The sequence below is a fragment of the Mustela putorius genome, unplaced genomic scaffold (assembly GCF_011764305.1).
Source record: "Mustela putorius furo isolate JIRA1106 unplaced genomic scaffold, ASM1176430v1.1 tig00000580_pilon_pilon_pilon, whole genome shotgun sequence".
NCBI lineage: Eukaryota > Metazoa > Chordata > Mammalia > Carnivora > Mustelidae > Mustela > Mustela putorius.
Genome location: NW_025421423.1, coordinates 16,237,067 through 16,378,849, shown reverse-complemented (window position 1 = coordinate 16,378,849; position 141,783 = coordinate 16,237,067). Strand labels below are relative to the sequence as shown.

Here is a 141,783-nt window from a genome sequence, read left to right as displayed (position 1 = left end):
TCACACTCCTATCTGTATAAAGAAGAGGAGGACAGGCTTCTCTCTGGGGGCCCTTGAGGTTTGGGTCATTCATGGCTCTGGAGGTTCAGCCTTCTGCACCTCAGATGTGTCTTTCATGGTGTTTGTGGGGGGTGACACCCAGCTTCCCCATGACTAAGGGGGGTGGATAATCAGCCCTCAGGAACCCCTCCCCCACAGCACAGTATCTGGAACTCCGGCTCCACCAGGAACGGAAAAACCATTATCTGCAGATGACATCACTTTGTAAAAATGCTGGCGGGTGGTTGCTGAACAGAACTCCAGGGAAGGGGCGGGAAGAAAGGGCTCAGAGCGTACCAACCCCAGACAGCGCCAGCCTCCAACACCTGTGTGCATCTCAGGACAGCCCAGGACTAGTCCCTCAACTTCTGCACTGCAGTCATCCCATCTCCGCGCGGAGGTGCTAGACAGGGGTTTGCCATCTTCCACTGGGGAGAGCCCAGGACCCTGTGACTCCCAGGTTAAGTCTCAGAGGGCCTCTGGGCTGCAGGTGCACAAGGGGGGGCCCTCCAGACACAGGGCGTGCAGAGTTGGGGGGCTGAAAGAAGAGCAAAGCAGCCACCTTGCCCATTTGAGCCACAGAGAGGCCACTGTTGCCACCAAAGAACTTGAAAACAGACTCCCCTCCCAGAGGGCTGGTTGCGTGTCTCAGCCAACAGCCCAGTTTTTTCTTGGTCTGGAGTTTAGAGGAACACCCTCAAACAGTAGAGTGCCAGGGGCCTGCTTCAACAGCTGCACGAGAACAATCCATGATCCACATCTTCGGGTCTTTTGGTTCCGAGGAGGTGAGCACCCAGCAATGGGCACAGCAGGCTCAGCTACACTGAGGGACCCTGGGATGACAGGCAGGAGGCTGAGGGGTGAGTCCTAGTGGGGAGACGGGCCTCCATTTCTCCTCTGAACAAGGAGAAGCTTGGTCCCGAGAACCTGCAGGGTCTCTCTCGGTTCTAGGATTTGGTGGCCCCAGGAACAGAACAGAAGAAGCTAAGGCCGGAGCCTCCCATAGGGGCAGAGCTCAGCAGAGCTGGATGTCTTCAGTGACAGGTCCCTCCCCTGTCCCCAGCCCCCTCAAGAACAAAATTTGCCATCTAACCTGGTTGCTTTCTCAGTGCGAGAGGAAGGAAGGAGAAGGAGGCAGGTCAGCCTGGCCAAGTTCGAGGGCAGGGCTGGCACCGAGGCTGAAGGAGCCCCTCCCACGCTGCGCGAGCACTGCGCACTGCCAGGAGACAGCACGGCCAGTGGCTAGAATATTCAGGCTGGCATCACCCAGACCAGTGTTTAAATCTTGGTCTGATGACCTCCAAGCTGTGTGGAATCTGACTCAGTTTCCTCAACTCTTAAAATGGAGTTCGTGACAGACACCTCTTTCAGGGGTCATTCTGTTGGCCCTGCCCCTTGCCCCTCAGATTCACTTCTTCCTGCCCTGCTTCCCCAGAGCCTGACCTCACCCGGGCTGGAGGTCTGAGGACGCCAGGAGGAGAGAGAGGTCAGGGAGTTTCCACACGCCCTCAGCCGGGCCATAGTTCTGGGGGTCAACACTCCTCAGCAGCCTCTATCCCACACCTCCTGCTCTGGGAGTTTCTGGCCACACCGTGCCCACCTCTTGCCCCTTCACGCCCACATGTGCTTACAGCTTCCTGTTGGCACTAGTCTCTGGGTCATCCTCATCCTCCACTGGGTCCTTAACTGCTCACCACACTTCAGTGAAAAATCCTTTCACTCATCTCCCAAGATGAGAGAGAAATGCCCAACAAGCCCATGGAAAGATAAAGACGTTTCTTGTCACTACTCATTACCTGCAGATCAAAACCCCAGTCAGGTAGCACCTTCTACAGGAAGGCCATTATCGAAAAAACAAAAACCAACCAAACAAACAAACAAACAAAAAAAAACAGGAAATACCAAATGCGTGTGAGGATGTAGAGAACCTGGAAGCCTAGTGCCCTGAGGGTGGGAATGGAAGAGGGTGCAGCCTCTGTGGAAAACTGTATGGTGGTTCCTCAAAAAATTAAAAGTACAACTAGCCTATGATCGAGCTATCCCACACTGGGCCTCGAAAGCCGGGTATCAGAGAGGTATCTGTACACCCGCGTTCATCGCAGCATTATGTACAGAAGCCAGGAAGACGTGGAAGCAACCCAAGCATCCATAAACGGACGAACAAATGAGCGCGATGCCGTTCACACCCACCACGGAACACGATCCAGTCTTAAAAAGGAAGGCTGTTCGGCACCTGCTGCAACACGGACGGACCCCGAGGACACTCTGCTAAGCAAAATAAGCCAATCACAAGACGACAAATACTGTCTGAATCCCACCGGCATGAGGCCCCTGGAGTGGGTAAGTCACAGAGAGAGAAAGCAGAAGCGTGGTCGCTGGGGAGGGAGGATGGGAAGGAGAGGCCCTGCTTAACGGGCACACAACTTCGATTTTGTAGGATTAAAAAGTTCCGGAGACCCATTGCACAGCAATGTGAATACACTTAACACGGCTGAACCATACACTTAAAAATGATTAAGATGGTGAAGAAAAAAAAAAAAACCCTTATCAAATCATATAGTTTAAGTAAGCCCAGCAGACTGTGTGTTCACAATACCTCCATAAAGCTCTTTTTAAAAATCCCTTTATTACACTTTTCCTGAAAGCCCGTGGTGCCCAAACTTTTCAGTACACTAGAATCTTCTGGGATCTTTTAAAAAGATCTAACACCCCAGACCAATGACATCACAGCAACTGGAAGCAGGACACGAGCACCTGGATCCCGAGGCCCCCAGAGACTCAAGTCTGATACCCACTGAATTCATCCTTCGATTAGGCCCTGTGTTTCTTGTCGGGAGTCAGCACCATGAATTACTTCTCAGGCGCACTGAGAGGACTGAAGGCAAGAAAGAAGGCAAAAAAGCATTTAGCCCAGCCACCGGTACTTACTGCTCGATCAAATGCACCAAGAACGTCTTTGGCTTTATGATGATCACATTATTCTAAAGCATTGTCATTACTTCTCTGATTACTGTAGCTCTCCGGGAAGCTCCCAAGGAAGAGAGAGGGGGTGTTGGGACAAAAGCTAAAGTAAGACAGGCAAGCTCTCGGCAGGTAGGAGGGGTCCAGGCTGAAGCAGAGAAAAGTAGGGATTGCAAGGTGGCTGGGAGGTTTGGGGGCAAGACGGTGAGGACCCCCGAGTCAGAAAGAGGGCAGACTTGCCATGAAGCCAGGAGGCACCTGCCTCTAGGGGCTGCTGCTGCCAGCAGCTGGCACCACTCAGAAGCTCCTGGAACTGAGGGGCATCTAAGGCCAATGGGAGAGTTAGCCCAGGAAGCACCATGGCCTGCAGTGGGCACACATTTGCACACACACACACACACACACACACCCCATAACGACATTTAGCTCATCTGCCCGTGTGGGGCCCCTTCTAATTTTTCAGGGGTCACCAACCACTCCGGGCAGCCCCAGCAGCCTTTAGGTGACTACTGACAATCACCTCCACTTGCCAGTTCCTGCCCTGGTGTCCTTTCACCTTGCTGGGCTGGGCCTGGTGGGGGATGGGGGAGGAGCCCTCAGGCAGCCAGGCCTCCTTCAGTGGCTCATGGAAACTGGAGAGGACAGAAGGGCCATTGCACTGGGGCTGCCCGAAGAGGAGGCTTCTCTCCAGGCTGGGGAAAGACTTTGGCTGAGAAGGCCCTGCCCCCCCCCCCCCCCCCCCCCTGGATTTCCCCCCAGGCCATCCAGCCATCCCACAATAGTTTCCTGGACCCTCCACTGTGTGGCCTTTCAGGGCCTGGGATCCCTTGACGGTTAGAGGGAGCAGGGGTGACAGGAAGGAGGGGAGGCCATGGCAGAAGAAGCTCAGGTCCTAGCTCTCCTCTGTAACTTCTGTAGGTCTTGGGGAAAGTCAATTCGCCTCTCTGGCCTCAGTTTTGTCTCCTGTGAAAGGGTGACAAACCTACCTTCACAGGTTCTGTGGGGGAATGAGACAGGATGACATGACTGTCCCCGTGAGGCCTCACTTGAAGTCCTGTTGCCAGGAGGAACAGGCCTCCCCTGCTCTTCACCTGCAGCAAGGCTGGTGGAGAGGCTGCTTTTGGGGGCTCTTTGGGCCCAGTGGGCTCTCCAAACCACAAATCCACACCCGGATGCCCTCCTCCAGAGGCTGGGTGCTCACCCTACTGGCTGTTGGTCTGCTGGGTGACGGAGGACTGTCCCTTTCGCATCTGTCATCTGCCATGAGCTGGCCCAGAACGATCTTCCAGAGAAAGGGACAAATCTCATGGTCCCATTTTGCAGGAAGCCTTCCTGTTCTCCATATAGGACGTGGCCTCTCACTGCCCCTAGGCCACTAGAGGACTCCTTTAGTTTGGCTCTGGGTACGAGAGCCCATCTGTGTCCCAGGAGCTGAGTACCTAGGGGCAGAATCCAAGTCACAGATGACACCCGCCTCTTTCATTTTGTCATCCTCGAACCGAGAGTTGAAAGAAGGGCTAAGTGACTCCTGGTGCCCTGAGCCCATACCGGGACGAACAAGTGGGGACTATTCGGTACCCAGTTGGGACACAACTCCAGGGCGGAGGTGGCTGGAGGCTGGGCCCCGCGCCCGGACACAGGCACGGACCCCGCCTCCAACGGCTGTTTTTGTTTTCCTTCTCCCTGGGCAAAAGCTGCGGGGGCCGTTCTAAGCCACAGCTGGTTTTTATTGCATCAAGGCTCAAAAAAGGTCTGAGCATATTTTTAGAGAGAAGGGGGAAAAAGAATATTTTCTTCCCTGACCCAAGAGGAGGGCTTGATCCAATTTTCCATCTGCTCTCCCTTCTGGGTGGAGCTGACTGGGAAGTTTCTCTGCAGGAGGATCCTGGGGACGACGGTTCATGAGCTCAGAGATATGGGAGGGTGAAGGCTGCCCGGCACGATGCCCACCTCCCTCCCCTGACACACACACAAACACAAATACACACACTCATGCACACAGCCTCTGGCCGGTGATATGCAGACAGAGAAGCCAGGCATGGGATGAGGAGAGTGGAGGAGCAAGAGACGTGGAGTCCAAAGTCTCCCCAAGGGGGGACTCGAACCAGGGGCACCCCGGAGCCCTGGCATGTGCGGCATCCCCACTGGGGTGTCTAGATCCATATGACCTGGGCACTGTCTGGGACCAGAAAAAAGGTGTTTGGTGTAGCTCTGAATGGTTCGTTTCCACTTGTCCAAAGACACTGTGGGGATGAATGAAATGCCAAACCATTTTTTAGCATCATGGGGCCCCTGAAGCTTTTGTTATTTTTTTCAACACAAGATACTAAATGGGGCCACCTGGGTGGCTCAGTTGGTTAAGCATCTGCCTTTGGCTCAGGTCATGATCTCAGGGTCCTAGGATCGTGCCCCGCATCAGGCTCCCTGCTCAGCGGGGAGCCTACCTTCCCCTCTCCCTCTGCCCCCTCTCCCCTTCTTCCCGGCTCATGCACGTGTGCTCTCTCTCAAATAAATAAAATATATTTTTTAAAAAGATGCTAAATATACTAGAGTTCTGCAGGCATCCGTGCGTGTGTGCAAATCTGTGTCTGATAGATGACTATGGCCCGTGTATGGGACACGCGTGGTGGAATCCGTGTATGTATACTGTGTATGTGTGTGTTTGTGTGTTTATGCGTGTTGTATTTGCAGTATGTGTTACGCACGTGCGGTATGTTGGTTGTGTGCTCTGAAGAGGGCGCGGTGTGTGTGTGTGTTATGTGTGTTTGACACCCTTTGTGTGTACAGTGGGTATTCGAGGTCTGCTGTGTGCGGACGCCATCATCAGGCCAGCAGCGTAACTGGAAGGGGGACTATGCTGGGGACTATGCTTCTCCCCAGCACACTATCCAGAGTGACACCCTTTCAAGACACTTCCAGGGCAATTTTTTGGGGGAAATCACAACAGGTATAAAGGGAGAAAGACCACTGGACAGAGCTGTACCCCATGGGACACTGCCCTTCATGTCAGAACTGTACTTTGCCTCTGGAGACACCAGTCTTAAAATCCCCAATCCAACAGGTCACAGGCAACATGGCTGAAGTTCAGAGAAGCATGTTACCCACAGAACAGTAGCCGGAGCCCAGTCCCCTTGTCCCTCCTAACAATGGACTAGCCTTCTGTGCTGAAGAGCCAGTGAGCAAAGACACAGCCATCCCCAGGACAGTGCTCAGACTGGGCGTTCAGAGGCCTGGGGTCTCCACAAACATGGCCTTGCTTCTCTCTCACACCCACCCAGCCAGGGGGAATCAGTGCCCCATTTTATCAGAGGAGAAAACAAGCTCAGAGGGGAGACAGAGGTGAAGGCAGGCCCCTGGCAGCCACAAGGAGAGGAGAAGTCTCTGGAGCCAGGAGGACAGCCTCTTGGCTTTGGGGATCAGACAGGGGAGTCAGTGGCAGTTGCGGGATTATAGGGTTTAGCTCCGTGAGCGATACTGGCTTCTCTTCCCTGTCTGCAGAGACACAGACCCTGTCCATACGGGAGCCAGGAGGGGCAGGCAGTGGCTGGAGCTAGACGCAGCAGGGATATGGGCCTTCCCCCTGCCCACCTCTCCATCTGTCCCCATCCCAGAGGCTCAGCCAGGCCAAGCACCCTCCCACCCATGTATCCCCTTGATACTCAGGCAGCAAGGGTTGGTAGAAGCTCCTTCCTACTTCTGGAAACTGAGGCAACCTGGCTAGGGTGGGGCCAAGGGGATATTCTTGGGAGATGGGCTTTATGGATAGAAAGACCCAGATTCACGGCCTTTTGATAGGGGCCAGGTGCACTGGGCAAGACCTCCTCCTCCCTCAGTCCTGGCTTCCTCCAGGGTAAGGTGGGGATAGCGCGGGAGCTGCCTCCTGGGAAGGCTAGGGGAGCACGCGCAGCTCTGTGAGGCGCTGGCCCCAGGCCAGGCATGCGGGAGGCGCCTGACGCACGCCCTGTGCCGGGCTCAGCCACCCTGGCCAGTGTGGGTTACAAGCCAGGCTTGCCTGGCTCAAAGGCCCGTCCCCTCCTGGCCCGAAAGCAGGAGCTGCAGGGGAGAAAGAAACAGCAGTTCTTGGAAAGCCACCACCAAGCCCTCCTTGGAAGAGGCTGGCCATCCATCCAGAGGCCATCCAGCAACCACACCAACTGCTGAGCCCGGAGTGGCCCTCCGTGACCTCCTGGTCCCCTCACATCAAGCTCCGGGATCCCATTCACCACCCCCACGGCTACCCCGACACCAAGCACGCGGGATTCGGCAGAGGACATCGGGCCTTTCCCTCCCTGGGGTCACGTCACTGGACCAGCCCGGCTCAAAGCCTCTCCCCGCTCCCCCAGCGCAGCAAAGCCTTCAGTCCCGACATTCCGGACCCCCTCGGGCAGGCCGGCACCCTCTCTGCTCTCCCCCGCACCTTCTCATCTGAGCCTGTCACACCGGCCAGTCCCCCGTGGCCTCCTGCTTCATTACCTATGGGAAGAACTTGGTTGGTGGCCAGGCACATGGGAAACAGCTCAGCAAGGGGGGTTCGGCGTCCGCAGACCACGGGCAGATGGCCTCACAGGACCCTCTGCCTGGAACGCCTTCGCCCTCCTCTGGCGATCTCTGATGCACAAAGGCTCACCTTAGTTTTGGGGCGCCTGGATGGCGCAGTTGGTGCAGGGTCCCGCTGTTGATTTTGGCCGGAGTCGTCATCGCAGCGTCGTGGGATCAAGCCTCGTGTGCAGCTCCACACTTGCGGCACGACCGGCTTGAAAAACTCTTTTTTCGGACCCTCCCAGGGCATTTACGCTCTCGTGCGTACGCATGCGCCCTCGTGCGTGCGCGTGCGCACTCGCGCTCTCTCAAATTAAAACAAAACAAAACAAAACCCACCCTAGTCTTCCTCCTTCAGGAAGCCTTCCCTGATGCCTACCGCTCCAGACCAAAGTAGGTGTCTTCTTCCCAAGGAGAACTGTCTGGGGTCCCCATATCCTCCTGTTACTGCTGTCCTACATGATAAGATAACTCCAGTGCCCACCCTCTGGCCTGACATATCCTCCCCAGAGTTCCTGTGGATTTTGGCAGGCTTATGTCCTCATTGGTCATCTTTGCTCTCCGCCCTCACAGCTGCCCTCTGCCCCAGTGGCCCACTGGGCTTCAGTCTGGAAAGACCCCACGTCCCATCTTATCCCAAAGGCCTTGCAATGCAGACTGAATTTGGACAGCAGGGTTTACTGGCCTCGTGGAGATGGCGGAGAGCGATTCCAGTGCACCAAACAAACTGCCCTTCGGAGGCACCTCAACCCCTGGGCATTGGTCAACACTCCCTGAGCCAGAGAATCTCTAACCAGCTGGGGTGGGGGAGGGACCTGCCCCCTGAGAATCTTCTGGAAACTCCTCCCTCTCTGCGTCCCTCCCCCTTCTCATGTTCTGTTGGAGACCTTCCTCGGGCTGGCTCCTCAGAGACCCCAGGAGGGGCCTCACCAGAGACAGATTCATTCTGCGCCAGTAGGCAAAGCAGCTGCTGTCAGTTATTTTGAAGAGCCATTGTTCTGGACTGAATTGTGTACCCCACTCCCCAATTCTTATCCTGAAGTCCTAACCCCCAGCCCCCAGAATGTGACTGTAGGCAAGATAGGGCCTTTGAAGAGGTGATTAAGTCCAAATGAAGTCATTAGGGCGGCCCTAATCCCATGGGACTGGTGTCCTTACACGAAGAGGAGATTTTGACAGAGACGTGCATAGAGGGACGATGGTGTGGACACCAAGGGAGAAGGTGACCACTTGCAAGTCAAGGAGAGAGGCATCCGGAGAAATGACTCGGTTAACACCTTGAACTCAGACTTCCGGCCTCCGGAACAGTGAGGAAATCGCTTCTGTTGTTGAGGCCAGTGGTTCTGTGGCGCTCAGGTATGGTGGCCAACAGAGGCTCGCCTAAGTGCCGCTGTTTTCCTGCGGGTGACTTACTGCACTGCCATCACCGATATATGGGCCTGCTGCCCCTTCCAGACCAAATTCCCTTTAGGCACTTGACAGAGCCGCCCTTCCCAGCCTTCAGAGCCGCAAAGCCGCCACACCCGGCCACACAATGCAGAGAGCATTTCCTGGGTGAACAGAACCTAACTTCATGGCTCTTTAAATCATCGAATGCTGGAAAGGAGGGAGGCCCCACCAGTCACCACCACTCCCCATTTGTGGAGCACTGTTCCACGTGGCCTCTGGTTCCCCCCTCAGCAACCCTGAGAGAGAGGCTGCCCCCAGTGTAAAGATGAATAAACTGAGGCCCAGAGAAGGCAGGTGTGCCCAAGGGTTCATGGAGTCAGAGTCAGGAGCAAGGAAAGCCCACAAGTTCTAAGGAGGACCTGAGAGTGGGAGGCAGGGGCGGGAGAGCCTTGCAGTGTCCCGCCCACTGGAAGGAGACAGAGAGGACCTGGGTCTAAGCCCTACCTACGCCTCTTGCTTGCTGTGTGAGCCAGGGCCTCGGTTTCCACACCTGTACAATGAGGCTGATAAAGATGAGACAGCTTGTGTGGTGCTCAGCATGGGGTCTGGCCCACACAAAGGGCTTAAGAAGTGTTCACGCTGTGGCTTCTGAAAATGGTCTTCTGGAGCACTCAGCTGGGCCAGCACCTGGCCCCACAGGAAGTCTGACAAAGAGCGCTCAACAGAATCTCTTCCTGCCTGTGGGCTGGTCGGCGGCGTTGGGGGGCAGGCAACTTCTGTCCTTCCCGGCCTCTGAGCCCTGCCCTCCCCCCACCACCATCCCCAGCACACCCGCGGTCACTTGCCCTCCCGCAGGCCTCACAGGGCACAGGGCTGGATAAGGCTCAATGGCCCATTGTTCTCCCTCCAGGCCCAGAGCAGGCCAGGCCTGCCGGGAACCAGCCGCTGAAAATAGTCCCACCGGAGTGCTGGGGTCCAGCTGCTTATCTCACCGCAGGGCTCAGGAGCGGCCCCGCTCTTCCTGGCCACTATTCTGGGCCAAGTCCAGCTTGGCCAGCTCCCAGGTCACCCTCAGGGGAGAGTCCAAACTCACACTTGCAAAATACTTAGTGGAAAATTTGAGGCCAGTTATAATTCCCTGAGGGCAGACCCTTGGTGCAGACTTTGAGACTCAGCCTGTGGCTGGTTCAGAGGAAAACCCTGGAAGAACAAGCTGTGACTGGCAAAGCAAAGAGAAAGAGGGAAGGACTCCAGGTAGTAGGAACAGCAGAAGCAAAGGGAGGAGAGACGAGGCCGTGCAGAACAGTGAGAGGCTGTGCCAAGGGAAACTTGAAGGGCAGCTCAGGTTCCGTGGAGCAGGGTCTGAAATGCCAGGCAAGGCTTTCCTGATGGTCCAGGCCATGCCTTGACTGGGCTGGGTCTGTGGTCATCCTCTCTTCCAGGGCTTCCTTTGAGCTCTTCCCTAAGGGGTAGTAGAAGTCCTGAAGGAGGAGTCCAGGGCTGAGGAGGACAGAAAGGTGCTCCTAGTAGCCCCCTCCAGCCCTGAGAAGAGGGCTGCCCATCAGAGACACATGAGGCAAACCCCAGAGGCTCTGTGGGTCTGGATCGCCACACTCAGCCTCCACACATTCAGGCCTTCAACTGTGAGCCTTCGAGCTCCTGCTGGGCCAGGGACCCAGACAGTCACTCTGCTCTAGCCTTTGAGGGTTCCACAGTTCAGAAAGAAAGCAGTAAGTGGCAACTCTAGGACTGAGTCACATGAGCATTGTGCTGGGACAGCTCAGAGAAGGGTTTTCCTGATTTGGGACATTGGCAAAGAATCCCTGGAGGACATACCTTCCAAACTGAGTTTTCAAGGTTAAGAAGGAGATGGCCAGGTAAAGAGGTGGCAGGAAAGCCATGAGAACAACATTTGCAAAGGTCCTAGGGTGGGGGGTTATACAGAGCAGAGATTGGTGTGCAGGTAACGAGGTTGTGGAGGTCTTCGGGGACAAGATTTCATCCTTCTCTGAATTCCCCGTGGATGCAAACATAGTACTTACCAACAGAAAGACTGGCAAATGAAACAGTATGTAGTTGGAAAATTGAGAATGGGACATTTGCGTGGCTCCGTCAGTTGGACGTCTGCCTTCAGCTTGGGTCATAATCTCAGAGCCCTGGAATCAAGCCCCACATCAGGCTCCCTGTTCAGTGGGGAGTCTGCTTCTCTTTCTTCCTCTGCTTCTCTGCCGGCTTATGCTCTCTCTCTCTGTCTCTCAAATAAATAAATTTCAGTGGAGAGCCTGCTTCCCTTCCTTCTCTCTCTGCCTGCCTCTCCGTGTGCTTACGAACTCTGTCAAATAAATAAATAGAAATCTTTTAAAAAATCAAATAAATAAATTCTTAAAAAAGAAAAGAAAACAAATGGGAATAAACCAAATAGAGTGGATTAAATCCTGTTTTTGGAGCTCACTTACAGAGTCTGGGATTTTGATCACTGATTATTCTGTAAGGAAGGTCTTCTGTCATTTCCACACTGGGGGTTTGATTTATAAGCTGTGCTTAAACTGGGAATCCCTATATCACACAGATAGCATCCACAAGCCCCTTTTGGGAGGTCCAGCAAGTCAGATGTGGAAGGTTTCAGGAAGGCTCCACATGCACAGGCATGTGGGTGCTTACAGCCTGGAATGAAGAGCTTTTGGGGGTCCAAATACCCGACAAGGAGGTGAGCTCCTCTGTGATTGCCCTGTTGGTCCCCGTTCTTCATCCCTCCCAGCACTCACTCCGTTTGCTGGCAGAGTTCCAGCTCTGCCTGCTGGAGGCAGACCATCCTTGTCACCGTCCATGTGGGGCGCGGCCATGCGCCTTGTCTTGGCCGATGGGACAATAGCAGACAAGTTTCAAACAGAGGCCTAACATATGCTTGCATCGGAAAGGAAAACACCCATTCTCTACAATCTGTCCCAGAAAACAGAAGAGGAGGGAACACTTCCCAATTCATTTTAGGAAGCCGATACCAAAACCAAAGACAATACAAAAAAGAAAAACCACAGACCAATAGTTCTTCTGTAGGTGACGTACAAATCCTTAACAAAATAGTAGCAAAGACAATTCAGCAACATATTAAAAAATCAAATATCATTACCAAATGAAGTTTATTTCAGGGATGCAAGACCAGTTTGATACTTGAAAATGTAATCCACCATATCCACAGGCTAACCAAGAAAAATTGTGTGATCATACCAATTGATGCAAAAAAAGTTTTTAACAAAATTCAACACCTATGCAGGGAAAAATTTTTTCAGAAGATTAGGAGTAGAGAGAAATTTGCATATAAAAAATGTCCTCTATAAATATATGTAAACATAAATACATATAAATGGGCTACATAAATAAACTAGCTTAGTAAATAACATTTAGAAAACACCCACTGCTCATATCATTCTTACTGATGAAAGAGTGAAACCCAACAAGATGAGAAGAAAAGTAAATAAAAGATATATGGATCAGAAAAGAAAAAATAAAACTGTATCTATTTGCAGATGACATGATTGTGCAGAAAACTCTAAGACATCTACAAAAAAATCTCCCAGAACTACTGAATTCAGCAAGGTCACAAGCTACAAGGTCAACATACAAAAATCCACTGCATTCCAATGTGCAAGCAATGAACATGGAAACTGAAACTTACATCCTTTACAATCATTAAAAAAAGAACGAGACACTTATGTTTAGATCTAACAAAATGGGACTTGTATGCTGCGAACGACAGTATGCTGATGGAAAGAAATCGAAGCAGATCTAAATAAATGGAGAGACATGGCAGGCTCGTGAATTGGAATATTGCACAAATTGAAATACAGGTTTAACACAATTACTCTCAAGCTCTCAGGAAGACTGGGGCGCCTGGGTGGCTTATTGGGTTAAAGCCTCTGCCTTTGGCTCATTCATGATCCCAGGGTCCTGGGATTGAGTCCCAGGTCTGGTTCTCTGCTCAACGGGAAGCCTGCTTCCTTCTCTCTCTCTGCCTGCCTCTCTGCCTACTTGTGATCTCTGTCTGTCAAATAAATAAATAAAAATCTTCAAAAAAAGATCTCAGGAAGACTTTTTGTAGACGAGGCAAGATTACCCTAAAATTCATATAGAAAGGCAAAGGAACTAGAGGAGGTAAAACAATTAAAAAAAAAAAAAGAATAAAATGGGAAAATCAGTCTACTGATTTCAAGATTTATTGTATAGCTACAGTAATCAAGATCATACAGCATTGGGGGAAGGTCAGAAACACTGATCAACGGAACAGAATAGAGAAGCAAGAAATAGACCCCTAGAAGTATAGCCAACTGATTTTTTTGCAAAAGCAATTTAATGATAACACTTTATACACACAAGGTGGCTGAACTAAAAAAGACATTATAACAAGCATTTACTAAAAATGTGGAGAGATTGGAGGCCTCACATACTGCTGGTTGGGAGTACACGGTGAAGGCTGGAACGCAGTTCCTCCAAAGGTTAAGCATATAGGGTTTGTTTACAACTCGGCAATGTGCTTAGGACTCTACACCTACATATACACCCGAGAGAACTGAAAACATACAAGGTCCACCCAAAACCTTGCGCATGGATGTTCATAGCAGCACTATTCATAATAACCGAAGAGCAGAAATGACTTGAAGGCCCATCAACCGACAAATGGATAAATACAATGCAGTCTATGATTACATGTGGTCTGTTACATCGATACAATAGAATATCACCAGGCAGTACAAAGAAAAGAAGGACTGGTCCATATCACAGGATAAACCTTGAAAATGTTACGCCAAGTCAAAGAAGCCAGACAGAAAAGACCACATATTGTATGATTTCATTTACATGAAATGTCCAGAATAGGCAAATTGTAGAGGCAGAAAGTAGATTAGTGGTTGCCCAAAGCTGGGAAGGTAGGGACAGAGAGAAGGGAGTGACCACTAATAGGTATGGAGATTTTTTAGGGGGTGATAAAAATGTTCTAAAATTGATTGTGGTGATGGTTGAACAGCTCTGTGAAAATACTAAAAACCATTGAGTTGCACACTTTAAATAGGTAGATTACATGATGTGTGGTTACATCTCAATAAAGCTGGGGTTTTTAAAAAAACAACTCAGTAGATGAAGGATAGACTTTCCAACAAATGGTGCTAAAGCAAATGGACAGCCCTGTGCCCTCCCTCAAAAAAACCCCAAAACAAGAAACAAACCAAGAATCCCAATTTCAACTTCACATCTTCCACAAAAATTAATGGGGGACTATAGATTAAAAGGTAAAACTATAAAATGTGTGGGAGAAAATCTTTTTTTTTTAAATATTTTATTTATTTATTTGACAGAGAGAGAGATCACAAGTAGGCAGAGAGGCAAGCAGAGAGAAGAGGAAACAGGCTCCCTGCTGAGGAGAGAGCCCAATGCAGGGCTCGATTCCAGGACCCTGGGATCAGGACCTGAGCTGAAGGCAGAGGCTTAACCCCCTGAGCTACCCAGGCGCCCCAGAGAAAATCTTTAGACCTAGGGATTGGTGAAAAGTTCCGGGACATAACACCCAAAACATGATCTAAAAGAAAAAAAAAGTGAGAAAACTATAATCTCAACAACAAAATAAAGAGAAAAAAAAGAGAAGAGAAGAGAATAAAAAGAAATGAAAAAAAAAAAAAACCAAAGAAAAAAGGGGGGGTACCTGGCTGACTCAGTCGGAGGAGCATGTGACTCTTGATCTCAGGGTTGTGAGTTCAAGCCCCACGGTGGGTGTAGAGATTACCTAAAATTAAAAACTTTTAAAAACTACAAAAAAAAAAAAAAAGAAAGAGAAAAAGAAAAAAGTGATAAATCGAACTTGGTCAACATTAAAAAACTTTTGCTTTGCAAAAGATGCATTAGGAACATGGAAAGACAAGCTGCAGACCCAAAGAAATGATTTGCAAATCACATACATGACAAACGGATTCATTCACCGAATATATAAAGTACCTTCAAACTCAAAAAGGTAGAAAAAGCAAACACTCTAGAAAATGAGCCAGGGACGTAAAGAGACATTTCACCAAAGAGGATACGCAGATGGAGAGTACACGGGGAGACGCCCAATGTCACTAGTCACGCTAGTCATTAGGGAAACACAAATTAAAACCTGAAGAGATTGCACCCCACACCTATTGGAAGAGCTACAGTAAAAAACAAAGAAGCAACATTAAATGCTAGCAAGGTGGCTGAGAAGCTGTATCTCTCACTGTGCAGCAGCTTGGGAAGACAGTGAGGCAGTTCTTAGAATTCAACTTATACTTCCTGTACGACCCAGCAATTGCACTGCTGGACATTTATTCCGGAGAAATGAAAACTTGAGTCCGCACAAAACTCTCTACACAGCTTCCCATGGCAGTTTCATTTGGAAACTGGGAATAGCCAAAATGTCCTTCTATAAGTGATTGGTTGGGGCATCTGGGTGGCTCAGTCAGTTAGGTCCTGCCTTCGGCTCAGGTCATAATCCCAGAGTCCTGGGATCGAGTCCAGCATCGGCCTCCTTGCTCAGCGGGGAGCCTGCTCTTCCCTCTGCCTGCCACTCCCCCTGCTCATGCTCTCCCCTCTCAATTTGACAAAAAAAAAAAAAAAAAAAAAAAAAAAAAACCTTGAAAAAAAAAGAAGTGAATGGCGAAACGAGCTGCGGTATCTCCATACCACAGAACACAACTCAGCAATAAACAGAATCGAACTGTTGGTCCACACTACAACTTGGACGGATCTTGAGGGTATTATGATGCGTGCAGAAAGACAATCTCGAAAGGTCACATAGTGCATGCTTCCATTTATATAACATTCTTAAAATGACAAAATTATAGAGCTGAAGAGGAGATGAGTGGTTGCAAAGGCACAGGGATGGGGGCATGGGGGATGGGTGTGACTAAACGAGTATCCAGGCAGAGCTTTGTGGTGACACGGTTCTATGTTTCCATTTCCATAGTGGTTCCATAATCGACACATGTAACAAAAGAACATAGAAACACACACTGTTCCAATGTCCGATTTTGGTTTGGAGATTGTACTATAACTATGGGAGACGTAGCTACTGCGGGAAACTAGGTGAAGGGGACATGGGACATTTCTTTGCAGTTTCCTGTGAACATATAATTATTTCGAAATTAAAAATGAAACAGAAAACCCAAACCGCTTCCATTTCAGTGAGACCTTTCCCTGGAGAGACGCTGACCCTTCTGCCCAGAGCAGATCTGAACCCAGAGAGGGAGCGTGGTGTATTGAAGGACCAGGCAGGGAGCTCACAGCCTGTTTCATTCTCTACAACGACCCTACTAGTGAGAACCGTTAGTATCCCCTCTTTCTCGATAAGGACACAGTGGCTCAGAGAGACGTGACTTGTCCATGGCCACACAGTGAGTAAGTGTCTGAGCCTGGACTCGAGTTCCGGTTGGTCAGCCTCTGAAGCCCGCGCTCCTCGTCACCATCCCCCACTACGTTGCAAGGGACAGACTCCACGGAGTGAGCCAGTCCTTGCAGCAAGAGCGCTCAAGAGGGAGAAGTGAACGCAACCTAAGCAGTCAGAACCAAAAGGCTCCTCGAGAGAACCTGGAAAGCACCCCCCCATCACCCATTTCTCAGATGGGCCAAGTGAGGCCCAGTGAGGGAAGGGACTTACCGCAAATTGGCAGCAGAAGCAGACGGTGGGTGTGGGTTTCCTTCCCACAAGTCCAGGGACGGTCAGCTTTGCCTTTGCAAACTAAGCTCGGCGCCTGGAAGGGGCTGCTCAGCCTGGGCTTGGTCGGGGGGGTGGGGTGGTGGTTTGTAGCAGAGGTCAGGGAGGTGCGGGCTTTACCTCAGAGGAGCAAGTATGTGAATAACCAGCGCATCCTTCCTTGGTCCAGCCTGACGAAGGGACAGGCAAGGCCGTGTCCCGAGGCCCCTCCAGTCATTTGGGGAAGGAGCTGAAACTCTCTTTTTAGTCCTAACAACACACAACACACACATACACACACACACACACACACCGCTTATGCAGACATACCTGGCCTGGATCCCAGCGCCTCACATCACACAAAGCACCATCTGCCCTTTCGGAAGGTCCTCAGACAGAAAGCAAGCTTGGTTCTCCTTGTTTTCTAGAAGAAACCAACAAGAGAAGGGAGGGGCCTCATCCAAGATCACGCGCAGGTTTGGGACGAACCTGAGAGCTAGGCGGCTGCCTGACAGCACGGGTGCTATGGTCAGGCGTCCCTGAAACAGCAAGCAGGACTCTGCTGAACCCCCGAGGCCTGGGGCTCCGCCCTTGTCCTTGAGCCCCTGGTGGCCTTGTCTTAGAAACTGGCTGTGGAGCCAATGCGGGGGCGGCTTCCTCTGGCCAGCTGCTTGCTTGGCCTGAACTCACCTTGGATGCTTGGTGATAGCCCCAGACCTCCCCGTCTGCCCCTCCATGGCGCACCCCCTCTGAGGCTGGCCCTGTGTTGAGGTTTATACCTATTTCTTATCTCACTGAGTCTACCCGAGACCTATCAGGTGGGATTATTCCCATTCTATAGGTGACATGACTGAGGCTCGGATAAGTAAGGCAATTTATCAAAAGCTACTGAGAACTGAGATTCGGCCCAGGAGCACACATCCCCGCATGCTGAAGTTCATGACCTTCCTTAGAAAAGCTCACCCTGGAGACCCAGGAGAACCTGTGCTCTCCACTAATTCCCTCTGAGCGGCTGGAGGCGAGGCCGCCTGGATGTTAGGGATTGGAGTCCCAGTCTCTGCTCAGCCACAGCATACTCTTCCACTTTCCCTGAACGTGAACTTTCTCACTGGTAAAGAGAGCACAACACTCAGCACCTCTCCAGGCCTGCTGCGAGGACTGATGGAGATAAGGCATGGAATGCCCTTGGTGCGTGCCTTTGTGTGGCTGTAGCAACAATATTTTTTTTTTTTAAGATTTTATTTATTTATAACAGAGAGAGATACCAAGAGAGGGAACACAAGCACAGGGGAGCTGGGGAGGGAGAAACAGGCTCCCCGCTGAGCAGGGAGCCCGACGTGGGGCTCGATCCCAGCACGCTGGGATCATGATTTGAACTGAAGGCAGGTGCCTAGCGACTGAGCCACCCTGATGCCCTGGTAGTACAGACCTTTTATCAGCAACTGGCCCTGCCCTCCCTGAAGCCACACTCCCATCTCTGCTGAGCAGGCCTAGACCAGCCCTGAAGCTCTTCCTCGTTCCCACTGTTTTCTCCAACCCAAGGAAGGAGTACCCTGGCAGCAGGGGGCCCAGGGTACCCCCTTTCCTCCTGTCCAGCCCTGCGAGGAGGAGGCTAGGCAGAGTCAGATGTTTCACAGATGTTGCCGATGGTAAGCAAAACAAGAGTCCTTGTCTGCGGCCCTGGGATTTGTTTCCGGAGGGCCAGAGAGCCCTGAGGGAGAGGCTGGGGCAGAGGGGTGAATCAGGGAGACTTTCTAGAGTAGGATGTCAGTGAGAGGGACCTAGGGAGGGGACAGTAGGCAAAGGGAGCAGAGGAGCCAGGCAGGGACATGGGGGTGAGGAGCACAGAGGAGTCTGGGGTGGGTAGGCGGAGAAGAGAGGAGTGAAACCAGAGAATCAGGGAGCCTGTAGGGGGCTACCTAGGTGGGAGACCCATAGGGGCTACTGCTAACCTGTCCCCCTCACCCCACCCCACCCCAGGATCCTGATTTCACAGGGAAAGAGTTTTAGAGCCCCCAGAGGCTCCCAGGCCCTCCTGAGATACCTTGGGAGAGAATGAGCTTCCTGTCACAGGAGAGATGTAAGCAGGAACACAAGAAGGGACCCAAGCACAAGACAGAAGTTTAGATCAGGTAGTCTCTTCCAGGCTAGAGTCTGGGAGCCCGTATCTGCCCCAAGCCAAGCCAAGAGGCCAAGAACGTGAGGGACTGGACCAGCCCAGCTAACAAGGAGTCAAAGTTTGGCACAGGCAGGCCAGTGCTGAGTCCCCTCCCACTGGCATCCAACCGAGCGCCACAGCCATGCCCTCTCCCCTTTCAACCCTTCACACCCTATTTGCAAGCTGACCCCAACTGCTCCCAGCCAGGCTGACTGGGCAGTGGTGCAAGGACAGGCTGTTTCTGACACTCCCTGGAACAGGCTGGCTTTGTCCTCTAGCGAAATGTTCCTGGAAGGACAGGGAGCTGGGGACTGAGTCTAGAGGCTCTCTGTCCACAGCGATCAGGGTAGAGCCCAGGCCTGGACCACTTGAGCACAAGCTTTCCACCTCCCTGTGACCCTGTGTGATGAGGTCACTAACGGCAGCTGGTGCAGGGCTAAATTCACTGCCCACACAACCTCACTTAGTCACCAAAGCTCTGGGAAAGGTGCCAGTAAGTACCATTTACAGATGACAAAACTGAGGCGAAGAGAGGTAATGTGATTTTGTCAGAGACAGTGGAGCCAGCCTGTCACCTCTATGCCATGCTGCTTCCCTCCCTCTGCCTCAGTCTTCCCATCTGTAGAATGGGAAGGGACCTGGACAGGAGGACCTCACAGCCATCAGATCCTACACTGACCAGCCTGGGATTGCCAGACAGAGCACAAGGGGGCTGCTCCTTCCTTGTTTAAAAAAAAAAAAGAAAATGGGGAGCAGTCCAGCCACTGTATATGTGACAGGACTGAGGCCTCAGCGAGGAGAAGGGCTCTAGCCAAGGTCCCCAGGGAGCCCAGGCAGGGCCCAGGGCAGGAGGATCCCGGCACCTCTCCAATCTGCTCTCCAGCTGCTCAACACAACCAAAGCCACTCTGGGCCAGGGGACCCAGTGTGAGTAATGGAAACCCGGCAGTGGGGGCCTTCCAAAATGGAAATTCCATCTGCCTGACTTGGCTCTGCAAGACTTTGGTTTCCGTGGCAACGTGGGGGGCGGGAAGGTGAAGGGCTTGGCTCAAGGCTAAATCCCTGGCACCTGAAGAAAGGGCAAGGTGAGCCTCTTCAGGCCCACAGTGTCTCCTCGGAGGGGAAGACATCACAGAGAGGCCGGGCCAGGCTGGGACTCAAGTTCTGAGCTCCACTGCCTTCTCTGCCACTAGCCATTTTGGAAGGAACAGGAATGGTATTGTGGTCCCCTCTGGGTCCGTTTTCCCAGCTCTCAGGTCCCCACTTCTCAGGCCTGGATGACCCCTGCGAGGTGCCCTTGTTTCTGAATTAGGGGCACTTCTCTGCCCCCCGCTGTCCCTCCAGCCTCATCGAGGCTCTGGTGGCTCCGTGGTGGGAAAGTCCTTCACTGATTACAAGGCCCAGCAGGGCTCAGGCCAGGGGCAGCGCCAGACCCAGCCCCACTCCTGGAAGAGCTCACACTCCAGTGCTAACAAAAAAGGCTGTAACACATATTGAGCACCTACTGTATGCCTGGCCCTAGGTTGGGCCTCCAGGGCAAACAGTGAGGGGAGGCACAGAGACGAGCGTCTACAAAGCCCCATGTCCTTTGCCTTTACAAGCCATGGCGGGCAGACCCGAACCCAGGACCCCAGGTAAGGAACAAGATCCAGGGAGACGGAGCCCAGCCCCTCCTGCACCAACTCCACCCAGTGTCACGGAAGTCAGCCCAGCTGGGTCAGGTCCCACTCCAGGCGATGCCCAGGCCCCTGACCCCCAGACACTGGCATGCTGCATGTGGGGTCCAGCTCTGGCATCAGCTTGGCCTGGGCTCCAGGCTCTCTTCTACGCCCTCCAGGTCAGTGGTCCGGAGCCTCCTGGGAAACATGACTTTGGACCAGGCCTTGCCTAAATTTGCATCTCCGGTTAGGCACAGAGTGGGAAGCCTTCTCCAGGGAGAGGGAGGGATTCTCTGTAAGCCCTACTCCTTGTCACCTGCCTGGCTCTTCCTTCCTTCTGACCAGCATCCATGGGCCCACCCATCTGCAGCCTGAGAGTCTGGCCTTGTCCACCTCCACCAACCAGTCCTGTGTCACCTGAAAGTCCTGCTAGAATCTCAGGGTGCCATGGGCAGAAGAATGAAAGAAATGTAGCCAGTGGGAAGCCAAGCTAGGACTCTGCCTGTAGCAAGCAGGGGACAGCAATCCAGAGTACAGGCTTGGAAGCCAGTGGGGCTTAGGCAGAACCCTGTCTCTGCCACTTGCCAGTCATATGACCCTGGCCGAGTCACCCACCCTGTCTGTGCTTCGCTCTCCCAATCTGTGAAATGGGCATAACCTCTGCCTCCCAGGCTGGTGGGGAAGATAAGAGGCTACACGGAACAAGCATGACAGATTGCCTAGGAGCCTGAGCCCCAGGGTATCGTGTGTGTAGCTCCGGGTTGGGAGGCGGGTGACAGCAAGAGAGAAGCGGCCCACTGACCCCCCCACCCTGCGCCCCAGCCAACCTTGGGAGAGCTCAAACCCAGGAACACACAGAAAGGGTCAACAATGAGAAATAACACAGGCCTTTTATTTGCTCCAGAGCTCGGCTACTGTGTGGTCTGAGGGGGCCACGCTTTCCCAGGGCCCCCGAGGGGCACCTCCCTCTGTGGGGGGTGCGGGATTTCTGTGCGAGGTCACACGCAGCATCCGCCCCTCCAGGCCTCATCAGTCCGGGAGGCCCAGCCACCCGCCCCTGGTGCCTGGGACCAGCAAATCCCCTGAAACTGCAAAGTGGTGTCCACCCTCTCGGCGAGGTGGCTTTTCACAAGGCGTTGGTTAAAATATTGCACTTGTAAATTAGGAAAACCGATGAGGCAAAAATTTCCTATTACAGGACGACGTGCCAAGCATCCGACTACTGTTTAAATAAATAAAACTCAAGGTGGGGGTGGGTCTGAGCTGCGAGCCCCAGCGCACTCCCCACCCTGGAGAGCCCTGGAGCCCACAACTAGGCCTCCTGCCCCATCAGCCAGTTCTTTAAGGAACTTGGTCATTGCTGAGTCTACACAGCATGGAGCAGCAGCTCCAGATCCGGCTCAGCCGGGGCCCCTGACCTGCCAGGGCCCTTGGGTCCCCTCGTACCAGGCCAGTGGGGACCCAACAGGGCCAGTCCTTTTCCTCCAGGCTGCTCATCCGAATGTCCATCTGTCTGTCCGTCCGGAGACGCAGCCTCCAGGGGCTCGCTTGCCCCCTCCGTCGCAGAGGGAGAGAGGCAGGTGGGAAGGGGGCCCAGCCCACTTGGTGTGAACACGGAACTCTACCCTGGCAGCCCCTAGAGTGGGGGACTCATCTTCTTCTGGTTAATGAGGTCCAGGTAGAGGTCAGAGCGGAGGAAGCGTGGATAGGAGTCCTTTTCCATGAGCCCGAAGATGCGCTTCTGCGCCAGATCGAAGCAGCCGCGGGTGACACTCTGCAGGTTGACCTTGGTGTGCTCCCGCGTGTAGGAGTCCAGGTTGACCTGTGGTGGGCAGAGGGCAGTAAGGGTCAGGTTCACCTGCAGGGGGCTGAACTGGGAGTGGGGGGGGCCAGGAATGGGGCCCTTCACTTCTGAGCCCTTCTGCTCCCCATCTTAAGTCATAGAGTGGAGACCCTCGGGGCAGCGGTTCGAGTCCTGGCTCGGTCCCTCACTGGAGGGTGGAGAGTTTACAGGGCCTGGAAAGACCACTTGTGCCTGGTTGGAATCCCAGCAGGGCTGGACGGAGGCATGTAGCCCCAAACAGACCGCCTAAGTGCTCTGAGGCCCACTGTCACATCTGTAGGCTAGGAAGGATGGTATACTCTTCTAAGAGTGCCACAGACTACACATCCATGGTAAGCAGATAGGGAATCAGTCCACAGGTCATCCCCTGGGACTCGGTCCCCAGGGCCTGGCCCTCAGTAAGCACTCACTAGATGGTAGCGACTCCAACCTGGGCTCTCCGAGACCATCTCCTCGTTTTTAAAATGCAGATAATAATAATCCCATTTTACGGGTTGTCGTGAGGATCCAATAAAAGAGTGCATCCATAAAGGGCTTGGTGGGTGCCCAGCAGCCCATGCCTCGATGGTGGCCATTTCTGTTACTGATGGATTTCTGTTTTTCCCAGGGCCCCAGCTTGCTTCCTCTCCACCCTAGACACACGGTCCCCAAGAGTCACTCTGGCCTCTCCCCTTCCTGGGCTCCTCGTTGAGGCTGCCACGTACCTGTGGCATGAGAGGTCAGTGGAGCTGGGGGTGGGGCGTGGGGACCTGAGGGCCCAGCCCGCGGCCTTACCTCCTTGCAGGCCTGGATGGCGATGTACTCAGCGAAGATCTTCTTGGCCTTGGCTGTCATCTTGGACTGTGACTTGACCTTCTTGAAGTCCTCACAAGCCAGCCAGAATTCGAGGTTCTCCTCACTAAACTCGGTGCGAAGGAAGGCCTGGAACACTGCTAAGCCATCTGTGACAGAAGCCCAGGCCTTGGGATGAGAGGCAGAACCAGCCCCTTCTGCCCTCTGGACAGCCTCCCCTCTAGGGGCCTTTTAGGGTGCAGATGTGGGGAGCTTAGTAAAATAACCATTTTGGAGAGCCAGGAGCCCCGAGATGTGGACCCACCCCCTGCACAGCCTCTCTGTGGGTCTTGGCCATGTCTCGCCCATGTGTGTGCCTCAGTTCCCCTATCTGTAAAATGGGGGTCATGAGACTATCTCCTGGAGCCCTGTGAGGACCAGAGGGATCCTGCCCATGAGACGCGGGGCACATTTGACCCAGTGGAAGCCCTCAGTACATGGAAATGTTTATTGTTATTCTGGGAATCTCTGGGTCTGAGCGCACAGGTCCCAGTGGCCTCCTGCAGGCAGTGCCAGCTCCCAGGGACAGGGAGGGGCTGGCAGAAGCCGGCTCCAAGGCCAGCCCAAGGGCCCCAGCCTCTCTCAACAGAGGGACACCTGATGGGACCCAGGAAAGAGGGAAAGGCAACCCCTCTGGGATCAGCCACGCTCTCTGGGTCTGGGAGAGAAGGAAAGGGAAGGGGGAAGGGGGAGATCACACAGGGAGGGGAGCCAGCCCCCACTTACATTTGTGAAGCAGCAGCTTCTCCAAGGACTCCCCCCATTTGAGGGCTTCCTCTGAGGTGGGCCTGAAGGGTGAGGGAAGGGGCAGAGTGAGGCACCATGAGGTTTGGGGAAGTGCAGTGGTGGGGGCTAGAGGGGTGGGGGTCTCTGTTAGCTGCCCTTGGCCTGGGCAGTGGCTGAGTCCAGTGGAGGGGGGGTGCCCAGAAGGGGGCTCAGCCTCTCTCTCTGGACCAGCATCCCTTCTCGGTCCCACCTCTGCCCCTGCTCGGCAGCCGTTCCCCATGAGGGCTGCTGCTTGCCAGGTACCAGCCTCCCTCAAAGAGAGCCTCCGTCTAACCCACAGCCAGAACAAGCCAAAAAAACCCCCCACCTTTCCATTTAACCCCACCACCAGCCCTGCTCCCCTGGGGACCAGTGGGTGCCTGAGGGGTCCCAGGGATGCAGAAAGGACCTACTTGAATGACTTCACCATTTTGTCTGCCTTGCCCGCTGGTTGGGCCCCAGGGGACTCGTTCCTTCGCCTGAAGATGCCCAGCTTGTTCTTCATGTCCTTGGCTCTGGGGGCAGAAGCAGAGAAGGGGGGTCGGTCAGCCTGGCACGCTCAGCCCCTGCAACCTCAGGGTGGGAAGGTTGCGCGCAGTGGAGGGGAGACACCTACTCCTTCATCGTGTGCCGCCTCTGTAGGTTCCCGTTGCGTGTGAGGTACATGCCTCGGAGCATCTCTGTAGGGCCCCCCACCTTGGGGCCTGGGACGGTCTGCAGGGAGCACCCCCAGCTCCTCACCCTGCGTCCCGGGGTGGCAGGCAGCAGCCGGCGCGTGCTGCAGCCGAGCGATTGCTGGGATCCCCACCGGATGACTGGGGCTCCCAGGCACAAGCCGGGCTGGGACTCAGACAGGAGGAGCCAGGAAATGGGAGGGACCAGGATGAGGGGGGTATGAAGGGGGAGGGAGGAGGAAAATATCCCTCCTGGCCAACCCAGAGAGGGAGCCCGTGAAAGGGGCAAGTGTCCGCAAGGGGCGGCCTCTGGGGCCTGCCCGGCAAAAAGCCAGGCCCAGTTATTTGTGACCGGCCTCTCCGTTGCCATGGCAGCGCCAGGGGGAGGAGGAGAAAACAAGTCAGCAAATTGCTGGGAGGGAAGGGGGGAGGGCTCTGCCCACCAGGGTGGCAGGAGTGGCTATTTTTAGCTAGGAAGCATTTTTTAGCCTTGCCACTCCCCCAGGAGGCAGCCCTTTTCAGGACTGGGCAAAGCTGGTGGCCAGAAAGGGGTTAAATGCCCCATGGCCACATTTGCTCCCCTTGTCTCTAGACCCCCTACCCTGGGCAGCTCCAGGATAGCTCCTGGCAGTAGGCCTGGGCCTGTCATTGGCTTTGGAAACACGCATCCATGAGTATGTACGGCGTCCCACAAGTCCGAGTTCACACAAGTCTGAGCTCAGAGAACTGCAGGAGTACAAGTCCTATAACCTTTCCAAAACGTCATTTGGAATTTTAATTATGCAATTTTTTAATGCACACTGAGTTTTGTGGTTTTTGAATGACACATTTTTTTATTCTTAAGTTTTGGTCTCTGTTCTTCCGATTAAAGATAAAAACCGCTGACTGTAACCAAAGTTAAAAATCCAAAATGTGTTGGCAAAATCACAAAGCTAAGCAAGTGTAAAAGAAATCTGAATAATTCAACTTTCACATGGGTGTTTGTCGAATTTGTAGTATTTATGCTTCTGAAGTTATTCGGGCTTAAAGCGGCATTAAGACCTCTGGGACGCCCTGGGTGAGTCAGTGAAGGAGGCGGTACCCCGTGGAGGTTAAGTGTGAGGCTCTAGAGCCAGGGGGCCTGGAGTTCAAATCCCAGCTCCAGCAGCAGCCAACTGTGTGCTCCTGGTCTAGCCACCTCACCTCTCAGAACGTCAAATTTTCCCAACCATCCAACCCCTCCTGGGCCTGTTCTGAGAAGCAAGCAGAAAATGCACATAAAGCGTTAGCACATTGCCTGAAGCAAAAGTGCCCAGATATCCTGTCCTGCATGTCTGGGGCAGCTGCCCAGGGATGGGGACCCTGCTCTAGAAGGTCCAAGCCAATGAGCTAAGGCCGAGGAGACCAGGGATGGGCAGTCCTCTGGGTGAGGACTGGGGCCCTTGGAATGCCCAAGGGTGACTGGGCCGTCAGCATCGGACTTCCTGGGGCTTAGCATCTGACAGGATGGCAGAGCTCAGACAGGCCCCAGGTGTTCCCCTGTGGGTCCAGAAGGCAGAACAGCGACCCACAAGAGGAAGCTAAAGGAGCACGTTTCTCCAATCAGAGCCATGAAGAGATGGAATGAGTGGCTTCTGGGGAAAGGACTCTTATCACGAGGGGCTCAAAGCCTACCTAGCAGGGCTTCGGCAAACCTCCTTCAGAATAGCCTACACTGAGCTTCAACAGAACAGGTTCTGAGAGAAAAAATACATATATTTGTATTTATACTCTCAGAGCCAGCACTCCAGTATCCGATCTCCATACTGCCGCATGCTTGCTGCGCGACCGGAGACAAGTAACTTCTTTCTGCTTCGGTTTACTCGTTGGGCAAATAGGGTATGTGAGAGAAAAAAGGAAATGTAAAATAAAATAACGGTAAAGATTAAATTATACAATTTATGGAATGCACATAGAACAGTGCCTGGCACAACAAACATTAGTTATTTTTATTATCACCCCAGATTTTAAGGGTCCTTGATGAAGCTTTTAAGAACGTGAGCTTCAGGCATTCGAAAGGCCGAACCCATCCTGAAGCGAGGCTAGCGTTGGGCCCGGCCCGGGAGAGCTCCAGCTCCCCAGGTGCCCACCCTCCACGGCCCCCCACTGCTGCACCCCTGGGAGTGACCGCTTTGGTGATACCTGGACCCAGCGATAGTGCAAAGGGCTATTTTTGGAGCATGTCACCTTCCCTAGAAGGCAGGACGGCTCCTGGCTGCAGAGGGAGAGCAGCCTATAGTTGCCACAGGAACCTGGAGAGGGCAGAGGAGCTGAGGGAGAAAGAGTTTCTAGAGGAGTGGATGCTAGCCAAAACAGGGGCCAGGGAAATGGCTGTAGGAGGCGTCTGGGAAGACTCCTGTTCTCCTCCCCCAGGCCCGACTGGCAAGGAATGGTGGGTACTCTACAGCCTGGAGGGGAGGCGGGGGCTCACCATGGCCTCCTCTCCATCCGGCCCCTAGTCTCCAGGGCCTTGGGCCCAGGTATACAAGGACACCTAAGGAGAACCCACACACGCCCTGTTCATTTAATTGGCACCTCTAATAAACGTCCAAACCAGGTGCATAAGGCCCCAGACTCAGGGCCAAAAAGGCTGGGAGGGTGGGATGCACTACCCGGACCAGCAGTGCCACCTCCTGGCAATGCCAAAGACTGCGAGCCTTCGAGAGCTCGAGGAGAAAGAGGGAATCCCGTGTCCTTCCCCAGAGGGCGCAAAGCACTCGTCAAGATCATTTAGCCACTGCTTGTCTCAAGAGGCTGGGCCAGGGCCAGGACAACCTGGCTGGTTGCCTCTGCTTGGTTCCCTGGGGCTTCCAGGTACTGAATCAACACGTTGCCTCGCTCTGCATGAATGCTAAGGGCAGGGACAGATGCCCAGGACCCTAGTGACCCCACCCCGGGGCCACGGGCAAGTCTTAAAAGATCTTGCTGTTCACTGGTGGTCTAGGGCAGGACTGACACAGCCCCTTCTCCCCACCCGTACCCCTGGAGGAGAGACAAACCCGAGGACCGAGGAGGAAGGATGGGTGCATGGGGTGCCTCCCTGACTGCAAGGTTGAGGACAGGGAACTTTCCAACGTACAGGTTTTTGCTTTTTCTCTTCCGAGAGGCTTCATCATCATCTCCAACCGCGTCAGCCCCACTCATCTGTGGAAGAAAGACAGACCCTTTATAGCCTGGGCATCGAAGGCTGCTGCCTGAGCAAAGAGGGGCTTAGGGACCCAACGGTGCCTCCAAACAGGCCCACCCCCTCTCCTGCATAGCTCCTACCCCTCAGGCGAGGGACAGGGAGGCCCGTTACTGGGAACAGTCTGTCCATGAAGTGTGGTTCGCTCAGCAGATCCCCCAGCCAAAGGGGTCTCTGCCCGGTGTAAGGAGACTGGTTTGCGAGGGAGAAGCCGAAGACAGAGCAGGGATGGCTGATCTGGAGACAGATAGCTGCAGGCAGAAGCGCAGACCGGAGCGCAGGGGCTCCAGGAGGGGTTCTGCCGTGTGACTCGGCCAGTCACCATCCCTCCGTGAGCCTCGATTTCTTAATTTCGAAATTGAGATCCTCATGACTAACTCAGGCTTCTGAGGTTTGGCAGAGACCTGGGATTGGTCAGTAGGGTGGACCGTGAATTGTCCTACAGGCCAGAGAGAACCTCTTCTGCCTAAAGTCTTCCATGGCTCCCCAGTGCCCCCAGGGTAACACCCAAACTCCGTGACATGATACACACGGTCTGCTGTCTTGGGATCTGGGCAGAAAGCTGCGTTTGAACATCAGTTCCAACCCCTTCATGTATCTCTCAGCCTGACCCCTGCTCCAGCACCCTCCTTGACCCTGCCCTCCAGCCAGATGGAAGGTCTTTGCCTGACCTGCCCTGTCACCTCAGGCCTTTACCTGTGCTGTACCTTCCGCGGGGGATGCTTTTGTGACCCTCCCTTCTCCCTTTACAACCCAGCCTCAGGGAAGGTGCTTTAATTCCTCCTCACCTAGGGAGCACTCCCAGACCCTTAGATCTAAGGCCATGCCCCCTTACACCCCGCCACTTTCGAAAGAGCTTTTTCTAAATCTGTCCCCGCTGCTTGACTGTGAGTTCTCACGAGCAAGGCCTCTGTCTGCCTGGGTACCCCTCACTACGTGAGCATCTCACTCTCATGACTAGGAGCTCAGCAAATATTTGTCAAATGAATGGAAGCATCAAGAGAGGGAAAGCAGACTGGGAACAATGAGTCTGGAGGCCCTTGCTGCCTGAATCCCAGCTTGCAGCTGGATCCCCCCACCGCCCCCTTGCGGTGCAGACTGCACCTCCCCCACCTCTCTCTCCCCTCCCCTTTCCTGGTGCCATGTCCCCTTCCCGGAATGCCCTCTCTCCTCTTCCCCCCAGTCTTCCACTCCTGTTCTCCAGACCACTCCAGATTCCCACCGTCTCTACCAGGGCTGTCCTCTGTTTCCCTTGCCCTGCTGGTACTTGTCCCCTTCCTCCAGTGGAAATCCAAGGTCCCAACAGTGCCACTCTAGAGCAGGAGCCCAGGAAATGCTCCAAGATGGGAGAGGTATAGACACTACGCCCCAAGACAAGACAAAATACCACCCGGTGTGGATCTCAGCTCTGACTCCTCATGAGCCCCACCATGGGCCTCGGGTTTCCTCATTTGTAAAATAAAGATGGGCTAATTCTTAAAGTGGCCTTAATTCTGGAAAGAAAAGTAGCCTTATTCCAGATATAGCCAGCAGGGGGAGCTACTAGCATCGGTGGAATACACACCCATGCAAGGAAGGATGGATGGATGGAAGGAAGGAAGAAAGGATGAATTCATACTGTATGGGCATATGGGATGGGCATTTGGGATGGGCATATGGGATGGGCACAGAGCATCCCGCTGTGCTATCTCATTAATCTTCATTGTAAGTCCATATAGCAAACGGAGGTTCAGAGAAGTAAAGGCACTTGCCCAAAGATACCCGGAGTTGAAGTGACAGCGGGACTCTAAGGGTATGTGTATTTAAAGCCCGCATCTCTCCACCAGAGGATGCTGCTACTCCAATGTAAGGATCAGGCACATTTTAAATGTTTTCAGTAAAAGACTTGGGGAAGTGCCACCTCCTTCCTGAGAAGACTGCCCTGCCAGGATTGTAAACACGGGTGTGTACGTGCACACACAGGCACACACCCATCTATGGTGGGGACTCCAGAGCTCCGGTTTGCAGGAAGCAGGTACTGGTCCTATTTCCGCTGACTCTGGACGAGTTTCTTAGCCTTCCAGCTTCAGCTTCATTAGCTACAGCATAGGTGGGGTGACAGCCCCCTGGCTGTCGGGAGAGTCACCACTATGAAGTCTCGGCCCCTGGGGCGCGATGCCGGGGCTCTCTGTAATGAGGGCTGCCCAGATCATTGCTCAGTGAGTCTTCCCACTGCGGCAACGGTGTGCCTACTGCTGCGTTTACTCTGGCGGGCTAGGCAGTGCCCGAAGCCCCCACCCGTGGGAAAGGGCCACAGGCGCTGGGCTTCCTCCCATTCTAACCTCAGCTTCCGTACTTTATCGAGCCCACACAATGGGCCTGGGGGCCACTCCCGCCCCGCCCACACCCCCAGCCTCTGCACTGTTGGGAAATGGGCTCTTCCTTCCACTGCTGGGAGGGGGTCATCTTCAGCAGAGACCAACCCACACCAATCAGCCTGATAGCCCAGGCCCTGGGCGCTGACCCCCAGAGCATCTGGGGAAACCCAGGCATTGTGGGGGAGGGTGCGGCGGCAGGCTAGACAGAGAAAAAACTGAGTCAGAAAGTCAGGGCTCTGATTCCCAGCCCTACAGTGTCCCCCAAGGCTCCCCTCTCCGGGAGCAACAGCAAGGCCTGCCCAGTACCCAGCACACTAAAGGCCTCTCCTTCCCATCTGCTCCCCACCGCCTTGACACTCTACGGGGCCCTCCCTGCTGAAAGGGAAATGGAGGGGAGCCTCCCTTCACTCCAGGCAGGAATCCCTGGGGCCCGCCTGGCCCCCACCCGGCCACTCCAGGCACTGGGAGCTCCCTCCCCCTGGGATAATAACTATAATTCTTACTGTAATTATAACTATAATAATAGTTGTGGTTAAGAATGTCGCTTCTAAACTGCCTGGATTGGAATCCTACCTCAGTGATTTCTGAGCTTATTGACTTTAGCTGAGCTACAACCTCCCTCTGCGCTTCAGTCTCTGTATCTGTAAAATGGGGATAATAACCAGACCCAGCACATTGGGGTGTGGTGCATATTAACTAAGTGAACACACAGGAAGAGCCTAGCCCAGTGCCTGGTATGCACCAGCACTCGCCAACCTCCAGCTGTGTGGTGGGTATGGTGCCTGGTTACTGAGGCCCCACTAACATGCCAGGGGCTCAATGAAGGGCTTTAACGTTTTGATCTTAGCTCCCCGAGCTGCCAAGACGCCAGGAATTTCAGGCCTAGCTCCAAAGCCCACCCATGACCAAGGGCTCCTATCAACTGGGGCCTCACCTGGTTCCTCTCACTGGTCTCGACCCAACTTCTGGGACTCCCCAGCCATGCCTGGCACCAGTCCCCGAAACCCCGCCCCTCTCTGACCTGGCCCAGCCTGGTGGACCCTGTAGAACCTTGTGGAAACACTGGGTCTAAATGCAACACGTATTTGTCTAGACATCGGCAATAATTCTTCTCTAAGTATTTTGTAAATGGGGGGCTATATGGTACTGTCACAGCTTGAAGCTGGAAGGCATCTTAGGGGTGCTCTGGTCTGACCTCCCGCCCAGGTGGGGAGCTTGTTGTGGCAGTTAGCCTCTGCCCAAGCCAGTCCCTGCAGGAGGAGGGGAGAAGGAAGTGTGGCCAGGGAGGGGCTGCAGCCTCTGTCTCCTCACTGTCAAAGTCGACCCATGACCCTGGGCCACGCCAGGCCAGGCTGAGGCAGAACTAAAGGGCAGCAACCTGGACCCAGACACAGCTGTGCTCAGGGCTTCTCTGGCTCCCAGGAAAAGGGTAGATGAAGGCTCTGCCTGAGGGGAGCCAAGGGGCAGCCAGCAAGGCAGGGGTCTGACAGCAGAGGGTGCTGTGAGACAACTCAACTCAGCATCGGGAGCCAGGCCCGGGGGATGGCCCAGGAGTTAACCTTGGTGGAGAAGTCGTCTCCTCTCTGGACCTCAGGCAGCCCCTTTGTAAAATGACCAGAGCGAGTGGGCCGTCTCTCAGATCTGTCTGGTTCAGATGTTCCTGCTCCCAGTAGAAAGAAATCGCTCCACACCCAACAGGGCAAGGTGACGGGGCGGGGGGGGGGTAGCGGTAATGCAGGGACTGTCGCCCCTGTGACAGGCAGCCGCCCCTGTGACAGGCAGCCGGCCCTCGGGACAGCTCAGCTTAGCCACACAGCAGCACAACCACCAGCCCAGGGCCACACCAGCTCTGTCGGACTCTCCTAGCTCTCACATCGTAACAGGATCCCTGCCACGGGCACAGAGCTTTCCAAATACTGCAATCCTCTCGAATCCCTGGGACAAATCCAAGGAAGACTTAACACTCTCACTTTATAAGAGAAAATGAAAAGCTCAAAGAAAGACATAACTTGGCCAACGTCTTACTTGGGATCAGGAAGGAGGAGGCAGAACTGAGATTTGAACTCAGGTCTGTCTGACTTCCCCTAGACTTCGCCCCTCTCCTCTTTGCCTCCTGCCTGGCACAGCCTAGAAACAGTGCCCTGTAAGTAGCAGCTGACCTTCCCGAGAAAGCCAGGCCCATACCATACCCAAGCCAGGGAGATGGAAGTCATGTGAGAGGCCACTGCCTCCCCCCCCCGCCATAGCCCCCCACATCCAGTCCCTCACCAGCCTGAGATATGCAGGGTCTGGGGTCGAGCCAGGGAGGACTGGGCAGGGGGAGGCCATAGCCCAGCTCCTGCAGTACTTGCCGTGTGGCCTAGGACAAGACACTTCTCCCCCAGCCTTAGTCTCCTTACTGGAGGACGAGGACAAGGGTGCCCACCCGGCAGTGGTGCTGTGCACTCCAGGAAAGGGAGCTGGAGGCACTCTGTGAATGTTGGCATGCCTGCTGTCACACGTGCTACCGCTCTCCTCCTCCTCGTCATCAACATGATTCCCATTTCTGGAGCACCCACTGAGTGCCGAGAACCGGCACTGCCCCAAACGCTCCACTCACGTGGGGCTACTTAACCTTCCCTGAGGTCCCACAAAGGAGGTATCATTACCATACCCATTTTGCTGATGAAGAAACTGAGGCTAAGAGAAAGGGCAGGGACTTACCCCGGGCCCATAGGCCATGAGGGGTGGTACAGAGTCAGGCACTAGTCCAGCCTCGACCTCCAGGGCAGGGCAGGGCTCTCGGCGAAGCCAGATGGCCTCAGTGAGCAGGGTGTCCATGAGGATGGACTGGCAGCCAGGCCACTGGAAACCATGGGGGCGCAGCCTCTGAAGCCCCTGCCAATGCTATGGCTCAAGCCCAAGAAAGGAAACGAGAGGCCCAGAGAGGGTGGGGGAGGCAAGTGAAAACCCAGGGCTCTCAGAGGAGGAAGCTGAAACCCGACAGAGCTGGTCCAGGCATATCTGCCCCCAAACGGGCTCTCAGATCAGCTGGGTTGGGGGAACTAGAAGGGTGTGTGTGAAGGTGTGGGCGTGTCTGCATATAGGTGTTTGTATTTACAGACAGAACAGAACATGGAAGGGTCTTGGAAAACGGGTGTGGAGTCAGGATAGAGAGGCCTGGTGGGTAGTGAGCCCTGGGATCTCAGTGCCCCCTGGACAGGAATGGCTGGGCCTGGTCTGAGTGAGCCTGAGGCCTCACCCGGGTAGGGCAGAGTTCTAGACTCTCTCTAGTTGCATCAAGAAATGGCCAAAGATGGTGATATTCCCGCTGTGGGGAACAGCACAGTCCCTGGGGGCTGGTCTAAAATGCAAGGGTCTGGGCACCACCTGCTGGAAATCCTGATTCTAGGAGCCTGGGGCTGGAGACTCAGAAATCTCTGTATTAATAAGCTCCTCCTGGTCATTACGGAGCACATCAAATTTAGAACCACACATGTTTGCAGACGAGGAAACTGAGATCCACTGCCAGTTCTTTAGATTTAGTTCCAATTTCCAGGCTCAAAGCTTAAGGCCTTTTTCGGCGGGGGTGGGGTCTCTCAGCCTGTCCTTCCAGCCCAAACACCCTGCAGCAGTGAAGTCAGCCTTTGCACTAGTGCCTGAGGTGAAGAAGGCCTCTGAAGCCATGGCCCAGCTCAGTGGAAAAATGCACTGGAATCCATTAGTCATGTCTGCCCTGGGTGTAGAGGCAGGAAGGGCAGCATGCATGCCATGTCTCTGCCATCCCTGCATTTTAGGAATCCCCTGTTCTAGCCAAAGGCTTCTACAGACGGTGTGCCCAGGTCATGTCCACTTTCACAGAGCGCCTGTCTCATCTGCTCTTTATTCCAATCCTGCTCAACCATCACACCCCAGCCAAGCGGCCTCTTGCTCCAGAAACGCTCCTTGAGAGACTGAGGCCCTGAGGTCTCTCCTCCATAAAATCCCAGGTCCCTACCCTACCCCTCATCCCCACTCCACGCACCTGGCCTTGGGCCGGAACTAAGGTCACCAGGCAACAGGCTCTTCCAGTTCATCCTTGACCGCCCTGGGACATGAGTGTAATTCATCTCTTTTTTTACAGAAGAACACTAAGGCTCAGAGGAGCCGTGTGACTCACCTAAGGTCACAGAGTAAGTGAGAGATGGAGCCTAGGGTCAAGCTGGCCAGCAGGCTTTGGGGCCATGACGCAATCTTTTCACTGCTGGGCCAGCTGCTCCCCCCCAGATGGCTCACTGCTCGCAGGCTGAGAGCCGCTGCACACATCCCTGCGGCCTTGCAGTGGCACAGCACACAGGGCCTGGCACATGGCAGGGAATCAATAAACACTTATTCATCTATTTATAAATATTTGTGAGAGGTAAATAGCATGGAGGGGATGTGCTCCAGCCCTGGAGCCAGATCCAGTGCTGGGGCAGACATTTATAAACCGCGTGGCCTGGGGTGAGTGAGATAACCCCAGAGTGCGTCGGTCTCCTCATTTGCGAGGAACCACAACAGTCTCTCCTTCATAGGACTTTCGTGAACGTCAGTGAGGTCAGCTCAACTGCTTAGACTTGGGGCGCCTGCGGGCTCAGTCAGTTAAGCGTCAAACTCTTGATTTCAGCTCCGGTAATGATCTCAGGGTCATGATCTCACCGCGTCAGGGTGGCAGGGGGCGCTCCCTGTTGGGCATGGTACCTGCTTGGGATTCTCTCCCCTCTCCCTCTGCTCCCGCCCCCAAGTCATGTGCTCTCTGTGTCAAAAAATTAAAAATTAAAAACAACAAAAAATAAGTTGCGTAGCATCTTAGCCCAGGATAGATGTGTGCTGTCACTGTTGGCTGATGGATTTCTAGTCTAGCTAGGTCTGGATGGAGTCTAAATTGTTCTACCACAGAAGACAGTCCTCCAGCCAAGGACTCAGACCTTTCAGATCCAAAGACCATGTTTTGGGCAAGGCCACACCTGCTCTACTTCGGTGGGGACTCCCAGTCCCAGGGAGCTATAAGAGCACAGCTGCTGGAGTCAGAGTCACGGGCTTAACACAGGCAAGGCCTTCTCGGTCTCTCCGTGCCTTGGCTGGATCCTCTGTCAAATGGGTAGAAGTCTCCCTGGAAGGCTTCAGGAGGCGCCGGGGTGGGACAGCATTGTCCCCTGCAGCTCCCAGACCCACCCCCTTCCTCTCTATCTCTCCATTTATTACCGGCTCCCAGCTGCCCTCAGCCTTCTTACCTTCCTGTGTCCTGTGAAGAAGAGGGAAAGGTGGTGCATGGAGCCCCCGTTGCGGCCCAGTTCCTTCTTGAGCGTGCGGGGCGAAGGCATGGCCCAGGAGGACGCGGTGCCCTCCCCGTCCGAGCAGTGCAGGGTGGTGTCGGAGGCGAAGCAGGGCCCGCGGGTATCCTGCAGCAGGCTGCCCTCGCTGTGCGTCCGCCGCCGCAGGGAGTTCTGCACCCGCAGGGAGAGGCCGCCCTCAGCCTGGCCCGCCTCGATCATGCTGCTGCGCTTGGCCTCACGGTGCTCCCCGTAGTTGTCATCGCTCGTGTCCTCCTCCTCCTCTTCCTCACCCTCGTCCCCCTCCTCAGCTTCCTCCCCGTCCTCCTCATCAGCCAGGCTGCCCCCCTCTGCCCCCGCCTTCTGGCTGTAGGCACTGTCCAGCCGGACCTCAGGGATCACGAAGGTTGGCCTGGAGGCCGCAGGTGGGTCTCCGGTGGCTGCTGGGGGCTCCCCAGAGCTTTCTGTCTCCTCAGCTGGCTGGGGGACCTGGCCAGGGGGCAGGTCTTGACAGGGAGCAAGCTCCTGAGCAGGGGCGTCCTGGATGACAGGGAGGTCTTGGCTGGGAGGGGGCTCTGGCCCAGCAGGAAGGTCCTGGCAGAGAGGGAGGGCCAGGGCTGCAGGGGGTTCCTGGCATGGTGGGGAGTCCTTGCTTGGCTGCGGCTCCTGGCCTGGACGACGTTCCTTGCAGGAAGGTGAGTCTTCGCTAGATGGTAACTCTTGGCCAGGCGAAGGTTCCTGGCCAGCAGAGGGGTCCTTGTTGGGTGGCAAGTCTTGTCCTGAAGGAGGCTCCTGGCCCAGAGAGGGGTCCTTGCTTGGTGGTTCGTCCTCGGCACCCAGACCCTTCCCTTCCTCCAAGGGCATCTCTCGCTTCTCATCCGCCTCTGGCTCAGACATCTGGGAAACAAAAAGCAAACAAGAAAGGTTCAGAACAGAGGGCTATGAGATGTTCTGTCACTGTGTGTGAGCCAACATCCTGGAGGCTGAAATAAATCAGGCAATGGCCTGAACCCCACACCCGACACTCCACAGTCTGAAAGCTGAAGTGAGAGATGGAAACAGAGGCCCCCTTGGGCTTTGCTGCACATGGGTTTCCACCCTTGTCTTCTGGCTTGAATCTTCTTTCTACTCCATCAAGAGCACAGTTGGTCATCTAGGAAAAGAAGGAAAGGTAACCACTATTATCTGGATCCTATCGCCTGCCAGGACTGCACCAAATTAAACACTCCTTGTATGATCTTCCAAAGAGCCCTCTGGTGTCTCCGTGAGTCTCTGCCTTTGTGGACCAGAACCAAAGCCAGTCCCAAGCCTGAGCAATCACAAGCTGATAGAATCTTGGATCTGGCCAAAGGGTATCTTCTACCTGAACTAAAGTTCTAAAAAATCCTCAAACAAGAACTTGCTCTGAATACGTAAGCATCTCTTTGAAACCAGCAAACTAGAATGAAACCAGAACTTCAAAATACTGCCCACCCTCGGGTGACACCGATGTCCCAGCACATGGGGATCTCACTGAGGGATGATCCACCCAGGGGTTTTTAAGCTGGGTTTGGACGAACCTCAGGGGCTCCAGACAGAAGAAAGCCTTGTCTACCTGACACGAAACCCTCTGAACCTCACCTCGGCATTCTTGCTGGATTCCTACAGGTTTCGTTTGCAAAGGGAAAAATAGTGCCCTTGATGAAGTCTGAGAGGGAGCTTGCTCACAGGAAGACGGGAGCTCAGGGGAGGAGGCAGGAGTATCTACAGAGCCACAACCACATGGGGGGGAAGCAGGTCTCAAGCCTGGACTGCGCCCCTCATTGCACCCAAGGACTCAGAATGCTGGGGCAAGAACTGCCTGGAGTCCGGGCTATGCCCATCAAGAGACCGTGCCCACCTAGAACTCACCAAGGGAAAAGTGGCCACATGTCTCTGGGGATCATAGACATGTATAGGAATGCGTGCCTGGGACTGAAAGACTGGGTCCATAGCTGAGACTTCCTTTCAGGCCTGGGGAGCCCCAGCCAGGCGCCTATCTGAGAGTCTGCCGCACAGCCATGGCTCAAGGCAGCAGCAGAGTGCTGCCCACATGGGGCAAGGTTCCCACTGGCATCTGGGAGCACCAGAGTGGATATCAAAGTATGGTGTGGGTAAAGGCCACGGGCTGGGAGCACCCCCACCCCAGCAGAGAGTATGGCTGAGTGAGGCAGCAGAGTGGGCCTTAGAGGACTCTAGGATGATCTGGCCAGAGTTCCTTCTCAGGCACAGACGAACACAGGTGCCCACCCGCAAGGACTCCATGCCCTATAAATCGTACCCGCAGGTGGGAGATGACTCCACCCATGGATCCCGCACACCTCACAGTCTCAGCCCCCGAAACATCCATGATCCCAAATCCCCCATGCACAGAGGGGAAGGCTGAGGCCCAGAGAGGGCCAGGAGCCAAGGGCAAACCACACAGCGGGGGAGGCAGGGAAAGTCAGTCACTAAACTCTCTGGGTTTCAAGGTTCCCACCTATTAAATGAGATAACCAACACGCAAAAGTGACAAACCAGGAGAATAAACACAGAAGGCATAAAGCTCTTTTTTTTTTCTTAAGTAGGCTCTACACCCAATGGGGGGCTTGAACTCATGATCCCCAGATTAAGAGGCGCACGTTCTCCTGAATGAGTCAGCCAAGTGCCCTGAAAGTCTAAAGTTCTTGAACAGGATGCTGGTGGTGGTGGCAGTGGTGGTGACTGGAACAATGGGTCTAGAGGGAAGAGCCTCAAACCTCCAACAGCAGCCCATCCTTCCCATGGACCCCTGGAGGCAAGGTCGGCCACATATCAAAGTTTGTGACTGTGATGGCAGGCCTCTCAATGCAGAATTCTCATCTAGAAGCCAAGGTCTGTGCTTTAACCCCACCAGACTGTTCCCAGGGACAGAGACGGCTCCCTTGCTGATGGACAGACAGCAAGGCTGAGGCCCAGCCTGGAGAGGGACCTAGAGACCTGCCCCAGAGCACCAGCACCAAATGGGGGTTCAGCTGGGGTTGGAGCAGGGCCTCTGGCTCCTTCTTCCAAGGCCTGCTTCTGATCAGATTCCTGAGCAGCCCAGTCCTCCGCCCCTCACCCCACCCGCCAGGGAGCATTCTCCTCTAGGAAAACAAACAGCCAGCTCCCTGTGCCCCACATTCAATCACCCTCCCTCCTTAGCCAGACCCCTGACCTGGAAGAACACACAGAAGGAAGCAGCGGCAACTGGTGCCCTGGGGGCCTGGCACTGAGTGGCCCAGAGGGAAGCAGGCCGCATTTCCCCTTTGCTGGGGGGGTGGGGGTGGGGCAGGGCCTGTGCCTGCAGGGACTGAGCCTGAGCCCGCCTCCCCCACCCTCGGGAAAGTGCAGCCACAGACCCAAAACCAGAAATGCAAGTCAGCCTGCCTCTGCCAATCCTGCCCCAAACTGAGGCCAAACCAAACAAAGCCAGGAGGAGAAGTGCTGCTGTCCCCAGAGGGTCCCCGCCCTGCAGCAGCCGAGAAACCACCCAGGACCCACGGGCCCTCTCTGCCGGGGGATCAATGTTCAGATTTCAGTGGTACTGCTTTCCAGCTGTGCGACTCTGGCCAGCCTCCCAAACTCTCAGTCTAGTCCCCTCATCAGGAACAGGGCCATCGTATCACACTGGACTCACAGGGACTATTCTCAGTGCTCCCCACAGGGCCTAGTCCAGGCGAAACTTTTGGTAACATGGTGGCTATCATTAGTCCGGTCTTATTTTACAGATGGGGAAACTGAGGTCCCGGAAACTCAGAGAGTTACCTAAGAAATTGCAGGCTGACTTAGTATCAGCACTCACGTCAGCCAGCCAGGGCTATCTCCTGGCTTCGTTGGGCCTTTCCACACAATATGATGGACCCAGGAGTCTAGAGGGAAGGGGGGTTAGGGGGAGGCTGGGCACTACCTGAGGTCCCCTCATGGACCTAGGGCAGATACAGGCAAAGAAGGACCCACCAGAGCTCTTTGGCTCTTCCCTGTGCTCCAGGATCAGGCTCGTGCAAGTACCCACGTGGGTTTGGTCCGGCCAGTGTTCCTGGGTGAGCTGGGGTTGGGAGTGCCCGGGGGGAGGGGGCTTCTGGAGCAAATACAGGAAACCTCAGAAATCTGGGGGGAGGGGTGACCAGAGAAGGAATTAGGACAGGAAAAGAGATAAAGATGAGACTATGTCACAAGGGATGCCAGAGCACAGGATTGTACTATGAAGAACAGAATGACACGCGCACGGCCCTGCTGTGTCGACACTGCTCTGTGAGCAGGATGTGGGGGCAGGGGAAGGACTACGGGGACACACATATGTCCTAACCTACATGCATTCATTCCGGCTCCAGGCACTGAGGGAAACCCTGCAGGGACCCAGATGCCCATCAAGAGGCCGTGGCCTCTTAAAGCGGGTCCCGACAGCTGACAGGCAACACCCAGCCCGACAGCTCTGCCACAGGTGGGAATGATGAGAATCCAGTCACAGAGGCCCAGAGAGATCTGCCTGCTGGCCCAGGGCCTCTATGCAGCTGTCCCCTTGCCGGGGGGAGTCTGCATTTCTCCTGTCCATCCATTGCTTTTCTGGCTTGGCAGGTCAGTGTTAATTCTGTCCATGTCTTGCTGGCTAGGAGCACACCGGAAATGAGCCAGGCCTTCTCTATGGAGCTGCTGCGAAGGATCTAATCAAATTCTGCCCCCACTGCAATCACGGGCTCAGAAGAGGCTGGGGAGGGGGTTAGGTGGGACTCCCAGAGCAGCTCCTGAGCCCTGCTGCCCTGTGTAGGGGAAGAGGGGATGGGCAATGAGCTGCTGGAAGTGACTTGCCCAATGTCACACAGCTACTAAATGTGGAGCCAGGTCTGCTGACCCCGGTCATCCTGCAGCTCTCACCCCGAGATGACTCATCACACCCACCACAGATGCTGGGCTCTGCTTCGGCCCTCAAAAACCACTTCCTGCACTGCAGCGGGGGGGCGGGGAGTATGAACTGAGGTTCACCGTTGTCTCTCGTCTCTCAGGGTGGCCCTCACAGCTCGGATCTCACGGCCAGAACACCGGACAGACACGCCAGAAGACCTCTGCTGGAATCCTCACTCCATCCTCTGCTGGCTGTGGGACAGGCTGTCACTTCTGGTCTCCTCCACCGTGGAAATGGGACCGAGATGAGGACACTTCCTACTGCCACCCCCCCCCACTCCAGAGGGTTGAGGGGACCAAGTCCGAGAAAGGACAGGAAAGTACTCTGTGAGCTGGAATGCTGTTGGAAAGAGGGAGAGGCTCTGAGAATCCCTGACCTCCGGGCTTGACTTTTTAGGTGGGGTGGCTCCTTTGCATTTGGCTCTGGGGTCCTGAGCCACTCCTTGGCTCCTGAGTCCCTGGTGTGAGGCTGGCTTCCAGGAACCTCAGCGGCCGGGCCTGCGCTTCTTTCCGCCAGCCTGGCCTCAGTCCCGCTCCTCAGCCTCATTCCTTGACCCCCAGAGGTTGGAGCCACCACCTGCCTCTGCCGCCAGCTCAGAGCCTCCAGGCTGCTCTCCTCCCGGCCCCCCCAACCCCGTCCCCAGCATGACAGTCTGACACAGAACACGGGGCATGGGGCCGGCACTTTCCAGTGGAGAGCACCCTGGAGACCGACCCCCTCCTCATGCACCGGCTGGGTAATCTCAGGAAGAGCCTCATCAGTCAGCAGTTCCATCAGCCACAACACAGGATTCCTAACAGCTCCTCAGTACAGTGGGAGGAGGGGGGAGCTGACGTGCCCCGGGAGCCAGGAACTGTGTGGGCACATGAAGCCCCTGAATGGCAGCCACGGCCACCATGGGACAACCCAACCTTGACATCTCCCTCCCTGGATCTCCCCCAACCCGTCTGATGACCCATGTTTCACCAGGTCCAGGGCCTCCTGACCCACAGATGGGAACCCATCCCAGGCCCTCGCCCATCTCAGTCCTGCACACTCTCTTGTGCCCCCATCCCCTCCCCAGGTGACCGTCACCATCCATACCACCTGGCCACCACCCAGCCCATACTGCCAGCCCCGACCTGTCTCCTGAGTCTAGATCCCAGGGGCAGGTGTTCACCAAGTACTCGTGTGACAGTGCTGCCCCCATTGTCCTAGGCTCTGCTGAGTATGACAGGAGATGAAAAAGACACAAGCCCTGTGCTGGCAGAGTTTCGAGGCCAGAGAGGAAGGACTGACATGAGCCACGGCGTCACCCACAGAAACACGTAATGGATACAAAGTGCGGTGGTGACGGACAGGAAAACCGCAAGTTGCGTCGGGAGGGAACGCAGTGGTAGGTGGGGAAGGCCACTCTGCGATGACACTGAGCCCTGGGTCTGCTGGTGGGCAGGGAGGCCAGCACCCTGATGGATCAGGGGACACCTGTGTGGCTAGAGCCCAGACCACGAGACAGAGACCGCCCTCTACACATCCCGCCAGTGCCCCCAGCTCAATGCACCCAAGCCAAACATGAATCCACTCCCTTGAGGACGCCATCGCCAGCTGCCCAACCCAGGGACCCAGGTATCATCCTCTCTCACTGTCCCTTCACCACCACCCTCCCCCCCAACTCTGGCCAGTCACCAAAACCTCCTGCTTGTCCCTTAGAAAATCTTCAGAATCATTCCATTGGGGTAAGGGATGCAAGAAAGGGGACAGGGAATATATGAGAACTCCATATACTTTCCTCTCAATCCCTAAAACTGCTCTAAAAACAAAGTTGATTAACTTAGGGGCAAAAAAAAAAAAAAAAAAATCTCTCCACTCCCTCCGTCTCCATCCACTACCACCACCTCCCTGCCGACACGGTCATCTCCCACTGGAACTGGTGGGGACCTCTCAGCGGCAGCCCCAACTCCTTCGGTCGCCATGTCAGAGGAGCCTTTTATGCACATCTGACTCTGTCACTCCTTGGCCTAAAGCCCTGACAAGGCTCCCCCGTGCCCTCCAGTTGAAGTTCCAACTCCATAGCCCTGAGCGAGTCTGGGCTCTCTCTCCCTTTGGCTTTGCCTTCCACCATTCCCCATCTCAAGGGTTTGACGAGGCATGAATGAATGAATGAATGAATGGACAATCCAGGGAATGTCACAGGGCCATCTTGTACCTAAAATGGGGCCCCTGAGACAGCAGCAGTAGCAGCACCTGGAAACCCACAGGAAATACAGGATCTTAGCCCTCAACCCACAGCTGCTGGGTCAGAATCTGCATTTCACCAAGATTCCAAGAGACTAATTTGCACATTAAAAATAGCACTCATCCAGACTATTGGTTCTCAAAAGAGAGGTACACTTTAGAATCACCGGTGGAGCATCTTAAAAATACCCTGTATCTGGGCCCAACTCCAGGCCTTACTGGATAAGATTCCTACAAGTAGGGAATTGGCGTCTTGACTTTTTTCTGATTCCCCAGATAATTCTGGGGAGCAGCCCCCGTTAACAGAGAGGGTGAATGAGGCCCAGAGAAGAAAGGTGATGTACCCAAGGTCATACAAAAGAATCAGGCCATGCATGCAAACCAGAACCTGGTGTGGGACCAGTTCCAGCACACAGCACTCCGTCTCATGGGGAGTCCATGCAGAAGAGGCTGGACCTCGGCCGCCCCTCGGCCCCAGATGCAGAGCTAGCAAACTCACTGGAGGCAGCTACCCACTCATGTGCCCCATTCACAGAGGCCCAACTGCAGGAGAGGAAGGAAGGAGGAATTTGAATGTAGACCGAAAATTCTCTATTCCTAAAAGATCCCATGACTCCTCCTGGGTCTGTCAGGGACTTGGAAGGGCAAAGCCCCACAGCAGGGAACATACCATCCATACCCCTGGACTGAAAGCAATACTGAGGCATAGAGAAGTAGCTTTTCCAGTTCAGAAACTGTCAGGACCAAGCCAGTACACAGGGAAGAAGGATCCTTAAGGAATGGGAAGTGAGGAGACCCCTCTTAGAGGCTTCCCTACTCTTGGCACCGCCACCTGGGTAAGCCAGGCTATGTACCCAGGCCTGGCCTTTGGAGCTTACTGGGGTGCCCCAACACCACCCTGGATGCCCAGCTTCTTGCCAGACAGGAAAAGTAGCTCCCAACGTGTGAGTTTCCGGGACCATCACCATCTTGCTAAGCCACTCCTCTCGGGACCCAGACCCCACTGCTTCAATGTGTGTGTGGGAGCCTGGTTTGGGAGCCCCCACAACCCAAAGACCCAAAGACCCCTTCCATACCTCAGCTCTCTTCTCTTCTGAAAGGTGTGAAAGTGGAGAGCAGTACTGTCCCCGCTGCTTCCTGTCCCCACAGCGACTGTAGCCTCCCTCAGAAGGAGAACGCCAGGTCCCAGGGCCTCTCGGGCCCCAGCTGTGGGCTCTCTGCTCAGAACCACCCCCCGCGGGCTCTGCCACCATTCCCCTTCCCACCTGGCACCCCCTTTCTCTGCCTGATCCACTCACTGTCTCATTTCCCTATTGTCTGCACCTCTCAAGTACACCCCCCCTACCCCCCAGAGCCCAGCTAAGTGCTCCCTGGGATGCCCTGGCTAGAGGGCTCTCTGCTCTCCTGCCAATGTCTGGCCCGCCCTGCTCTCATGGCCCTGGGCAGGCCCTGTCTGGTTCATCAGGATTGTGTCCCTGGCTCACTTATTCCCCCCACCAATCCCCAGTGTTACTCAGCAAATACCGACAGAGCCCCAGTCACGCGCCAGGACCCGTGCAAGAAAAACAGTGGCAAGACACCTTCCCTTCCCTGAAGGTGCTGGTCTATGGGGCAAAGAAGCAGGCGAGGGGCCCATGTCACTCTCCCACTATACTTCCCCCCACCCCAGGGGGCTATGGAAGTACAGGAAAGATGGGGATGGCTCTTGGAGGAGGACAAGGATGGGGGACAGGGATGGGAGAGGATACCCAGGCCAAAGCCAAAGACAGCATGGAACATTCAAGGAAGTGTGGGTGGTTCCACAAGCAGAAGCATGGGTACACTCAGGAATTTGGACTTCACCCCAAGAGCTGTGTCTGCATGATGCTGTCGAGATAGGGAAGGTGGAGCCAGAGATGATGGAAACAGAAAACAGTGATAATGACGGGGCGGGGGGGATCATGAACTGAGGGTCTCCCAGACACCAGGCACCAAGACAGTCGCTCTCCATACACTCTCTCAATCCCAGCAGCCCTGTATGGTCGGTACCACAGGCCTCATTTGGCAAATAAGGAAAGCGGGACTGGGACTCAGAGAGGGTCAGCAACGTGCGGGATCACCAAGCAAGAAAGTAGAGGAATCACATGGAAACCACAGTCAGAGCTCCAAAGCCCAGCTCTTTCTACTACCCCATAGCCTCTTTTCTGGCCCCCTCACCGCCTTTCCTCACCCCTGTCTCTCCCTTCCTTCAAAAGACCCCACCCAGCACCCCTCTGGGGCAGGTGCCGAGAGGCACAGTGAGCCATCCCAGACACAGGGGACCCTGCTCATAGCCCAAACGGATGGACACTGAGGGGCAGGTGTCCGACTCACCTGGCGGGGGACAGGGGTGGTGATTCCCTACAGCTGGTGATCTTTCCAGACTGTCTCCCTCCAGGGGCCACTTCATGTGCAGGAGAGCCAGAAGTGTGTGGCTTCTCTGTGATGTCCTATGCTAGACTGATCAAACAGAAAAGCTCTGCCAAGCTAGGAGGACCCCAGGGAAGGGCACAAATAGCACAGTGGTCATGAGACCGGGATTTGGAATCAGGCGGACCTGGGGTTGCATCTCACTTCCTAACCCTGTGGCTGATTTAGTGTGACACCCCCCACCCAGTGGGGCGGGAGGCAGTGCTCAGCCCGCTGGGGTGCCTCTCCTCTCCACCACCTGTCTTCCTCTCACGGCAGGTACCAGGGACCAACCCCAAATCGAAAGCTTCACACCATGCAACAGCTTGGGGGAACAGAAAGCGCCTTCAGAGCCAGAGGTGGCGGAGGGAAGCTGAATGCTGGGGAAGAACTGAGATCTGGAGACAGAGTTAGGTTCAAATCCTGCCTCTGCCACTTCCCCTCTTGGTGCCCGTTATCTCTGGGCAGGCTGCTTACGATCTAGGTTCCATTTTCTCATCTGTAAATAGTGATGTAAGTAGCTAGTACCTACACACCACAGCCTTGTTGGAAGAGAATCCACACAAAGCGGCCTGGCACATAGCAGGTGCTCAAGAAACATTTCTAGTTCCTGTAATCATACTTATTACTATCATCAGTGTCATCATTATCAGTCCCTCCCTGCATCCCTGGGAGATGACACTTGGCACGTTCTGACTACAGCCCTAAAACAGGGGCACTTTTATCTGTACATTTCAAGGGGAAGAAACTGAGGCCCATACCAAAGGCCCCAGAGGCTAGAGAGGCAGCAGAGCCTGCGCTCAGTTTCCCCTAGGCTGGGTCAGCCTGGCTCCCTTGGCCTGGGCCAAATTACTTCCCTCTCTAGGTCGCATCTTCTAGAGGAGTCTGCCCAGCTCTGAGTCTCAGCCAGCCCAAGGTATGGCCAGGTCTCTCTCTGGGTACATCCAGGGCAGGAAAAGCAGAAAGCACCCCCTCTCCCAGGAGCCCCAACCTTTGTCTGTGTGCCCCAGTCCCTAAAATACCCTTCTGTCGGGGCCCACAGTTCTGGGAGTCTGGGGGGTGGGGGCTCTTCCATCCCAGGACACTAGAATGGGTATCTGTCCACTGGACTCAGCCACCACCCTGCGGCCGAAGGTTACCTCCAATGCCCCAGGCATGCTGATCCGTCTACCACTGCCTCCCTGAAGCAGACAAGCTCTCTGCTAGGGGGTGATGTTGAGGCTGGGGTCGTCTGGGTTTGTAGTCTGCTCTAAGCCATCCTCCTGGCTCCTCCTGTCATGGGACTTTCTCTCATCTCCCTCATAAGAACCTGATTATATTCCTCTCTCCCTGAAAACCATTCTTTCCCTCTGGGATAGTCCCCACTCCTTATGCTGTGTGCTCTGCCCTGGCCAGCTGACCTCCCCACCACACCATTTCTCTTCCCTTCCCTCCAGCTGGTCTAAATTGTTTGAAGCTTCCCCAACACACTACTCTCAAGCACCTTGAAACCTCTGCTCGCTGTTCTACTTAGAACACCCTGCCCTCTCTTGTCCGTAGGACAAACTCCTTCTCATCCTTCCAAATTCAAATCAACCACACGTGTATTGCCTGTTGATTTCTGACAAAGACGATGACCCATGACCCCTTACAGAAAGAAGGGATTTTTTTTTTTAGTTAATTGGATAACGACCCCGAGAAAATGAATCTTGACCTCTACATCCACCAGACATAAAAATCTATTTCAAGTGGGTTTGAGACCAGAATATAAAACATAAAACAATGGAACTTCTGGGGGCGCCTGGGTGGCTCAGTGGGTTAAAGCCTCTGCTTTTGGCTCAGGTCATGATCCCAGGGTCCTGGGATTGAGTCTGGCATCAAGTTCTCTGCTCAGCAGGGAGCCTGCTTCCCCCCACCCCACCCCCCGCCGCCTGCCTCTCTGCCTACTTGTGATCTCTGTCAAATAAATAAATAAAATCTTGAAAAAAAAAATTAAAACAATGGAACTTCTGGAAGATAACAAAGAATATAGCCACAACTTTGTACTAGGCAAAAAGCCAGGATTCAGTGGACACTCTCCGAAGAGTAAAAGATGACAGGTTGGGCTGCATTAAGAACTTGCCTTCTTCAGAGAGTACCCTCCTCAGAAGAATGAAAAGGCAAGACACAGAGCGGGAGGAGATTTTGCAATGTGTACATCCCACAGTGAAAACGCAAGCAGAATATTTTTTAAGCTCCCACAAACCAGTAAGAAAAAGACAGACAACCCAGGAGAAAGCTGAGAGGGGAAATGCTTGAAGAGGCGATTCACTAAGAGGTGGCCAATCAACACGGGGAAAAGTCCTGAGACTCATTAGTCACCCAGGAAATGCAAATTAAATGCACATTTAGTTATCATAACATCTAATACCAATAACGTGGGTGAGGATGTGGAGTAACAGAAGCTCTCGTACAAAGCTTGCAGACGGCACACTGGTGTCGCACTTTGGAAGATTATATGACACTATCTGCTAAAGCTAATTATATACCGCTTTATGACTCAGCAATTGTAAACCTTACGTATTTACCCAACGGAAAAGTATGTACGGTGCATCGAAAGACATCTATGGGTCCATTCACAGCAGTGCTCTTCATGATAACCTCCAACTGGCAATAACACAAAGGTTCCACGGTAGAATGGATAAGTTGCAGGATATTCACACAGCGAAATGCAACAGTGAGAACGAACAAAAGAAAGCTTCGTACAGGAATGCTGACCATTCTCCTCATCTATCTGTGGACCTAGAGAAGTCAGTGTGAAGGAGCACATGCTCAGTGATTCCGGGGAAGCCAAGTTCAAAATCAGGCAAGGCTGATCAATGAGATAAGCCAAGATAGGGGTCACCTTTAGGGCGATGGTGACTAAAAGGGAGTGTGGGGTATTTCTGGGGTACTCGAATGCTCTATTTCTTTCTTTCCTTTTTTTTTTTTTTATAAGATTTTACTTATTTATTTGAGAGAGAGAGAGCACATGCCAGGGGGGTAGGAGGGAGGAGCAGGCAGAGGGAGAAGCAGTTTCCCCGCTGAGAAAGGAGCCTGATGCGGGCCTCAATCCCAGGACCCTGGGATCATGACCTGAGCCAAAGGCAGCGGCTTAACCAACTGAGCCACCCAGGCGCCCCAAGAATGTTCTATTTCTTGACCCACGGAGTTTGTTCACTTTGTGAAAACTCATCAGCTGGATAGTTCTAATCTTTCTCTAAGGATGTTGCATTTCAACTGAAGTTTATTTAAAAGACAAACAAAAGCCCTCATCTCAGGGTCCACCCCCCCTTCCCTCCTTCCACCATGAGCCCCCATCCCCCGCCGTCTCCTCTCGGTGCACATCTCAGAAGCATGTGCCAACTCCCACCCCACCCCCCACCATCCCCACCCCCTGCCAAGAAGCCGCGGCACCTCCTCCTGGAAAGCCAGCTCTACGTCAGACCCTGTGCCAAGCGCCTTGTTTGCCCAGATCACCTCGTTCAATAATAGCTGCCGGGAGGTAAGGTGCTAGCGGCCCTCAGCGGCTGCCTTGAGTCAGCCTCAGTGCCCAGGAAGCTCCCATGCACACACATCCTCTCCTTTAACCCAATGAGGCCGGGCCCGCTGCCTGAAGAGATGGAGGCAAGGGGAGCGTCAGTGTCTTGCCCAAGGGTGCCCAGCTGTCAAGCTCCAGTCCAGAGCCCACACCCCTACACAACACACACTAGGAAACCTCCCCTGGGATTAGAACAGCGCCTGGACACACACAGGTGATTTCTCCAGTGGGGCAGGAATCACGTCCACGCTATGGAAGGGTGGGCAGACAGGGGTGGGGGGGTGGAGACGGGGAGGGATGGAGACCTGCTCCTTCCACGGCTAAGCACCCATGCATCCAGACTCCACCTCACCTCCTGCAGGAAGCTCCGCTGAGGCTCCCAGGCTGGGTTAGAAGCTTCCCCAGGGTTCCCCCTCCCTGAGTCTCCCCATCAGAGCTGTGCTGTTACCCCTTCACCACGTGCCCATCTTTAGCCCCAGGCCCTTTATTCCTACACCTCCAGTCCTCGGCCAGTGCGTGGTGCACAGCCGATATTTAAGGCCTTTGGAAGGAAGGGAGGGAGGCAGAGAGGGCAAGTTCAGAGCCGCTATTGAGATCAACTGGGAACTCCGTCAATCAAGGTCTGAGCAGTGAAGCTTTCCGTGTCCAGGATGGGCATCACTTTCGACCCCTGACCTAAGGAGCTGCAGGGCCACACTCCCTCCCATTCCATGGCCCTCCCCCGGCTGCCCCTAGCCTTTGTCCAAGATTATGGCCAGCCACTTGGCTCCCAGAAACCCTGCCCAGCTTCTTCTCTCCCCCGACCCTCTGCCACCTTGCCCTGAATGCCTGGTCCTGCTAGTAGCCTGAGGCTAACCCTACCAAAAGGTAACCGAGGACACCATAGAAAGCCCTGGCTACATGGGGAAAAGCAAGCCCAGGGTTCCAAGGAACTTATTACACCCCCTGCCTTTCTAAGTTGGGAGCCACTGACAGTTCTCCGGCAGCAGCCTGAGTGGTACCAGGTGCGAGCAGGCTGGCCCATGGCAGGCAGGGAAAGGGGACAAGCCCCAGGCCACCTGGAACAGAGAGCACACCTGGCAGCTATCCATACATCTGGAGTGATGACAGAGACCCACTGCCAGAGCAAGAAGGAATCCTGGGACAACCCCCCCCACCACCACCACCGCCGCCCCCCCTCTGTGCCTGGAGACTCTGATCTCCCCAGCAGGTCATATGCGCAGCATCCCTGTCCCCAATCCCGACCCACCCCCACCCCCACCCCAGATGCCTGGGCGCAGCTGGCTGTGCAGGGGAAGGTGGCAGCTCCCTGGGGGCTGAGCCTGGCTGGCCTGCTGTGAGTGGCTCCAGCCTCTCTGGGCTTAGAGGGCTGAGCCGTAAGCAGCCTTGTTTATCCCTGGGAGGAATGACGGTTTTCCCTGGGCAATGACATCGTGGAAACGGCCTGGCTCTGCAAACAACAAAGCTCCCAGCCCTGGCCTGGGCTCCAGCTTACAGGAGAAAGCCTCTGACCAAAAATGCCTGTAAGCCGTTGACCAAGCAAGGGCTTTCCCTACAGATTTTCAGAGGAGAGTCAGGCTCTAGCTGGCAAGCCAGGGGGTTCTAGAAAGTAATGTGTCACTGGGGAGCACAAAAAAGAGGGAACATCAATATGAAAGCTAGGTGCTTTGAGTCATCTAGTTGGTGTGATAGAGAGGACTTTGGGATGGAAATTGGAGACCTGGGTTCTCGTCCCCACTTGGCTGTTGAATGTTCCCTCAGGCAAGTCCTTCCTTTCAGGCCTTAGTCCCCTATCTGTCCAGAAGGCAAATGGACTCAGCCCTCTCCAGGCCCTTGGGTTAGTAAATGGGAAGAAGCTCTAAGGGCCCCCAGGAGCCCAGCTGGGCAAAGGTACTCCCTCCTGAGAATCAGTCCCACACAAAACCCCGGATCCTCCTCCATGGTTGGCAGCATCCCAAGGGGGCCAAAGATGGGTTCCAAGCCACTGTAGTCCGTGCAAAGGACCAGGAACATTGCATTCGAAGCAGCCGGAGCTGCCCCTTCCATCTCGATGTTGGTGTGAACACCACCCAGCCCAGCATGACCCTGAGTAGGCTCCCCTGTGACCTCAGACAGGCTGAAGCTAACTTTCTCCTTGTTTCACCTCCTGTCAAATCCCCCCCCACCCCCAACCACTTGGCCCTATGGGAGCAAAATAGCCTCTCAGGCCCACACAGAAACTAGGGCTCCTCCAAAGAGTCTCCTCCCTAGGCCCGCGAGTTGGTAGAAACCACTGTGGTAGAAACCACAGAGAGCTAGGAGACAGACAGAAAGAGTTGACTGGGACATCAGGGCTTATCCTTTAGGAAAGCCCATCCTGGCCCTTTCCCACCATGGGCTGGGTTCCAGGCTAGACCCTGGAGACCCAGAGATGAATAAGGCCCAGATCCCATGTAAATAAGATATCAAGGAACCACCCTGGGTGCCACCACCAGAGGACAGACAGGTCCCCATGGCCATATTTGCTCTAGCTGTAGAAGTTTGGGCTCTCTAGCATTAAGACCTGAAGAGAAGAAATGGGTTTTCTGGGCAGTGGGAACCTGTGCAAAGGCAAGCAAGCTGGGGGTGGGGTGAGGGGGTGGTGGCCCTGATACCAAGTACTAGAATCAGCAGTCCCATCAAGGATGTTGGATGGTTCAAGGCCCTGGAGACTTCCCAACGGTGGGGTGGGGGTGGGGAAGGTCCCTCGCCTCAGCCGCCTCCATCTTCACCATCTCCCTGGCTGTTTTAGATGCCAGGCTGGGCCTTTGCAAGCCCTGCAGTGGAACTTGGCTCCCTGAAGGGCCCGCCCTGGGCTAAGCCATGCCACATGCTAGGGCTGGGGAAGAAGGGAGGTGCCCTTGGCTGGCCACGGAGGACTCAAGGGGCCCTGGTGGAAACTCTGACTATGGCCTCAGGGCCCTGGCTGGGATCCGCAGGCACTGCAGCTCCTTCCTTCTGAGAGATACACCCACTTGAGCCACCTGGACAGAGGAGCCCGACAGTAGCCCCCAGCCATGGGCCTGAGAGCAGCAGGGTGTGCAAAGTTTTCAGTGAGGGGCCTGGTGGCTCTGGGCTCCACTAGGCATCTCAAGCCAGGAGTGCCAGATTCAGAGTTGAACTATGAGACTCAGGTAAGGTAACGGCACCCATGTACCCTGTCCTCACTGCTCCAGGAAGCAGAAGTCCTCCATCCTGGTCCTGGACAAACACCTGCTGTGTGGACACAGTCCCTTCCCAACCTGGACCATGGCTCTTCCATGACGCAGATGTCCCAGGGCGCCAAGGGTCTTCCCAAGACATTTCAGGACAAGAGTAGAAATGTGGGGCTTCCAAGTCGAAAAAAAAAATTGGCTTCTAAGCCCTCACTGTGGTTAGCTCTGTGGGGTGAGCAAGTCCCTAACATTCACCCCCTCCCCGCCCCGCTACAGTTCTCATCTAGAGCCAAGGGAGCAGGTGCAGGATGCTTCTCAAAGGGCTCAGGGGGCAGAGCACTCCTGCCTGTGCTTCCTGTGGACATTTCAGCAGAAGTCTCTGGAATCAGAGGCAAACACTCCCCCTGCCCTCCCCCACCCCTGCTGGCTAAGACCCGCCTCCCCACCCCCCACCCCACCCCCACCCCAGACCACCTCCTTGCCTGACCCGGAACTAGGCGAGAGAGCAGCCGCCCCGGTGTCTGGAGTAGAGTCAGCATCCCTGACATGATCACCAGCATAGCTGGCGGAGCACGCCCTCCCCATGCAATGTCCCAACTCGTGGTCACTAAACATTCCTTTCTCCCAGAAAGAAAAACCTGCTGACCAGCCTAGAAGTGGAAAGCAGCACACAGTGATAGCATGCCCCTGGCCCTGTGGGTCCCCACCCGGAGAAAGATCGACCGACAGACAGATACACACACAACAGCTATCTCAGCGTAACACACACGATTTAGTTGCAACGTGCCTATCAATGGCTGCCCTGGGGAAGAAACAATAGGAACAGGGGCATGGGGTGGCCTGGACAAGAGCCCCCCCCACCCCCGCCTACCACACACCCACCCCGTCACCAAGGCACCTACCCAGCACACTCCAGCAGGGACCCAGCAGACTCCCGGCCGCTCCCGCCAGCCAGCCCGCCAGCCCGGTCTCCACCGGGCTCCTCCCGCAGGCGGGAGGGCGGCCGTGGCTGTGGCAGCTCCTGGCCGCCCGTGTCAAGCGGCCGCCGTCCCCAGACAGAGCTTCTTTGTGTCAGCAGAGCTATTTATGGACTTACCCAAGTTCCCCAGGGGAGCGATACCTGCTGGGAAAAGCAGAACCAAATGACCAGGTTCCACCTCCCACATCTAGGTAGCGTTTTCAAAACCCTTGCATCACTCGCCCCTCCTCCTCTTCCTCCTCCTCCTCCTCTTTGCCCTCCTCCTCTTCCTCCTCCTCCTCTTCCTCCTTTCCAAATACACACCCTGTCCAGCCGGCCACCGCGCTGCTGCTCTGGATTTCTTTCTTCCATCAAAGAAAACTCTGATTTCCCAAGTCACTTTCATTGGAGGAGGAGGAGGAGGGGGAGAGCACGATGTCTCAGGAAGCGTCCCCCTCCTCCAGCAACCAGTCCTCAGTCCTTCCGCCGGCAAGGAGCCCCGGCTGCTCCGTTACAGGCTCACACTCACACGCATGCATGCACAGGTCCTGGCTCCCCCGTGCCCGGTCCCCGGGGCCTGGCCCGGCCCCTCAAGAGCCGCTCTGGAGGGAGAGGCAGCCATCGCTGACAGTGGCAGCCCCTGGCGCTGGGATCCCCGAGCCATGTACCCCATAGGCATGCTGAGGGCTCCCCACCCAGGCTGGGGCAGTGCAAAGCCACTGGCTTCTGCTCTGGGCAGGATGGAGCCAATCACCCGCCCAGGCTTCCCGTCACACCCCAACCCCACGCTGCTCACATCCCTGTGGGCGGCTGCGATTTAACCCAGGGTCCTGCAGCCCAGAAGCCACTGACTCTGAGAATGTCACCGCCTCGGGATGGGGGAGTGGCATAGCAGCACCATCCAGTGTTGCCGGAGCTTAGCACTTGTGTGTGTCAAACTCCGGTGAATCAGATAGGCAGAGAGCACGGGGCTTCCTCCCCCACAATATGATGGCTGGGAGAAGCACATTACAACAGCTCAAGGGTTAGGGCCGCAAGTGAAAGAGACATCCCTACTGAGGGACAGTGGGGGGGTGGGAGGGGCAGAAGAAAGAGTCCTGGACTCTGAGGCAAGAGCCCCCAGTTCCAGTTCCAGCTCCAGCACTGGGTGGCTGGGCACTCCTGATCAAGTCCCTGCCTACCTCTGAGCCTGGGTTTCCTCATCTGCAAAATGGGGCTGACAACTCTTGTTCAGGGATCCCATGCCAGGCATTACTCCCAGAACCTGCCCTTCGTAAAGTCACTGTATCCCCACCAGCACTTTGTGAGGCAGGGGCCCTATTCACAGATGGAGAATCTCAGGTACAGAATGGTTGTGTCACACAGCTAGCTGGCTGTGAAGCCAGGACTGAAGACCAGTTGGGCTAACAGCAGGGTGGCCACTCCTCACTCCAGCATAGCCTCCCCCCAACCCCAGAGGCTGCTTTGCCAGCGCCAAGCTGTCTGACGTTGTGGCTATGGTTGCTGCAGTTGGTTGTCTGATCAACAAAGGCAGCCTCGGTTGTGCCTGGGGCCCAAGCTGGGGTGCCCATCCAACAGCAGCTCCAGCCCCAAACTGCTTACTACCAGAGCAGCGGGCGCCCCGGGATGTCACACGGGGGAAGTGATGGGCCAAAGGAGCCCCTGAGCCCTTTCCCACCTCACCCCACCCTGGGCTGAAGCGCTTTCCTCCACGTCTTGGTCTTCCTGTGTCAGTCTCACTGTCTCTGAATGTCTCTCTGAATGTCTCTCGCTGCCCATCTCCCTGCCCCTGACTGTCATCCTGCAGGCTCCTGGGAAGCAGGGTCCATATTATCCTGGGAAACTAAGAAGATGCTGGGGCGCCTGGGTGGCTCAGTTGGTTAAGCAGCCGCCTTTGGCTCAGGTCATGATCCCAGCGTCCTGGGATGGAGCCCCACATCGGGCTCTTTGCTCTGCAGGGAGCCTGCTTCTCCCTCTGCCTCTGCCTGCCACTGTGCCTACCTGTACTCTATCTCTCTGACAAATAAATAAATAAAATCTTTAAAAAAGAAAGAAAGAAAGAAACTAAGAAGATGAGTCTCAAGACAGTCCAGTTCTAATGGGGCTGACCGATTTCTAGTAGGGCTGACTGGTTCCTGGGATGGAATTTCTGTTGCTTGGGATAAGATTGCTTAGGGTGGAGAGCCTGAATGGAGGGTTTCTTGACATGAGAGGAAGCCCTAAGTTTCAACTGGGTCTTCACCTCTCCATCAACAAATGGTTCTAGAGTGCCAACTACATGCCAGGCTCTGTGCTGGGCCCTCGAGATGTGGAAGAGAATGGACAGACCTGGGCTCTGTACTCACAAAGTTCCTGAGGGAGACAGACATCAGCCACACAGCCAGAATAGCGAGTCTGTAATTAGACACTGTGCCACGATGGGCAGAGCAGCTCTGCCAGTCCGTGGGGCGGGATCCAGAACAGATCCAGAAGGCATTCATCATTGCTCTGGAGCACAAGGATAAAGAGCAAAAGGGCCCAGCAGTTCAGCACCCTGAGGGCCAGGAGCCTGCCAGGCCAGGTCAGGAGAACACTTCGTGCCTGGAGGAGCCCACGCAGCTCCCCTCTGCCTCTCCATAGCTCCAGATGCAAATCAGCAAAGCAGGTGGGTCTCCCAGTGTACTGGGGCAGGAGGGGGAGTCACGGACACTCAGACTATCTAAGCCAAAAGGGCCCTTGGAGATCTCTCACCGCTGTCTCCCATTTATAGAGAGTGAATCTGAGGCCCAGAGAGAGAAAGTGACTTTCCCAAGGACACAGAGCAACTGAGTAGCAGGGCTGGGACCCAGGATTTGCTCACTCCCAGTCTAGAGCTCCTTCCACTACACCCCAGTGTTCCTCGGACCTACATAAATGGTAACACTGTTCAGCAAGGGGGAGCTGGGATCAGAGGACAGTGAGATCTAGATGGCCCACTGGCCACAGGGATCGGCACTGGGCACTCAAGGCCTGGGCCGTATTTACCAATCTACCTAATTCACTCGATACACATTTATTTGACACTTCCTATGCCCCAGCACTGGTCAAAGCACTTCCCAGTCGTTGACTCATGAAACCTTCACAGCCCCATCAGATATGTCTAATGTCCCCACTTTATAAATGAGTAAACAGAGGCAGAAAGATGATGAAACATTGTCAAGGTCACGTACTGGTAAGGGCAGAGCTATGGGTCAAGGCCAGTCCACTCTCCACTGTGCCCTGCACCACTACGCAAGGCAGCCCGTGTATCAGACGCACCCCGCCCCCCCCACCCTCACCCCCGCTGCCTGCTAGCCTGGGAAGCTGGCTGGCTCTGTGGTCCAGTCACGCCAGCAGCTCCCAGGGCTGGGACCAGCGAGGGTCAGCAGGGAACTAGTCTGTACACACCTCCCATTTCTGGGGGGCAGCACCCCCAGCCAGAGCCCAAGGCTCCAGAGAGGCCCCTAGAGAGATTCGGCAGCAGCGGGAGCTAGCCCAGGCAACTGGACATACCATTTCATGGTAACGTATCCGCCACTCTCCCTTACTGCCCACCCCGGTGCTCCCAAGCCCCCATCACGAGCCCCGCGCACACGGGAACACACTCACCATCCTTCCTCCTGCACACTCTACCTGAAGAAGGTCACATGCTGGCAATGCCCTCAAGGAAAGGGGGGTACTTGCCAAAGGCTAATACTTAGTAAGTTTCCCCGTCCTGCCTTCTGATCCTAAGTCCACTGGGATTTTGTCCCAGGTTGGGGAGGAGGTTGATGCTGCTAGGGCAGAAACTGGGCACAAGCCAGAGAGAGGCGTGGTCTCAGGAATCCCAGAGCCTGTGACAGGCTGAGACCACTGCAGTCCCCACCAGCAGCTGCTCGGGCTTTTCTTCTCCCTGGAACATTCTCCCTGGAGGATGAAAGAGCCAGGCCTGTGCTTGGGTGGCAGGGCAGTGAAAACCTGAGCCCAGGAATGCTTCTCCCAACCTTCTCCAAAGCCCAGCCCCTGCTCCAACCTTCTATAGAAGAGTATGATGAGCCTGGGTTTAGGAGACTAGAATGATCTGCACATACCCACCCCAGCCCAAGCTTTAAATCTGCTAAGACACTTAGGAATTTCTGGGTCTTTACTCACTGGGTCTCACATCCCTGGTTTAGAGGTCTGCAGACTCCATTCAGGAAGGGCCTCTCCACAGAAGAGTCAGTCAAGACAGATTTATTTGTTACTTCAATAACACTGAATCACTACATGTGCTGGAGCCTGTGCTCAGAGCTGAGGACACAGCTATGGACACAGGAAGACGTGGAAGTAGCCCACTCCTGAGATCTGACCTTGGCACGGACACCACAGGCAGGGGCTGTCCTGCCATGTTCTGGTTTCCATGACCCTAATGCCAGGGTAGGAGACCTGCTCTTCCACTGCTTGCTAAGGGCATGTACCTGGCTCTTCCTGGTGGCACTAGCCTTGTTCTTGGGGCACGGTGTACAAGTGGTGTGGGGGGACGGGACACAGCAGGTATCCTCAAGTTCCAGTCCATGGGAGGCTCTGGCGTCCCTTCCCCCTTACTGGTCTCTCTTCCATCCCTAAAACGAGGCGAGAGAGGGGTATCCAGTGGGTCCAGCCCTGCTCCCTTGCTTTCATTGGCCAGTCCTAGGCCCTTCCAGGCTCTCTCACTAGAGGAATTCTGTGGAATTCAGTCAGTGGAATTTAGAAAGAGCACAGGCTTTGGAATAAAAAAAATAAAAAATAAAAACTCAAAGTGTGAGTTACCTTGGGCAAGTCATTTTAATGTCTCGGAGTCTCAGTTGCCTCATCTGTAAAATGGCCCCATGGCCTATGCTCTTCCCCTGGATGCTCTGCCCCCCGCTCCTGCTCCCTAAGCACTTGTCCTCTTGCATCTTCCCCTTCTTCAGCAACTTCAGATACTATACTTAATCTTAGCCAAAAAGCTGAGAAGCGATTCTCTCCTCAGCAACTTCAGGCAGCCAGGCCGAGTCCCAGTCTGCTCCCGGGAACTAGATCTCCCAAGCACAATGAGGAAAAGCCCACGGGCAGTGAAATCCAGAAGATCAAATGTTCACTTGCAGAGCTGTCCCTGCGAACTGCCCCTGGCTGGCTTCTGCCCACAACCCGGGCACACACCGCTGCCACCTCAGTGACATCAGTCTGACCTCAGGCAGCTGCAGAGGTACAGGGGGGCCAAGGGCTGAGACCGTCTCCCTTTCCGGCTGCAGTCTAACTGGCCACATGCTGGCCTAGCATTTCAGACTTTGGGAGCAATCCCCAACCCACTATGCTTGTGCCAGCTTCAGGGTCAGACTGGGTCCTGACTTCCCAAGTTCTTGGCCAGCTTTCAGCACAGACCCACCAACTCAGATACATGGAGGCCAGCCCCGTGACCTTGGCTGCTAGATACAGGGCCTCCTGAGTCTACTTGCTGCTTGGCCTGCTGGACTTGGGCCCAGGCCACCACAAGAGAGGGTCAGCAGAGGAAAGACCAGTCTAAGATGCTGATTTTGCTGCGGTCGTCTGTGAGATCTAGGGCAAGGCCAGTCCCCTCTCTGGGTCTCAGCTTCCGTGTTTCTAAAATGGGCACCAGGGTTTGACGAGGTCAGTGTTACTCAGCATGGTCTACAGAACTGTACTGATCCACGAACTTCTTGTTGGATGAGCAGCAAAATCAAGTGTTTAGAAACGTTTGTAGCGGGGCACCTGGGTGGCTCAGTGGGTTGAGCCCCTGCCTTCAGCTCAGGTCATGATCCCAGGGTCCTGGGATCGAGCCCTGCGTTGGGCTCTCTGCTGGGCAGGGAGCCTGCTTCCCCCTCTCTCTGCCTGCTTCTTTGCCTGCTTGTGATCTCTCTCTCTCCCTCTGTCAAATAAATAAATAAAATATTAAAAAAAAAAGAAAGAAAAAAAAAGAAACGTTTGTAGCCACTTGACATTGATGTGGTACGCGAGCCCGAGATCGGTGTACTGGTGTTACTGAATATGGATTGGGTACAAGGCCGGTTTGAGTGTTCGCAAACCAGCAGGGGAAATCACATGCAGTGTGAGTTTTATAAAAGCATAAGGCCCTTCACCATGGGTGGTTTAAGATGCCCTGCTCTAAATGTTCTTGTTTCCATGAGAAACTACCAACTAGTCTTCCCATCACAATACCTATACTGCAGTGGGATTCATGACCCTGTCACCCAAACTGGTCCCTCTTTACTGTTTCTGCCTTCGAGAATGGGCACCACCATTCACCTGCTTGCTGGAGCCAACATAAGCTGAAAGAGCTTGCCCGCTTAGTACCAGGAAAAACTACCCATAGAGAGCAAAGAGCTCAGTAATGATCTGGTGATATTTCCAAATTCCAAAGACTAGAAAGAGAAATGCTGCTTGTTTCCATAAAGAAACTTTAGAGAATCAACTGAGAACTGTGCTTCTTACAGCATAAATGCTGGGATGACAGAGCATCTCCCTCAAGTATCTGGAGAAGAAGGATTGCTAGCCTAGAATTCTCAACGTCGGAAAATGATGACTCAAACATGACGGCAAATATTTTCAGACTTTGAAAGGCTAAGAAATTATGCCACCCATAGACGCTTTATGGAAAAATTACTCAAGAGAGCTCTCCAGAAAAAAAAGAATAAGTCCAAGCCAAGGAGTCAAGAACGAGATGGTGTGGTATCCAAGAGACGGGCGAGCAATGAATCCGGAAACATACATGCACTGAACTACTGATAGCATATTGAGGAGCTGAATGCAGCTTAAATAAATGACACTTAAAACAGGACGGATAGTCTAAAAATGATAATAATCAGAAACTAAAATTCCAGATGATTTCAACCATCCCTGGGAGGCGCAGAGGAAAGCAAGGAGAAGTATGGGTCAGCTGACACATTCATTGTGGGTAGGAGAAGGTGAGGACAAACTATTCTAGATCTGGTCTCATGACCAATACGGAAATATGTCTATGGAAAAGGTAAGAGTAAAACTCTGGCAGACTAGAATCAGGGTACAGCATTCCAGAGGAAATTTTGCGGAATATTGGGAGGGCAGCCTTGGGATGACTACAGCCACCTACCATAAAGCTAAAATTATTAAGTCTCAACCTGCTGTAGGAATAGACAGTTAATGAGGAGGGGGGTAAAACTTGAAAAATAAACCATACAGTTCAAGGTGGGAGGGTGAATATTATATAATCCTGTGGTGAATACCACAACCCCAAAGGCAAAAACAATTAAAAATTTATAGCTATATTAGTCATCAGAAAAATGCAATTCAAAACCACAGCAAGATACGACTTCAGACCCAGGAGGATGGTTATCGTTTTTAAAAATGGTAAAATAACAAGTGTTATCCGAGAGACTGTGGGGAAAGTAGAACCCTCATACACTGATGGTGGGGAGGAGAAATCATGCAGTCCCTCTGGAAAACAGTCTAGCGGGTCCTCCAAAAGTTACACATAAAGTTGCCATTTGACCTGGGGGAGGCACATATTGCCGAGAAGTGGATACATATGTCTGCACAAAAACCTGCACACAAGCATTTACAGCAGCCTTATCTACAGCAGCCGCAAGGCAGAAACAATTCAAACATTCATCAATGGATAACCAGGAAAATGAAATGCGGCGTAGCCCTGGATCCACCCTTCCATGAAATATTAGACAGCCGTACAGAGAAACAAAGCACAGTCACGTGCTTTGGATGAACCCTGGAAATATGACACGAAGTGAAAGAAGCCGGCCACCAAACCCCAAATATTACAGGATTCCACTTATATATATGAACAGTCCAGAAGAGGCAAGTCTATACAGACAAGAAAGTGTCTCAGTGGTTGCCTTGGGTTGGAGGAGGTGGGGGCTGACAGCTGCAGGGTCCGCTTTCTTCTGGAGATTCTAATATTGATTGAGGTGATTGTTGCAAAAGTCTGGGGGATACACCAAAGAAACACAATGAATGAATGAATTCTATGACATATAAATAATATCTCGAAAAGAGGCTACTTAGGGGCACCTGGGTGGCTCAGTTACTGGGCATCTGCCTTTGGCTTGGGTCATGATCCCAGCCAGGGCCCTAGGATCAAGCCCTGAGTTGGGGTCCCTGCTTGGTGGGAAACCTGCTTCTCCCTCCCCCACTCCCCCTGCATATGTTCCCTCTCTTGTTGTCTCTTGCTCTGTCAAATAAATAAATAAAATCTCAAAAAAAAAAAAAGATGCTACCAAAACAATTTATAGACATGACTGACTGCCTATCAATTGGAAACAACTACAGTTTTAAAGAATAATAAAAACACGAATATCTTTATTATATAGAGAGCTCTGGTCAGCTAATAAACTGTAAGCAGCCCAATTTTTTAAATGTGCGAAAGGACTCAAAAAAGAGGCAATGCAAGTGACTAAAGGCATATAAACAAATATTCAACATCTCTAGAAATCAAAGGCATTAACCCCCATTGAAGAGTAACAATGCAGTGTTGGTGAGGGTGCCAGGAAATGGGCATTCTCTCACCCAGACTCTCAGTTTGCTTGGGACAAAAGGGGTTTCTCAACAAGCAGGACTTTCTGTGCTAAAAAGGGAAAGTCCTGGGGCGCCTGAATGGCTCAGTCACTTAAGTGTCCACCTCTTGGTTTTGGCTCAGGTCATGACCTCAGGGTCTTGAGATCAAGCCTTTCATTGGGCTCCACACTCAGCCCAGAGTCTGCCTGAGATTCTCTCCCTCTCCCTTTGCCCCTCCCCTCTGCTCCTGCACTCTCTCTCACTCTCCCCCCCCCTCACCAAATAAAGTAAATAAATAAAATATTTCAAGTACAGATCATAAATCTGTACAGCCATTCTAGGGAGTCATTTAGAAATAGTTATCAAGAAGCTTTTTTACAAATATATACTTTCTGGCTTGGAATTCTACTACCTGGAATTTATTCTCATAAAATTCATTTAACAAATATTGGTGGAGGGTCGAACATGTATACTGGATGATGCCAGGGGATACCAAGATATGCCTATAAGTATTTTTATCTCGGGGTTTTGTAACAATGAAAAGTTGGAGGGGTGCTTGGGTGGCTCAGTTGGTTGGGCTCCAGGCTCTTGGTTTTAGCTCAGGTCATGATCTCATGGATCATGAGGTCAAGCCTCCGTTGGGCTCCCTGCTCATCGGGGAGTCTGCTTGAGATTTTCTCTCCCTCTCCCTCTGCCCCTCCTCCCATTTGTGCTCACTCTTTCTCAAATAAATAAATAAATATTTATTTATTCATTCATTCATAAACAAATATCTATTTAAATATCTACTATTTAAATATCTATTTAAATTTATTTGAATGTTTATTTATGAATATTTATTTATTTATTTGACAGAGATCACAAGTAGGCAGAGAGGGAGAGAGAGAGGAGGAAGCAGGCTCCCCACTGAGCAGAGAGCCTGATGCGGGGTTCGATTCCAGGACCCTGGGATCATGACCTGAGCTGTAGGCAGAGGCTTTAACCCACTGAGCCACCCAAGCGCCCCTCAAATAAATAAATCTTTAAAAAAAAAGAAAAGAAAAGAAAAATTGGAAACAAATTACATGTTGAACTACTGGAGATCATTTAGATAAACACAATGAAATACTCCCCAAATGCTAAAAATGATGCTGTAGAAGAATATTTATTGATATGGAAATATGGATACACCACACATTGCTGAATAGAAAAGAAACAAGTTAGAAAGTTGTGTGCACCAGTAACCCCAATTTGCAAAGTAGATACTCATGTGTATAAAAAAATGCCTCACAGGATACACCCCAAAATGTTAACAATGTTTGTCTCTGGGTATTGGGATTAAAAGTGAACTTCATTTCCTTCTTCTGCTTCAACTGTATTAAATGTTTTCATCATAATAAACACGAATCGCTTTTGTAACAACACGACAGAAGTCAACTGCCTTTAAGAAACAAACCAACACCTGCCATGCCTCCATTGGTAGAAGCCCCAAGGAGAGGGGTTCAGAAAGTCAAGTCTGTGTGCAGGACAGCTACCATGACTGACTGAGTACCTTCTGCATGCCAGGACTTCACACAGCCCATCCCCTCAAGTGCTCCCAAGAATCCAGCGAGATAGGGGTCCTCATCTCATTTGACTGATGCTACCTACCACTAGGTAGACACACAGATGACACCTAACATTAGGTAGGTGGTAGACATACAGGTAGACACAAAGATGACACCTACCACTAATTGCACAGCTACTGAGAAGCAAAACTGAGTTTGGGCCCAGGCCCCTGCCTCTACCTTAGCTAGGTGTCCTTGTTCCTGAGGAAGGGCAGAGAAAGGTCCTGAGCTAGTAGGCCCTCTGTCCTGTAGGCCCTTGTCTGCCGTCCCCGCAGACCGTCCAGGAGGCGACAGAAGAACAAGTTAGCAAGGGTGGGGACACCAGCAAAGGGAAGGCGTGGCGTTAGAAGGCCCACTGGCAGAGGTCATGGCTCTGGGCAAACTGGCCTGTACTCCTCGCCTGCTGGGCGACTCTCAGGAAGCCCAACCACATCCGGCCCCAGGAGTTCCCAGGCTCTGTGCACACCCAGAGGCAGTGAGAGAAAGCCTCCCAAAGCCTGCAGCTTCCCTGCTGAAACAGCAGGGGCAAAAGAGCCTGCCAGGGGAGACCTTCTTCCTAGGCCCAGCCACTGCTGGCCAGTCCATTCCCGCGGGGCCTCCTCTTCTGTTTGCGAACAGGGTGTGAAGGATGATGGCTCTAGGACCCTCCCAGACCTAAATTCTCCGAACCTACGGCCCTTCCTCACATAGAGCCTGGCAGGAAGAGGAAGGGGGTGAGGCGCCCCACCCAGCTCCCAAAGGATCCCCCCTCCTCTTCCCCTCAGCTGCATTCCCACCACTATTTTTAGAACAGAGCACAGGGAGCATCTCCACCAGTCCTGCCACGCTCAGAGCCCCAGCTGGAACAGCAGCCCCATTCATTATGCTCCAGCAGGAACACACCAGGAATTTATAGACCAGCCAGCCGACTAGACAACCTCTCCCCACACCATTAGCCAGGCCGTTTCTCAATATTTCCATTACAGCCCAAAGTGGTGACTGACTTTTTCTAATGACAACACAGCTGAGTCAGACAAGAGGGTGTCTCTAGGACATCTGTGCCCTCCCCTGCCCCCAACCTAGCCGACTCTTCAAAAGTCACAGAAGAGGGACACTGGACTGGAAGCTTATTTTGGGGCCTAGTTTCAGTTCTAACACCAACTGCTTGGCCCTTGGCCAGGTTCTTGCCCCTCTCTTGGTCTTGGTTTCTATAAATCAGCTTGTTCATCAACCCATCTTGGGTGGGAGGAGGGAGAATTTTCAGTTCCCCATTCAAAGGTTCAGTGGTTCCATCAAAACTCCAGTCATTCATAAAATAAACACTGTACTCATTGGTTCTTGGGTATGTATTGAGTTGTGTTCCCAAGGTCTATCTGAGAGTTGATGACAGGTCTCAGAATGCACTCTCCCACTGAAAACTCTGTTTTAAATAGTGGTCAGCTTCTTGGGCTAGCCTACTTAATTAACCCTTAATGTTCTTCCATGAGGAGCAATAGCCGAAAGCTATCAGAGAAAGTCATTCCCATTTGAAAGACAGGGAAATTTACCTGGAATAGTGTTTGAGTGAAAGAAGATATACTTTAAAGGCAATGAAAAATGTCAGGGGTGACTTCTGGGGAAGAGTCTGAAGGAGATTTCTGACCACACGAGAAACGAAAGGTACTGAGTATTGATTACCACAAATTCCACTTGAAAGTCAGCATAGGTCATAGACCTAGTCATGGGAAAGGTTAAAGAACACATATATGTGAAGTTCAAACAAGAGTCTGTGAGTAGAAAGGAAAAAGGAAGAGGTGAGGATTTGGGGTTAGAAGCTCTTTGTACTGGCTTCTTGGGGGCCAGTCTGGAAGGAGGCATCTTTGTGTGAGAGGAGGCAGGAGTATGTTCATAATTTGTGTACCTATGATAGGGATCCCTTCCAGTATGAGATCTGTAAGTATATCGTGAGTACATGATGAATATTAACCACACAATAATGTGAATATTAACCAATATTGAATATTAGCCACACATTTGCATATACCCACCATGCATACACTCTTGTTCCAATGTGAAGACCAAATTGTCTGTTTTCTTTCTCCCTTTAACCTGCTACTAAGAGTTCTGAGACTTTGAAGATGACTCCTGGAGCTCATCTAGATTCAACTGTCTCACTTTTCTTGGTAAAGAAGCAGATAATCAGAGAGAGAGAGTAATTTGCCCAAAGTCCATAGTGAGTTACCGGCAACATCAGGATTTGAACTAAGATCTTCAGGTTTTCTCTGAGGGCAAGAGTTTCAGTGAGAGGGGAGCCCCACAAATCTGGGGAAGAGAACCATGGGAGCAGCTCTGGTTAGTTCTCCTTTGTCTCTGAGGATGCAAGGAGTCAGCATAGACTATTGTAGTATCCATGACCCTGAAATGAACTTGGCCAGATTGTTTAGTAAAACACGTGGGGATCCAGGCTCTGCTCTCACCAGATGGAGGCACAACAGAGAAAGTTCTCAGCCAAGACAGTCAGGAGCTTTGGCTTGACCACTTACTTGCCCATGACTATGGCCAGGTCACTTACCTGGTTTGAGACTCAGTTTCCTTATTTAAATTCTAGAACATGAGAGTCTCAAACCATAGGACCCAATTCAATTCTACAACATCTCCTGAGTACGTATCAAGAATAGGGCAGTAACAGAAAAAGAATTAGACAAGATAGGACGGCTACTGGCTGCCAAGGAGCTCACAGTCTTGTAGAAGAGACATATCTGCCTAACGCACTGTTAAGGGTGAATGCCATGGGGCCACAGAGAAGGAAGCAACGACTTCTGATGCACTTTTGATGCACGTCTGAGAATGGTGTCTCTGGAGAGGGGCTGAGCCCTAAAGGTTGAGGACTGCAGGGGCCGCAAAGAGGCGCAGGCAGCCATAGGTGGAATGGCTGAAATACGAATGCACAGAGTTCGGAGAAGGGTTGAAATAATCCAGGGTGGTCAGACTGGCGGCACACAATGAGAGTAGAGGGTACCCAGTGAGAGCCGAGCAGAGACCTGGCCTTTATTCTAACAACAGCCTCCCTCACGGTCTGAAGCAGCTTGGCTGGTCTGTGATGGCTGGAAAGCAGTAATGCAGAGCAATCCAAGGGGCCCTGACACTGGGCCACCACAGTCCAATCCTCGCCACCCCCACTATGTGACCTTGGGCAAGTTTCTTAACTTCTCTGAGACTCAGCATCTTTCTCTACCAGCTGGGTGTAAGGAGAGTAGATGTGTAACAGGGATAGTGAACCTCATGAGGGCCGGATTAAAGAGACAACACAGGTCATAGTGTACATACTCACCCGACCACCCCATGTTATCATTCTGCCCTTAAGCCAAGGATCTGGGAACAAGGGCAGGATGGTGGCCCTGTTCAGAGAAAGGCTTGAGGGAAGATAAGGTCAAGACAGTATGGAGAGTCAGGTTGTGCTGTCTTCCTTAAGAGCTAAAACAAGGGGGCACCTCGGTGGCTCAGTGGGTTTAAGCCTCTGCCTTCGGCTCAGGTCCTGGGATCGAGCCCCACATCAGGCTCTCTGCTCAGTAGGGAGCCTGCCTCCCCCTCTCTCTGTGCCTGCCTCTCTGCCTACTTGTGATTTCTGTCTGTCAAATAAATAAATAAAATCTTTAAAAAAAGAGGGGGGGGGTAAAGCAAGAAGACCACCGTGGCAGAGGAGAAGGGCAAGATGGCGAAGCTGGCAGTCTGTCCAGAGCCAGATGGGCAGCAAGCAGGGGAGAGGAGAAGGCTGCAGAGATTGGAAAACACTTGAGCCATTTAGGGGAAAAGAGCCTGCTTCCTCAGGGGAATGTCTGAAATCCAGTCCAGCTGATTCCCAGTCACTTGGGGTTGAGATTTAGAACTAGTCAATTAGCAAAATCTGGGCCCAGAGTGCAGAGCCGACTCTCTCCCTGCCCTTGATGGGGCTCGGGCCAAAGGCCTATTTCCAGGACTCAGGTCCTAAACCTGTAGCTATCCCCTTCTGCCTTTGGCCTCAGTTCCATTGCTGCTGGGTACCCAGTACTGTGTCGGCTGATCCTCTAGAATGCCAGAGTCGAAAGGGAAAGGGCCGTTCAGTGACCATTCCAGCGCCCCCTCACAGCCTGCCTTCAGGAACTCTCCCTTGTCCTTCATATCAAATCTGGTGTGAAGCTCTTGCGCTTTTCTGGGCTACCCCTTGGACACGTGAACTCTGGGAGCTTAGTCTCCACTGTGCGGAGAATAAGATTCATTTATCCTAAGGCATCTCCTCTAGAGCTGAAAGGGCCACGGCTTTCACATGCACGATATCATCCTCCTGCCTCTCCCGGAAGTAGATGATTGATTTCCCTGCTTCCGCCCGCAAAGAGCAAGCCTCTGCATCTGGGATGAGCAGTGGGTCAGATGGAAAGGCCCTGGCTTGTCTTGCCAGCTGTGTGATCTGGGATAAATCATTTAACGTCTCTGAGTCCCAGGCCCTTTTACCCGTACAGCGAGGCTGCTGGTGGTCTGGGGAGATAATGCCTGGGGACCCTGGCTGCCACCCTGGAAGGCCCCGCTGTCCCTGTGAGGAACCCTCCCAGAGATGGCCTCCACCCTCACTCTGCAAACCCCACCTGGGGCTGTGTGAGAAAGGAGGGCTTTGGTGGATGAAAAATGTTTAAATAAAAGATAAAAAAAATAAACAGACAAGACATACATAAAGAAATGTCCTTATTTCCAACAGGTCCCAGCTCCCAAAGGGTCAAAAGGCCAGGCCAGCAGAGACCCGGCATGGCTCCTTCCAGGAGAGACAGAGTTTCAAAAGAGACCCAGCGCCTGAGAACTCAGAAAACACGGGATCCGAGGGTGTGAGGAGAACTTAAAGGATCACTTTGTATTCAAATCGCACAGATGGCCTTTTTAACAATAAATGGTTTGCTCCCATCCTCCCGGCTCCCAGGCCCCAGACACCAAACGAAGACAATTGGACCATCAGGAAAGAGACCATTGTGTAGGCTTCTTAGCATGATTTATGTGGAGGGCGGGGCCCAGCCGTGTTTCCCGTGATTATGACTCTCAGATGCCATTTCCATGGCATGTCCATCATCCCGGGCTGGGACGGCCAAGGACACTGAAGAGCGGCAGCTGCTCCGTCCTATCTCATCTTCTCGAGCCCGTGGAGCCCAGGGCATTGTTTCATCCATCTGAGAGGCAGAGCCTCAGTGGTGCTGTGGCTCCCCACGGTCCCCAGATGGACGGGCCCAGGCCCTCCAGGAGCTGATGTTTGCTCCCCCAGCGGCTGGCTGGGCCTAGGACCCCAACGGGAGCACCAGTCAAGTCAGCAGGTTGTTGGGGACAAGCTGGGAGGAAAGCCCTGTCCCCAGGGCTCCGTGTTATGTTCTGATTCTCCATTTCCCGGTGGCCAGAGCTCCTGTCCTCGGCAACAGTCGGCGGGGGGGGGGGGGGGGGGGGGGGCGGAGGTTGGTCACCAGGTCCTGGGGAGTCGAGCTTGCTGCCTTTCCAGACAGGCGATCCTCCCGGGCCTCGCATTCCCCTTAATGTTATTTTATAAGGGAATCAAATGAAATCCAAGTGCAGCTTGCTGTCTCTGCTGAGGCAGCTGCTCAGCCTCTCAGAATGAACCCTGCAGGCGGAGTCTAGGCCCCTAGACACGGGTATTGCCAGGCCGCGAGGCCCAGCCTGTTCCCCTGCTGGGCTGGGACATCGGCACGGTCACTGGCAGATACATGCCATCCCCTCTTCAAGAAGTGTCTGATCTTGCCTACATGGGAGGTGAGGGACATAGCATTCCCTTCTGGACCATCCTTCGTAGAGTTCAAGTGGCCACGGCAGCTAAACAACCTCACCAGGCACAAGAGCCCTCTCTAAAGACACTGAGCTCTTACAGGACATGACGCAGAGACCATCCAAGGTCCAGGGGCTTCTCTGGCCTGAGCCATCTCTCCAGCTTCTTTGATCCCGTTTTTCTATGCAAGTGATTGTGGTCCTACATATACCTTTTGTGTCCGACCTGTATTACTCAGACCTGTGACCTCTGACTTCCCTCCCTCTAGGTCTTGGCAGTTAGAGAAGGGTAGGAGAGCTATACAAGCCTGAGCTCCAGGCCGTGACCAGGCTGAGCTCTAATCACTCACCCCCAACTGGTCTTCCTTTAGCTGAGCCACACCTAGCCCCAGTCCCTGAACCTTGGGAGCTCTGCAGAAAGCAAACCAAATCTGTTTCTAGAGGACTGTGTCCCAACTTCCTGTTGGACCATTCAGCACAGGATGGGCAATCTCTACTGAGGCCTGGGGGCTGTGAACCTTCCCACCTGGGCCAGGCGAAGTCCCAGCTGTTCCCACCTTCCACAGCCATTGCTAGAACTCAGCACTTTGCCCACCCAGGCCCAGCCAGAAGGAGGCTCTGTGAGGAAGGCTCCAGGGCTCAATTGCATCACTGAGAGAACAAGACAAAGTAGAGGAGAACAAAGGCGGATGGGGGCCAGGGAATTCTCTCCTTGCGGCCCAGAGCCTCCACTGTATCCCAAGGTCTGGAAAGTCACATATCTACCTCCCCAGACTATCCAGGACATGCCACCACAGCTCTTCACCCAGAAGACTGAACGGACCCCTTAACTGATCCCTTTAGACCACCTGGGTGCCTCCTTGGGCTCTCTGCTCTCAGGCTCTTCTACCTGAGCCTGTCCCTCTCTTGAAAGCCTTCAGTGGCTTCCCCCTGTATGTAGAGTGACATCAGCAAAACATTAACCACCATGGCCCTGCGTGATCTGGTCCCACCCACCCTCCTGGTCTGCCTCGTCACGCAGCTCCCGCCACACTAGCCTTTGCTGGCCCCAGCAGGCCAAGGTCTTTCCCGTCTCAGGTACTGTCCCCAGGCTGTTCCATTTGCCTGGAACACTGCTTCCAAAATCCTTGACTGGCTAACTCCTTTCTGGCCTGCAGGTCTCAACTTAAAAGTTATTATCCCTACCCACTGACCCCACCCCCCATAGCAATCTAAATAATATTCTCTCTTAAGGGAATCCTTTTCTTCATGGATGATCAGTTTGTCATCTTGTGCACGCATGTGTGTGCGTGCGTGTGTGTGTGTGTGTGTGTGTGTGTATCTATTTAACGCTCACTCCCCTTCTAGGACTGGTATCTTGATAAGAGCAGAGACCATATCCACCTCCTTCTCCACAGAATCCCCAGGTCCTAGCCTAGAGCCTGGCATAAAGTAGATGGCCCCCAAATATCTGCCGGATGAAGGAGTGAATGAATGAGAACAGATGAAGAAGTGATTGCGTCAAGACGTCTTCTGGCAGCGGAGGCTGATGACATTGCTCTCCAGCAGGGCTGACCTCCGCCAACCTCTCCTTTGCCCCCAAAGGAGGCACCAGCACCACGGGAAGCCCAGATGCTCTTTCTTCTCCTTTCTCGTCGTAGAGAAAAAGTTGGGAGTCCTCTCCCTCTGGGACTTTCTGATGCCAGTCGGCATGTGCCCACAGAGCCTCTCACACCACTGTGGTCCTTCTGAAGCCAGTCCACACACACACCCGTGGGGCCACTCCCTTCAGATGACCCTAGGCCCACCATCTTGGTCCTCCGTTTTGGGTCCAGTTGAGGTGAGGTTACTGTGTGGTAGGGGATGCCCAAGAAAGGGTTAAGTTGCCAGAAGCAGAGTCCCGCCCTTGGGTTTGCTCAGCCAATCAGAGTCTGTCCTGATGAGGTAAAGCTTCTATCCTGGGTAGCATTGGTTGAGTTGGCCGCCCCCATCTCCTGCTGGAGGGAGCCATAGGGGTGGAGTTTCTGTGGAACCAGACAGAACTGGAATTAGCTCGCTGCCTACTCAGGCCGGGGCTGCCTGTCTCCAAGACCTGCCCCTGTTCCTTCCTAAGGTGCTTGGACAGACCCTGGCATCTCCCTGGTCCCGCTCTAGCTGACCAGTGGAGATGACAAGGCGTCCCATCTGGGAGAAGGCTCAGAGCCAGAGGAGACTCGGGAGGCCTCAGTTTCCCTGCCTGGGCCCCAAAATACAGCAGCTGGTTAGCAGGCAGTGACCTGGAGCACGCATCCCATGTGCTCAGAGCAGCAGCGTTCAGCTTCAATAAGCAAGGCCACTAGACGAATCTTCCTATATAAACATAGCTTTCAAGCGAGAACAAGAGCGGCTAGTTCACAGAGCTCTTCTTGTGTGCACATGACTTGAGCTTAATCGTCCTGAGAACCCTGTCAATCCGTCCACTTTCCTGACGAAAACACTGAGTCTCAGCGAGGCTTGGTGCCTCTCCTGAGCTCATAGGGTGGTCTGTTTATGCCTCCCATATCACTTGCAGGATTATTTCTGAGCAGTCTGTTGGCATATCTGTCTCTGCCCCTGGACTGCGATCTTGCAAGGCAAGAGCGTGGCGGATCCATCTGTGCATTCCCACCGTGGAGTCCGGGGTGCACCCCGAGAACGGAGCTGTTCCTGCTGCCCTGCACCCCTCTCCTACCTGATGGCCATCAGCAGCCTGCTCTCCTCAGAGGCTTCCCCTGACCCAGGCCTGTGCTGTGTGTGTGGCGGGGGCTCAGAGGAGGTTCCCAAAGTGGACGCTGAATGTGCGGCCTGGACCCCTCCAGATGGCTCTCAGGACCCCAACAGGCTCACCTTTAAACTGTGGCTTGCCATTCCTAGTCACCTCTGCCCAGTGAAAGGAAAGTTCCATAGGACAGGTCCCATCCATCTCTGGGACCCCAAAGGACCTAACCCAGTGTCTGACACCGAGGAGTCATCTGTTTTGTGTGTTTGATTGAATAACCAAAGAAAGATGCACCTATTTGCCCCTGTTGGCCCCAGGCAGGACTACCTGTGAGTTATTCTAAATTAGAAGCATCCCAGCTTCCCTCCCCATGGGGGGCAGTCTAGTGAAAGTTATCCAAGGCAGAAGAAAGGCAGGCTCCCTCTAGGAATCCATACTGAAGTAAGGAGGGAGAGTTCTGATGAGAAAGAAGGTGTGGGGAGCAGAAGGAAGCTGGGTCTTAATTGTACAGAGAGAAGGAGAGCTCACATGGGTGACCCAGGGCAGCCTCTTCCCTAACTGCAGGCAGCTCCAAGGGAGCTGGAGAAAGGCATAAGAGCCCCCAGAGAAGGGGTACAGGCTGGACACTGCCTGCCTCGTTGTGTCCACACTGCCCCAGTGGAGGGCCCCAACCCCAGCTGCAACCCACAGGTGCTCTAGGGACAGCACAGAAAGCCTGTGACTGCCCCAACAGACCCAGCCCCTACAGGCATTAGAGTTCATGGGCAATCCAGTCCTATGGAAATCTATAGGGCAGGGTTCCCTCATGGAGACTGCATACTCCCAGGCCCTCCATGATAATCTTCCCTGGGAAGCTTTCAAGACCATCCCAAAGTTCAAAGAGCTAGAAAGAGCCACCTGACCAATGCACGAGGAGGACCACTGAGGAAACTGCTGCAGAGGTCACACACAGGTGGTGGCCCATCGGTCTCTCTGTTGTTCTTGGAATCCATCTTCTTCCACCGCCCTCTGCCTTTCCCAACAAGCATTTCATGTTCAGGACGTCCCATTTACGGTTTACAAGCTTGGGAAGAACTTCATGTTCCTCGAGGTGTATGAAGAGTCCCCCCCTTCCAAGGGATCAGCAAACACAGTTGAACAGGGTGGAGAAGGGGCAGCATGGGACTCCGGGGAGTACCCCCTGCAAACCCTTCTCTCCCCAGAGAGGCATCTGGGGTGGGGCAGGGAGCAGCCTGGGCAAAGGCTGCCCTTTTGCTGAGGAAGGCGGAAGGCGGAGCATTCTCAGAAGGAGTAAAGAAAAGGCATTTAAAATAAATAAATAAATAAAGGCATGCTACTCAGGACAAATTAATCAAGCAGGACTCTCTCTGCCTGAAAAGCAAGAAGCTGGGGCCTAAGCTCTGCCTGGCCTTCCCTCTTCTCTCTCCCTGGAGGTCAGCAACCTTAGCAGAAAGGCTGTAGCCTAGCCCTTGGCAAAGATGTTCCTGGTCACCTCTGAGGATGCCAGGACCTGGTGGACCTGAGTGCAGGTGGTTGACCAGTGGGCCGGCTGGATGGCCACCAGGCCAAGTTGTTAAGGTTGGTAGAGTGCTCCTGGAACTCCATTGGCCTGGAGAAAATCATATTTACCAGAATTTTTCTCGGGGAGCTTTTTGTAATGGACCAGAAGGAGTAAGTTGCTAAGACTCTTCAAGTGTGTGTGGTGGGGGAGGTTGGGCCTGAGACCCCAAGGGGGCTTCCTGCCTAACAGAAGGTGCTTCCATAACTCCCTTCTTAGGATGATGGGCATGGGTTGTGCAGGGCTACTGCAGGGTTTAGTTCTCAGGCAAGGGGGCAGTTCTGAGGTTGTCCCAGTGCTCTTTCTTTACCCTTCTCCCCCCAACACACAGCTGCTCCAGTAAACACACATTTAAAGAGTTTTGATTTGAAAAGTTTTCTAACTGTTGCCAGCCAAGGGCACCCATAGGTCTTGGCATGGCCCAAAAGCTGGGCCCTAAACTCTGGGGTCCTTCCAGTGTCCACCAGCCAAATCCACAGCCGGCAGGGCCCAGAGCCTGTCTCAGAAACTCGGACTACCTTCAGCCACTCACACTGCCCTCCCAACCGGAGATGGAGAGACCACCCCAGGCACCAAGAAGACAGTTGTCAACACACTGTCTGCAAACACTGAAGTTGAGGCAGAAAGAATTCTTACCCGTCACCCACCAGAAGGAGCTGAACCCAAAATATAAGAAAGCTGGGGGAGGGAGGCATGAGTTCAACCATGAATCATCCCAGGGACTGCCCCAGAGCAGAGAATGGTCTGGTTTCTGACCATGACCAAGCCGGGATCAAGGATACCAGGCAGCCTACAGCGTCATCGACAGGTCTCGGATCAGCAGAAGAGCCTGACAATGGGAGAGTAGCAACAAGGAGCTGGCTGGGGTGGGGAGCACGGCAGTGCAGTCCCCACCGCTATGCTTGAGCAAGCGTCCACTGCGTGCCAGGCACTGTGCCAGGAACTGCATCTGTACCATCTCATTTCCCTCTCCCAGCAACCCTTTGAAGGAGGAACTGTTGTTCCCAGATGGGGACACCAAAGCGTTGAGCAGTAGCGAGACTTGCCCAAGGTCAAGTGACTTGTCAGCCAGTGGCAGAGCGTGAGTCGAAGTCCATGCTCTTCCCACTGTCCCCCTTCATCAAGTTACTCTTGTCTCTGGCTGGTATAAAACAAAATAACTTCTAAGTCTGAGATGACCAAATTCTCAGACTGTTCCTTCATGAGGGAATAGCCGCAGGGCTGCTATCTGCCGCCACACCAGGCGCGGCTGCCCAGAAGCCCCCTGTCCACAGCAGGCCCGTCCCGGCAGCCCCCGCTGTGAGCCCGCCAAACGCATGGGGAAGAAGACCCAGCCGCCAGCTTTACTGGCTCATCCTCTCGCCCCGAGCCAGCGGACCACCCACTCAGATCCTTCCGCAGCCAACCACACCAAACCCCCAAATGGCCAACACTTTCAGTAGAGAGAAGTCACCTGCGTGATTCACAAAGGGGAAATACATCTGTGCCCGGTGGCTGGCCTCCGGCTGACAAAGAGGAAGGCCATGACCTGGCTCCCATCCCCTCCACAGGCACTGGACCGGCTTTGGGGCACCCATCTCTAGTCAGCCCTAGCAGGGAGGCTCTAATCTTCCCCGATGCTCCAGCTGGCGGGCCCCTCATCCCCAGCCAACTCTACTCGGCTCCACTTGGCCAGGGCCTGCATCAAACCAGAACAGCTTCCACTGTGGACATCGCCTCCCAATGGTACTAGCCCTTGGCCAGCATCAAACATTCAGTGCGCTACCCCTAGGCACGACCTACCCTGTGGCAGAGGGGGCCTCCCTGCCAGGCGGCAGCAGAAGGCCAACCCCAATTCAACCTGGCCGGAGGCAAACCATCTAATGGAGCCGAGAAGCGATGGCCATGCTCCCTTAGGCGCCGTTGTTCTACCTGAGCCAAGCGGAACCCACTCAGTGGACCCCATGACATGCCAAGAGGGAGAGAAATTCAAGCACCGGCCTCCCTGCCAAGAGCTTGTTGCTCAAGTCCAAGTCCTAAGCTGGAGCTGGTCCCAGGATCAATGCAGAGGCTTGAGGGTCCGGGCTAGGGAGGGGAGGCCAGGCAGCCAGGGCCACGGCCACCAGCAAGGCCCTTACCTTGCGCTCGGGGGGTGAAGCCATGAGCTGTTGCTGCTTAGCGATGTTCTCCGACAGGCACCAGCACACTCTCTTCTTCTGCTCCTGTGAGTGCGCTTCCAAAGTGAATAAGCACTCTGCCTTCTGACGTCAGGGCAAACAGAGGAGAGGATGGTCAGGGCTGCTCCCTGGTTCGGGGGCTCCCAGGCCCAAGCCCGTCCCCGGATTCCAGAGGGTGAGGCTGCAGCAGGGAGGGGAGGGCCAGCTAAAAGCCACAAATGCACACTAATCCCCAGTGACATCAAGGCAGCCCGAGGAGCAGGGAAGCTGGATCGGGGGCCAGCTGGCGAGCGCGCGGTGTGCGCCCGCGGGTTGTGTGTGGGGGGAGGCGTTAGTTCCCAACACAGTGGAGGCCTGTGGAGAGCCACAGGACAGAAATGGTGAGGTCACCCCCGGGGACAGGCAGCACAAGGCGGCAGCTGGGGGAACACATGGGGGACCCAGAGGGCCAAGGTCTCCAGCCCTCTGATGCCCTGTGGAGTCAGGACCCCACCTCCCGCTCACAAAGCCCCCCTCCCCCCGACCGTGGCACAGGATCTGATCACAAAGCCCAGGTTAGATGGACAGTTGGACAGATATAACAACAGAACTCAAACAGAAACTCAGGTCCCTTCAGGAAGTCTTTGGCAGGCATAGTCACGTGGCCACACCAGTGCCTGGCACAGGAGCTGGGTCCGACCCGACCTGGGGTCTTTCAACCCAGCCAAGTGCAAGGACAGACACCAGCACGGCCACTGCTGTCATTCCCATCCCGCTTTGCCATCTAACCTTGTCAAGTGCCATCTCATCCCCCCAACTAGACTAGAAAATCCTTCCAGGAAGGCCTTTTCCATCTGGACCCAGCACAGTCCTTGGCAAGTAATGGCCTCAGTAAGCTCTGGCTCCTGGAGAGACTTCCGGGATGAGGTCAAAGCCAGGCCAGCTTTGGCACAAGCATCAGGGCGCTGCCGAGACCCAGGGAGGTGGCCCTGGGGAGCTGGAACATGTTGGGGGGGCAGGGTGGGGGTGGGTTTGGAGGCAGCCGAGCAGGCCCAGGGCTATCATGCACTCTAGAACACTCTGGTCAGGGGACTGCAGGCTCTTTCCGACTCCACTGGAATTTGATTATAACCTCACAGGGCTGTGATTACATGAGCTCAGCCAGGGAGCTGAGAGCAGGAGCTGGATGGCTTGGAACTGAGAAAAAGACAGTGTTTCTATGCAGTCCTTCCTCATTTTGCAGTTGGACAGGCCTGGCTTGAATTCCAGCTTTGCCACTTCCTACCTGTGGACCTCAGGAAAGGCTGTCAAGTGGGAAGGCCTGTGGTAACGACATCACCCCCTCTCAGAGCTCGTGAGCAGGTAAGTCAGGAGAACAATCGGAGGCCTCAACAAACAGCAGCTACCGTTGTTATCATGCCACACTTTGCTCATTTAATAAATATTTATTGAGTGCCTGCTGCATGTCAGGGACTCTACTAGGTCCTGGATATGAAGAAGCAAATAAGAGAGACTGAGCTCTGGCACTCAGGTTGGGGCAGAGACAATAAACCCATAAACAATGAAATAATATCATTACTAATTGGGAAAAGGCCCAAAGGGAGAGGTGCTGCTTGAGCCTGGTGGTCAGAGAAGGCCTCTCTACAGGGGCAGCTCTTAGGTGAAGGCTGGAATACTAAAGGCCAGCAAGGCAAGCGCTTGGGAGAAACTGTTCCAGGCAGAAGGAACAGCACATGTGAGAGCTCTGAGCTGAGAGGGTTACCAGCAACATCAACTACCAACTGCAACAGTCTCAATTCTGCCACTACCCCGCCAACCCTCAGGGATGCCACTCTTGGGGCGGGGCCGGCTCCCATGCTAAGTGTTCCCAGAGCACCAGCCACTCCTCTCCTGCCCCAAAGTGCTCAGAAGCAGATCTTCCTAAATGCATCGGAGGGAAGAAATCGCCTCTCCTTAGCTTCAGGGAACTGGGCGGATATGGGGAGGAAATCCTCCCACTTAACAACAGATTCCTCCACTTCTCCGAACCCCCAGCCCACTACAGGGGAAGGACAAGCCCAGCAAAAAAGACCCCAAGATTCCCCGGAGGGAAGCCAGCTAGGGCGGGAGCTGACCCGAGGGCCTTGTGTTCCATCTCATCATGGTCCCCTGCCAGGTGAGGAGAGAGGCAAGGACCCTGGTCCTTTCCAGCTTAGAAAGGCCATTTCTCCACAAAGCTGGCCCTGCCTTTACCTAGCTCTTTCGGCTTCAGCAAATCCCTTAATCTCCCAGAGCCAGACCTCCTCTTCCCTTTCTGTGCCAAAGCAGGAATTCTGCCTTAATAACAATTCATTTTATCTAACTCATTTTAAAGAGAATTTTCCCACCCATCCATGCTCTCGTTTTGACCTTGACAATCCCATGAAGAGCTAGAGAGGGCTTAGATGGTTACTCCCAATCCAAGGAAGAGGAAAACCAAGGCTCGGAGTGGCTGAGGGCCTCCTCCACCTCTTAATGCCAGTGAGCAGCAGAAGGAAGGCTCAGAGCCTTGCAGAAACACCCGTTGAGATTTGATTCCCCCAAACCCAGGAGGCCCCCTCAGAGGCTGCTGGGATGCTGAGGGCTGGCAGGAATGATCCTCCTTGCAGACTGGGACCTAAGCAACCCGAGCATGAAGGCCTTTAAAGAGCAATGCCAGCAGCGGCTCTCAGAGCAGCTACAGAGCTCGCTGGAACCGTTTCGTATTATTCCACACTGCTCTGTGTTCAAGGACAGTGGCCCCTTCCTACGAGACAGAAGGAGAGCCTCCCCTCACAGTGACAGGGCTGCCAGGGTCCCCATCTTGAGACATCCCCCGACATGCCATACCCCTCACAGCACTAAGTGCGTCACCAGTGGGGTCTCAGCCCTTCTTCCAACAACCTTGCCAGGTAGAGGCTGTGATTCTGTCCATTTTACTGACACCCACAAGAACCACTTCCTCTTCCCTACCCTGTGGATAATCTCTTTTTAGAAAATCATACTTCCCTCTGCCTGGGATGATGACCATATGACCTGATTCAGCAGAAGAGTTTGAGGCTGAATCTCTGGTCCTGAGAGCTTGAAGCAGAAAGCCTCCTAAGGCTAGGGAATCCAGAAGCCTTCTGAGCTACCAAAGACCTAAACCCAGACCTGGCCAAGGGTCAGGGGTTGGCTGTCCTAGATGGGCAAACATCTGAGGGGCTCCTTGTTCCCCAGGCTTCTCTCTAGGTGCTTTGGAGGCTGGTCTGGTAAAGAGAGAATGCACAGAACCAACTCCCTCCAGGGAAGCTGAACTCCCATCTGCATACATCTATCCAAATCAGGGACCCCACTGCCTGCCTGAGGGCTCGATATGAATGTTCTCTCTTAATCCCCATGTGATTTAAGGCACTGCTTCTGATGCCACTGCACACTGAGCCCTCACATACCAGAATCCAGGGCTGAGGCACTAAGCAGCCTTGAAGGCATCCTCACATCACTCACCCAGAGACAGGGCTCCTGATGGGCCAGTACTGGGCCTGGGCCTCTGCATTCAAACATCCTCAAAACCAACCAGAAACCCAGGTCTTCCTGGCCTCCTTAAAAACCCTGTCTTGCCTTACCTCCTCGTTCTTGAACCAGTATTATCTTTGTAGGAACCAAAACCCCTTCTGCTACTGTTTGTTCACTCGCCTTGATGAACCTCTCTTTTAGTTCTAAATGATCTGACGACCCAGGTAGGAAGGAAAGGCACAGCTGTTAACCATTTTCCAGACAAGAACACTGGGGCTTGGAGAGGCTAAGTCAGCGGCCCCAGGAGACCTCAGGAAAGGAGAGTCAAAGTCTGCTTTCTGCCTCCTCCAGAGCCTGTAATCTGACCACATTTGTATAACTCTGTGTGTACATTACAAGGAACATGAGATATTCCTCTTAGCTTTCTTTTTAAAAGGTCAATAAATCATTAGTGATGTCTCTAATGGAGAATAAATGAATACGAAAAGCTCTCCCCCCGTTATGAAGCTGACAATAATAATAATCCCATTTACGGAGCACTCACCGTGTGCCAGACTCTGTGCTAAGTGCTTTGGTCAGGGTATCTTATTGAATCTCATTTAATCATTACGACAACCCTGCCAGGTAGGCCCTGTTTGAGCCTTGTTTCAGAGAAGCGTATGTGACTTGCCCAGATCACTCAGTTAGGAAACGGCAGAGCCAGATGCAAGTCTAGGACTTCCTAACCCCAGAGCATAGACTCTTCAATGAATGGAGCGCGGGATCAGATTCTAAGCGAACGGTCCTTGACCAACATGCCCTTTGTCCCAGGGACCCCAGTGCCCTCAAGGTAGCAGGGGGCTGTATTGGTCCCCTGGTTTTGCAGGGACTGAGGGACACCTGTCCAGGAGAACAGAGGCCCCAAGGCCGAGCACTGCCTAGGACAATCCCACCCAGGACCTACTGCGGGGAAATACCCAAAGCTGGGGCCAGCCAGGCAACTGAGGCTTTCTGGATTTCACGGAAAACCCTTCAAACCCCTGACTCTCTTGCCTCACTTTCTTTTCCAGGAGCCACCTGCGTGTTAGACAATGAAGATACACCACTTGTCAAAAGGTCCCATGAAGACTTGAGTTTGGGGCTCCCCCTGGGATCCAAAACCAGCAGGGCAAGCAGGACAAGCAGGCACCCTGGCTTCCTGTTTCAGATGTGCCTCTTCCCACAGCCTCTACGGAGAAAAGAGAGGCCTCTGGCTGCCTGTGAGCTTGCATCTTCTAGCCCCTCTGGCTCAGAACTCCTGGCACTTTAACTGAACTAAAAGGCTGGGGATCAATACCCTTTGGCAGTCTTTGGAGAGCCGGGAGGTCCCAGGTCCCTGGAAGCCAATGAGCAGAAGTGCTTTTCTCTGGGCCACACAAACCAGCTGGCAGGAAGCTCTCCCCGGCATTAAAGAACCTGAAGCTTCATCTCAGGCCCTGCCAGGGAGAACTGGAAGCCAGAGGGGCAAGGCTGAGGGGCCAAAGCTCTGACTTTCCCCAGCCTTGTTCACAGCTGCTAGGCTGTTTGCAGAGCTCCATGGACTTGAATCCCCACTGGCTCTGCAGGGCCTCTGCCAGCTGCTTCCTGGGCCTGGTAGAGGAGTGCCAACATGGGGCAGAGGGAGACATCAAATGCCTTCTTGGCCCTTGGGTCAGGGGGCAGCCAAGGTCCCCAGCTCAGCTCGGACAATGCCTACTGCCCTTTGGAACTCTCTGCCCTACCGTGAAGCTAACTGGTCAACTCTGTCTTCTCCCCCAGGCATCTGGTCCCCACAGGGGACTCTCTCGGAGGCCTGCACCTCTTTTCATGGCCAGGAACCAGATGAATGATTTTCAGTCATAAGTGACATACATACTCCTTCTCAAAAGGGTGTATTCCTTTTGGCCAGCTAGTGTAGACCATGCCCTACCCAGAGTGTCTTGTCCCACAAGACTGGCCAGTTCTCAGGACTGTTAGGAGGGACGGATGTAAGCAGAAGCAGAGGACAGAAACGGGGTTAATGAATCCTTGTTTGGAACAGATACTGCCCCTGCTCCTAGGAGCAGACATGAGACTGGGAACAGAAAATCTGCTGAAAATTTAAGAGTCTGGATGGCTCAGTGGCTCTCAGCCTTTTCATCACCACAGACTTCTGTGATCAAACCCTTGGTCTGACGATAGGGATCTCCCAAACTATATCAGGCAGTAAGTGGTTTGCCTGATTTTGTTTAGCAAAAGCATAGCACTGCCCATATGTGCTTCTGATCAGACCGAGACAAGCAGGAATACCAGTCACACTAAGTGGGCATCCTTCCAGCCCCAAACACAGATGCTTAATGTTTTCTTTAGCCTGCATTAGGGGGCCCACGTAAAGGTGCAATTACCTTCCATCCCTTTAAAATACTGACGAGGGGCGCCTGGGTGGCTGAGTGGATTGAGCCTCTGCCTTCCGTTCGGGTCATGATCCTAGGGTGCTGGGATCGAGCCCAGAGTCGGGCTCTCTGCTCAGGAGGGAGCCTGCTTCTCCCTCTCTCTCTGCCTGCCTCTCTACCTGCTTGTCATCTCTGTCTGTCAAATAAATAAATAAAAATCTTTTAAAAATAAAATAAAATACTGAAAAGATGCTGTAGGAGGGGTCATGGGTGGGACTGCCTGGAAAAAGAGGAAGAAGGGCCGGCACAAGAATCAGGGCAATCTCCAGAAGAGAGACTTCTAACCAAGTAAATCAGGTGAGGCATGGGTATCAGGCCACACCCTCACGATGACTCAGCCAGGTGCTGGAGACCAGGGTCTCCTGAGTAGGGGATCACAGTGTCCTTCTGTCCTCTCTAGGCACTTTTTAAAGATTTTTGTTATTTATTTGACAGAGAGAGAGAGAGTGAGCACATGTGCACAAGCAGGGGGAGCAGCAGGCAGAGGGAGGAAGACGCAGGCTCCCTGCTGAGCAGGGAGTCTGACACAGGCTCGATCCTAGGACCCCAAAATCATGACCTGAGCCAGAGGCAGACGCTTCACTGACTGAGCCACCCAGGCATCCCCCCTTCTAGACCCTTCTGTGCCCACTGCTCCTCCACACAGAGATGAGAGGCACTGAGGCAGGGACTGCTGTCCCCATTTCACAGGGCAGCAACCCTGCCCAGGATCACGGTGTGAGATGCTACGGAGCCTGGCCCCAGAGCCCTGCACTACACCCAGACCAATGTCTTCCCACCAGTGCCAGGCCACAGAGCTCTCTGTGGATCTAGAGGCAAGGACTCACCTCTGCTAGATACAGCACACAGAACTTCAGGTCTTCTGAAGAACCTTGGAGGGAACAAAAGTGAGACTTGAGTTAAGGTCGGCCCCAGAGACCAAGCAGCTTGCCCTAGCACCGCCAGCTGCCTCGTCCAGAAGCCTGTAGGTGGTACCTCCTGGAAGGAGGAGAAGGAAGAGGCAGGCACAGGGGACGGGGAAATCGCTGGAGGAAAGTCGACTAAGTAACTAAGCAGATGGCGATGTGGCGAATAGGGCCTTGGCCCGCAGGTCAGTGTCACCCAAGGAATGCTGTGGTCCCACCCCCAGGACAGGTATCCAGGAGCACCTCTGGGCCTCAAACTGCCAGCTGTCGTCCATCTCAGGAGGCCTCCCTCTTTCCATGCTCCCTGTATTAAGGGACCCAGAGGGACACAGATTCAAGATCCCCCTCCAGTCATGGGCCGATGTCGCCCACAGACGGCTTCCCAGCCCAGGCCCAGCTCCTTGGTGTGTCTTCCTAGAGCCCCGGTCTTGAATCCCAAATTCACTCATTCTTCACCTCCCACCTGGGAGGCCGCTGGGCGGGAGCGTCAGGCTCCCCGCTCCTCCCGCAGAGGAGTGAAGGCAGAAGAGCTACAGAAGCTGTATTTGCTCAGACTGCTTCGGAAACGCACAGACCAAGAGATGACCCTGGCTGCCGGAGGAGGCTTCTTGCAGGAGGAGAAAGAAAGGATGGGGAAGAAAGGAGGGGGACATGGGCACAGCATGGGCACAGGCAGCGAGGTACAGAAGCACAAGGTGTGGCTCGACGGCTAGCAAGTGTGCGGAAGAAGCCCTGCGCCTTCTCTGACTACTGCTGGCTGCTCCTCGGAACCTGGCATGGCTCCCCACCGGGCCTCATTCTTCTGTGCACAGACCAGGGACGGTTAGGAACTTCCTGAGTTTCAAGCTGTTGACCTCACTGGCCAGGTAGTCCTTTTCAAGACCACTCCACCTGCAGAAAACCCCACACGCTTACTGTGCCCCGTGCTGTCCGTGTATAAGCCCAGCCCTTGCCACAACCCCTAGGACACACGGGCTGTTATCGTCCATGATTCATGTGAGGAAATGGGCTCAACACACATCGGAATCAAAGAAATGGTCCAATAAACCAAAATGTGTTGTAAAGTAAAGGTGAAAAAGTAACAGAGACAGAGGGTCAAGCCAATTCCTAAGAAAAGTCATGAGTGAGGACCCTCGTGTGGGTGACAGCCAGGCCCCCAACCTGGAGCAAGCACGTGGGCAGTTCCCTGGACAAAACGAGGGCCAGGGGTGCTGGCAAGATCCAGAGAAAAACAGGCCAATAGTAAGTGCAGGGGTGGGGGTACACTCTGGACTTAGAAGAAATCCTTCTACTTCTCCCCACCTACAGGAGGGTTGGGAGGGAGAAGTCCCCACCTATGAAGTCCATCATGTTTGAGAAACTCTCACTTGGAGGCTTCTGCCAACTTCTTGCCTTGCTGAGGGTGGAGACAAGGGGAGGTGGTTTCTTTTGTTTAAGAAAACATACTGGATGTCTCCTTGACTTTCCGGAACCAGATCTTAGTGCCAAGGGAGAAACAAAAAGATCTATGTGAGAAAATAACAGAAATGTGGGTTTTAGAAGCTGGCAGTGAGAGAATAGAAGGCTCTAGAAGGGGCGGGGGGAAGCCAAGGAGAGGGGAACCTCAGGGAGACAGGAGGCCGAGGTTGGGGGGAAACTCAGACATATTCCCTACAGCGAGGGGGTGGTTGACGACTGCTTGACTACTTTCCTGGGCTGTGACACCCCCTGCCCACCACCCTCCCGCATTACCCCGAACCGCCCCTGAAATCTGCTCCATGTCACAGCCTTGTGCTGGCAGCACTTGAGAGAAGGACGGAATGGGGGCAGTGCTCAGCATGGCTCGGAGCCTCACAAAGGGACAGCAAGCCTCGGGAGCCCAGGGTGGCAGGAAGGAGCCACAGCTGCAGAGCAGCAGGCCACGAGGTGGCTGAGCCAGGCAAGCAACCTCACCCTTTTAGGAGCCCTTCTGGGACAAAAGTCTGGGCTCTGGGCTTTCCAGAGTGTGGAAATGTGGGGTGAGTAAAAAGGGATACAGAGGTAGCCCACATTTGGGTTTTCCATCCAACAGTCCAACTGCCATCACCATTTTGAAATTCCACAGAAGTCACCGGCCCCTGGGTGAACCCTGCTTCCTACCAAGGAATGTGGGCTGTGCAGAGAGAGTCCCAGATGCCCAGAGATGTTTTCCCCACCTAAGTCTGACCCCTCTGTCATGTTCCCAGGGCCCTCTCCAGCCTAGTCTGAGGTCCCAAACTCAACCATCGGCCAAGCCTTCCCTACGCTGTGTGACAAGCCAGGAGGCATGTTGCTCCCATTTCCAGTTGCAGAAACTGAGACCCCGGGAGAGAAAACAAGCTGTACAGGCTTGCAGTGAGTGAGGGGCAGAGCTGAGATTTGAACCCAGGACGGCTGCCTCTAAAGCCTGTGTTCCGACCCGTGTCCCATTTCTGCTCCCCCTCCCTCACACCGGTTTACACAACTGCACACCCCCAGAGTGCAGGGATGGGACCGTGTCTCTCCCCCTGCTATCACCTGGCAGCCAGCTTTCAGGTGGGCTCTGAGGATGCACTCAGCACATGCCAACTGACTAAATTTAACTCCAAGCGTTCCAGCAGCTGGGACCTAAGCCACTGGGTTTCCAAGCCTGCGCACCTGGCTCCCCAGGGTGGCTGGAGAGCCCAAGAATCAGCTGGACATCTCCAGGTCATCCTGAGAGGCCAGGAAGACACCCTGTGGGCGGGATGCTGGCCACCCAGGGAGGGAGAAACACAAAGACCAGCAAAGCCAGTGGGCGACAGAGACAGGAAGAGGCTACAATGGGCCCCGGACGACCGGAGATGTCCCAATTGTTAGCGCGAGCTCTCCACCCGTTCCCATTACACTGCCGTTCAGACCTGCTGAAGCTGGGGGGAATGCTGGGCAGGAGGAGGGCCGGCTTAAGGTTTAAGTAGCCGCCAGCAGCTGGGAGCCGTGGAGAAGGGTGCTTTCCAGCTCCCAAGCTGGACAGCGCTTCTAGTCTCCTAGTCAGTTACACATTCACTCAGTCAAGCAACATTCACTGGGCACCGGCAATGTTCTGAGCCTCGTGCTAGACCCTAGGAGGACGCTTGGCCGGCAGAGCTAAGCTCCATTCAGGCAAGTCACACACGGGAGTCATAGGTCCTTGGGTGGGGTAGATTCTCGCCTTCCGGGGAAAAGCCCTCACCAGCCCTAGCCCACAGGAAAGGCCACGTGTGCTCCTCATTCCCATCCTCTTTGCCCCAGACTAGAACTTTTCCCACATGCTGACTTGAAAGGGACACAGCTGGGAGGCATGAGCCACATTTGTCAGTCACCATTCTGCCACGAGAAGCTCCAGTGGAGGCCCCACGTGTACCTCTTAAAACCCTCACTCAGGCCCTGGCTGCGGCGGCAGGTGTCTGTGGGGGCCAGGGACATGGGCTGGAAGACGGGCGCCAGGACTCAGGACACTGGGTTCTACCACTCCAACTCTGACTGCAGCAGAGGGGGACACTGGACCCACAAGCCTGTCTCAGGGGAGGAGGCAGGGGTTCCTCCGATGCCTGGAGCAAAATCTCAGGGATGGGACGTGCACCTGACTGCTCAGTGTCACTGAGCCATGTCCCCGAGGAGCCACATTCGCTGTTGGCTGGCTGACACTGACCGGGAAGGGCATGACAACGCATCAGCGCCCAACCATCCCCCACCCAGGACACATGCCTACTCGCACATACGCCCCAACACCCGTGTCAGTCCAGGAGGCTCAGGTTGCCGTGGTTATCCCTCCTGAGGAGAACGGGCCTCGGCCATCCTCACCCCACCATTGGCCCAGAGAGGATGTGGCCTCCACCTCCAGGAAGCCATGCCTGCCCAAGGCTATTGCTCACATGAGCTGAGCATCTGGAAGGTTTCTCTGAAACACCTCAGGCCCCGCACCACCACTCTGACCAGTCGCCACCCAGTGGAAGGCTGAGCTCACGCTGACTCTAACTTTAAGGCTTGGGTCTGAGGGCTCCAGGAGGGGAAGATCCAGCTAATTCCCAGCCGAGCACCCCCAACCGCACTCTAAGGGGAGGAGGTAGGACATTTGGGCACCGTCCAGCATCTCACAGCAACCTCAGGGTCCATGTGGAGGTGTCAGAGCTGGGAAAGAACATCAAGGGCTTGTCCAAACCATCTTCCACGGTCCAAGACACCAGAGCCCAGGAATGGGAGAGAACCAGCTGAAGTCACCCAGCGCGTTAGCTGCAGAGCTGAGCCCAGAGTCCCAGCTACTACCCTCAGCTCTCTTCCCCCATCCAATACCCACCCCCAACAAAGCATAGCCAGGTGGAGTCCCTCTTCTTTCCCCTCCCTCCTTCTAGCAGGAGGCTGAGCAGATGAGGGTCCTGGGCTTGTGGCCCCAGACTGGGCGATGAGCACAACTGGGTAAGGGTTCGGTTTTCATAATCAGTCAGGACTTGTTACCGATCAGCCCCACCCCTGCCTGGGTCCTGACTGTCTGAGCTGGGGTGAGCAGGCCACAGAGGAAGGGGCTACACCGCATGAGTGTGCGTGTGAGGACACGTGCAGGGGTGCAGCAGGGACAGGGGAACGGCAGCTGCAGGGGAAGCTGGGTCTGAGGAAAACCGGGAGGGGCAGCGAAACCCCAGGCAGAGTCGCTCTAGCTCTCACCTGCCCCTCCTCGGGTGGGCACCGGGGAGCCAAGGTCAGAGCCGCATCTGCTCAAAGGGCTGCTAGCCGCCACCCTGCAGGAGGGGCCAGCTCCAAGAGAGATGACTGGCTTTTTCCCCTCAGGAGCCGCCCTGGTCAGTGGGCAGGAGAAAGTTTGAGGCAGAGAAGGAGAAGTTATAAGTGGCTTCCTGTGGGGCAGCCAGAGTGGAGGTTCTCACACTCCCTGGGCTTCTGAGGAGGAAGAACAGCGGGGGCGCCCAACACTCAGGAACCCGGGACGGGTCCGCAAACAGGCAGGAAGTTTTCCTGGAGCAAAACCCGTCAAAACAGAATTCTTTCACTGGGTAATATTTTCCTCTCTGCCCCTGTCACCCGTGCTCAAACAGGTCTGTTGTTGTTTTCATAATCTGGGAGAGGAAATCAAGCCCCTTTCGGCAGAGACTTCAGGCGCCAAACCAAACCGCTCAGCAGATATTCCCAGCAGGCTTCCCGGTCCCCGGCGGAGGAGGCACCGTGGAAAGTCTGCAGGGGACATCGTCTTCAGGCTCCCACTGCCCCTGCTCCCCGGGACTCTGGCCTGGGCGACACAGCTGGGAGGAATACGAGCGGTGCTCTCGGGTCCTGGCTGTGTGCTGTGAGTGGGGTTGGGGACCTGGCGTGGCCCGGGCCCTCTGCACACAACCTTCCCAAATCTGTACAACTGTCTTCCCCACACCGGGAGCCCTGCTTACACGTAAGCAAAGGCAAAGGGGTTAAGTCAGATGTGCCTAAGGTCACAGGTTGGGGGGTGGGCAGGGCCAAGATGGAGACATGGGTCTGTTGGAGGCCTGAGCTCAGCCGGCTCCACCCCACCACCTCCCTGAAACATTGCCTGGACCAGAAGCCTCCAGAGAAGCTCAGATTGCACAGCCTAGCATGGAATGCCGGCCTCCGAGAGCCCCGCAGCCCCGGGGGCCGGACATGACCCCACTGCATATGCTCAGATGCCCCACTGATGGCTGGAAGCCCCGGGGCATCCATGCCACTGGGAGGAGTGGGACTCGGGGCAAGTAGGCAGGCGTCTCTGGGGCACACACTTACCTTCCTGCAGCTTCACGCTCTGGAGGTAGAGGGGGTTCCTCAGGACGTCGCAGCGGCCCGGCTCATCCTCCTTGGTGAAGAGCAGCAGGTCGGAGTAGGCAAAGAGCGTCACCTGCATCACCACGGAGCACACTGAACTGGCCGCTCTGCTGGCCCAGAGCCCAGTGGCCACAACCTCCCCGGGAGGTCCGGGTAAGGGGACCTTGTCATCTTGGGCAGAACGAGGATCAGACTCTTAGTGTGGCCTCCGCCAAGGACAGAGACATGATGTGCAATGAGGACTTCCCTATTGCTCTAGTGTTTTCTACACTTTCACAGTGGGCGGGAGGAGGGGCGGGGAGATGGATAAAATCCGACCCTCACCTCCCATGGCACATGGCCCCTGCAGGCCTCTTCACCGCCCACCTCCCGCCAGGCCATCTTTCTGACTTCCCAGAGCTGCTGGCTGGGCGCCACCCTTGAGCTGCGGGATGTTGGCACATTTGCTTGTATTCTTCTCTACATGTCTTGCTGAAAGAGCACTGCCCTTGGAGTCAGAGGTCCTGAGGCTCCCCACTTGGAGCCATGAACACTTGGTTAGGGAACCCGAACCCTCAGCTTTGGTTTTCTTGTTTATAGAGATAGGGGAGTGTCGCTGTCCCAGTCCCTCACAGGCTTCTGTCACCAGCCCTGGGCAGACTGAATGGAAGCATTGAGCAGTATAAGGTCTTCTTATCACATTCCTCAAGGATAATTTTAACTGCATTAATGCATGATCAGCCTGAGAAAAAGCCAGTTACTTACACTCCAAAACGGACATGTGTGTGACTTTTATCTCTTTTATCCACTAGCTGCTCCAAAAATAAAAGGCGAATGCTATTTTTAGACATTATAGGTAAACCAACAGGCATGCTTAGCATAGTTTCAGGCCAAAAAAAAAAAAAACCTGCTTGATCTTGTAATGCCACTGAAGATCACACTGTTCTTTGTTTTGTAAATCTTGCAGTGGCCTTTAGTTAAAAGCAATAAAATCCAATTTTAGAGTCTCCAAAGAAAACAAAATGTTATTAATTCTGTGGACTTCCCTTTGAGGTGTCAAAACCTGACACTTCATCTACTCTGAGGTAAGAGTCAGAGCCAGAGGGCTCGGCGTGCACCCCCAAAGGCCACAGGGAGGGTGTGCGGGAGGGTTGCTGCAGTTTCGAAAGTTAACATGGTGACATTTAGCTCTCCGACTGTTCCAGGTGACCTAAGAAACCCACCTCTAATGTTCTACTTACAAGGATATGTAATATGAATTACACATGAAATTAATATGAAACTATAAGGATGTTCTCAACAGCATCTCAACAGGATCTACAGCCAAAGAGCGCAATGTGCCAAAATGCTTACAGCTCAATCCAATTTTGTCTAATAAAACTGTAAATGTATACATTTTTTACATGTCTATGATACCACTCTTCATGAGTAGAATTTCACTTCCTACATTTCTGTTTCATTTGCATCGTATGACAAGAGAGTCTATTACTTTTGTGATTTAAAAATGTATAAGTTTTTTTCAAAGAACCCCTTGGCTTCTTGAGCACAGTGCAGAGGTTTGAAGGAAGCTGGGCCCCAGAGACAACAGGGGTGTCGTTGAGCAGGAGGCTCTCAGAAACTCTAGCTTTTCCAATGGGGACCAAACACAAGAGCTCCTAAACTGTGGGCTCGGAGGGATCTTGGCAGTGACTCTCTCTGGACCTCTTCTAAACCACAGTCCTGACCCAACACGGATTAAAAGAAGCCCCCATCTGTTAAGTTCTTTCTTTCTGCTCAGTGGGTTCTGACTTATAAATAACATCACTGCCGGGGCGCCTGGGTGGCTCAGTGGGTTAAGCCGCTGCCTTCGGTTCAGGTCATGATCTCAGAGTCCTGGGATCGAGTCCCGCATCGGGCTCTCTGCTCAGCAGAGAGCCTGCTTCCCTCTCTCTCTCTCTGCCTGCCTCTCCATCTACTTGTGATTTCTCTCTGTCAAATAAATAAATAAAATCTTTAAAAAAAATAAAATAAAATAAAAAATTTTAAAAAAGGAGAAAAAAAGAAAAAAAAATAACATCACTGCCTTCATTTATACATGCGGGTCCTGCAGCTCAGAGAGGTTAAGTGACCAGTCCAAGGGCACACAGCCAGGGACCATTGCCCAGGTCTGGCTGACCCTAAAGCTCTCCCAATATGAAGGGGTAGCAAGATGCCTACAGCCGTCCTGCCCCTGAATGTGAAACAATCCAAGCAGGGACCAAAACAGAAACGCAAAGAAGACCCAAAGTCTTAGCTAAGGGAAGAAGCTAAGGGTAGAAAATGATCTAAGAGCTGAGAAGGATCTCAGGGGTTGATTCTCTATGTAAACCTATAGGCTTTCCCACTCCAAAGAAATCTGGCAGTCACCTCTAGACTCATAGGGAAGCTGGAGGGGGGCAGGGCGGGGCGGGGGGACAGTCTGCCAGGAACCTAAAATGTCAAAAAACGTCCCAGGCTCAAAGAGAGCTAGGTGGACAGCCATTGGGGAAGAGCCATGGGCAAGGTGAGAAAAGCTCCAGGCCACCACTCTGGCCCCAATTCCCAGAGCTGAGAATGTGGTCTAGACAGGAAGTGATTAAGGCCTGAATAGAGAATTTCCCCAAGGGTCGGGTCAGGGAAAGGACAGAGCTGGCACACAGATGGAGGCAGGGCAGAGGGGCAAAGCATGCCAGGGGGGCCCCTCTCCTGTGTCACCAGCATCCTGCCGGCCTTCCTTCACAAGGAGCTGTAGCAGCCCACAGTGGTGTGACACCCTTCTCCACCACCCAGTTACCTGCAGCCTTCCCCAACAGGCCATGGGAGCCACCAGGTGTCTTCCCCACATCTGCTCCTAGGATACATCTGCTTTCGCAGAGGGTAAAAGGTTTTGCTTGGTTAGAAAATCTTTGCAACTTGGAAGTTCACCTCTCCCAAGTAGCCCTAACCAAGCTTCCTCGGGAGATCTTGCCTAAAGGCAGAGTTTGCAGAAAAGACCTTGGTGCCTTAGTTAATGGTAAACTCAGTGAGTCAGTGCATAAAGTAAGGGTGTGTCCATCTTAAGCCCCATAATTCCCCTGTGACCTTGAGTTCAGGGCCTGGCTACCCTGTGGATACTCAACAGCTATTGTTTGAACGTGTAAGAGAGGCTAGGCCATAATCCTGTGATTTTAGGGCACGTTACTCAAGTGTGGGACTTCTGGGAGGGGTGTGACGTGGGGCAGCCCAGTGTGAGACCGCATCTGCTCACAGACATTAGCCAGCTGGAGCACGCTCGAAGAGAGGGGAAGAACAAGGGGGGAACATTCCAGGAATAAAGTTTTCTGTTACGGGTAAGGGAAAATTGACAATTTAGCACTCTCTAGTAACAAAACCTGTGCCTGGAGGGGCGGCCTCTTCCAGATCAAAACCTGGATGGAACCATCATCTGGAAAGTTACAGGAACACAGGACTTCGGAGGTCCCAACTAATGCTGTGGTTCTACAAACTTCTCCAAGCCCCTCCTGAAATGGTTCATGTATTTGACCTGAAGGCCCCAAGATCCATGCCTTGGCTTCCTAGCGTATCTCATGAAAAAGAAATATATTTACTTGGATTTTCAAATCACTTCTTTCAGTCCTCAAAAAGGATATTTTAGTTCTAAGACTCCGAAGAGCCCCTAAACAAAGATTTTGGGGATGGATTGTAAATATAATCAGGCTATGGCTCCAGTCTGGGCTTGCCAGGCCGTTTTTCAACAAACACGCCGGAGGCAGCATGGAGAGCAACTCCAAGCCAAAGAGCCAACTGCTAAGGCTGGCCCTGCCCCTAATGAGCCGGGAGGCCCTGGGGTTCCAGCCAATCTCATCAGAGCCTCAGCTTCCTCATCTGTAGAATGGGGACAACTGGGCCTCTCGTGAGGAGTGAGGATGCCGTGGGAGCGAAGTGAAGACCTGCTATGTAAAGTGCCCACACCGAGAGAATACACACTGTGTGCGGAGTGTCTGAGCACCTAATGACGAGAGGACAAACAAAGGAGCAAATTTAGACAAATGTGTGTATTTCGGAGAGCTGCCATTTCTGCCTTCCTCTCGGTCTTGGGAATTTGCAGCCACACCTCACTCCCTGACCCTTGGCCACCTGAATTAGCTCCATCACACACTTACTCATCAAGCACCGCTCCAAGAAACTTTTTGTTCCTAAAACTCAAATGCCCCTCACCAAGATGAAGTCTTTCTCTCTCAGTAACATATGCCAAGGTTCCTAAGAAAGCTCCTCAAGAGGAAGTCCAGAAATGTAGTGAGCAATGCCAGCGTGGTGGGAATAAGCATGTGGTCTCCCCAGGGAGAAAGAGAGATTTCTGGTCCCCTTTTTGAGAAAAAACACAAGCAGCCTCCCGCTTAGCCACTGCTACACATAAGGCCCCAGAAGACTGAAGCTGAACAGGCCCTTAGTGAGCCACTAACCTCAGCTACCTCAAAGACACACGCCCCGCGCTGGCTCAGATAAGAGTACTGAGGAAGGAAGGACAGGGATGTCACAGTGAGCCAGCAGCAGAGCAGAAACTGGCTGTATGCTTCCTGCCTCGGGTTTCCCGATCATTCCTCTACCCCCAAGCTGCCACTCAGCTCTGCCAAGCCCCACAGCTGACCTGATCAGCAGCAAGCCCCCAGATCCCCAGGCTCCAGCCACTCCAGGCCACTCAGATCCCCAGGCTCCAGCTTCTGCTCCAAGAAGATTTCACAGGCCAGAGCCGGCTCTGGGGCTTGTGTGGGTGAGGGAAATTCCCCTAGTTAGAGATAAGCAGAGGCCAGCTCCCAGGCCGAACGGCATGATCTCCACGCCCAGGCCTCTGCTGGCAGAGTGAGAGCCCAGAAGAAATCACAGGCTTATTCCTCAGAAAAGGATTTGGGATTTGGGTTAATACAGACCTGGAAAAACCTGAGTAACTGATGCTCCTTCAGAAAATTCTCTTTGGCTAACAGCTCCAATCTTCTTACCTACAAAGTCATTCCTCACAGCTGGGGTAAATTACTACCTCTCCTGCTCCTTAGGGGAAGTTGGGACAATGGGATGTCTTGCAGGGCTGGGCAAATGTCCTAACCATCAGAGGTGGACTAAACAGCTTTGATAGGTGGTGAGTTCCCCATCACTGGAAATGTACAAGAATAAGCTGGATAGCCAATCGGTAAAGAGGGGGATGGCAGGGAAGGGAGGGGGAAGACTTCAGGATTTTTCTACCCTGAGACTGTACAATTCTAAGACCACAAGGAAGAGAGAAGGCAGGGGCTTGGCGGATGCTGGTGAAACCACATGTGTAAGTAAGCCTTACCTCGATGGCCTTGTTCCTCCCCTCGTACAGCAGCAGCTCCTCGGACAACAGGAGAGTCCGGGCAGGGTTACAGAGATCTAAAGGCTGAAAACAGTGCGGGCAGTTCAGAGAGGCCAGGGGGAGATGAAGTGTGGGGCAGAGGCAAGCTTGCCAGAGCCAGCCACAGAGAACCTTCTCGACCGACTGAGAGAAGCCTCCAGCCTCCCCCCAGCCCGAGAGCCCACACGCCCCCTCACACACAGGTGGAAACAGAAAGACATGCTCTTGTGCTGGGTGGAACTGTGGCTGCCACCTTCCCCACCAAGCCCCTCCGTGAGAGCCATGTTCTGGCAGGAAGTCCAGCCACACGTTTAGGTGCTTACAGTCCGACTCCACTGGGCCCTGGGGCCCTCCAGCCCCCCCTCTCCTCCATCTGTCCCATTCTGGCCTCACGGGGAAAGTCCCTACTGCCAGGGATCCTGAGAGCCTCGTGACAGATTTGGTCTCTCCCGTCCCTTCAGAGTCAGGCTGGTCCCTGCTCTCCACGCAGAACACGTTTACATTAAGGGACTCCTTCCTGGCAAGCAGTCCCCAGGGACCGATTTTCACCCCAACTTCTCACCCACCCCATCACCCTACCCTGTGTCTGCTCTGGAGCCCCCGCCCCCTGCCCAGCCCAGAGAAAGCTCCCTAGGATCTGGATGACCCAGCAGGGCTTATCCTGGGGGCATTCGTATTTATAACATGACTTCTAGGTACCCAACACCAAACAGGTTCTGGAAGAAAGATAATGTCCACTACGCACAAACCCCTGGGTGGATATCACCAAGAATGTGAGGCTAAAGCAGCAAGCCCCAGAAGAGGCCAAGCAAAATACGTTCCCCAGGAAAGCACACAGAGGTGGTCAAAGTAAAGGGAAGCAAGGAGATGACCATCCAGGAGTCGGGCTCATGGGCAGGCCCAGAGGGGAGGAGGGCACGGGGATCAGGAGGAAACATGGCCTCTGGAGGGGCAGCACGGCCTATGGCTTTATCTCAGCAGATACAATGACCGGTTCACCTTTACAATGATTGGTTCACCTGTACATGCATTAAGCCATTTTGGGTTTATGTACGTTGCAATTTAAATGTTGTTATAACTTTCTGAAAACAAATTTTCATTTTGTGTAAAGATTTTAAAAGGAAAATGAAAAAGAGCCCGCGTGAATGCCAAGAGTTTCGCAGTCCTGTCCTGAGAAAGAGAAGAGACAAAAAGAAAGGCAGGAGCCGTCCGGGGCGAAGGGTGTCACCCACCAGAGTTTCATGGAGAAGGAAGGCGTGGTCAGAAATGAAGCCCCTGGGACCATGTCTCCTCTATGTAGCTGATGAGAGGACCAACCAACATGGTCTTTCTGGAAAGCCATTTGTCAATATATATAAAGAGCCTTTGACATGTTTATGACCCATGACCCTGTCATGTCAGTTCCAGGGCTCTCTTCCAAGGAAAATAATCAAAGGGGCAATTCATGCACAAGGATTTTCATCACAGAGCTGTTTGCAGTAGCAAAGGAAGGAGCCAAAAGTCTATCTGAACAGAGAGCTAGTTAAATAAATACATGTCCGTGAGCTAGAGCCGTGTGTGGCCGCTACAGATCAAAGGCTGGAAGAGTATTTAGTGACGCAGGGAACGTTCCTGTTGCAACTCCCATTTGAAAAAGGAAAAAGGATAGAAAATGTACAACAGGGGCTGTTCGGTTTTCCTTCTGAAGTGTGTGCACGCACACAGACAAGACACCTGTATGTTCACACCGATGGCATCTGGGGGTGGAAGACACAGAGGTTTGGAAACGGGGAGGAAGGGAGGAGCAGAGGGAGGCGTAGGAGAGGGGCATCGAAATGAATCTCAGGCACCAGCTCATACTGGCCAGACTTGTTGGCTAAGACCAAGAAGAACACACAAGATGCCAGACTCCAAGGCTCTCCCTCGGTCATTTACAAACAGCAAACCACTGGATGAGCCATGAAGCAGGAGCCTCAGCAAGCAGGCCCCGTGGCAGTGCCAACAAGTAGCTGTATTGTGCCTGCCCTGTCCCCAGAGAAAGGGAAAATTGAGAAAGGCATCGGGGAAAAGAGCCCCTCGTTGCTCGGCTTCCCTGCCCTCATTCTCCTGATCTTCACCCTGGGAACCTCTGCTCCCTCAGGATAACCCCCAGAAGCCTGTGCACCCGAAGTTATTTCTTTCCCCAAAGGGAAATCTTCTGGAATGATCCTGGGGCAAAGGACTTTCCACTGTCTCGTCTCCCAAGGGAGCCCTTGGGACCAGCCACTAGCTCACCTGAACAAAGACTGGGAACACCAGGACTTTGGGGGCCAGAGTGACATAGGTCCCATAGCTTGAATGTGGGGTGTGCGGCCTCATGACCGGGCAGTTCTGGTAGTTGGCGCGGCCCTTCACGGTCTGCACTGTCTTCATCAGCCGGGACTTCTTCCCCAGGCCTGTGTGGGACTTCCCTTTACTGGGACTGCCAGATTCTGCGGAACAGAAATGGGGGACCATGATGCATTTCCATGCAAAGGCAGCCCCCCTGCAGAAACAGAACACAGACGTGGCCGGTCTCTCACCATTTACTGAGCGTGTGCCACATGCCGGGCCCTGCGAGAGGTGCTGAACAGGGAAGGGGGCTTCAGGAGGGTCTCAGGCTGCAGGGAAATCCCTCACACTCTTCTGGGAGGTACTGACCCATAGAGAAGCAACTCCGGGACTCAGAAGGAGCCGGGAACCACCAGCTGGTGGAGGCAGCAGTCCCCGCCTCCTGTTCAGAGCCCAAGTCAGACCTATCAGTTTGGCCTCATGCTTTTCAAAATCAGGAAATCTCTCATGTTTGAAAAATCAGAGGATCTGACCTCACCGGACCCACAGTCCCACATAGAACATCAGTCAGCTGGGCGGCCCTGGGTGTCAGACACACCACCACCAGCCCCATGGCTCCCTCTGCGTGCCCAGCACAGCTCACTGGTTCCCTCGCCTTCCGGGTCCCACAAACAGAGGGACTGGAGGTCCAGCGGTAGCGGAGACAGGGGCCTTTCCCAGGCTGTTTTGGAGACTGCCCTCTATTAGCGGTGGGAGGTGAGGCAGCCTGGCTCACCCGTGTCGGTCTAAAATAAGGAGCGGCGCCTACTGGGCCAGTTCCCAGGAAAAGAACCCCAGTTCTGAGGCCATGTGGCTGTGCCCAGATTCCACTCCACTTACTAGCTTGGTGACCTTCAGCTACTCCCTTCGCCCTCTTAGAGTCTTGGTTTCCTCAACTGTAGTAACAGAACCGAGTTCAGTGGGTTGCCATGAGAATTCAGTGAGACGCTCCAAGCAAAGCCCTAGAACAATTCCTTGGGACCTGCTATGAGCACAACAAAGGTTAGCTGCTAACTTATTGTGGCACTTGTTGTGGTGGCTCCTCTACTCAGAAAAGCAAGTGAATCGGGCACCCCGCACAGTATGAAAATCCCAGGCTTCACTGCCAGCCAGAAGGCACTCTGGTCAACCACCAACTCACACATTATTCTAATCAGAAAAAGGAGAGAGAGAGAGAGAGATGCTTCAGGGAAGAGAGCAGAAGGCTGCACAGCAGGGGCTCCTCTTTCAGGGGACACTGCTGGACACACCCCCCACGCTGAACAAGAGATAGCGTGCAGGTCTTCATCAGGTCCTGTCCACTGGGCAGAGGAGCAAAACACAGAGTAGCTAAAAATCAGGGATTCTTGGGTGCAAGCAGGTAGGAGGCCAAGTGCATCGCATTCAGACTCAGCAAATACCTGGATGGCCTTTGCGCGGGGGGGGGGGGGGGGGGTGCTGCTGCCAGGTGGGCAATTGGCCTAGGCTCCTTCCACCACCACCCCCACCCCGAGTCCCGGCAGCCAGGGGTGAACAGGTGGTCTACGCCCAGCAACATCTCTGGGAAGCTCCCCACCAACGCGAGGTCCTGGCCTCAGAGGAAAAACTCAGCTCAAAAGATCTCACACTTACTTCCTCTGCCACGCCTACCGCCCACCGCATGCCCCTTCTCACCAAGTCGGGTGAGAAAAACAAGTCAGATCCCCATCACAAGTGACCACTGATCACAGCCATATCTTGGGGCAAGACTCAAACCACTTCCTGCCTCTTCAAGGAGTGGCTTAGAGTAGAAAGAATGTGAGCCCTGGGTCTTGGGGGAGGGAGCAGGGACAGAGGGACAGATGGATGGAAGCAGTTCCACAGCCCCTCCTCTGATCTGGCCCCTGATCCCAGTCCCAGAGAGGGGTGTTTGCTGCCATGCCCTCTCCCCTTTGCTGAAAGAACCCATCCTTTGTCTCCAGACCTGCCCTGGATTTCAGCTGGACAAGACACATGAACATGAGCACTGGCTCCCCCAGACTCTGGCTATGTAACCTGAACAGGTGCCTTCCCACTATGAGCCAGAGTTTTCCCCACTGCTAAGTGGAGACAACACACAGTGCCACCTTGTCTGCCCTGGGGCTGGTGGGGGGGCTCTCACCACAGGCCTGAAGGGAAGGGGCTTATAAGAGTGGAGTGAATAAGGGATTATCACAAACCCAAGCTAACAGACCATCCACCCAGCATGGCCGGTGTGAGGACAGGGCTGCTGGGGCTCAAACCATACCGTGAGTGAGGTCACACGGTCCAGCTGAAACTAAATAGTCTAACTGAACATGACCAAGCCTAGACCAGAGAAGGCAAAACCACACAAGACTGACAAGTAGGGGACTGAGACAGATCAAAATTAAAGGGCACCATTTGCCGAGGCCAAAATCTGGGGCCTGTGCGTTCAGTCTCCGACTGGGAAAAGAATCCCCATCTTCCCTTCCCCTAGCCCAGCGGCATGGGGCTGTCACAGCATCTACGCCTTGGGCCTACAGAGCCATAAATAAGCTGAACGACATACCTGTGCCTTCAGGTGGGAATAGTGTGCTTAACCCCATTTTATAGACCAGACAACTGAGGCCTAGCCTTGCTGGGTGACCTGCCCAAGGACACTCAACCAATGTCGGGTATAAAGCAAAATCAATCCAACCCATGCAGTGGTCACGCCTGAGAGCCCCATCTCCACACAGCCCTGGATAACTTGCGGCAAGTGGGCGTGGCTCTCCAAAACGGATTTTCTGCGAGTATCTTATTTTAAAACCAGCCCAGGTTGTAACCCGGCTACTGAGCTCTGGGAAGTCAAGCTCCTTGGCTTCCCACCTGCTACCTCATAACATCCTCCGGTCCAAACCCCCACGTCAACCCTTTTGCTACAACACCTGCTCCACTGACCAAACACAGTAATTGCTCGGCTTTGCTCTGGCTCCCGAGGTGAGCCCTGGCACCCATCCCAGTCTGGCCCTGGAAAATCTGAGGCTGGGCTCCTTCGCAGGGCCGGGGACAATGCTGAGGGTACCAGCAGCCCCAGGGAACATGCCAACTATAAGCAGCAAACGCCCGAGGCCTCAGAAGGGCACCAGACCCCAGTCAACTCTGGATGGCTCAACTCACCCCTCCCTGCCAGAAGCCAGGCGGCCCAGCCAGAGGAGGAGGCAGAAGTCGGCACTGCGGTTACGGCCCCAGACTCTGGAACCCCAAGTGTGTTTAAGGGAAGGTTCAGTTCCACCCCTTCCTCTGAACTCCAGGACTGGGAGCTGTGAAGACTTGATCGCTGATAAAGAGCCAAGCTACACTTGCATACTGAAGAAAGCCATTACCAATGAAGAATAAACGAAGGTAGGTCAAGTTCTTTGTACAATGCCTTCAAAAAGCTACCACTGTTATTAACCCGGTCACATCTCCTTACCTGTCCCTCTCTCCACAGCTTAGATGACTGTGTCCTTGGTCCACTTAATACTATATTCTCAGGGCGCCTAGGTGGCTCCGTGGGTTAAAGCCTCTGCCTTCAGCTCAGGTCATGATCCCAGGGTCCAGGGATCAAGTCCTGCATCAGGCTCTCTGCTCAGCAGGGAGCCTGCTCCCTCCTCTCTCTCTGCCTGCCTCTCTGCCTACTTGTGATCTCTGTCAAATAAATAAATTTAATTTAATTTAAAAAAAATACTGTATTCTCAGAGGGGAATCGAAACGTGGATCCAGGATGGGCGGACTTCTGGAGGCATCTGTCAGGCCAAGAAGGGCTCAATCCCATTCCACTAGCCCACCAAAAGTGGTGCCCTCTCCAGCTCTGGGGCTCCGCTACAGGCCTGCAAACCCCAGCAGCAACCAGCCAGGGTTATTTTCCTTCACTCGGTCACTCGGCTGAAGTTCTGAGTACCTGCTGCCTGCCACACCCCGGCCCAGCACCGGATCTGCAGAAAGGAGCCAGCCTAGGCCCTGCCTTAATGAAGTCACCATTTAGCAGAGACACCCGGCTCTGCCCTAATGCGCTGACTAAAAGCTTTTTAAGAACTCAGTGTTGAATAACTATCAGACTCCTCTCCAGAAGGAGCACAGACGCATTGCCAAAAGACCAGGCTCATCCATCCAAATGGCCTACCCTGGAGAGAATGAAGATGCCTTCCATCAGCAGCTCTGAGCCTGATGGGAGCCCTATTCCCCCCCCCCCCCAAAGGCATAGGCGCTCTTCCAAGTATCCATTCGAAGCCAGCATCGACTTCACACTACGGATGGGGAGGATGGCAAGGAAGTGAGTCTGCCAGTGGCTGGGAAAAGGCCCCTCTCAAGGAAGGAAGTCACCAGGTGTTCTGTAGGCATTGGAAAAAGGGCTTGAGCATGGGACCACCAGGCAAAGCTGGTGGCCGCCTTCCAGATACCAGCTGGACTTGAGTCGGCTGGACCCCGTCAGGCATGTGGAGGGCCTTCTGGAATGCCCCACCAGCTCCAGCAACCAAGACTGGGATCTCAGGCATCCTCAGGAGGCCCTGGTTTCAAGCTCAGCTTTTCTCCCTGACTTTTAATACATAGGGCTAGGATTCAAAGGCCAAAGGAGAAGAACCAGTCCAGAGACACCCTTGCAGGTCGAAAATAACTATCTTTTGCGTAGCCTCCCTCAGTAGACACGCTCTTGCTCACAGCCTGTCTCTCCTTTACCCCTACAGACAACCCTCTGAGGTGGGAACTGTCAGCCCCATTTTATAGATGAACTGAGGTTCAGTGAGAGGACAAGGATAGTTCACCATCACGCAGCTCCGATTTGAGCCCTCCATGCCCCTCTTCTGGGCGGGCCTGACCGGGTGGCCTATGACACCTAACACATTTTGGTTTCTCAGTAAAACGGAATGAGTCCCAATCGAATGCCAGAATCCTGAACACCATGTCCTAGACTGCTGTGGGAAGGTTCCTTTTTCCTTCTCAGTTCAGGTTCCAAGGAGGAGAGACACTGGTTCAGGGAGGGAGAGCAGACATGGAGGGGGAAGAGAGTCTGTCAATGCGCTGGGGATCCTGACAGCTGAGCTCACATCTCTCTGGGGCTTGGTGGGGATGGCAGCAGAGGACAGACCCACCTTCGGGGATGGCATCCTCCTGGTACACAGGCCGCAGCAACTGCAAAAGAAGACAAGAATCACCTCAGCTCCAGGAATGGGGAGGGATAACCAGGCAGGAAGGGAGCATCTCAGGGCACAAAACCCAGCCACTCAGGCTAAGGAGCAGAGGATGGTACTTGGAGGTATTACACAACCCAGAATCTTCTAGAATGCTAGAGTTGAATAGAGCCTTAATGTTCATCTAGTGGAACTCTTAGTTGGCATCCCCAACTTTCTTGACGGTGGCTTGTTCCAAAGTGCATTCGAGGGATCCGTGGCACTGTGGGACCCTACCAGCCCAACCACGAAGGGGGCACCGTCAAGGGAATTGGGGAAATGCTGGCTTAAACCACTCTCTCCCATAAGACACCCTCAGAGCCTCGAGAAGGCCACTCTGCACTGGGAATCTCCCAGAAGAGGAGGAGAGTTTGGGGTATTTCTCAAACTTATTTGACCTCGGGACACTTTTTCCCCAGAGTGTCCCATGGGACTAACGTTTTGGTGCATGTACTCCTTGACCCTCTGTGCTGTCATGTCTGTCGGCATTCCCACCCATGACAGGGGCCACACCCTTCTCACCACAGCCCATGCCTCTCTGTATACAAAGCACAGACCTGCAAGAAGCTCTTCCTCCTTTTGAGGTGAAGTCTTCCTCCCTGTGACATCCCGTGGGCCTGGAGTTGTGCCCTGGGCCACAGAGACCCATCTGCTCTCTCTCCCCAAAAGCAGCCAAAGCTAACACATACCCAGCCTCCTCCCTGAACCCTTCCAGCCCCGTGCAGGCTCCTCCCTTCGCAGCTTTGTGCAAGGCCGGGGACCCATACCCTTCACCTTCCTCCAGCCAGCTGTCCATACCTGGCTCCCAGGGTTCAGTGGGGCCAGGATGATGTAGTTGGGGTCAGTGGAGGTGGTGGCACGGGACAGCGCGGGCAGGGTATGCTGGCCCCCACGCTTGGCCACCTCTGTGTAGCGTTCCCAGCCCCCGAGGAGCAGCCCATCGGAGCTGTCACACACTAGGTGGCAGCTGTGGCGCTGCTCGGGCCGTGCCTGGGCCCCATGGGTGCAATTCTTCTCCCGCTTGTTGGGGGGTGACTGGAGGTCATGCGTCGACTTGCAGGAGGCCCGTCGCAGGACCCCGCCGTCTGGCCCGGGCTTGACCTGGGGAACCATGCGCCACACGAGCAGAATGATCTCACTGGGACAGCTCCTGCAGTGGCGGGGGGGTGACACCAAGAGGTTGAGTTTGGGCCAAGTCAGCCGGGGCAGGGGCCTACAGGGCAGAGAAGAGGGGTGGGGAAGGGGAGAGGACCCCTAGTGGGTGGGCAGGAAGGGAGATAAGGGAGATAAGCTTGAGACAGCAGAAGTGTCCCTCACTTAACCAGTCAAGTCTAGCTGACTGGCAGTGGCTGAAAAGGACCCCAAGGCCAAGGCCAGGTTAAACAAGAGTACCAAACTCAACTAGTGATGTGGGCCACGGGCAGAGTCTAAGCAAGGACAAGCAAGCCAGCCACCTCCGTGCAACCCCACGGTCCAGCCATTCTAGAAGTCTACCTAAAATGGTCATGAGAGTTTCACCCCAGCGGGTCGAAACTTAGGGGACCCAAACATTCTAAAGAATAATTTTTCAAGTGTGCACTTGAAACATTTGCAACATCTACCCGCCCTTTAAAAACAACGGGCTGAGGGGCGCCTGGGTGACTCAGTGGGTTAAGGCCTCTGCCTTTGGCTCGGGTCATGGTCCCAGGGTCCTGGGATCGAGCCCCGTATCGGGCTCTCTGCTTGGTGGGGAGCCTGCTTCCTCCTCTCTCTCTGCCTGCCTCTCTGCCTACTTGTGATCTCTGTCTGTCGAATAAATAAATAAAATCTTAAAACAAAACAAAACAAAACAAAAAAACATCGGGCTGAGCTCTGAAGTCACAGGAATAATGAGCTGGAGTAGAAAGGGCGGCCACTGGAGCCGCGACGGGAACCGCAGGATCCGCAGGACCCGCGTGAGAGTGTCTTGCCCACTGTCTGCTCTGGGATGCAGAAGTGCTCAGAGCCTGCACCTTCCATTTGCAGGCTGAGACACGGTTCCCTGAAGAGCAGAGTGAATTGCTCACAGCCACGTGGAGGAGGGGAGGGTGAGGCCTTGTGCCCGGGGTTGGGGGGAGGTGTGCCATTAGCCCGAGGCCCGGAGCCCCCCACCTCCCCTGTCACCGGATCTCATGGGCCAGCTCCACGCATTTCCAATGCTCCACAGGCCTCTCGTTAAGCTGGAGCACCGTGTCCAGCTGCTGCAGGCCTGCCCGCTCCGCCGGACCTCCTGCAGGGACAGAGAAAGGCCACCCAAGGGCTCCCGTGGGCCTAGAGTCAAGGCTTCCACAGTGACCTCACCACAGGGCAGACTGGCCCTCTCCATTTCCTCATCTGTGAAATGCCAACCTTGGTGGCTCTCAGGGGTCTTGGAGGAAGGCACCCCTTTTCCCACTCACTCTTCAGCTGTCCGCCCTTCCAGTCTTGTCCTGCCTCGGTCTCCCCAGGGCCTCCCATCCCCTGGAGAACCCTTTCTTGTTGCCCCATACTTCATTCATTTCTTCAACACTGTTCACTGAGCACCAGTCCTGAGCCCGTCCGTATGCAGGCACGGGGGAATCGGGGGTGGGGAACCCAGATCACCAAGCTCTGACTTCTCCACAATAAGGAGAAGTCTTTGTGAAAAATAACAGACGGAATACCTATTTTTAAGTGTTAATCAGGCTGGGAATAGAATAAAATACCAATTCCCAATTAAGTCCCTAAATGACTCTCATTTTCCCATGCAGCCCTTACTGAAAATATAGGTTTAGTTCCCATTTAATGTGATTGGGAAACAAAACATAAAAATCTATTTTCATTTTGATAAAAAGAAAAAAATTGTGGATATATTTTCATAAACCTCAGTTTCATCTGGGGTCATTTAAAAATATTATTCTTTTGTTTTGAAAATCCAGAACACCACTCCAGTTTGGGGCTCCCCTTTTAGATCCCACATGAAGCCAGGCACGTGGTGGTCAAGCAGGGCTGGCATCCGCCGATACACTTACCAGAATCCACAGCCTGGACTCGAACCGGAGAGTCACAGCAGATGGTGAAGCCGAAGCCGTCCTTCCCCCTCGGGATGGTGATCTAGGACACAGCCCTGCACGGTTACTCCCAGATGCCACAAGGATGCTGCCTCTGCTCCAAGGTCGGGAAGCCCACAGGCCCTGCTCAGACCTACCCTCCTTTCTAAGGGAGCTGGAGCCAAGAAGGAGGTTGGCCAGCCCTTGCTCTCCCCATCTTGGTCGAGGCATCCTAAGCACTGGGTTGTGGGCCAAGCAGGAAGGCTGAGAGCTCAAGAGGTAAATCCAGGCTGAGGCAGAAGGGTTCAGAACAGACAGAGCCTTGGCGGGGCAAACCCCGTCTTCCTCAGACCCCATAGAAACATGGTCCAGTCCAAAGAGTCCCCTGGACCTGCCCACCTCCACCTTGCCCATACCCACTGCCTCCTTCGTCCCTTCCTTCTTTCCCCCAAGGGTTCACAGAGTATCAGCCCAGGGCTGGCCCTGTGCTGAGGTCCCAGGGACAAAGTCCACCTGGGTACTGCCCTCCCAGAGCACAGGGGAGGGAAGACGGGGATGCACATACAACCTCAGGACAAGGGTCAGGGAACAAGTGCTAGGTTCTTGGGGCAGTCCATTGCTGGGGCCTCAAGGCATCCAGTGAGGGAGGACTCCCAGGGGAGGGGGCAGGTAAGGGCACAGACAGGCCCCCTGGTGGAATCTGAACTAGCCACTGACCTTGCAGTGTCTGCTGCATGGCAGATCCGCAACCCTACTTCCAGAAATTCCCTGAAAGGGCCCTGCCACCTGGATCTCTTTTGCAAGTAACACGCAATTATCGAACTCCTACTGCATGCATGCCAGGTTCTGCTGAGGTATGGAGGCACGAGGTCTTGATCTCTGGCTCCTAGAGGGCCACAAGAATCTGCAGCTCTCTCTGAGGCAAAGGATGCAACATGCACTGGAGCGAAGTACAAGCACTGAGCTGGGAACAGTTCTTTGTGTCTGACTTTGGATGGCAGGCTTGGAAACGAGCAAGTGCTTCGCGAGGACAGTCCTGCACCGTCCCACCAGCAGCAGGAAACAGCAGGGCGCAGTGCCGTCTGCTGGCTCAGTTCAGTTCAGCCTTGTTACACTGGCCCTCTGTGCATTGCCTTTCAGGCCGTGGGTGGGGTACAGAAGGCCCAGGCCCTGACTGCCCGACAAGGGATTCTAGGCTGCTCAGAGCCTAGGGGAGGGAAAGTCAGAAGAAGGGTTCACTGGTGTCCCAAGAGACTCCATAGGAGAAGTGGACACAGAGGGGACCCTGGTGAGGCACGAGGGAGGGTGTCCCAGGCAGGTTGAGGAAAAGGACAGCTCAGCAAGCTGGAAAAGGTCAAGGGCCATTGGCCTTGTCAGGAGACTCCTTCCTCTAGAGGTTGTCTTCAAGGCTGGGCGCCTGGCATTTACCTACCAGTTGTCCCAGAGGCCGGGCATGAGGAAGGGGAAGGCCGGGGGACGCAGGGTGACCAAGGCCCTCAGAGGCTGTTGGGGAGGCCCCTGAGGCCCTGCTTCCCACCAGCCCTGGGCCTGGATTCAAAGCGAGTTTGTAAAACAGGAAATCTGACAGACAAGGGGAAGGGGGAGGGGGCAGGAAAATACCCTGTTCCCATAAGAATTCTGGGAAAACATGCGGCTAAGACAGGAAGAGAAAAAAATGGAAAGAAAGAAAGAAAAACAAACTATGGAGTGACTGTGGAAAGCCCAGGCTGAGGCTGAGGGAAGCTGTCAGGAGCCCCATCCACTCCATGTGACCAGGGAGGACTTCATGGGGCCTCGCAACCCATCCTTAGCCCAGGCAGAAGCTGGGACTCCAGAGGCTTTCTAGACCTTTCCCCATCCTACCCTAGCAGGGGCCACAGCCCCCCTGCCTGGGGTGCCAGCTCCACAAACAGGTCCTAGCGCCCATGGGCTCAGTGCTAGCAGTTTGGGGACTGGCCCCCAGAGCTGCACCTGGAGAGAAGAGATGTGCTCCCACAAAACAGCCTCCTCCTCCTACACTCTGGTCCCCTTATCCAGGCAGAATTGAGGCCTCGAGCCCCCTCTGCCTTCCAAGGTACCAGCCTCAGTAAGAACCAGCCCAGACAATGGTCCAAGTCAGCTGGGGGCTGGGAAGGAAGGGAAGAGGAAGGGGGCCGGGAAGCAAGCTCCCCTTCTGGCTCCGTGTGAGGGGTGGGACCACATAAAGGAAGGAGACTACACTCTGTCCATCACAGCACTCACTGCATTGAGAGGAGAGTGCCCAAAGAACTGGACCATCACTGCCGCCCTGAGTGGAATGCAGGACTGGTTTTAATATACCCATTTCACAGAGAAGGAAGCCAAAGCCTGAAGAGAGGAAGTGGCAGCCCCCAGCTCTCAGTCCTCCTCTGTGACCCAGGGCATCAGTGTCAGGAGGTGAGGGGAGCAGCCCAGCCCAGACTCTGAGACCTCGGCAGCTCCTGGCAGAGGCTATCCTTCCTGGGGGTGGTCCCTGCTCTTTCCTGTCCAGGGCAGGGACGGTCACTGCTCCCAGATCTCACCCAGGCCAGTACCTCACCTCTGCCCTCATGCCTGCTTTCTGCTCCTCTGTCACACCCAGGCTTCCATCCCCCTCCCTACCTGAGCCTGTCCTATATGTATGTCCCAGACCCTGCCCCAGGCACTTTTTACACAGTGTTCCGTGCCCCCCACAGCACCCTGGCTGGACACCGCTGTCCCTTCTCTTCTGACGAGGATCCTGAGGCTCAAAGAGATCTAGTGACGAGCTCAAGGGCACAGCTCAAGAAGACCCAAAAGCCGGTGCTCAAAACCCAGGGTGGGTTCCTAGACTAGGATCTGTCTTGAACTTCAGCCCCAGGCCCCGCCCAGACCCGTGCCTGGTGGCCCACAGGCCCAAGGTGACCAAACATTTCCCCACCTCTCAAACAGAGCTCTCCACCCCATTCCCCTGCAACCAGCTGCTGGTGTCCTGGGAGCTGTTCTGCCAGGCTCCAGGGGGGCGGGGAGCACAGGCGGGGCCCCGAGGGCTAGGGAGGATGCCAGGGAGAACAGGTGGGGTTCCAGGGCCCCAGGGCCCAATGGCAGCAAGCCGCAGTGCAGGAGGCCACTCTGGGCATCTCCCTAGGACCTAAGGCTGCCTGTCTGCAGGAGTCAGGACTCACCTTCCAGTCTGGCCATTACAATACACAGAGGGGTTTCTTCATACTTTTAAAATCAGAACAGTTCCTGAGCTGCCATCAGCCTGGACAGTCCCCAAATCTGGGCATCCCCTGCCTTCACCCTCCCTGACCCCCTTCCTTATTTATAAGAAAAAGTGCCCAACACAGTTCTAGAAATGCCTTGAAGCCAAGAGATGGTCACTCCTCCCCCCCACCCCCGCCCCACATCCCAGCACTGGAGGCTAAGAGCCGAGCCCCCTCTGTGAGGATGGGCTCCGGAGCCGAAGGCTCCAGGCATCACAGCTACCGAGGAGGAAGTCATGTGTACACACATACACACAGAAACACCCCATCTTCACATGAACATGCATACCAGCACACGTGGGAACACATGCTCCCACACAAACGGTGCAGGACAAGGCATTCCTGTCCCATTCGGTGGAGAGAAAGTTCATGGAAGTATAAAGTTAAGAAAAACACAAAACCCAGCTGCTCAGCCATTTCCAGTCTCAGGCTTGAAATGCTTGTTTTAAAACCCACACTGCCCCCAGACAAAAATAACAGAAAATCAACTAGATAATCTCCCCAAGGCCACCACCATGTCCACAGTTAGGATGAGGCCGGGCGGGGCCTGGACCCCCCAGGCTCTCCCGCAGAGAAACCCCAGCTCTCCCCCGGAGAAGGGCCGTGGGTAAAGGGTGGACCTCTGGGCCCAGTCCAGCCTCTAGCCTTCCCCCCAGGTTGCAGTTAACCTACAAGGAGCAGGAAGAAGCAAGGATGGCCTCAAGGGGAGAGAAGGCCTGCTCAGAGCCCCTACACTGACCCCGCCCCCGGGCACCCCCGGGGTACCCCCAGAGGGCTGAGCACCCACCTGTCGGTAGCGGCGCTCCGAGCACACCTTGCAGAGCCCACTGAGGCGGCTCATGGCTGCAGGTCCCGCCTCGGCTGCCGCCCCATAAAACCCCAGCTCTCCCCCGGCAGTGGGAGCCCGCACTGCGCCCCGTCAGCCTGGCATGACCGCCCTGGGAAGCCCGCCCGGCAGAAGAATGGCAGGAAATCACCTCTCACCTCCCCAGGCCCTGTCTGTGCTGTGTGCCTCTGCACGATAAGCCCGAAGGCTTCCTGAAACCTCAGAATGACAAGGAAGAGGCAGAGTTTTATATTAAAATTCCTGTCAACTAGTTAGTATTCCCCCGGCCCCCGGCGGGGAGAGGGCGCCTTTGTTCTGGCTGCATTCTCCGCCGTGGGCCACTTTGTGATTCCAGTGTTCTCACAAACACCCCTGGCTGGAAGAGAACCCAGGCATAAAACACGGCCCCCTCTAGAACAGCGCCACCTCCCCCTACAAATCCCAGCGTCCCCTGGGAGTAAATCCAGGGGACGAACACCGTCTGAAGAATTCATGGATGCCTTAGGGGGTCGCACTCACAGACATCCCATCTCAAAACAGAGACCATAAAACTTGTGGGGTCTGCGGAACAGCCTGCCATTCACAGGCTACTTAAAAGTCAGTTTCCTTGGCCATACAGTGGCCATCTGATCAGGTATTTGATGACACGTAGACCTTAAAGGCCCATCAAAGAGAGAATTCCAATCACCATCTACCCTTCAAGAAGCTGGGGACCACAGTGGTTAAGGTCACACAGCGGGGTACAGTGGAGCTGGGACCAAAGCCCCAGTCTCATTCCCTGCCTCGTAGAGCAGTTCCTGGTGAGCCCAGCACCCCTTATACCCACCTCACCGTCCCTGGGGAAACCCACCCAGCTGCTCGTGTCCTTGGGGCCACAGAGTGTCCCTTGGTACAGCCCAGCTTTGGTTGCTGTGACAGTGGACAGGTCATGCAGGTTTCTGGGCCTCCCTCTGCCCATGTGCACAATGGGGGAGTTGAGCAAGGGACCTCGGGAGGCGCTCCCCCAGCCTGACCAAGCCTCTGACAAGCACTCGCACTGTACTGGGTCCTATGGACATCTCCAAGTGTGTAAGCCCAGGAAGATCAAACAGGACTCAGAACAACACGCCCATAGGTCCTGGCCTGTGTGCAGATCCAGAATGAAGCCACCTGGAAACTAGTGGTGTTGATGTCCATGTCATGTCACGTCATACCCGAAAGTCACTAGTAATGAATGCTCTCTGGTCACTGTCCTCCCTGTGCTCGGTAAGCAGGGAGAGAGGGAGCAAGATCTTTGTAGCTCCTCCAGTGAAGCTAGAAGATTCTTTAAAAGATGTATTTCTTGGGTGCCTGGGTGGCTCAGTGGGTTGAGCCTCTGCCTTCGGCTCGGGTCGTGATCTCAGGTCCGGGGATCGAGTCCCGCATCAGGCTCTCTGCTTGGCAGGGAGCCTGCTTCCTCCTCTCCCTCTCTGCCTGCCTCTCTGCCTACTTGTGATCTCTCTCTGTTGAATAAATAAATAAAATCTTTATAAAAAAATAAAAATAAATAAAAATAAAAATAAAAGATGTATTTCTTCATTTGAGAGAGAGAGAGGTGCATGTGTTTGCAAGCAGACAGAAGGCGACAGAGAGAGAGAGACTCTCAACCAGGTTCCATGCTGCAGGTGGAGCCTGATGCGGGACTTGATTCCATGACCCCAAGATCATGACCTGAGCCGAAATCAGGAGTTCGATGCTTAACCCGCTGAGCCACCCAGGTGCCCTTGAAACAAGGTTTTAAGCTTCTAATGAAGCCACAGAATACAGTAACCAGCAAGTTATTTTAACAACTTAATAACCATGCTGTCCAACAAGGTAGTGACAAGACACATGTATGAGGTAAATTGAATTAGTTCAAGTGGAATAAAATGAAAAAGTCAGGCCCTCAGTCACACCAGCCACATCTGAAGGGCTCAGTGGCCATAGGTGGCTAGTGGCCGCCACATTGCCTAGGGCGGGCTCTGCCGACTTGCTCACAGCTATACCCCCCTCAGCACAGGATCTGGCCCAGGAGAATGTTCAGTAAACACTGAGTGGATGAGCGAATGAATGAACGGAGTAGATGAGAGGGAGAACACTTTGTAGGGTATACGACACCTCATGGAAGGTATCATCCTCCATCGTCGCATCTTCCCAAGCAGACCTCATGCAGGAGGCTGTGTGGCTCAGGGTACTCAGGAGAGTGAGCTAACCTCTCTGAACCTGACCTCTGTGAGACAGGGAAGTAACAACTGCCACAGGGGCGGCAGTGAGGGTTAAAGAGGGGACCAGCAGGACTTGGCACAGGGGTGTCTCAGTCACGGAGAGTTCGCTTCTCCTTCTCTTGGTTGTTGGAGAAAACCAGGTCCCGTAAAGAGACAGAATGAACTTGGGGGAGCGCCCCCAAATTCCTTCATGAAGATTCCTCTCTCAATTTGAAGCCCTAGAGGAGTAAGAACCCATGGGTCTCAAGTCCCGACTCACGGCTGCTCCCTGACATCAAGCAGGCCTAAGCTGAGGGCGATTCGGCCACAGCGCAAGAAGCAAGTGGTCCGAGGGGGCCTGGAGGGAAGGGGAGGCTTGGATTTGAGAGACTGAACGTCAGTAAGATTCAGACTCTTCCATCTCCAGGGGCCGGGGCCCAGCTCTCTCCCCACTATAGTCCTAACTATGAGTAACCTGAGAAAAGCATAAAAAATAATCCCTTAAAAATTCATGACTTACTGAGTTTCCGAGCTCCAAGTGAACCTGAGTCTCAGGCACCAAAAACAGTCCTGTTTAGGGATCTCCTGGGCCAAAGGATGGACCAGGAGCAAGTTAGAGTCCAGGCCCAAGTCCTGTCAGTCCTGCTGGAGCCTGTCCCCACCTACCTTGAGTTTCTCCCCTTTCTCAGTATCCCCACCTCCTGGCGTTCTCAGCAGCGTGTCTGAAAGATTACAGATCAGAGTCAGAAAATTTCTGTTGGCACATAAGAGTCCATTCCAGAGACCACCCAGAGGACAAGGCCAGGGTGCCAGGCCCATGTGTCTGTCCAGATCACTGCCAGCCTCCAAGATGTGGGCGTGGCTGAGCTCAGGCTCAGCAGGGAATCCGGAGCCGGGTCTGTGTGTGAGAAGGACAGAACAGAAGGGAACCCAAAATCCAAGCAGGGCCCCCTTGCCCTACCTATCAAGGTGGACACCCCAAGGCCAGTGAGGCAACCCAGGGAGGATCCTGATCACAGAGGAGCCATGCAGAAAGCTCCTGAAACCCAGTTCTCCATAAGCTAGAGAGGAGGGAGCTGAATCACATAGGGTCAGGCCTCTAGTTCTCTCGTGGGAAAATCCAACCACAAAAACGAGGTAAGGTGGGCAAAGGCTGCCTGCAGCCTGCATTCCAGCAGGGGCTCGTGAGAAGCCCCCGGACTCCTGACTTGACTGCAGCCAGTGGTGACAGATGCCACAAAACACAGGGCTGGTGCCACTACTCAGGAAGAAAGAGAAGGGAGAACACAAGGGTAGAACAGCGTGTCCAGGCAGAAGATGAAGGTGATGTCCACGCACCTCTCAGTGGCCGCAGCCGCCGCCGGGCCACCTTCAGGTGCTTGGTCCGGCCCAGGTCTTCCCCCAGAAGGTAGTACCAGCCGCTGACTTCCTGTCACAAGGGAAGGCATGACATGCTCAGACAGAGGAGGCAGAGGCCCCAGGTCAGACTTCCACCAGTACTCCCCCCACCCAAAAAAAAAACACCTGGAGAGCCTCTGCCGGGAGCATCATCTTAGCAGAGACAGACACTCCAGCTGCCCTGACCCATCCCTACACCTCCAGGAAGCTCTCCCTGATGCTCCAGGCAGAGCTGGTCTTCCCCCCTGCTGAATCCCCACAGCCTCTTGTCCCTGGAGGACAACGGTCGACTTGCCTGCCTGCCTCCCCACTGGGCTGTGCAGAGGCTCTCTGATGGGCCTAGCCCTGTGCCTTGTATACAGTAGGAGCCCAATGAATGTTGACATAACAGAAGGGTGGCAGTGAAAGAAGGATGGAGAGGCCAGAAAGTAGGCATCCTGAGGCTCCTGAGCAGTCCCCATGGGGGGACTTCATTCCCAAGAGGGAATGAAGCCAGCGCTGCCGTCAAGAGAAGATATTTGGGACCTACATGCAAGGTAAAGGGTCCTCAGCCACCTCCCCCAGACTCCACTCCAGGACACAAAGTAGCAGGGCCACCACATCTCTCTGCCTCCCCTGCCCAAAAGCCTCCAGTTTGGGGTTGAGGGTGGGGATTGCAGGGGTGGATAAGGAACTGGGTACCCAGAGGAAGGGTCTTAAGATTCCACAGTCCTCACACAGCCAGAAGGAAAGCTCCACAGACAATGGTGCTGCTCCCTCCCTCCCTGACACTTGCTCGACCCAAAACCACAAAAGCCAGTGGATAACGTTAAAAGATTAAGAACCCCCTAGCCTTCCTCCTCCAAGACAAGCCCAGGAGGGCTCAGAACTCCAAGGGATCTGCCAGTGTCCTGGTGTAGCTGACTCCAGGCCCAGAGCCCCCCTGGAATGCTTTGAAGCTGCCTGACAACTGATCTCTGACAAGCACCAACCAAGTAAAGGACCCAAAGCCTGGTCGGAGGAACGATCAACAGTGTTGTTATTCAGGCCGGGAAGCAGGCGAGTCAGAAGCTCCACCCAAGGGCTTCCAGACAAAGAGCTCTGGCCGTGCTAGCCCTGACCTTGATGGGATGATCCTTCCAGAAGCTTCCCTGGGGCTCACCTTGTCCGGAGTCAGGAGGGACTTCACCCCAAAGCTCATGCAGCCAATGAGCCCGCTCTGTCTGGGAGAACAATGGAGGCTTGAGTCAGCACCTTCTCCAAGGGTTCTATCGGGAGACCAATTATCGCATGCAACATAGGTCTGCCTGATTCCTTGTGAGCACTTTGACCCACGTTGTCTCATCTGATCCTTCCAACTTGGTGAGTTAGGTTGGAGAGGGCTGAGTCTCCCCATTTCATGGAGGAAAAGGCCGAGAGGCTCAGAGCTGGTCCCCTTCCCAGGGTCACAAAACAAGTGAGTAGTCAGGTCCTGTGGGAAAGCCATGCACCCTAGCTTGGAAAGCCATACTCCCTCTACCAACCACAAAAGCTCAAGGCTACTGGGCTTTGGGGACTTTTTTTTTTCTTTAATTTTAGTAGAGTCAACATACTGTGTTATATTAGTTTCAAGAGTACAGTATAATGATTCAACAACTCCACATCTCCCAGAGCTCATGAAGATAGGGCACTGTCTCCCCTCCCCATCCCCCACCTCTCCTCTGGCAACAGGTTTGTTCTCTGTACTTAAGAGTCCAGATTTTTTGTCCTTTTTTTTTTATTTGCTCATTTGTATTGTCTCTTAATTCCACATAAGGTGAAATCGTACAGTATTTGTCTATCTCTGCCTGACTCATTTCACTCAGCATGAACAGTTCTGGTACTAAGGAGATCTGAAGAGCCACGCCTTGCCGGGAATTTCAGCACCCATCTCCACGGACTGACGCTCAACTGAAAAGCTGTGGGACCTCAAGTTCAAGAAGCTTTTCTCAGGTACAGGCAGGACCTTAGCAGTTCTAGGACAGGTTCAGGTCACGGTCCCAGTCAACACAAAAATTGTTGAGACTAACCTGACCTGGAAAAGTAGGCGTGAGCCAGGGTCAGGCCACGTGGGTGGGGTCACACTGTGGCGAGAGGCTGAGTTCAGTCAGTTCCTCCATGGCTAAGAGTAATTCAAAGTTCTGGAAGACTGATCACCATTGAGTCCCAACGTCCAATCAGGGACTGACTGATAGAAGGCAGCTTCCAGTAATGATGGCATACACTAACGCTAATGAAATTCAAAAAATAATCTTGCTGGGTGCCTGGGTGGCTCAGTTGGTTAAGCTACTGTCTTCCACTCATGTCATGATCCTGGAGTCCCGGGATCGAGTCCCACATTGGGATTCCATCTCCACGGGGAGTCTGCTTCTCCCTCTGACCTTCTCCCCTCTCATGCTCTCTCAAATAAATAAATAAAATCTTAAAAATATAATAATCTTGTCACTGGGAGAGAAAATGAAATAGTTGTCAAATCTGTAGTTTAATGAGAGGGACACCCACAAAAATAGTAACAATGGTTGTCTCCGGTAGATGGGATTAGAAAGGTTTTTGTCTTCTTTGGGTTTTCAGTGCTTTCAAATGTTCATAGGCAAGAAGCACTACTTTTGTAATCAGAAAAGAAAAAAAATATAAAAGCATTTGGAAATACTTCTACTCTCCCATATCTTTCTCTAGCCTAGCACGAGAGTCAATTTTCATTTTTCTGTTCTCCTCTTTCTTAGCACATCCCCAACTCAGACTGCCCCAGAGACTGGTTTGATAGCTGTTAATCAAGAAATGACATGAGTATTTGGATGGAAGCATAATCAACCCTTCAACATCTGAGGGACCCACACAGAGGAGGGATTGAGCAAATACTGTGGAAGACACAAGAGCAAAGCCAAAGATGGAAGGAGACGCCCAGACGGGTAGTGAACTCCCTGGAGACATGCCTCCCGGAACCTGCTCTAGGGCTGCCTAAGTGAGGCCAGGGGCTCTAGCCGAGGGTTCAGCCCAGAACCCTCTGAAGAGCCCACCCAAGTCCTGTGCATCAGAGCCTGCTACCGAGGACAGACACAGCAAGTCCAAGGGAGGATCTGGACGTGCAAGTCTAGAGGAAGCTATCCCGGACTCCTGCAGGGCTCCTGCCCATGCCTGCTCCAGTCTAGGACCGGTGGGCCAGGTCTCAATGAATATATACTGTTTGCATTCTCTGGAAAGTGTAGCAACTCATCACCAGACTGTCCCAGGCAGAATAAAACTAACGGCTTCTCACAGGCAGCCAGGTCAAGTAGGGGCGGGGCTGCCAAAAGGCAGGGACTGATCCTCAGAACCGGTGCCCCTGCCCCACAGAGGCATACTCTGCCCCACCCTCCCCACCTCCTGTCACTTGGCTACTCCCCGTGCTCCCTCTCCCTGCCCTCATTTCCTGTGGCCTGGGCACTATGGTTCCCCCTCTTCCTTGCCCCTTCCCATCAGACAAGACCAGATTAATAATCTACCCAAAGAGGACAGTGCACTCACCCCCAGTAAAGGGACCCTTCCACATCCCTCTCCCCAGCCCACCTGCAGAAGCAAGCACTCCTCCCTCCTGGGAAGTAGCCAAGTAGGCACAACCAGCCACAGGGACCATCACCAGCCACAGACACTAGTCTGAGTTGCCATTCCAGAAAAGCCTTTTCAAGGCTTCGCCAAAGTCCTCACCACGAACTTAATTTTATTTATCAACACATTCAAGGGCAGCCCGGCTGGTATCTGCGTGCTCACACCTCCTTGGTGCACACTTTCCTATCACACTGGGTATGACTCTAACTTTCTAAATGTCCAAGCACAATGCTTTAGCTGTAATAAAGGCTGCCTCTTCCCTCTGCTCTTCAATAAGTGGAATTTCATTCCCTAAGGCTTAGAGAATGCTAAATGGTTAATAGCTTCCCATGAGCTTTACTTCCTGTTAAGGGGCCTCCAATGAGTTCATGCTAATTCAGGCCAAGTAAATTGTCACAATTAATGTCCATAAGCAGGAAACTCTCTCTAAGTGTTCTTCAATTAGCTACTCCTTAAGCCCGCTTTTGAAAAATCCTTGGAGGAAGAAAGACTTCTTTTACATGTAATCTGACCTGCAATGTACTGGTCGGTCAGCTTATAAACTGGGGAACAGGTGCTTACCCTGGAGACTGCATGAAAACTTCACGAGCACCAAGTCTCAGAGGCCAAGCCTCGGTGACTTCTGAATGCTGAACCCTGAGCTCAGGGCTCTGTGCACTCAGGGAAGGCTTGACGAATGGATGAATCCATCATGCCTCTGGCTGGTTGGCAGGCCCTGGGCAAGGAGCCGCAGCATTAAGGAAAGAAGACAAACATGCAGGGATTGAAATAGCATTTCAAGACAGCAATACAAGGCCTCTCACTGACAGGGCGAGATTGACAGACAGATGAACAGTGCAGGCAACAAATGCTGAAAGCTCTGGGAGGGCTGAGATCCTGGACGAAGGCCTGAAGAGCTGAGCCAGGGAGAGGAAGAGGAAGGGCAGAGGGAACAGCCAGTACAAAGACTCAGAGGTAAGGCTTCATGGAACTCTCATGGGGAAGAGTGTTTGGGTCTGTTACCTTTTGAGCAGAGGGCACGAGACCCCTGCAAAATGAAAACGCATTATTTTCAGGGAATGCTTTTCCATTCTCTCTGCAGGGGCCTTAAACTATTTCTGTTGCTGGGTGAGAGCAGTTAATCTCCATTTATTTTTACTTTGGTGGCTTAAATTGAACACGTTTTTTTCCATTCTTTTTTTTTTTCTTCATTCCCCGTGTCTGGTCACAAGCTTTCTAACATGATGGCACTGTGCTTGGCACTGAGATCCTGTTTGGGAAGTAGATTAAAGGCGGGAGAACAGGACAGGGTATGACACACAGCAAAGAGACTCTCCATAAATGTTCCTACTCTTTGCATAAAGGATTATGTGTTTAGAGTCTATGTGTGTTTTGTTCTTTTTTTAGCGCGGTGCGTGACCTTACAATCCTAAGACTGTTCTCTGGCCACTGGTTCTGAAAGTGCTATGACTGATACTAGAAGCTTCAGTGTGGCCTTCACCGTATCATCAAACAAAAGTTTTAAATAGCTGAGTTCCATAGTCAGTGATATCAAGGAGTTACTATTAATTGTCAAGCATGATAATGGCACTGTGGTTGTTTTCTTAAGCCATCTTTTAGAGAGATATGTAGAGAGGACATGAGATGATGATGTCTGGGATTGGCTTAAAAAAAATCCACTGGAGGAAGGATACTGTGTGGGGGCAGGGAGGGAATTAGACTCGCCATACAGTGCTGATTGATGAAGCTGGACTGTGACTCTACGAGGGCTTATTATATGATATTTCCTACCTTTGCGCATGTTTGAAAATGTCTATAATTTCTTGAAAATTCACAGAACCTGAAAGCTGAAAAAAATCTTAGCATCTTTCACTGAATTTCACAGTTGAAACCAGGGCCCAGAGTGGGGAAGGGACATACCCAAGGTCTCCCAGTGATGTTGGCATGAAGCCAGATTTACTCCCCTCAGGCCTGGTTCCCCTCAGCACCCACTCTGTCACCATGATGAGGTGACATCACCCAGCATTTCCCCCAAAGATGTTCTTTGTAGATGGTCTTTGTAGACCATCTCGTCCCCCTAAGACGAGTTCACAGCCATCACGGGCAGGATCGTGAGAAGTCATGAAACAGAGGCTTCCCTTTTATCGCTTATCAGTTGCAAAGTGCAGCTGCCACATATTCACCTGATGATTTATGTAAAACCACACGACAAATGCCGTGGGAAACAGCCCAGGCCCCAAGGAACAAGGGTACCGACACAGTGTGTCACAGAAAGAGTACAGCTTTGGAGCCATTTACCGCCTGCATGAGATGGTCAGTGGGGCTGTAACATGGTTATAATTACACAGGTTTGGCACCAAGCTGCCTGAATTTGAATCCTGTTTCCACCACCTCCTGGCTGTGCTAGCTTGGGTAAGTTACTTGATCTCTCTGTGCCTCTGTGTCCTCACCTGTCAGAGAGCGACAATACCATTACCTATTTAGACAGCGTTGTGAGGACTAAATTAGACAACACGAGGAGCAGGCTGTGCAATGTCCACACACAGTGGACATTTGGTGTCTAAAAACCTCACACAGGCTCCTTCGCCTTTATAAGCCTCAGTTTCTTCTTCTCTGAAGGGAGGGACGGTAAGAATTCCTGCCTCCTGGGGTTGTGATGAGGATTAAATGAGATAACGTGTGTTCAGTGCCTGGCACAGAGAAGAGTTCAGTCAATGTTTGTTTCCCTCCTTCTGTGATGGTCTTTGATGCTGCTAAGTCGCATGTCTGTCCTTCGCCCTTCGGAGAAGCACAATGCGGTGTTGAGAGTATTCCGCAGGGCAGAAGTTTCCTGCAATTGCTCGGTCTGCCTCCCCCAGCTTAGAGGCCTTCTGGCTTGGAGATGGATCAACACCACGCCTCCCCATGGCCCAGGGGGCCTCTGTGGCGCTGGCAGCTTCAGAGGGGCCATCTGTCCCCCAGTGGGCCTGCCTGTGCCTGCTCTGTCCCTCTTGAGCTTTGGGTTGGGACCGTGACCACGAGTTCCACTCTGTTTGGTTTAATAAGGAATCTCACTTTCCCAAAATAGGCAACAAGTGGAGACACGGCCTCTGTCATGCTGCCCCGCTGGGCGCTGACTCACTTTCCCCGCAACCTCACTTTCTTTTCCAAAAACCGTGAACTGCCCTCTGCTGGACTCGCCCTGGTCTCACAGGAGGGCAGACCACTGTGGCAGATCCCTGGATGGCGCCCACCTCCAGCACCTGCTCTCCTCCTTGCCTCCATCCTGTGGGCTCCCCTGATGCCCTCCTCTGTCTTCTTCAGGTTTTCCTGTCAAGATGGGATTCTCACCCTTGAGCCTGGTCACTCACATCCTGGGCAGTCCCCCCTACTTCACCTACCACCTTGGTGGTTGTGGCTCCCATATTCCTGGCATGGACCTCTCTCCCTCTGGGCTCTGTGTCAGCAAGGCTCCCCCCACCGCCACAGCTCCATCTGGCTGCTCTCCAGCCCCTTCTTCCCAGGGGGCCCAAAGCTGGTTCCCTTCCCCTCCGTGGCATGCTGATTCGCTTGGGAATGACTCCTGACTTCACCTGCTGCTCTCACAGCCAAACCACCACTAAGTACTATTAAGCTCATCTCCTAAATCTGGCCTAGGTCTGTTTCTCTCCCCTCCATCCCTAAAGCATCTCTCTCACAGATCACCCCAAGATCTCCTAACTCCTCCCCAGCCTTCCAAAGCCCTACCAGGTGACAGATCTAGAACACGCACCTGCCTCTCCCCTGCTCAACACCCCTCAGTATCTCTCCACCGCCAACTTTCCAAACACCAAGGTGGAGGCATGAGGGTCCCCCGAGAACTTGTATAAACGTAGATTTCTCAGCCCTGCCCATGAAGATCAGACTGAATCCATCTGATGTGGCCCCTGGGAACCTGTGTTCTCTGCAAGCATCCCAGGGAATCTGATGCAAATCCAGGACTGAGAACCACCCCCCTTAGGGTGCCAAAGAACACCACAGAATCATCTGATTTGGCTCACACCAACCTCTTCATCTTATCTCTAACCGGTCCGTACTTTGTACTTGACCCTCCTGCCACACTGGGTAGTTTGGAGACCTTTCCCCACTCCTGCCCTGTCCTGCACGCTATACTCTGCTGGTTCTTTCTTCTGTCCTTCTGCATGCACCCCAGGAGGCAGTATAGTGAGAGTGAGACTCTGGGGCCTAAGTGCGTGGATCCCCAGCCCAGCTCTACTGCCTACTGGCCATGTGACCTTGGGCAACCGACTCCCTTTCTTACCTTCCATTTCCTCTTCTGAAAACTCGGGCAAAACCCTACTCCTCTTAAGAGTTAAGAATTAAATGAGATAACATACTGTCAACCCCTGGCTTGTGGTCAACACTCAATAAACTGTTGTTCTTATTATCAATGTGATGTCCTCTTTTTCACCCACACCTCTAAGTCCCTATCAGTGATCCTCACCAGAGCAGTATTGTCTCTGATTGACCCCACGTGTCCCCAGCATCCAGAACAACGTAGTCACGTGGGTACCCAGGAAATGACAGCTGAATGAATGAGGTCTATAGCACCATCACTTCCATGAGAAAAAGTATGCTCTATTAAAAGAAATATCTTTCCTTATGAAGGCTGAGTAAGGCTCAATTTTAAAAAGCATACCAGCTATAACATGTAAGATGCTAAAAAACAAACCCCAAAGTATCTTCCCAGTCTAAGCTGATGAACGGAGCTGATGTTCATTCACTGAGGCATTTGTCCAGTTGGTTCTATGATGGTTCAACAAAACTATGACCACAGGGTCCCCCAGATCCCTTTGGCTGCACCAGGGGAAGAGCTCCTGCTGCTCACGGTAGGCAAGGCACCCAGCCCAGCTGCTCTTACCCCTCTGCCGGGCAGCCGATTCTCCCCCTCGCCCCACACTCTTTGCCTGTGCTGGACTAAACCCCACACTAAGGACCACGTCTGGCCTCCCACCTCCTGGGCAGCCCCCAGACCCGCCTGTTTGGCTCCTCCCACAAAAGACCTCAGCACCTGCCATGCAGCCTCCTCATAGCAGCCTGAGCCCAGTGTGCGTAACCCTGCCTCTTGCTTTTGCTCATGCAAAACCTTCTCTCCTTGTCTTTTTTTTTTTTTTTTTTTAAGATTTTATTTATTTGACAGAGAGAGATCACAAGTAGGCAGAGAGGCAGGCAGAGAGAGAGAGAGGAGGAAGCAGGCTCCCTGCTAAGCAGAGAGCCTGATGCGGGGCTCGATCCCAGGACCCTGAGATCATGACCTGAGCCGAAGGCAGAGGCTTTAACCCACTGAGCTACCCCAGCACCCCCTTCTCTCCTTGTCTTATTCTTGATCTCTGCCCCGAGTACACAATCCCATTTCTTTTGTGAAGCCTTCCTTGATCACAGTGGCCCACAAGGAACTTCTCTCTTCCTATACTTACTGTCCTTATTACTCATTCAGCCTTGTATCCATTCAAACAATATTTACAGAACATCTACGTGCTAGGTATTGAGTATAGTGATGTCTAGGAAAGAAATGGGCCTATTTTTCTAGGAGCTTCTACTCGTATGGAACTGAGCCTGTTTATATGTTACTGTAATCAGTGCCTACGCAGCAGCTAGTATCCCTTCCTGCAAGTGGGCACCTTGAGAACAGAATCCACAGGCAGACTAGCTGGTGTTCCTGGAGACCAACCCAGTGCCTTGTTGATACCAAGGGTACAGCAAATACTGCTTGGTAACATGGTCCTCGGCATTGTCTGATGCTATGGGGACTCAAGGGAGAGCTAGTCTCTCAGGTTGAGTATGGCCACTACTACTCAGTCATCTCACAAGATTTAACTTGTTGCCTGCTGGCTGCCTGTCTGCCACCTGCAGGCCAAGGGCAGGCTCTCCCCTCCAGCTCAGCGCTTCCCCTCACCTGGAGTCACCCGCCCTATTCCACACAGTGACCAGAAGGCGCTTCTGTTCATCTTCCTCTTGGACAGGACTGCAAAGCAAACCAGATGGTCAGGGTGTTAGTAGGGCCGAGCTCCGGTCTGGACCTCCAGAGTCCATCACTGCTGCAAAGTTTAGAAATAACTAAAACAACCATAAGGAGCTGGTTAAAGAAACTCCCAACAGGGTGGGAGGTGAGTATTCACACACACAGAAGAGCTTACATCACCTTGTTCAGGACAAAAGGGAGCTTACCGCACACTGTTATAGAACAATCCCATTTTTGTAAACACCTGCACACACACACACATACACACCCACACAAATCAAAGACCCAAAAAGAAATAACCCGAGGCATGTAGGACTCAAACGGTTTTCTCTTTTCTTCTCTTTGCTGATCTATTTTTCTACAATAAACAAAATCAGTTTAAAAAAAAAAAAAAAGTGTACTTCATTTTCAGAAACAGAATACCAAACGGCCCTTCCTTCCCATTGGTCCCAGAGTTCAGGGAGGGGGAACAAATAATAACAATACTACTACTACTACTACTACTAAACAGCTGACCATGCATTACATGGTCTCATTCATAGGTCAGCTCTCCGAGGTCGGTACTCTCATCAGCCCGTTTTACAACTATGGAAGTTGAGGCCCGGGGAGGGTAGCAAGTTTTACAAAGCAGAGGGATTCCTCCACTTGGAAAATTTCTTCTACCCAAGGAAAAGCCTTGGCCCGAGGCACAGTGGGAAAATGCCTACTTGTCAGGGGCTGCCAGCCTCAGGCTGGGCACTTTGTTGTGAGAACCAGCCAAGTGGTACCTTATCACCGTGGACCCCGCAGCTGGGCCCGGAGCCAGCGACGCAAGGACGCGAGTGAATGGGAAAACACAGACATCCTTCAGAAGTCACTGTTTTTCTGCTCAGATCCACTTCTAGATTTGACAGACAGAGCTGTTTCCAGATAAACACTCCTTCCCTCTTCCCTCGAGGCCCCCAGACTCTTACAAGAAGAAGTGCTCGCGGAAGACCGGCTCTCTGCAGTCTGGGACGGTCCGTGTCTTCTGGCGACGAAGGCGGTTATTTTCAGGGATCAGAGAAATCTTGAATTGGAGAAAAGCAAGCATGAGAAGAGGGCTCATGGCCTCTGACACACCAAAGCCCAGCAGCTGACTCTGCCCATCTCCCAGGGGAAAGGCTTCCCGGGTGTCCTTCAAACCGGCCTCTGCGGAGGAGAACAGGGTGCTGTCCTCCGTCAGAGGCCAGGAGACAAACAGAAGCTACTGCCGAGGCACAAGAGTCAGAGGCGGGGACAGGGAGTGGGGAAAGGTCCCTGCGGTGGGTGACACCACCAAGGCAGCCACAGGCTTGGCCGTAGATGGAGTGTACTTCGGCCATCTCCGGTCTTCCTCTCAGCACTGGTCTCTCTCCTGAGTTCCCCGCAGCTGCTCAGTGCTCCCTTCCCCAGAGGCTCCGGGTCAGCCTCCACTAAGGCCCCAAATCCATGTTCTCGCCCTCGAGCTGCTCCTGCCCTGCTCCTGACCAAGTCCTCACCGACAGGGACCTCTGACCAGCCTGGGGACTTTGGGAGAGAAAAGAGGGGTATATCCCAGCTGCCACACTCTAGGAAGTGGCTGGCCTTCGGCTCTGGCTGGAAGTAGGCCCTCCGCCCTATAGGGCCTCTGTCTTCATGGCAAGGGCCCCACTCATTTGGATCTTTTAGGCCTCAGAGACACTCCCTCTCCTCCACCACCCATCTTGCTTCCGGTTTTGCCGGGGAGAGGAGTGAGAATACTGCTTTTCATGAGAGGGCTTGGGATTATCTGTGGATTTCTGTCACACACACATTCATGAGGATGACCGAGCTCACCCATAAGAGTCCAGCTCTTGGGGCACCTGGGTGGCTCAGTGGGTTGAGGCCTCTGCCTTCAGCTCAGGTCCTGGGATCAAGCCCCACATCAGGTTCTCTGCTCAGCAGCGAGCCTGCTTCCTCCTCTCTCTGCCTGCCTCTCTGCCTACTTGTGATCTCTAGCTGTCAAATAAATAAAATAAAATCTTAAAAAAAAAGAGTCCAGCTCTTGTAGGAAGCCATAGGGACCAAGCTAGACTAAGGGAAGGGCCTATCCTAGCTCAGCGCCTCATCACTGGACCTAATTAATCCCTAAGGACCAAAATAGGAGGTGGTCCCTGCCACCTCGAATGGCCCCAGGCCCACAGATGTGCTGAGACCCTGGGACACAGTCTAGTGACATGGCTCCCCACTACCCCTCACCCCACCCAAACACACCCCCCCAGCTCATCAAATACCTTCACGTAGGGATCACAGATGCCAGGGTCTCTGCTCATCAGGCCTTTTCCTTCTATAACTAAAGAAAGAATGAAAATGTTGGGGTAGGTGGCTAGGTGGGAAGGATTATCACCAGCCCCTAATGTGTGTGAGAGCCATTGGTTATTAACCCCCTCTGGTCCAGTCCATTCCCACCATCCCCCACATGCAGGCAGCACTCTCACTGAGACAATGCAGGATCCTTTTGATTCCTTGAATCTTACAGCTGAAAGAGAACCTCAAATTTATCAAGTTGAACCCCTCATTTAAAAGGAAAGATGAGACTATCAGGGGACCCAGAAATAGTGAGAAACCTGCCCAAAGTCACAGAGCAATCAGAGCGATGGGAATGCCAGAGCCGGGTTTGGATCCCTATCTCCTGACTCCCGGTCCAGTGCTCCCTCCTCCACACAAGACTAGAGAACTCATCCTGAGGCATCTGCTGCACTGGGGCTGCTGGACGGTATAGCACGGCAGGCAAAAGTCCAGGTCCAGAGATGGGCCCCGGGCCCTGGGTCTGCAGACCAGCACCAGTGCCAGTCCCACTGCTTACTAGATGGGAGAGCTTGAGCAAACGGCTTTGTCTCTCTGCAGCTGAATTCGCTGTTTTTCAGTGGGGGAGTGATCATAATGGGTTAGGGATCGCGACATCCACTCCACATGGTGGGTCTGCTGCGTAAAGGCAATAATGTGTCTAAAGTGCTTAGGAGAGGGCCTGGCAAGCAAGTATCTGCTCAAGGGACATTTGCTAGAGAAAAAAATAATAATAAATAAAGGCAAGGGACAGGTGGCGGGTGAGGCAAAGGCCTGATCCTGACATAAGCCCCGCCTGTTTGCCTGAGGTCTGCAGAAACAGGGCAGCATTTTTTTACTGTTCAGTGTGGATGGAGCCCGAGGGTTTGGCTTGGACGGGGCTCCCATAGTCTGAGGCATGAAGCCTGAGAAGCCAAAGAAGAGAGAGAACAGACTGGAAGGGATGAAGAGGCCCAAGACTGGGGTGAAGCCAAAGCAAACTGTGCAGGACAAATGAAGTGGTGGAGGCCAAGATGCATTTTGCAAAATCTGTTTGCACAGCTGGAGTCCGGCTCTGGCCCACAAAGAAACCCCCTCTGCTGGTCCTTGGGAACGTCACCCCCCCCCACCGGAGGCCAGGACCGGAGGACCCCAGGCGCCTGCTGGTCTATGCTGCCTGGTGTCCTAGCTACGGTTCCTGTGTGCATCCTTCCTCTCAAGGGCGTGGTCATAGGGAGGGGGGCAGGCTCCCGGCTTGAGGAAACCCTGGGTCTCCCTGCCCCACCCCCTCCTGACCCTATGCAGGTGCAGCAGACATGGCTGCTGTCCCACTGCACTCCTGGGACAACTCAGAGAGAACCCATGTAGTCAGGGCCGTGAGAAGGACACAGAGGAGGAAACAACATACTCAGGTAGGTCACGGGGGTGATTCCTGGAGGGGAAAAGGTGAAGTAAAATGAGCCTTCCTTCCTGAGTCTTAATGATGATGAAGGCAGGCATGTTTCTTGCAAAATCAGAGGGAAGGAGAGTTATTTTTCAAAAGGAATTCAAAAAGAGGGCATGCGACTCCAGGCACAAGAGACCTTGGGAGCAGAGGCTCAGAGGCATGGCAAGCATGATGCCCTCAAGGGGGCACAGGTAACTGGCCAGAAAAGGGGGTACAGGGAGATATTAACAGCAAGAGCCACGCAGGCTAGAGAGATAGGCAGGGCCTGCTGGGATAAACAGAAGAGTCCAGGCAACAAAGGCTGTGGCAGAAGTTCAGGAACTACGTGTGTACTGAGTGGAAGGACAAACAGATGATTAATGGACAGGTAAAGTGTAAAATCCTCTGGGTGGCACCTTCATCACCTGGATACTCACTGTGGAGCAGCAGAACCCGGTCCTGGGCGTCAATTGACAGCTTCAGCTGACCTAAGGAAACAACAGAAGCAACTTCACTTCGTCTCCTTGTTGGGTGAAAGACAGGGTAGCAGTGACAGGGCTGCTCTTTTGTTCATGTGAAGTGATTCAGAGACCTAAACACTCTCTGGGTTGGAAGAGAGCCCAGAAGCCACCTAGGGCAGCCTCTTCACAACATCAGGAGTCCTTTCTGCAATACCTCTCGCAGTGGTTCTCTCTTCTGGGCTTGCACCCCTCTGGTAATGGGGAGTTCACTACTTTACAGGGCAGCGCAGGTTAACGCGGCAGAACTCTCTCTGTTGGACAGCTACAAAAGTTGTTGTATCCACATCAAGACAAGCCCAGATTGGAGAGTTAAGGATCCTGGGCCTTGGTCAGAAGTCCATGGGAGCCAAGAGGTCAAGGGGGAGGACAGGGAAAGCCCACCATTGTGACAGACAGCTAGCTGTGTTCTGGAAAGGCAATAACAACACAAGGACAAGGAACAAATAATCGGAGGAAAAGCAAAAAAAAAAGAGATCAGGGCAGAGAGACCTGTCAAAGTCAATGCTACCAGCCTCCACCGTTGCACAGGATCCTGATCTCCCTTAAAAAAAGCTGGCATAGGGGTGCCTGGGTGGCTCAGTGGGTTAAGCCTCTGCCTTCAGCTCAGGTCATGATCTCAGGGTCCTGGCATTGACTTCCGCATCGGGTTCTCTGTTTGGCAGGGAGCCTACTTCCTCCTCTCTCTTTCTCTGTTTGCCTCTCTGCCTACTGTGATCTCTCTCTGTCAAATAAATAAATAAAATCTTAAAAAAAAATAAAGAAAAGAAAAGAAAAGCTGGCATAGAGCCATGCTACCTGTGGTCTGAGAACCTCCAGCATCAGAAGCATCTGGATGAAGGTAGAAATGCAGAATCATGGGCCCCCATCCCAGGCATGCTGAATCAGAATCTGCAATTTAACCAGCTCCCCGGGGAGGAAGTAAAAGTTGAGGAGCCCTGGACTAGAACATGCTGGAGGGCCTCTGAGTGTGTTTATAAGCTTGGAAAAGGCCTTCTGAGCAAGGCACAAATGCAGGGGCACCAAGGGAAAAGATAGACAACTCTAAGTCCATACAGTTTTTAAATGTCTACTACAATTAAAGATATCATAAACAAGGTTATGAGACAACACAATAGAAAAATAGACAAAGGTCATAAACTGCAAATTCAGAGAAGACAAAACAGCCAATAAATGTACGAGATGATGCTCGACCTCACAGAGATCTGGGACATGCAAATTGGCCACAAAATACCATTTTCTATTAATCTGCTTGGCAGATCATTTAAAGATCATGTTGGGGCCCCTGGCTGGTTCAGTGACTCTTGATCTCAGGGTTGGAAGTTTGAGCCCCACCTTGGGTGTAGTGATTACTTAAAAATAAAATCTTTAGGGGTGCCTGGGGGGCTCAGTCAGTGGGGTGTCCCACTCTTGATCTCAGCTCAGGTCTTGATCTCCAGGGCCATTGAGTTCAGGCCCTGTGTTGGGCTCCACACCACTTAAAAAATAATAATAAAATAAAGTATTTTTAAAAAGAGACGAATAATGTCAAATATTGTTTAAAAATGTAAGAAAACATGTACTCTCAAATCTTGTGGGAGGAAGCATAACAAAGGGAAATTTCTGGTAGCAGTATCTATCAGAATTCAATTGTGCGTGTCCTTCAACCCAGCAATTCTACTTCGACATAACTATCACAGACAAAAACCCACACGCCTGAGCTCAAGGCTGGAGCTCCAGCACTGTTTAAAACAAGAACAAATTGGAAACACCTGAAAAGTCCGTTAATATGAAAATGGTTAAATGAGCCATCATTAGCTGTGCTTGGAATGGTAGGTGTTATTACAAATCATCATCATCATCATCATCATCATCATCATCATCATCATCATAGGGACACCTGTGTGGCTCAGTTGGTTAAGCGACTGCCTTTGGCTCAGGTCATGATCCTGGAGTTCCCCGATCAAGTACCAAATCGTGCTCTCTGCTTGGCAGGGAGTCTGCTTCTCCCTCTGACTCTCCCCCTTCTAATGCTCTTTCTCTCTCAAATAAATAAATAAATAAATAAAATCTTTTTTTAAAAATATTTTATTTATTTATTTGACAGAGAGATCACAAGGAGGCAGAGAGGCAGGCAAAGAGAGAGAGGAGGAAGCAGGCTCCTGGCTGAACAGAGAGCCCGATGTGGGGCTCGATCCCAGGACTCTGAGACCATGACCCGAGCTGAAGGCAGAGGCTTTAACCCACTGAGCCACCCAGGTGCCCCGTATTTTTTTTTTAAATGGGGGAATTCTGCATGTCCTGGCAGAGGGAACGCTGTGTTAAGTTTTTAAGAGAAACAAGAAAATTGCAGAACAATACAGATGACATATATTTCTATGTGTGTGTGTGTGTGTGTGGTAAAAGGGTACCAAATGAAAAACAGAGATCATGTCTAGAACTGGAGGAAGGGAAGTCAAGAGGAATTTAATTCTATCTAACTTGTTGTTTCAACAATACAAATTATAAGAACTATAGCATTTCTATAATTAAAAAATAAGAAGAGGAGGCATGCCTGGGGGTCTCAGTCAGCTAAGCATCCAACTCTAGATTTTGGCTCAGGTCACGATTATGTTGCATGAGATGGAGCCCTGAGTCTGGCTCCATGCTCAGTGGGAAGTCTGCTGGAGATTCTCTCTCTCTCTCCTTCTGCCCCTCCCTCTGCTCTCACTTTATTTATTGATAAATAAAATATTTTAAAAATACAAATTAAATTAAAAATATGAAGAGGAAATGAAAAAAGAAGGGAAGAGGGGAGAAAAAGGAGGAAGAGTGGGAGGGAGGGGTCCTTCATAACAGAAGGACCAGGGCTGGAAAGCAGGTGAAGAACAAAGAGTTGGTTTTTCCCCCTGGTTTTTCTAATTTTTTCAAAGACAACATAAAAACAAAACAAAACATCAAGCCATCCTCACAGATGCCCAGTGGCCCTTCAGCAAGGACAGAAGAGAGAAGGATCATACTCCTCTTCCTCAATGACATGCTCAAAATTTTTCCTCACTCCAGTGGACGCTTTCTGGGACCTTAAGAAACCACTGAACTCAATCCACCTGGTGGACAAATACTGGGGAGACAAGGAGGATAGGGCAGGGCCTCCCAGCCTGCAGCAACCACACACAGCAAGCAGAAAGCCCTTGCATCCATGACAACCCTGTCTTATAGTCATCTGCCTCTGCTTGATTACCTCTACTGATGGGGAGCTCACTTTCTGTAATGGGAGCCCTTTCTCTTTTGCAATAACTCTGATTTTTCAATACTCCATCTTATATTGAACCAGAAGTGGCCTCTCGATAGCTTTTATTGGCCAGACATGGTTCTGCTGTCAGTCTCTGGGCTCTCTTCTTCCACCACTCCTCATGGCACAGTGAGACATCCCTTCATCATCCCAACTATTTATCTCTGGACATGCCCCATGAAATTGGGACTGTGGCTGGGGCTTGTGCATTGCTGCTGGCTGGAGGAAGGCCAGGCAGGGGTCAGAGAACAGAAAGGAGGGAAATTCTGAGCAGCTCACCAACCCCTGGAACCTGGAAACCACTTGCTCTTCACATTTTGGGGGAGTTTAAACTGCAAATTCAGGCAACCCAGACTCCAGCAAACCCGTGTCCAGCTCTTCATCCTGCTGTTCTGCTGCCCAGAACACAGATCTCAGAACCCTGGAGTCCTGTTCCAGTTCCAGCCCTGACTACTGTCCTCGCTCTCAGAGCCACCTTGTTCCTCAGCTGCCAGGTGGAGCTAATAACAGGGGCTACTGCACTCGCCAAGTTGTGTTTAGATCAGATAATGCTGGAGGGTGAGGAGGTCCTTGCATAAAGGGCGCCAAGAGAATCCGTGGCATTATAAACTCAAGAGCTGAACAATTACCACTTTGGGGCCCTCTAGACCTGAAAAATCTACCAAAAATGTGCCGGACACAGTGTGGGGTAGGAGAAAGTTTTGAAACAGACAAAAATGGCCAGCAGTCATCCCATCTCATGAACCCAAAGCCGACTGTGTTTAATGCCAAACATCTTTTCTGAAACTATTACCAGTGCAAAGGCAGCTTTGGCCCAAACATATCTGGCTTTCCATAGCTGTAGGAGCCAGTGAGCTGCACGACACCATCATCTACCCAATGGACTGTTCACAGAAATCAGGATGGACAGGGCAATACAAGTCAAAACCACAGTGAGATACCACCTCACACCAGTCAGAATGGCTCAAATCAACAAGTTGGGAAATAACAGATGTTGGTGAGAATGCGGAGAAAAGGGAACCCTCCCACACCACTGGAGGGAATGCAAGCTGGTGCAGCCACTCTGGGAAACAGCATGGAGGTTCCTCAAAAAGTTGAAAATAGGGCTACCCTACGACCCAGCAATCACACTACTGGGTATTTACTCCAAAGATACAAATGTAGTGATCTGAAGGGGCACATGCACCCCAAAGTTTATAGCAGCAATGTCCCCAATAGCCAAACATGGAAAGAGCCCAGATGTCTATCAACAGATGAATGGATAAAGAAGATGTGGTATGTATATATACATATGTATATACATACATACATACATACCATGGAATATACCATGGAATATTACTCAGCCATCAAGAAAGAAATAAAATCTTGCGGTTTGTAACAATGTGGATGGAACTAGAGGGTATTACGCTAAACAAAATAAGTCAATCAGAGAAAGACAATTATCATATGATCTCACTGATATGTGGAATTTAAGAAACAAAACAGAGGATCATAGGGAAAAAAATAAGACAAGACCAGAGAGGGAGACAAACCATAAGAGACTCTTGGTCATAGGAAACAAACAGGGTTGCTGGAAGGGAGAGAGGTGGAGGGATGGGTTACCTGGGTGATGGACATAAGGAGGGCACGTGATATAATGAGCACTAGGTTATATAAAACCAATGAATCACAGACCTGAACCTCTGAAACCAATAATACATTAGATATTAATTAAAAAAAAAAAAAAGAAATCAGGACGGAGACATCACCCAGCACAAATGGTCACTAGTTCCACTTGACAAATTAGCCAGGCAGGACCTGCACAGGGCCGAGTCAGAAAGGACAGATCTGAATGCCCGGGTGTCCAATGGCAAGGAACTGGCAGCCCAGTGACCACCAGGGCAGGAGCATGAGCAAGGCTCAAAAGTGGAGCTGGAGCACAGGACGGGCCTGGAGCAAAGACTGACTCGGAAATCAGAGGAGTCTGCCTAGCTCCCCTTGCAGGCCTTGCCATGCAGGCCCTCTGGGGGAGAGCCAGAGAAACCAAGCCCGGTAGACCAGATTCAGCGCCCCCCTCAAGGGACACACGCTCCCCCAGCCCATATGCGGGCTCAAAGACAAGGGCAAACACAAGTGTCCCCACCCCCCCACCCCCCTTGACCACGCTTGTCCCTTCTGCCTCCCCTCTTAGCCCATCCCATCCAATGAATGCATCTCCAGGGCCCTGGGGTCATCTTGTCCCACCTCCTCAATTGGAAGGCAGAACAGTCATGCTCAGATATGGAAGGTGACTTGACCTGGGCCCAGAGTGACATGGGTAAGACAGACCAGAATGAGAGACCAGAATGCTGGCCTCAACTCCAGAACTCTGGCCTATAACTCTGAGCTGGTCTTTCAGAGCCATTAATATACACCACTGCATTTGCCAATGCCACCCTGGGCTTCAGGAGCCCAGAAAGCCATCAGGCACAGGACCATGGCCACAGCTTTGCTTCGGAAGCCAGGAGGAAACCAAAAAGAGGGCAGGTTCGATGAAATGTCCCCAAGACACCATTGGCACAGGACCTAGGGGGATTCAGACTCCCTGGGACCTGCAGAAAAAAAGGGCATGGAAGCTGGCTAAAGAAATTCAATCTGGCAGACCTTACTCTGTGGAGGGCCACGGGAAGATGAACTCAGACTCTCAGGACACAGCCAGGGAGAGACACACTCAGAACACGAAGCAAGAAGACGGGGGCTGCCCACCACAGCTGGCCTCAGGGGTCAGCAGAAGTGTGTCCTAGAGGGAGCTCATGGCACCCTGGGGTGTGCAGGAGATACATCTCTGAGGGACTTGCCTGGCTGGCAGGAAGGAGTAGTCATCCCAAAACCCAGTTCACCTCAAAAGCAATTCCCCACTTAGGAGCTGTCATGTGTTGCAAGCCACAGGAAGGGGAGGATGTCAGGGCAAACATACAAAGGAAGCTGGATCTCTGCAGAGCCTGGCTGGCCACCAGCACTCACAGATTTCCCCTGCACTTGTGGGGACGAGTCTGTACCTCAAAGCTGTGTGTGCAGGAGAGAGGGAGGGAGACAACCAGCTGCTGGGCACCCCTCTCTCTGGGATCCTGGACCACCTGACCGACAGGGGAGCCTGACCGAGGCTCCAAGAGGGGTACACCTGTTTCCCAATTTTGCTTTCTCCCCCTGCAGGCTGCAGGGGTCTTTCTGTTCTTTTGAAGAGGGAGAATCTTGAGTTCCCTTTGGACAAACAGCCTGGCTTATGTTGGTGCCTGCTGGCGGGAGGAGGCCTGCAGAGCCCAGGCTGGGTAGGTGGGGGGCTGAGTGGTGAGGTGGAGATGATGGCGGGTCAGTGTGACTCTTCTCTTCTGATTCTCCACTTCCTTTGCAACCTGATATTAATGGGGCCTCCCAAGCTGCTTTTCCTTCCAGGAATAGGTTGCTCTCGCCAGCATACATCGGCTAAACTCTTGGCAGCAGAGACCCTGAGTAAAATCCAGCCAGCAAAGCCATTCCCCAATCCCTGACTCACAGGAATGGGGAGATACCAAATCTTTGGGTTTTTTTAAGCCAACAGGTATTGGGATACTTTGCTTTACTTAATATACCCCCATATTGCCTCTACAGCCAGGGGACATAAACCTGATCTCAGTTCTGGGACAATTTTTTAATTTTTAAAATTGTTAAGAAAATATGGTTCTAAGATAAATATGACTAAGGGAACAAAAGGCCCTCCATTTGTGAGGTCCCTGATTGTTCTCCCTAAAGAATTTTGATCGATTCAAACCATACTCGTTACCAATTCAACTATAAAATCTGGAATTGTCCCACATTAACTCACCAACAGCCCAGCACGTTCATGAAAATGCTTCACTCGCAGAGCAAATGGTTTTCTTTTACACATATTCATGTGTCCCGTACCACAATATATAGAAAATTCACATTCTTCTTCCTTTCACAATCTCCCTTTAGATTTTATTATAGTAATTTTAGTTCCAAAATTGTCGGTTTCACACTTTATATTTTATATTTTATAAATGACTCGCCACCCTTACCTATGTCGTATTATTACAGACTTTTTCTCCATAGTTACATATCTTATAATGATGAGCCCCTATGACATCCTTACCGATGGCTTGAAGCCACACCACGAAGTCAGTGATTTATTTTCATCATGTCTTACAGTGTGTTATTTTTTTCACTACCAAAGTTTTCCAGCAGAACAAGTCTAATACGGAAAACACAAGGCTGGAAGCAAGAAGGAACCATGAGCAAAGCACGGGTTTTGGAGTCAGTAAGACCTGGCTTGGATCCTGGGTCCACCACCGATGGTGCTGAATCACTGCTCCTCTGTCTCTTCGTCTGTGCAATGGAAAGAAGAAGAATCATACCATTTGCGGGGGAGGGGGCTCTTGTAAAACTGAGCTCTAATGTACTTGGAGAGCCTGGCAAATAGTAGGCACTCCCACTGATAGGACAAAAAGAGGGATGGAGGGAAGTAAAAGGGAAGAAAGGATGGAAGGGTGGAAGGAAAGGAGAGGAGATGAAAAAAGTAAAAAACGACTCAGAAAAATTAGAAAACATGCATAGGGGACTTTCTATTTCTGAGATGACAGACCCATTGAGGAAATCCAGAAGAGCTGGGCAAAATATTTAAAAGCAGCTTCGTGGGGATGCCTGGGTGGTCCAGTCGGTTAAGCGTCGGCCTTTATCTCAGGTCATGATTCCAGGGTCTTGGGATCGAGTCCTGAACTGGGCTCCTTGCTCAGCGGGGAGCCTGCTTCCCCCTCTGCCTGCTGCTCCCCCTGCTTGTGCTCTCTCTCTCTCTCTGACAAATAAATAAATAAAATTAAAAAGTTAAAAAAATAATGTTTAAAAGCAGCTTCTTGGAGATACAACAAGACAGAGAGGCGCTACAGAGCAGGATCTCGGGAGAAGGAGGTTCATGGAATGAAGTTTAATGTTTTCCTGGGCTAATTCTCTCCTTGGGGTGTTTTCAAATTCCAGAGAGATGACGGAGAAGCTGAGAGGCTGAGCAGAGTTTCCCTCTGCCTCACAGAGCAAGAGGAACAGGAGTTGGAGACCAGGGCCTGTCAAGAGTGGGGTCCTTCTGAGTCCCGACCTTTTGGATCGGAACCCCCAAGGGTTGTTCCTCAGGAATATGTGAGCCGCAATGAAATGCAGTTCCTCAAGGGCCTGCAGCTCAACCTCAAATAATCCCAATCCCTAACGTTAGGATTATTCCAGAACACTAGTGACTTCAGGCACCTAACAGAAGCAAATATCTTTTTTTAAATAAATTTTGAAGATTTTACTTATCTATCTGACAGAGAAAGAGAGAGAGAGAGAGAGAGCATAAGCAGGCAGAGAAACAGGCAGAAGGAGAGGGAGAAGCAGGCTCCCCGCTGAGCAAGGAGCTGGATTCGGGGTTCAATCCCAGGACCCTGGGATCATGACCCAAGCATGACAGACACTCAACCAACAGAGCCACCCAGGCTCCTGAAGCAAGTATCTTTTTGAAGGAAGATATCATCCTAGGTCTGCACCAACAAACAGAACAACAACTCTGTTCATGGCATTTGTAAGGGACACAGTACACCCAGAACATAAAGAAACAGAAAGATTGACAGAAATAAGATGGAAAAAGATTCATTGTTAATCAAAAGAAGGCTGGGTGGCTATGTTAACGTCAGGAAAACTTTCTCTCCGCTAGAAATTAAGAGAAGGCTTCATAATAGTAAAAGTTTCAATTCACTACTAAGATAACAGTTGTAAATTTGTATGCTCTAGCACTTCAAAATATATAAAAGAAACACAACTCTAATGACAAAAAGACACATGTACAACCACAGGAGGAAATTTAACACAACTGTCTTGGTAACTGATAGCACAGATGGGGGAGGGCAGAATCAGCAAGGATGTAGAACATTTGGACAACATAATTAGCAAACTTGACCAAAATCTGACACATAAAAAGAACACTACACCCAACCACTGCAGAACTTTTCAAGGACACACAGAACATTTATAAAAAACTGACCGTATCTTGGGCCATCAAAGGAGGGAAAGGAGGGGGCCCCTGGGTGGCTCAGTGGCTTAATCCTTTGCCTTCAGCTCAGGTCATGATCTCAGGGTCCTGGGATCGAACCCCACATTGGGCTCTCTGCTCAGCAGGGAGCCTGCTTCCCCTTCTCTCTCTGCCTGCCTCTCTGCCTACTTGTGATCTCTCTCTCTCTGTCAAATAAATAAAAATAAAATCTTTAAGGAAAAAAAAAAAAAGAGGGGAAGGATGCATAGTATATCCACTGACCAAAATATAAAACAAAGAATAAACATATTACCAGGAAATCCCCACTGTTGGGGAATTAAGAAACACACTTCCAAATCTTTTAAATACTTGAGAAAGTAGGACTATGAAAATTAGAAACTATCTCGAACTAAATGATAAAGAAAAAATCTGCATGTTGAACACGAGGTCTCTGGATATTGGCCATCTTGACTGCCCACCCCCTACCCCGTGAAAGTCACACAGATATTTGCTTTGTGATGAGGCACTCAGCTGCACGTCATTTGGGGGGACACTTTTCTGTCGGTGAGTTACATTTCAAAATAAAAAGGTTTTTTAAAAAATGGAACAGAATTGGAAAAGAGAACAAAAGGACTCTCGATAGGCCAGAAACAGAATTTCTGAATGCTCCCAAGCAAACAGATCCCCAGATGACAGGAAAGCCAATGAATGCTGAGGACCCCCAACCAGCAAGTCATGAGCCCCTGAGAAGTCGTTGGAGGGGCTTCCTGGCTAAGTCCAGGGCCTGGCCCAGGCTCTGAGCAGCACAGCCAGCCAGGGGCAGCTGGCGGGGCTGGTCACAGCCTCCAGTTCAGGGCCTCGCTCACCACTCTCCAACATGCCAAGCAGCAGGCTGGCATCTGCTCTATAGAAAACACACTTGTCATCTCTGGAGGAGCTAGGTTCTAGGCCCGGTTTACATTCTCCCCTTTTCTGCAGCCAGAACACCTCCTTAGAAGGCAGCATGTGGCCAACTAATAATGTTACTTGAACGTGTCTCTTACTGGGGGACAAGGTGGTAGATATATACTTGCGCATGCGTGTATAGACACACACACGCACACACACACACACACAATACATAAACCTCAACAATACTCTCCCTGGAAGGAAAACAATTTTGTCTCTTTAGAATTCCAAAAATCCTGGAAATTTAGCTCCCTTTAAATGTTTGTGCTCGGGGTAAACCACCAGCTAGGCAGGACTTTCATCTGGTTCTACCAGGGCAAAGCCCACTCCTGAAGGCAGGGGCTACCTGCCATGCTAGGGAAAGGCCAGAGAATCAGAGTAAACTCAGCAAAGACCTTCATGTTAAGGGAGTTCACACTGGCTACCGAAGCTGCCTAAATTCATAGCTTCCAAACCAGGCTAATCACCAAAATACTTCTGTGGCTTCTTATAATTATAGATTCTCAGGCTCCAGGCTAGACTTATCAAGATCCTAGGAATCTATGGTAGGGTTTTTTTTTTTTTAATTAATTAATTAATTTACTTTGAGGGAAAGAGAGAAAAAGAGAGGAAGGGGTAGAGGGAGAGGGAGTTTTTTTTGTTTTTTTTTTTTTAAGATTTTATTTATTTGAGAGAGAGGGAGAGCATGAGAGGAGAGAGGTCAGAGGGAAAAGCAGACCCCCTGCCAAGCAGGGAACCTGATGTGGGACCCAATCCTGGGACTCCAGGATCATGACCTGAGTGGAAGGCTGTTGCTTAACCAACTGAGCTACCCAGGCGTCCGGGGAGAGGGAGTCTTAAGCAGACTCCATACTGAGCAAAGAGCCCCATACAGGGCTCGATCTCCCAATTCTGAGATCACAACCTAAGCCAAAACCAAGAGTCGGATGTCTAACTGACGACTCCAGGTACCCTAAGAATCTGTGTTTTCAATGGACTTGCAGGTGCTTCTGCCAAGTGACCAAGTCTGGTAACCACTGATACCAATCTTCATTCATGAACAGACAAGCAAAGACGACTCCATGTATGAAAAAAATCAGCATCCTCAAAGAGGGGCAGTGTTTGTCAAGGAAATAGGATTTAAGCAGGAAAACAGGGCAGAACTTTCCAGTGTCCATCTGTGTCCTCCCTCAGAGAAATCTGAAAGGAGACTGTAAGAGCAGGAGGCTCCCCACCCCACCAGGTTCCTCCCTGTCCGCTGCACACCCAGGTCACAGTCACTGGTTCAAGAAACAACCTTCCCAGATAACCATCCGACCCACCCCTGAGGCCACCGTGGGGCCAAGGATCCAGTCCCTGCTGGTCTGGACACTCCTGACTTCCCAGATCTGGCAGGATGATTAATTCAATAAAGAACATGGAGTGATGTTAGGAAACAGTCACACTATACCAGTAAGAAAAAGTAATGAGTTCTAAAACTGTACAAATAATATGATCTTGATACTTTTCAAATCATTAACGCACTCCTACATACACACACACACACTCACACACACACACATAAGTAAGTGTGGAAGGATATAAACTGTTAACTGACAACTATCTTTTCTAGGAGTCAGAGAACAGGTGATTTTTTGCTTTCTTCTTTTCACTAAGTTTTCAACAATGAAGCCATCTTACAGTGATAATAAGGAGGAAAAAACAATGAGCTATATTTTTAGCTTTTTTCAAATAAGATTTTATTTATTCATTTGAGAGAGTGAGCAAGTTAGCATGCAAGAGAGCATAAGCAGAAGAGGGAAAGGAGAAGCAGACTGCCTGGTGAGCAGGGAGCCAGAAGTGGGGCTGAATACCAGGACCTCAGGACCATCACCTGAGCCGAAGGCAGACGCTTCACCAACTGAGCCACCCAGGCACCCCGATATCTTTACTTTTAAATCAGGACACAGCTAAGGTAATAGAACCTCAAAGCTTTTAAACACTCTTTCCTGATGACCCCAGCTCCACCCCAGAAACCTCCTTTGTCTGGTAGGCTCCCACATCCCAGTGGGATTAACAGGAACTGCCTGCAAGGGTCGGGGAGATTAAAGGACATAAAAAACTTGACACAAGGCACAGCACATGGTAAATGCTCAACAAACGGCGGTGGCTTCATTCCTCCCACTGTGGCGCTCCACCTGCTAGACCAGTGACTTCCAGGATGCCACACCACAGGCCACTGCTGGGGGCAAAGCCACTGCTTTTCTACCACTCCCTCTGCTCCTAGAGAACGGAGCGGAACCAAGTGTGCTGATAGAGGTAAGCTTGAGAACAGAAGAGCCAGAACCCCAGGGAGGGCCTAACTTCTGGGCTGTTCTGTCAGTGAAATCTGGGCAAAGTCCTGTGTGTTGCAGTAACGACCCCAACTTTTATAAAGAAAATGTATCCAAATTTAAGAAAAAAACAACAAAAAAGCAGTGCTGGACAAATCCTCTCAGAAGGCTTGAGCTCAGGTACCAAGTCTGGCCCTGGCTCCCCAGGATCTGGATCTCCGGTCTCCACAGAGGAACTATTACCCACTCTCCATAGGGAGTGCCAGAACCAGGGAGGACACACACAGCCGTGAAGGCGGTGGCGATCTCTGACAGGGCTTTCAGCCTTATCATGGCTTCTTGGGAGGCTGGACTTGCCCAGACCGTTGGGGCAGCTGCTGCCCAGCTGCTATTTGGGGGAACCGAGGCGAGCTAGCAAGGGTTTTGGGAGCGGTGGCCTACTGACCATTTCTTTCTACCTCAAGCCCTCCAGGGCAGGCCTGTGACCCTCCTGAGAGGCTGGTCACTCCTGGAGAAGAGAATTCTCCTATATCTGCTGCGGGTCAGTGACCCACCGTGCAGTTGCCAAGGTGTGCCCCACACCTGTCCTAAGGGAAAGAGGATGGAGGAAATCTCCAGATGTAGTAACAAGACGGTGATTCAACCATGAGCTGCTGGCTAATGGGAAACTCCAGTGGGGCAAACCGGGTCTCTGAAAGACGGATGGAGCTGTGATGATTCCGGCCCAGTGAGGCAGGAGCGGCTGCACTTGGCACCACTGTGCAGGCAGCAGGTGGTGGCCGGTGGCTTGCTCAGCCTGCCCCCCACCCCCACCCCCGCACGCCTAGAGGAAGGGGCCAGAGGAAGCAACCACTGCTTCTAGCCCCACACATCACGAGGGTGGGGGGTGGTGAGGGGGCTTTCCAGGCGCTGGGAGTAGGGTGAAGCAGCGCTGGCAGCCAGCGGTCGTGGGCACTTACCAAAGGTGGTGAGGTAGAAGGACAAGTCTGGGTGGGCACGCCGGCTCCCGAGGGACACACGGTGCAGGGAGCGCTCCATGGCCGCCCGCCGCAGCCGGCCAGGACCGCCTGCAACCCGAGGCGTCTGTGTTGCTCCCCTGTAACCGAGGCAGCAGGTTCACCCGCCCCCGCCCCGCGCCGGTGTCCCGGAGGCGGGAGCGGGAGGCCGACTGCAGCGAGCGTTTGAATGAATGAGCCGGCGCGCCGGGCCCTGATTGGCCCGCGCTGGTTTGAATGAGGAGGTTTCCACCTGACCGATCCGACGCCGGCCGGGAGGAGGAGGCAGGAGGCGGCAGTGCCCCAACCGCAAGGGCATGGGCCTCAGCTGCAGCCGGGGTGGCCCCTCCTCCGAGCTCCCTACCGTAAGTCTCCCGTCTCCCGGAGGAGCCAGAAGTAACCGGGCAGCCACACCAGGGCTCCCGGCTCCAGGCCGGAAGTCCCAGCCCCAGGTGAGGCCCTCAGCTCCTGGCGTGTCCACGCAGGTGGGCTGGCCTGCTCGCCCAGCTCCCCCAGGCCAGCAATTAGCCAGGTTTGTAACACGCTTTGAAGCTCAGACCTGTAATCACCAGACTCAAGCAACCGCAAAGGAGCATCTTCCTGGCCTGGCACAGTAGGGTTTGGAAAACTGTTCTCCGTGCTTGGGCTGGCTGCCCCCACCAGGCTGCAGCCCCTTCCCAAACTCTGCTTTCCCAAACTCTGCCTCCTCTTGGATGGGAGCAGCCTGGCACAGGTCCAGGCCAAAGCAGCTTGCTCCAGCCAACCTCACAGGCCCCCATCTGCAGCCTGGCCCTGTGGAACAGGGCAGCGTCGGAGGGGACAGAAAGCATGGGATGCAGGGAGGCTAAGTGCTTTCAGTCTCCAGAGCAGGTGCCAGGAGGCAGAGCTGGAAGGAAGGTCAGTCCCTACATGTCTCTGTCAGCAAACATTCGTGGGACACCTCCTGGGAACAATTTCACACCAAGACATCTGCTCTGCAAATCTCTGACTGTTGCCGCTGTGGGAGGGAAAGCTGCTGGTCTTATGTAAATCTAAAAATGGGAGGTGTTGGAAGTTGCCAGATGGATATCTGGCCCAGGGATCCACTCCAGACAAGGTTGGAGGATGCAAGAGAGAAAGTGGGGAGAAAAGTTATATGTATTGCGTACCAGGAGCCAGGGGCTGAGCTGGGCAGTTTACACATATCATCTCATCTTCACAGTGATCCTAGGAAGTATCAACCCCAGTATACCAGAGATAAATCTGAACCTCAGGCAGAGAGGGTAGGTGACTTGTCCACAGTTGGTAGAACTTAAATTTGAACCCAGGCCTGTCTGCCCCAAAGGCCATCCTCCATCGTTCTTTGGCCTCCATCCTGCCTCATGGCCAACAGCAAGTACAGGTTGCAGACTTGCCTCCTCGAGTCAGGAAAGGAAACTTGAAGCCACAGGGCCAGCTGGCTACCAGCAGGGAGCAGAAGCTAGAGAAGGAGCCCCCAGATCAGCAAACTGGTAATCAAGTGCAAAGGAGCCACATAAAGGCCAGTGGACTGTTTGAAAGCTGGCACATTGTAAAGCCCTGTTCTGCCCTTTTCCCAACCCCCATTCCATGAGCACAGCCCATAGCAGGGGCAAGCCTACTCCCCTGGCCCTAACCAATGACAGTGGACATACCTGCATGCTTGACTTGAACGTGCCTGATTCTCCTCCTGGCTGGGGGAATCCGCATCCAGGCATCCTTTCTGAGCAGGGAGGTATGCTGGCCCTGCCGCTCCATCCAGCCAAGGATAAAGGCAACCCCAGGCTCAAGCCACAGGATGCAGAAAGGACACTGAGGCTGGAGTTGTTCTAGAGCTGCAGGAACAAGATAGGAACATGAGTTAGGCATGACCCGAGGATGCCCCCTGAGAGGGGTGTTTATTCCCAGTAAGAGTTAGAAAGCATGGCATTCTGGAGCCAAGGCAAAGTAAGATCCACAGGGAAAGGGAGAGCGATATGCCCAAGATGGCAGTGGTCCCTTTCCAGCTATGCCACGGACCACTGTGGAGCCTATCCTGGGGAGCACAATCTGGGCTCAGGAAGCTGTGAGCAAAGTACAGACACACCTTCAGGTGCGTGGGACCTCGAAGGGCAGGATGGAGCTGTACTATCTGAATGTGGCCTGAGGGGGGAAAGACTGAAGCCCACACTAGCATCTCACCCCCACTCAGGATAAAGGCCCACTCAGCAGCTAACCCATTCAAGTTGGAAGAACCCAGTGCCATTCTGATCCTGAGCTGACCCCTCTAGAGGCACCATCTCTACCACCTTCACCATCAACATTAAGGGCCCTTTTACTTAGTAGAACACTAGACACTTCCTTCTCTTAAAGAGGGAGGTCATTCTTGGGGCACCTGGGTGGCTCAGTCAGTTAAGCAGCGGCCTTCAACTCAGGTCATGATCCAGGGGTCCTGGGATTGAGCCCCTGCATCAGGCTCCCTGTTCAGTGGGAAGCCTGCTTTTCCTTCTCCCTCTGCAGGCCGCTTTGCCTACTTGTGCTCTCTCTCTCTCCATCAAATAAATAAATAAAATATTTTTTTAAAAAAAAGCGGGGGGGGGGGGAATAAAAAAATTAAAAAAAAAGAGGGGGTCACTGTTTTCTCAGGAGAGAAGAGGACAGAAGTGAGTGGGAGCCTAGGCAGTGCCGCTGCAGGAGAAACCGGGCCTGTTCACCCACACTACTATCCAAAGGGGACATCCAGAAAGGGTCGTAGTTGAGGCCCTGCTCTCCCCAAGAAGACAGGCAAGTTTGCTGACCAAGTCTGTCTTTCTGGCAGGCCCTGAGCACCCCAGCACACCTAGGCAGTGGGCCTCCATGTCTCCCCCACACCTTACTCACACCCCACACATAGGCAGTATACTACAGACACAACACAAACACATGTTGCACACACTCTACACACATACACATACATACCATAACACTGCCCATGTACACCCGTGCACAGATACACCATAGATGGGGCATCTGGGTGGCTCAGTCAATTAAGCACCTGCCTTCCACTCAGGTCATGATCCTGGGGTCCTGGGATAGAGCCCAATGGTAGGCTCCCTGCTCAGTGGGAAGTCTGCTTCTCCCTCTCCCTCTGCTGCTCCCTCTGCTTGTGCTCTCCTTTCTCCCTCTGTCAAATAAATAAAATCTTTAAAAAAAAAAAAAAAGCTGGCAGTATATTCATGATCAAGTGTTCTTTATTCTAGGAATGCAAAGATCATTCAAATGTAATGAGCATATTAGTGTAGAGGTTGACAAACTATGCTTACAAGCCAAATCTGGCCCACCCCCTATTTTTGTACCAGTGGACTAAGAATGGATTTTACATTTTAAAATGGTTGAAAAAAATTAAAAGGTTTTTTATGGCCATAAAAAATTTCTAAATTTTAAATTAAAAAAAGAATTTAGGGGCGCCTGGGTGGCTCAGTGGGTTAAGCCGCTGCCTTTGGCTCGGGTCATGATCCCAGGGTCCTGGGATTGAGCCCCGCATCGGGCTCTCTGCTCAGCAGGGAGCCTGCTTCCTTCTCTCTCTCTCTGCCTGCCTCTCTGCCTGCTTGTGATCTCTCTCTGTCAAATAAATAAATAAAATCTTAAAA

The 141,783-nt window shown here is 53.1% G+C and overlaps 1 protein-coding gene across 12 annotated transcripts; it reads right to left on the bottom strand.

The window, feature by feature from the left end:
• Positions 1-21,304: 21,304 nt before the first annotated feature.
• RGS3 (regulator of G protein signaling 3) lies at positions 21,305-138,363 on the bottom strand. Of its 12 annotated transcripts, XM_045081744.1 has the most exons (24): positions 138,143-138,291; positions 124,604-124,654; positions 122,710-122,768; positions 121,411-121,505; positions 120,392-120,460; positions 112,058-112,118; positions 110,857-110,947; positions 110,185-110,240; positions 103,232-103,313; positions 102,366-102,471; positions 101,022-101,373; positions 100,146-100,185; positions 95,002-95,198; positions 92,710-92,793; positions 87,387-87,498; positions 81,573-81,616; positions 74,807-74,929; positions 52,742-52,765; positions 35,337-36,272; positions 27,644-27,708; positions 24,286-24,387; positions 23,834-23,895; positions 23,051-23,217; positions 21,305-22,255 (listed from the first exon to the last, which is right to left on the bottom strand). In XM_045081744.1, exons 1-24 carry the CDS (start codon positions 138,219-138,221, stop codon positions 22,070-22,072), a joined length of 3,243 nt encoding a protein of 1,080 aa, XP_044937679.1. In that variant the 5' UTR covers positions 138,222-138,291; the 3' UTR covers positions 21,305-22,069. The 12 variants fall into 12 exon arrangements, with proteins under 12 accessions (XP_044937679.1, XP_004747909.1, XP_044937677.1 ...); XM_004747852.3 differs by lacking the exon at positions 52,742-52,765 and having other exon boundaries at positions 138,143-138,287; XM_045081742.1 differs by lacking the exons at positions 52,742-52,765; positions 138,143-138,291 and adding an exon at positions 132,218-132,320.
• Positions 138,364-141,783: the final 3,420 nt, after the last annotated feature.

Coding starts and splice junctions, on each gene's coding strand:
- RGS3 (XM_045081744.1), bottom strand. CDS start 138,221: ATGGAGCGCTCCCTGCACCGTGTGTCCCTCGGGAGCCGGCGTGCCCAC. Junction 102,472..103,231: donor AGTCCAGGCTGTGGATTCTG/GTAAGTGTATCG, acceptor CTGTCCCTGCAG/GAGGTCCGGCGGAGCGGGCA. Junction 23,218..23,833: donor GAAGCTGCTGCTTCACAAAT/GTAAGTGGGGGC, acceptor CTTCTGTCACAG/ATGGCTTAGCAGTGTTCCAG.